The sequence below is a fragment of the Taurulus bubalis genome (assembly GCF_910589615.1).
Source record: "Taurulus bubalis genome assembly, chromosome: 8".
In the NCBI taxonomy this organism is placed as follows: domain Eukaryota; kingdom Metazoa; phylum Chordata; class Actinopteri; order Perciformes; family Cottidae; genus Taurulus; species Taurulus bubalis.
Window position 1 is genome coordinate 4867115 of NC_136596.1, and position 102432 is coordinate 4969546.

Sequence of the window (102432 nt, forward strand, 5' to 3'; positions counted from 1 at the left end):
CCACAAATGGAAATGCAAATCGCTCGCTTTGCCGCGGACGCCTCAAATTTATTAAACTAAAAGGTTTAATTTCCATTTTTCTCTGCATCAGCTTTATTTATAAATGTCGTGCCCTATGAAGACCCTGTTATTGTCTCCCTCTCCTGCAGGCTCTTAACAAATCTGCTCATTAATATGGAAATGGAGAATCAATCGCTTTTCCGGCGACAGAGCGCCGCTTCCCTCCGCGGTGTGTAATGTGCTCTGACTGGTCAACAGCGCAAACAAATTCACATGCATACACAAACACCATATATATGGCGTTTATATAGCTATATATCCCCACATATCTAGATACAGCATCTGTATGTTTGTGTATAAATATATATATATATATATATATATATATATATATATATATATATATATATACATATATATATATATATATACATATATATATATATACATATATATATATATATATATATATATATATATATATATATATATATATATATATATATATATATATATATATATATCACCATATATATATAGATACAGCATATGTATCTCCACCCATGAAGGTCTATGAGAAAAAGTATTTCTGGTCGAACTGAATTTCCCAGCCCATTCAGACTCAGTCAAACTATATTGCCAGAATGGCACCAGATGTTGCAGCATTAATAACCCATAATATCAAGTCCTGCTTATCCAACCTGTTCAGGGCCCTAAAATAACAGTCATAGACCTTAATGAGATCATTATGCACAAGGTTCTTATTCGGGGAATTGTGATGATAATTGCATCTGCGGCTTTTAACACTTGGTCGTCATGTTGGCCAGTAAATTGCTCCTCTCTCCGTCTCTCCGTGTGTCCGTCTGTCTGCCTGTCTCTCCCTCTCCTTTTCTGTCTCTCTACAGTCAACAGTGGGGAGTGAACTATTGCACCTATCCACTCTGGTCTGCGACCTAATGAACATTTCTAAATGGCCATGACCAGCTGGTTAAGAGACTAATGTAGCAGCTATTAGCCAAAGCGGTTGTTTCCTCACAGAGTCATCTATGGAAAACAGAGAGCGAAAAGGCAGGAGAGAGTGGGCAAGGACAGGCAGGTCCCTGCTTTCACACTCTTCTTGTCCCTCCATACACACACACACACACACACACACACACACACACACACACACATATGTACATACGTGTATACACACACACACACTGCATGTTTATCTTTCACATTCTGCAGCAAACAAACCATGTGACGTATTCTCAACCCACAGTGCATTAGTGCTTATTAGGGCCTCAAGGTGTGTGTGTGCGCATATGTGTGTGTGTGTGTGTGTGTGTGTCTTATTAGGAAAATTCAGTTTCACTCAAGGTCTCAGCACTGCGGTTGCAGACCACTGGCCATTGATTATTCATAGAGTCTGTGATTGGGTCCATTAATACAAGATTAGGGAAGGAACCGATGCTCATTTTGTGTGTGTGTGTGTGTGTGTGTGTGTGTGTGTGTGTGTGTGTGTGTGTGTGTGTGTGTGTGTGTGCGGACAGGAGTTGAATTGTAATGAATCTACAGTTTATGTTTATCTAGAGTCTATGAGCGCAAAACATTATATAGGTACAGTAGTGCTGCATAAGCCGCACATTAGCAGGGTATGAAGGTGTTTAGTTACTTATTAACAAAAGCACATTAGCATAAGTTAAAAGGTATTAAGTTAGAATACTGTAAAACCAAAGTAACACGGCGCCTTTGTTTAAAAATGAGCAATAGGATTCCAACAGGAAAGAGGAATATTTTCACCTCCATCATTTACCACATACTGTTAGATTTCCACCTAATAGCATTTGTTCTTCAATTGAAACTTAATCTGGGTAAATGGTGCTTAAATGTTTAAATCACATTTACAGGCTGTCAACTGATGTGATGTTCTTCACATGGTCACCCTTTGTTTGAATGAAAATAAATTGACGGCAAATGAGGAAGGATTCTGCAGAGAGGGTTGAGGAGACATATTGGATCCTAGCTCCCCCAAGTGGCCATTTTGGGCAACTAAGGAGACCTCAAAGCCAATGTGGAAATTTACACTCACACACACACCCACTCTCTACAGGAGCTCTCAGGGGGTCTGATACTTCTTATAGGGACGATTGAAATGAAATGATTTCAAATTGTCTGGGATTGCTGCTGAGAAAGAGGTCAGTGTTACAAATCATGAAATAAGCAGCATGTGTCTCTCCAGCTCGTTCTCACGGGCTGGAGACCAAATGAACAGCTGACACTTCCAAACATCATCATTCTCATCAATAGCATTATCATAATCATCACGTGGTGAAGATTATTGTGGTTTTTGACCTACAGCAGCTGAAATACTGTGCAGTGTGCAAATAACATGTACAGTATAAATATATGTCCGAAGGTTTAAAAAAATAAAGTAATAATAAAATGTTCTTTGTTTTATTTTAGTCAACCTCACAGACCGCGTGGATGACGTTTGACTTTGAGTCCTAATTGTGTTTTGGGAGGTGGTAACATTTAATTTGTAGAATATTGTAGAAATATATATATATATATTATATTCCTTTCAGTCCACAGTGAAACAAAGATTCTGATCCTTGAGGTCTGAGGGGGGAAACGATAATAATGGTAAAAGAAAGCAGCTATACCTTTAAATTCGAGTTGACATCTATGGGATATGAAAAATAAAAGTATAAAACAATTTAATTCACAGCACTATATTAAGTCTCGACATGCATGGCTTCAGAAGTGCCGAGAGCTTAATTGCAATTACTCAATGTTCAAATACTCCATAAAAAACTAAAGTCGGCTACTTTAAATATCAACGGCCTCGATAAGTGTATTTGAATTATTATTAGTGTTGGACATTGTTATTTAAAGAAATGCATCATAATTTGTACGATTTGTAAGTATCTTTCACAGCTGTCAAATAAATCTCATGAGTAATAGAAGTACAATGTTAACTCTGAAATGTAGAAAAATCGTCTACAGTAGCATATCTATGGAAATACCTAAATAAAGTACAAACACTTTAAAATTGTATTTAATGCTGGAAGTAACCCAGTGTCCCAGACCCCCAGAGTCCCTTTGAGTTTCAGTTGTTTTATTGGCAATTTGCAGAACTGCATATTTGGGAGAGAATTTGCACCACTAAAGTACAAGATAAGTACAATAAGTAAAGTGGATTCTGTGATATTAAACAATCGCATAGCCCTGTGCTGTGAGTATATCCATTTTATTATATTACTATTAAAAAGGGACGATTAAAACGTGGTGTCAGGCTGGACAAGTGCATTCCTGCACTTTTTTGTATGTCTCTGGGTAAAGAAAGATACTGCCATGTAGTGCTGTGTGAAGCCATTCACAGGTGAGATGGAGGGTAGAGGTCAATAGGGGCCCAACATCTTTATGTTTTGTCAAATGATAACCTGGCCATGTCTCAAATGAAAATGATGAGCCTATTTCTGTCATTTGAATGTAAGAAAAAAAAACCTTATTTAGGTATTTCCATACTAAATGGAAATACCTAAATAAGGTATTTTTTTCTTACATTCAAATGACAGAAAAAAACTTTACATTTTACATATGTAATACATATGTAAAATGTAAAAAAACATAAGTTGTATTTCTAAAATAAGATAATCCATTATTAGTCCTGCAGTGGGGAAATTGCAGGATTACAGCACATAAGAGACAAATAGTCAAATAAAATAAAAGAACAAGTAATAAGTTGTTCCTCATCCCAGAGCTTTCAGGTGTACTGGCTGGGTCTCAGCTACCTGACAGCATGCTGTCCGCGGTGCTGAAGCTGTGACGTAGCACGGTGCCGCTCATCACGCATCCTCCTCTCCTGCCATCTTTTTTTGTGTGCTACTGGCTAGCTTGCTAAAGCAGGGGGGTCTCCATCAGCAGGAGGCGGAGAAGACTGCGGGCAAAGCAGAGAGAGAGAGGCAGTCAGATCCGGAGACTGAACCTTCCTGGGTAGTCGGGGAGCTCTTCCACACAGGAACAACGCTATTAGAAAGGCTGGACCATGTCCGACTTTGACAGCAACCCGTTTGCAGACCCGGACTTCAGCAACCCCTTCCAGGTAGCTTACTCAGCTAACGGACGCTCCAGAGCCCGATGAGGCCAGTCTTACTTTAGCAGCTCTGCTAACCGTCTTAGCTAGTAGCTTAACTTGACAGCTAGCGTTAGCTTTAGCTTTGTAGCCGGGAGAGCTAACTGTCGTTCCCACCATTCACTGCTTCAGAGAGACATTATATGGTGGTTCACTTTGTTAAGGAAGAAGCGGAGAACGGGCACGTTGTTATGTTGAGGAGGTTTTTTGTTTTTCAACATTTGCGCCAACTATTAACAAAGACACATGATGTTAGCTGGCTAGCAGTCAGTCAACACCTGCTAGCTTGGTGAGTAAGTTAGCTAAACAGCTGCTGCGTGCGCAGCCGGGTCCGTGGTGTGGTTTAGTCATCTCCACACCTCCATGGGACCAGTTCAGGGGATTTAAACGCGCCGCTGGAGTCGCACATTGTTCCGGCAGTGGTCCATCACAAAGTTGACTTCACGTTAGGTCGATACGGTCCACGGTACGGTAGACTGGTTTTGAAGAAACAATGGAAGTCTCCCAGAAAACGTTTTAAAATGCTCTCGGTAAAGAGTTTGTTCGTTCATTGTTGGCTGGACGCAGGCAGCACGCTGTTGTTTATATGATCCGCTGCAGCTGTGTGCCACTATCTTACCTTCAACAGGACACCTGAGCGGTGCTTAAAAGTTAAGTCCCGCCTCCTCTACTGACAGGTGTGTTATTCAGTGGGCGGAGTCTTGGATGGAACGGAAACCTGCAACCTGCTGGCTCCTTTTGGCACTTTGTGGGCCACCATAGACTAACATAGACTGTCCTGTAAGCATGCATTTAGTGGCACTTCCAGTTACCCTTCATAGTGTTTCAAATGGCCCAAAAAAAAAACAAGAAAGGCCATGCCTCGTATAGTAATATTAGCACTTATATTGTGTTGCACATACACCATGTTGTCAACACAACAATAATAAATGGTCAGAAAATAGGAATAAATAGACCCAGCCAATGGTCTGCTGTGGTTTTTAATACAAACGGTAGGTTAGCTAACAACAACTAATATGTTTTTGTCGTCTTAAACCGCTTTATGGTCAATCTCTGTCCCGTAGGATCCCTCGGTGACGCAGGTGACGCGGTCTGCCCCTCCTGGTGGTCTGGAGGAGTATAACCCCTTCACAGACGCCAGAACGGTCAGCTTAACTAAGGCATCGCCATGCATGTGTGTGTGTGTGTGTGTGTGTGTGTGTGTGTGTGTGTGTGCATGCATGTGTTTGCGTGCCTCTGAGTCACTGACCTAATTTTATCCACCAACCATTTCTCTCTCAGCCACAAAGGATTTCACAGAAAAAATGTGACCGTGACCTAATTACATTTTGGATTCAGGGTCCGTGTTTTTGATTGCGCAAATTTTAATACGGTGGGTCTCTCTCTCTCTCTCTCTCTCTCTGGTTTACAGGCGGCCCCCGGGGATGAACCCAAAGCTGCTCCTTCCCCGTCGGAGCAGAACACACAACCTGCCATCATGAAGCCCACAGAAGAGCCGCCGGCTTACTCGCAGCAACAGACTCAGGTACTACACACAGAGCACGTTTATTTAAAAAAATAGATTGAATCAGATGTATTGTACAAATACTCTCTGTCTTTGTTTCTGGTTCACGTTTCCTCTTGTCCTTCATATACTTCATCTGTTTTCTGATGGCCCAACAGCGGCGTAATGAGGTACTGTTGTCCATCTGGTGGTTTCCGTACCCCGTTGGTGTCCCCGCCTTGAATAGTGTTAAAACCTTCACTTTCCCCACTTGTAGGTTCCCTCTTGCGGTGCAGTATTAGAGCTAGTTTAATGCTAACCAAAGAAGACAAGTGTGTTGACAACAGTAGCTGATTGCTCTCCCAGTCGTAACCCCTTTCTTTTCCCTTCTCAAACTAGCTAAAAGAAATAAAATACCTTCAACACTCCCCTGATTGGATATCATAACTTGCTGGGTAGTGAATTTTAAGAGCATTTCTGTGTGTGTGTTAGGACCAAGCGCGTGTTCAGGCTGAGTTGTTGAGAAGGCAGGAGGAGCTGGAGAAGAAAGCGGCAGAGCTCGATCGTCGGGAGAGAGAGTTACAGTCCCACGGGGCGGGAGGTCAGTCCGTCAAACACTTCCTTCACTTCCTCACCTTCCTCTTGAGTGGTCGTTCCTAATCAAAGCTACATTCACGGCACTGAAGCTCAGAGAGTTTGTGTGTGACCTTGGCAACAACACTTGGTTCTCTGAGTCACACATAATACAGTAAGCATCTGTCTGCCCAATTATATTCTGTATGGAATTATAACAGCGTGTATTTTAGGATGTTAGGTTCAATTTCAAACAAGGTTATTTTTGATTAGCAATCTAAATAAGTGAATCGAAAAAAAAGGTTGTGTCAACAGTGTGAATTCACCCGAACTTAAACCTTGATGGGAAAGCATTGTTGGGGCTTCTTCTTCTCTGCTGTGGAACGATTCCATTTAAAACGACATATTTTTCTGCAGAAATACCTCGTGGCTCATGTCATAAATGTCACGGTTGCCCGCCTCTTTGACGTACAGCGGGTTTTACGTGTCGTGAAACACATGCGCTCCCAGCTGAGAAAAAGCAACTCTGCACTATGTGAAATGAACATTTGGGAAAAGCACATTTTGAGCTTTATGCGCTACATTATCAAAAGGCATCGCAAAAATGGGAGGGTACGCAACCGTTTTAAAAGATCAATAAAGCGAAACACAATTGTATTGCTATGTTTCTTCATCGGCGGTGTTCTGATTCATGCACACACTTTGATATAAGTGTACTTCAAAAGTAGACACTGTACTTCATCTGAACGCTGTTGGCTTTGTCCACACAGGGCGTAAGAACAACTGGCCTCCCCTGCCAGAGAAGTTCCCCGTTGGCCAGTGCTTCTACCATGACATCGCGGTGGATATTCCTGTAGAGTTCCAAAAGACCGTCAAGATCATGTACAACCTTTGGATGTGTAAGTGAATCATCCTACACTCCTTTTATACCCGTGAATCTTACGCAATTCGCTTTGATTGTCACACATTCCCGTCACGCTCGTCATCAGACGCACTGAAATGACACCTCAAGTTCTTTATTTTGCGGGTGTTTTTTTTTCTCCCAGTTCATGCAGGCACGCTCTTTGTGAACATGTTTGGCTGCCTGGCCTGGTTCTGCGTGGACGCGTCCCGCGGTGTCGATTTCGGCCTGGCGCTGCTGTGGTTTCTGCTGTTCACGCCCTGCTCGTTCGTCTGCTGGTACAGACCGCTTTACGGGGCCTTCAGGTAAGCCGACAACACCAAAGACATCCCTCCGCGTTTCAGAGAGTTAGTTGCCAGGTAAAGACACGGATAAAGGCAGACTTTCACAGGGGATTTGACCTTCTGCTGCCCTCACATTGCCCTCTCACTACCTTGTTCTCTGTCTCCACAACAGGAGTGACAGTTCATTCCGCTTCTTTGTCTTCTTCTTCGTCTATATCTGTCAGTTTGGGGTTCACGTTCTGCAAACTATCGGCATCGCTGGCTGGGGAACGTGGTGAGTATTTTTTTTTTCAGCTATTGCACCGCTCCCGTGCCTTCGACCACTGACGCTCAACTCTCGCCGGCCCTTGCTTTTGTTTTGCCAGCGGTTGGATCGCAGCCTTGACCGGCCTGAACGCCAGCATCCCGGTGGGCATCATCATGTTACTGATTTCGGCGCTCTTCACCGCGCTGTCCGTGGGCTCGCTCATTATGTTTAAAAAGGTGAGGTGGGACCGCGTACCCGAAGGCTCTCGTGGTAGATTTCAAATCCCACGACTTCAACTGGCTCACTGTTTTTCCTCTCCAGGTGCACGCACTGTACCGCACCACCGGTGCCAGCTTCGAGAAGGCCCAGCAGGAGTTCGCAACGGGGGTCATGTCCAACAAGACCGTTCAGACTGCGGCGGCCAACGCGGCGGCCAACGCTGCCACCAACGCTGCCCGCGGGGCCTTCAAACCTCAGCCATAAACTGACCAACACATGCACACACACATACACACACACACATAAAACACTAAAAAGTTGGGGATGCACAACTCTGGCAAATTGATTCTATTTGTGAACGCTGTCCCGCCAAGTTCACGCTGCACACGTTGCTCAGGATGTGCAAAGAGTCAGAGGAAACAACGCGAGTCAGATAAAGTAACCAGAGTTGTCCACCTTCACTTGCAATCAAGTTTCGCCGCCCACATTCTTCCCCGTCTGCTTCTCAGTCAGATGTCTGCTCACATCCCATGAAGCGTCCGCCGAGTGACTGGAGGCGTGCCCTGTAGTGTGTACTCATCTCCCTCGACCTTGAAGGCGGTACCTTGTTTTTGTCCAAAACAGCTTCCTGCCTGGTTCGTACAGTACAGAGTTATGAAAAGTGATAATCCGATCATGGTGTTTTTGCACATATTTCTGTTGTTTTTGGTCACATGCCAAAAGTACAGCGCAAGTTTGCCCTCCGTGTGAATGTGTACTGGTTTTTCGGGGAGTTTGGTCATTTCAATCTGAAACGTAAATTGTTCCTTGTCCTACATCGGTGCTTCTATTCTGAGACAAGACACCATCCCGGTAGAAATATGTCGGTATGTTCTTATTTTAGGGACCCGCCTGCTGCCGCAGTGGCACCTGTCGGTTGAGCAACTGTTCCCACTTGTGTGCGCTCCTCTGATTGACAGCGTGGGCTGAGTCAGCATCTCTGCTTTACTACGGTATGACAGCATGATGACGACAACATGCATGTTCAGCACAGTCGAGGTAGCCTTTTCTCCGGCTACAGGTGGTAGCTGGGTTGTTGTGTTCCTTGGTGGGTTCTGTGAGAAGTGAGCTGTCAGTGGGGTCACCGGTTCTCACCACAAACCTAAAAGAGGTGCAGTCAGATGATATGACCTGGACCGTGGTAAAGCAATGCTTGTTCTAGAGATTAACCTGCAGATGTGAAATAGAAAGGAAAAACACATAGATCCTGTGTAAATGACAGACTAACCAGTCCCTTTTTACAGTCAAGCCCGTATGTTTTTTTCCTCTCGTCAGTGTTGGATTACTGCAGTGGTTCTCAAACTGTGGGGCGCAACCCTCTAGTGGGGCGCGGAGGTATTACAGGTGTAGATTTATTTTTACTTTTATAATCCTTTATTAATCCAACAGTGGGGAAATTATTCTCATACAAAGTACACGGACATAAAACGTCATTAATAAATACATGGCGAAATGCCTGTACTTTCATTGAAATGTTTACGTGAGGCCGGTAACAGGTTACGCTTGCCAAAACAAAAAACAGCCGAAAAGCCTCACGGAGATCGGCTTTCTGTCGGGACGGTGGGGCGTGAACGTTTTATTTCCTCCAAAGTGGGGCGTGACAAAAAAAAGGTTTGAGAACCACTGCTTCACTGGAACCAGACGTTCCATAGCCAAAATGAGCATCGAGGTAACAGAGGGAGGAACGTGATGCACATTAATTAATTTCTATACAATAATAACCAAGTTGTCCAGACTACTGTCGCTGAAGTGAAATATGGACCGCGGGTCACATTTGTGTGTGAAGACGTGATGATTAGCGCTGCTGTTATTACAAATGTATGGACTGAACTCTGCAGTGCTTTGAAGACTCCTGCCAGTGTGACGCTCAGTAATTGGTCCATGAAGTAAGCCTCCATGTTTGGCAGTATTGTTTTTGTCTGGAAGTATTTTTCGTTTTTTAATCTCCACTGCACATTTCTTGTTTTACGTCGACCTTTTTATTTATGGTGTAATTTAAAAGTCGTTTGCGTTTCATATTAGTTTGGCTTAATTTGACATGTGTGTATTATGTTCTGTGCGGTTTTATAATGACGTGATCATAGCTTCAGCTAGATTGTAAAGTGACTTTGCAACTTGACCTGCAAGAGGTGCGCTTGTATGGATGAGGATGTGTCGGGTGGGTATGAAAGTAAAAAAAAAAAAAAAAAACATAAATCGCCCTCAAGTGTTATTCTATATCCTGAAAAGCTGTGAGAAATCTACCAAATGTCCATTTAGATCTGTTTTTTAAATCTTGGTTTGTGATGTGCTCCCTTGCCACGTTTACTTTTAAGATTATTACACGTTTCTTTACGACAAACACCCTCATGATTGCCATGTATCCATAGTTGTTAAATGAAGCCATGCCGCCGTGGGTAATTACTGGATGTATTAACGAGCTGGTCCGCAGTACGGGACGATGGATTGGAAGTTAGTCCGACACAAAACTGTTTTTGACCTGCGACCGCGGGATTTCACTGGAAATACAGTCAACTCCTTCCACAAAAAGGGACACTTGTATATTTTGTAAAGTTGAAAATTTGATCCCCATTATCAAATCACATGTAAAAAGAAAAAAACGTAACGCACTCTTGTCTGGCCTTCGTTGCATGTGAAATAGTTTGAGTTTTGTATATTTATGGTATTAACATGAAATAAAATTTGAAAGAAATTCAGAAGGTTACGTAACTTTTATTGGTGTAAATTGTACTGTCAAAGTTAAAAACGTTTTAAACAGATTTACGAGGATTGAAGAAGTAAAACCTAGCAGTATTTATTAAAAGCCTTCAAATGTATCTTGCAACCCTGGATGTGAAGCACTTTTGCAGTTTCTTCTTTCCACCACTAGGTGTCAGTGTTTGGCTTTTAACAGAAAAGACGCATGAAAGAAGGCGTCAGAGGAAAAGAAAGGTTTTACACACATAACACAGACACAATTACTAAAGAAGGTTTATTGAGTACAAAGTACGGGCTGTATCTTTCCTCTCATACATCATTCACTGTGCCGCGGGGGCCGTTAACTCTTTTGTTAATGTAACAAAAACAGCGGACAGTCAACATATTAATTCAGGCACAGACGGACCGGGGGACGTCTCATCCTCTGGGTCCGCTCGCTCAAAACACACTATAGTTGAATTATTGCACATCTCATCTACAATGAGTAAAGCGGTCACGTGATACTACATTTTTACAGCGACTTCAGGAAGCACGGTCGGGGAAAATAGGAAGCAGAGTGGAACGAATGAAGGGCCGAGTGCAAAAAAAAACAACACAATATCAGGGGTGATCACCAAAAGTTTTGCATTCATCCAGCAAAAAGCTCAACGGAGGCTTCTTGGATTTTTCTTTTTGCGTCTTAAGATAACCAACCACAAGATCCAGCAGCCCACTTTCATCTCCCCGTGAGCTCCGTGAAAGTTGAGCCTCTGTTTCTTTTTGCTCCGTTTCTCTCACACACACACACACACACACACACACACACAGTTAACAAGCTGCAAAGGACCCGCAAACAATCCATTTAACAGGGATTGCAGCGTGTGTTAAGCTAGCTCGTCTTACCGTCCTGCTGTGCCGTACATGTGGACGTTTAAAAACCTCAAAAGTTCACGTCTGACACACACACACACACACACACACACACACACACACACACACACACACACACACACACACACACACACACACACACACACACACACACACACACACACACACACACACACACACACACAAGCTGTTGCTGGGAGTTTTAGTGCCGGCATCTGGTAGTGTTCAGTGGTTTGCAGGTGAACCGTGGGAATGAACATAACGGCGTTACACACCTACACACTGTTAGCCTGGCAGTGTTTAACCTGTCCACAGGAACGCTAACGACGCCTCCACTACCAACACCTTTAAACTGATCTGCTGTTACAGCACAGTGGTTTGTTTAAGGTGAGGATTAGCACAAATATATATATAAAAAAAACAGTATCACGGTCAACAAACATTGGTCAGGCAAAGATCATTGGCTTGCTGCTGTACCGGAGCCCTTTTGCCCGTTTAACCTGAAGCTGTGGCTTCCATCTTTTCAACAATGGCTGATTTTACTCAGGCTATCGAGAAGATAATCACTCAGAGAAGTGTCCGATCTACAAGTGTCCACACAAGAAGAAATGACAGGAGGATTTCCTGGCTTTCCCCCCCCCAAAAGGTTCGTAAAAAGGCTCATAGCAGGCAGATCAGACTCTTCCCCTCTTCGATCTCCTCCTGCACCTTATCGCTGGAGGTGGCGATCTCCGCCTGTGCGGACAAAACGGCGCACAAGAAGGATCCCAGCGTTCCCCCGATGGCCGCGTAGAACGCCCAGCCGAGGGAGCAGAGAGACGGCCGGAAGGGCGAGGCCTCGGGCCCGCAGTAGCCCATCACCTTGTCTGAACCCCAACCCGCGGGGTACAGCATGAGGCCCACCATCAGCAACAGGCCTGGAGGGAGGGAGGGAGGGAGTCACGTAAACATCGGGGCAGAGAAAGCACAAACAACTGGGAGCAATGTGACTCAACTATAAAATACGTGTGTGTGTTTTTTCTCCAGCTGACAAGCGTTTGATTTGCGATGCGAGGAAAGGCCAAACGCACCTGCGGGAGCCCGTTGTTGTGGGAACAGCAGGACGTGGCGAGGTCTGGTCGGTTATCCAACCGCCAACAGTTTAGAAGAGCGATGGCACGCCACTAAACGTTGCCAACTCATAAAATCGGATGTTTCAACTTGTAAACTCCACGGCAGCGGAGGCATTCCCCAGAGGCTAAAACATACAGTAATAGGCTTGCATGGGCGTGTAACCACTCTGAACTCTGACGGTTAGCGTTAGCTGAAATGGAGTCGTTCAGCTGCTGGTGCTTGTCTGAGACTCTTCCCTGGTTCCCCTAGGGTGCTAATTTTGTGGGCGCTTCCGATTCCCCTTCCTTTTTAACTGGCAGTGAAAGAATCAGTGTAAACGTTTGGGGGTTTATTAGGGTGAAATCATTAGCATTTTAGTGGCAACATTATGGCACGGTTATAAAAGTACAATATATCAGTTAGACGGGGGATAACAATAAAGTCATGGTCTTGTGTTTTCATGGGCCCACCAGCCTTCATTTAGACGGAGAACGGCATTCAACGACTCATACTAGTATTTGGTGTTTTTACTAAAACTTATTTCCATGCTTTAACGCTGAAAAAACACTTTATTTTCCTCATACTGTCCGCCTGAATATACCTGTATTCACCTTCTGTCTGAAACAAGCCGTTTCAGCACCCGCCTCTTTAAACCCTCGTCCCAAAAAAAATCCCAGTCCTCTGATTGGCCGTATTCTAATGAGCCTACATGTGACACAGGAAGGGAAAACGAGTCTAAGTGACTTGTTGAATCCTATGTTTTCTGATCCAGACAGCCCACAAAATCCAGATACCCAGAGGGTCATTTTTTTATGATATTTTTGAAAGATATATTAGAAAAAACGTAATTTTTGTGTACAGTATTTATCATGAATATATACTACCGTGCTTTGGGGATCTTTGTTACGCATCATCTCTCACTCTCTTCTAGTTTTTCCGATCTGTCTATCTCTAATGTACACTATAAAAATGTGCTGTGAGATGTGCTAAACAAACGGATGACTCACCTGCGATGGCCTGGAGCAGCCCACAGATGTTGAATATGCTCTTCTTCATGATGCTCTGGAAGCACATGCTAAACACGGAGATACAGGCCACTCCTCCCAGCACTAACATCCCGGCGGCCAGAAACAACATGGCCGCCTGCCAGAAGCCGCTGGCCACTTCTCCGAACGTGCCGGCGTAGGGCCCGCAGCTCACCGCCGCTCCCCGGGACCCGACGCGGAGGCAGCGGCTGTAGAGGCCGAGGGACGGCCGGTACTCCCCGGATCCCGCGCTCGCTCCGGGGTCCGACCGAGGGAAGCCCAGCAGCCAATCGGGGCTCATGAAGGCGATGAGCTCGGCGAAGGCCACCATGATGCTGAGCAGCGTCCACAGCATGGAGCGGCACGTGACAATGACATGGCACATGGCGTCGACTCTTTCCGAGATGGCAACAGCCGATGATTTAAACAAAAACAAAAAAAGGGATCTTGAAGCCCTCTTAGAAAGACGTCCAGCAGATTCCTCGTTTGGCTCCTATCCTTTTGGAGCAGATGTTTTCTTTCCTCTAAAAGGTCCAGCTCAGGTCACGGCAAACAGCTACAGCGCACCGAAGCAGCTTCCCTCGGCCATGGCACCGTCTGGAAAGACACACCCACAGACACAGAGACACACGGGATCTGTATTCATGTGAAGTGGGAGTAACTGACGCGTGCAAGGGGAAAGAGAGGAGGGGGTGGGTGAAAAGAGGGGTAAGAAGGATGCACGGCAACTGGTTTCCCATCCGCTATGAATCACCGACTCCCTTGTGTTCGCCCCACGGGACGTTTCATTTGCACCATTGTCCTCGAACAGACCCCAGATCTTCCCACAGAGCGCTACTTCACATTCACTACCAGCCGGCTGCGAGTGAAACGGTGAGCAACTCTTCCAGATGTCCGTCGGAATCGTCAAGATGACTCACACAGAGTTTTGTGACGGAGCAGCCGTCCCATTCAAACTGCAGTCGGAATAAGAATCTTTCAACTGCAATCGAAACTTGATTACACATAACTTGTAACCTTTAACAGATGACATTTTCATAGCTCTCAGTCGTGTGTGTGTGTGTCTGAGTCAGCGTTTGTGTGTGTATAGGTCTCTATAATCAAAGCGATTGCGATTGCCGTTTCTCTGTTATGTTCTCGTTGCCGTGGTCTCCTGGAAACACGGAGGGTTTCTCAGAAGCCCTCTGATGTCAAGAGTGTCGTGATCCAGCGTTATTATGACACACGCAGGAAAATATGTGGCAGCCGGGTTCAAAAACTCGGCTGTGCTGATGGATCTCTCTGGAGGAGGCGGTGATGTCCCAGGTTCTGAGATATCTGTCAAATGTGGGCCTCCGCTCCAAGACAACGGAGGTGAACGACAATGAATTCATGGTGATCTCAGCATTAAAACATTATGAGCCCGATAAGCAAGAGCGAAATGTTTCGTTTCCTTCAGCTTGACATTGTGTGTGGAGGAGGGTTAGAAGAGGGGTTTTTTTTTCATGGATTTAGCCACCTCTAGAGCTCTGTTTTGTTAACTGTTTCTCCAACAGCCGTCCATGAGCACAACACCAGACATAGGGACATTTGAACTGCCGAGCAAATCAAAGATGTGTGCATCGATTCAGGGTTCTATTAAAAGATATACTTCAAGAAAAATCAATGAAGAAATAGTCCCAACCAACTCTCCAATTCTTCTACAAAGACAAGTTGCTGTTCAATTTTCTCAAATGGTCTTCTTCACTTCTGTGAGCATCAATAAAGTCTCAATCATTCATTTCTTTTTGTAATTTGGGCTCTTTAAAAGTGTATCAGCCCAATAGATTTATGACTTTTACATACAAGAGAAGAGAGGCTCGACTGATAAGAGTTTATATTCGTTCCGTTGGTGTTGAAAAGTTCAGCACAAACACAATCATTAAGAGAAAACATTCAGGGGAATTACTGTGGTGTTAGGTTGCACGTAACCTCCCCGCCAGCCTCCATTCAGGATGGCAAATCACTCCGCCACATCTGTGAGGAATGAACACTGATGCCGTCTTCTGTCTGATACAATCTGAGTCGGTTCAAAAGGGGGAAACACTTCAGACGTTCAGGCCACAAAATACAAAGTATTATCTCATGCGGCTAAAAAGGCCGACTGATTCATCCGAGGTCAAGTAGAAACCAGCAGAACTGGGTCACGATAACAAAGTCACAGGCATGACAGCATGTGAGGAGCCGAGGTATGGGATTGGAAACGCTGAGGATGCGGGTGTCGCTCAGCCCGGCGGGGGCTCAGTCGCGTCTGCAGTTCTTCATGTGTGTGTTCAAGAGGTTCCAATGCTTTAAAATCCTCAACGTCGACGTTCTCACTCCACAATTTCGCATTCCTAATTAGAGATTTCATGAACCCTTAGTCAAAATAAACGGGTCTGTAATCAAGCGGCCTGAAGATAAACTGAGGGGGGGAAAAGGAAACGGCAGAAGCGAACAGGAAGCATTTCTTTAAATCTAAACCTCTGAAGAGACGTTTGCCATCCTACTTCCACGGGAATCACGGCGACAAAGGAATTTGCGAGCACGTTTGTGTGTTTTTGAGGATGGTTTGGGGCGTGCCCCGTTTCGTTACAGTCCTTGAGTTTATTCCGGGCCTCCTCACAAAACCATGGCCCTCCTTGTTGCTATCACAGTTTCCATTCTGCAGTATAGTTACAATGGGTCTCCGCCACTCAGGCTACAGTTTGGGGTTTCTCCGTGGAGTTCGAGTCCTCTGTTTACGAGCTGATTATACGCTCCATCCAGGCCGGGCATGGCGCTGTCTGTTGAGACTGCCATGTCCCTCAAATTAGCCGCTCTGCCTCTTTAAACTACAGACACGGAGCCTGAACGCGCCTCGTCGAGGCCGTCGGCGGGCACCTTGTGTCACACACACCCCCCCCCCACGGAAATCCCTTCACTCATACCTCCTCACGGCTCGCCGTCGTTTTCTTTTTTACGTGGAACATTATTGATATGACGGCCACCCTCAAAAGATCTTTATTTCATACTCAAACAATTATCTTAACTGTCTTTAACACCGGATCATAAATGGATCATTCCACTGGCTGGTCGTTGAACAGACTTCTGGGAAAGCGCTTGTGCAGCATTTCCTCTGGCAAGGTCGGGGGCGTTTTCTGTGCGTTTATGAGAGCGCCGAGCTTTGACACGTCGGTGCACATCAGACCCTCAGAGTTATGTCTTTATTCATGGCCCGAGGCGCCACGGGGGTGAAAGGTCTCCGCCGCCCCCGGTTGCTTTTGATAGATATGCATCTTCAAACCGTCAGATCTCCGTTACCGCAAAACCGACCGTCGCAGATGTGCATCAACACCAGCGGCGACAGATCTGGGTCCATCCCGGCATCACGGCCGCAAGATGGAAGCGACGGTGGCGTTTCCGCATCCGATCTGGACCTGCTCGCCGGTCCCGAAGCAGAAACCCAGCCCATCCCACAGAACTACGTGCACCCAAGTGAAGGCCTGAGGCCAACGCACACACAGTTTTCCAATCCTTCATTCAGGCGAGCCAAACACAAAACGGTCTCCTTGCCGCCGCGAGACAGACTTTCTCTCACGGTACCACGGGCCAACAGTTTGGCTGTGGAAACCGGTCGGGCCAAGCAGCCCGAAGGCTCAATAAAACGTCTGCTAATGAAGCGTAGCGTCAGGTTGAGCAGAGCCCCGTCAAAAGCGCCCGGACGAAGCCGTGGAGACGAGGCGTATGTGGGTCAGTCCGTTGGCCGTTAGTTGAAGGAGCCCGCCGAGTAGTAAATCTGGAGTAATTGGTCCGAGATATCAGCGAAGGCTCTGGTTGCGTGCCAAGGTGCTGAGGTAATGAGTGCTGGCCACTGTGGGCTGCTCTGGAGAGGGAAAGTGAACGAGGACCGAAAGGTGGATGGTTGAGGGATTTAAAGCACAGTTGACTCAGATTGTTCTATGAAAAAGAGTTTGACACAACATTTGTTGATAAAAAAAGAAAAGTGCAGGAGATGAAAAATGCTTGTTTCTTTATAATGGCATGAGCTTATCATGCCATTATAGAGATATATCAATATTATATCAATATTGTGATTGTGAGAACAGATATCAACATTTATGGATATCGTAATATGGCGTAAGTGTTGTCTTTTCCTGGTTTTAAAGGCTATGTTCCAGTAAGGCATCGTGATCTAAATTTTTGGTAAAAAAAATATTGGGATATTAGATTTTCTCTATATCACGCGGCCATGAAACGATACCATTAAGAGTAAGGCCACGTCAACATATAAATGCAGTGAATTTTCATTTAATAAAATAGTGGTATCCGATCCCAGATTGACCCACTATAACCTATACAGCCATTTGAGTCCGTACGAGAATGATATCAGACATCAATGTGGGTTTTGGTGCATCTCTGGTTTAGGAAAGCATATCTGAGCCGTTAGATCACCCACCAAAGGCCCCCACCCGCCAAGTGGATCTGGGCTGGGAGGACTCCCCAGATCCTGAACCAGCAACCTCAAACCAAGGCAATCTTGTACCCTAAGCTGCAGAGCCTGGCCTGGGTGCCTGGTCTGGTCATGCATCTGGACCAGCCAGGAGAAAGGCCCGAAAACCGAAAACCACATAAGAGGCTGCTTCGTCATCTTCTGGGCTGCACACAGCTACTCAAACAAGATGTGGACACAGTGAGGAAATCCCTCAAGAGAGTCAGGAGAACACCACAAAAAACGATATGAAACTAGTACGATACCAGTCGGAGTTGGGCAGGACCAAACGTATCCCTCTTTCATAAAAGAATGCAGTCGAGCTCCAGGCGAAGTGAGGAAGAATGAAGCAACGGCAGTAGCTTGAATACTGAACAGACACTGGGAAAACATCACACCCTCAACGCTCAATTCCTCAATCAATCGCCTATTCATCTTCAAGAACAGTCTTCATCGAGTCTCTATTCTGTCGAAGGGTGATGCAAGAACAGCGGGCAAGCCGGAACACCTGCCGCTACAGAGACACTCATGCCCTGCAGCGAACGCCTCGTACATTTTAATTTACATCCACGGAACTGCAAAAGATCAACACTGAGCTCCTGTTTGACCTCGCCCACCCGCCTCCAGCTGACATCCACCTGCTTTCCCAGCATGCTCCCAACAGGAGAGGAGAGGTGGCCAAAAAAGAGACAAAGTCGAGTTTGGCTTCTTTCTTTTCCTTGAGTCTTGACAACCCAAGAACCTTCGAGAGCCCCTTCATCGCCTAACCACAACCACGTGAGCCACCGCTTTGGTAGCCATGCTTAAACACAACAGGGCATGAAAGAGCTGCAAGTGGAGAAGATGTTTCGCCACAACTCGAAAAATCCTTAAATGACATGCCAGCAGCAGATTTAAAAAAGGACAATAATAGGCCCCAGAAATTTAAACAACAAGTCAACAGTTCCCATCAACGTTCAGAAAAACAATACCAGTTACTGAGGCACAAACACCAAAAACAAATACACACCCGTACACTGTGAGAAGGATCCAGTCTGCGCTCGCTCGTCCGGGGTCTAATTGCATCAAAGCGCATGACTTAGCCGGCGGAGAGCGAGGAGAGAGAGAGAGAGAGAGAGAGAGAGAGAGAGAGAGAGAGAGAGAGAGAGAGAGAGCGCCCACTTCATCTGGTGCCACTCAGCTCAAACAAAAGGCAGCACAAAGACGTGCCGCCCCGCCCTCTCGCCCACCGGTCGCCCAGAATGCACCTCTCCGGGTTCTCAAAGAGCGGCCGCCGTGGCCCCCTAACCTATTCAATCTGTGCAACACCCCCGGCCCCCCGGCTCCCCGCTCCATCTCCGTAGGGGCCCCAACGTTCGTGACGCACAAAAAGCCCCTCAGTGACCCTCACATTTCACTCGCACAAAGACAGGAATGACACGGCTTTCGCTCGGCTCCCTCCTCTACTCGGCTCTGCTTCTACAAGGGTGATGGATGCACACACCAACTTTATGCTTTTTTCCTCAAGAGCTCCAGATCGTCCATTTTACAGTGAGGCGTGAGCGTCCGCATGCGGGGGTTTTGGATGTTATTTATGCTTCATATTGCAACAGTTCTTGAGACTCTACCAATACATACATTTACTTGTGATAAAGGTAACTAGAGCACGGCATTAACAATCTAACTTAGCACATAGGAGAGGAAAAAGCATGAAAGACGGGAACTTTCCTGCTTTAAAAAAGGGCCACTTCACTGATTTTACATCACAAAGTCAGTGGATTTGTCATGGAAAGTCACTACGTGCGCTGTGAAAACTAAAAATGGTAGGAAGGTTTTCGCACTCTGGGGAAAGTGAATGGAGAACAGTGGAGAATCCATCAAATAACACAAAATAAGAATATGATGAGCAACAATGTACCGACCTGGAAGTGGCTATTTGAATGGGTTGTTAGTCTTCTCCTCTTCTAGTTATTCTCTTACTTTCTGCTGATGTTCACAGATTGAAATTCAATCACAGAAGACTCTGTGACACACTGTTTTTTTGTGTGTGTGTTTACTAGGAAACAACTGGAAAAAAGGAAGCACCATCAAATTGCTCCATCCAGCTCTAGTGACACAAACAAGCTCAGGGAAATCCCACCAAAAGGTCCATTGCAGCGCAATAGCCGGCATAAAATAACTCCTGGAATTTGTTAAGACGTAGAAGAAAAATCGGATTTGCAAGAAGCGTAAACGTTTTTTTGACTCCCTCCACTCATCATGTCACTAGAGTTTGTCCCTGAACTCGGCTAGAATAAACACGCAACGGTTGTTCCTGGTTTTGTTTAGTTTATGATGTGGAGCCACTTCCCTTCCCTCAGTGCGCGTCGGCCAGAGAGCTCCATGGGTGGCTCTCACATGGGTGGACCTCCTCCAAGGCGGTGGAGAGACATGTGTGGACATGTGTTAAAGACAGATTAGGAAATAAAAAATAAGTTTGATATACACATACATATGTGATGTATCTCATAAATCACCGTGCTGTCATTTCCAGCTGCTGCCAGATGTTGTGTGACCGCATAGCTGCACATTTTAGATGCCTCACTTTCTCCCAGTCCACATCCCTCCAAAGAAATGCTTTAAAAAAACAAAACGGGAATTAATGCAGCATGCACACTTCCTTTAAAAACACACACACACACACACACACATGCACACACACACACACAGCGTCGGGTTTCCTGACAGCCAGAGACTCTCTGGCGACAACCACCGTTTCATTAACGACACTTTTCGGCGACATGAAGAAGAGACTCTCAAACAGCGGTACGTTTCCCTGTCGCATTGCCTCGTACTTACGGGAAGTCAGCGTGGAGGGGTTTCTGCAGGCGCAGAAGAAGAAGAAGAAGTGGGTGTCCTTTGTTTTGAAACGCTGGTTTTGTCTTCCACGCGCGGCGCAGCCCTCCACGCGCTCATTAACTCGAGTCGCCTTTCTTCGGGACGTTATTATTCCTCTTTCCCCCCCACAACCCCAACGTAAAGCCGCCCCACGCCGTCTGACGTCGGCTTTTCTCCTCTCCTCTCTCCCTCTCCTCCCTTCCCCCTCTCCGCTCGTCTCAGAGAGAAGAAGAAGAAGAAGAAGAAAAGTGGCAGCGATGATGACGAGTTCCTGGATTCCGCGACTTCCCACAAACTCGCAACAATAAACGCGTCGAGACAACTGATTTATTACAACTTCTCCCTCTTTTCTTTCCAATGTACTTAACGTTGTTTTTCTTCTTTCTCTCACATGTATTATTAGAATGATAATTCAATATCTGGAATTATAACAATGTTGATTGGGTGATGACACATTGATCAATCAAAATGTAAACAATTTAATTAAAAAAAATTTATGTCCATCATATTGATCCTGCTCCAAAATGAATCAATAGTTCCCTGAATTGGTTTAGAACCAGTGCCGATCATTGACAGGGTCTCTAAACTATTTCCACTTGTGGGGGCCAAGATGGGCCACATCTATTTAAAGCAAAGAGGTAGAGGGGTCGTCCTCTGATCCCTGCCACAGTCTACTTGTCAAAGTGCCCTCTTTACCTGTGGACAGGTGTTGGAAATTAGCATTTGTTATATACACTTAAAACAGTGCATCTGGTTTTTCCTTTGCGCATAGATGTGTGCTAGGCGTTCTAATGCCATTGTGATGCCCACATAAAATAAATAAAGTCATGGTTCTGAAACCTCAATTTGCTGTGATTTAGAATGTTTATCGCTCCTGAAGAACAGGTCGCTCATGTGATGGAGCCGATGTGTGAGTGAGTGGATGAACGCTGACTTCAAGTGGTCGCGATTTTTTGGTTTAGGTACAGAAACAAACAATAACACGTTTATTATCTTCGGAGGCGGATTGTGTTACCTTTGGGCAGAGCCAGGCTAGCTGTTTCCCTCTGTTTCCAGTCTTTACGCTAAGCTACGCTAACCGACTGCTGGTTGTAGCTTCATATTAACACAAAAGAGTGGTGGCCTATGGATCACCTCGTCACATTTTTTTTCTTCCAAGAATATATTAACCACAACGTGGAACTTTATATAACGAAGTAATAGGGACTCAACTTTGACTTGATAGTTGTTTTTTGGATGCGGCATCGTATATAGACAGCGGTGCCTCTGCCTCTGTGTTGTTTTACCAGGCAGCACGAAGTAATAAGAGAACCTCTGTCACGAGGTTCCAGGAAAGATGTCAGATCAGATTCCCTCTGCATGCTGTGTCTCCTCCTGTAGAGAAGAAACTGTGCTCTCTCCTCTCTTCTCACTCAGGGAGCTGGGCCGGAGACATAAACCACACAAATTACATTGTGGTCTGTGGAACGGTGACAACTCAGGGACTGACTGTCACACTGGGACCATATGAAGATACACTGCAGCGGTGGAAACAGTGAACGACGCCGAGGGCCTCAACTGCATGTTTTGAAGGATTGTTGTGGCTTGTAAGCAATGTCAAATGGTGGCGGTGAAGTCCTTGTAGATTGATGAAGACCCTGCGCAGTTCTGTCAAGAGTCACTTGAGTAACAGAGGTATCATTTACAGACAGGTTTGGAAAAACATGCTCGTTCTGGTGTGTTTTGGGAGGCCTCGTTTGTCCAAATCGAGCCTTGTCTTCATGAACACTTGTTTAGCTTCATGCCTTCCATCTCTTTGTTTAGATATAACATCAAATACGTATCGGAATCTAATAAACATCCTTCCAGTCAGCTTGTCATGTTATTATTCAACCTTCTTATTCATTTAAACACATGCATGCTGGGTATGAAGCTCTTTTTTTTTAGACTATCATAAATGATGCTAAGCAAAGATCCCATCCAAGTGTCAACATAGATGAGGGTCTACTTGTGACCACTTTTGATATGCATCATCATGACTTTTGTAGAGCCTCCCCTCCATAGTTTGCAGCGTTTGTGACTGTGTCAAATTATGAGTTTCACCATATTGGTATTTACTGGATACTTTCTGCACGCTGTTTTTGTTTGTGGATGAGCCGACAGAACCCTAAAAAACAAAACACCAAAAGCCCAGAAACTCCTCTTCCCAGCCTATTAGTGCCGGCTCTGTTTCCTCTGTGGGATGCTGCAGTGGGAGTTTGTTGAGTGCAGCTCTTCACGCCGCCTTCCCGACATTCTTCACGGCCTCAGGCTTCGTGCCCTTGCCGTTTTGTCTCCTCGCTCACACGGCGGCTCGGCCGTGGTGGAGGATCAAGGCCCCGTGTGTCATTTGGTCGGCCCTGCCTTCTGGTCTTCCTCCTTCCACACCAGGATCTGTCTCTGTGTGTATGTGTGTCGTCCTGGGAACACCGTGGGAGGCAGAGAAGTCTGTAAATAGTATAAGTGTAGTCACCACAGCACTCGGGTCTGCAGAGCGAGGGCCACACCATGGGAACATGTGTGCAGAGAAGACTTAGGAGACACTGAGAGATAATTGGGTTTGATGGTTAGTGGCTGTGGGGTGGAAGTTAACGCTCACTTCGCAGAAAGAATGCCATTCCTTATGCACGCCGGATATGTCTGTGTGTGAAAATAAGGGCTGGGATAATTTTACTAACTGTAGAGTGGCTTTAAATATATAGCTGCACTGATTCTAAAACGACCAATAGATACATCCCAGTGGTTTTTCCAAAAGAAGCAGCTATATATATATATATATATATATATATATATATATATATATATATATATATATATATATATATATATATACATACAATATATCATTCTTGTATATGGAAGTTATCAGGTAATTTCATTTTAAACATATATTCACAACTCAAAAACATTTTGTTCTGTGTCCCACATACAAACTTAAGCAAATGCCTCAAGTCGTCGACATAATCAAACGTTAAGCATAAAGCAGTAGTCTACTTCCCAACCTGGGGTGAGGGACCCCTCCAGTGGATCACAAGATAAATCTGAGAGGTCAGACAGACGCTCTAGAGAGGACAGCTAGCTGGCTAGTTAGCAAGCTAGCTCGTCCATCTCCAGAGCTAGCTTGCTCCGGAGATGTTGGTTAGCTGGTCTCCGGAGCTCCCGCCTGCGCCTCCTCCCAGCGAGGTTGGTCAGGTGAGGAGTGAGGAGTGAGGAGAGGAGCAGTAGACCCAGCTCTGCTGTTGGGCTCGTCTTCTGTGTGCCGCTTTAACGAGAGCACGGAAGCATGGTGGAGTTGACAAGCTAGCTGGCTAACTAGCCGGCCGCTATATGAGTAAAAAAGTAGAATTAAAGGCCTTTACACTCCGTGAAAGCTCGCCTTGATAGCATAAATGAGATCTTCAATATTAACAAAGTAACACCATATTACCATAGTGAAAAAACAGATTAATTTCATCCTTCATACTTAAATATAACTTTACGTTGTTTTTCAAATACTTTGAGCTCATGTTGTTGTCACACCCGTGTACTGCCAGCTGCTGAAGAAAGAATCTGCTTAATTATGGGTTAAAATGTCTCCGTCCAGTGAGGTAAGCATAAACATACGGTAGGCAGCAGTGCGGTCAGCGACCTGGCATTTAGAAAAAAATAGGAGAATCCATCATTTCCATTTTTGTTTTTAGTATACGGTTTGATGTCGGAAATGAGGTCACAACATGACCCACAATGGGACGCAAATAAAGTGTGACCTAAAGGTGACACGAGACTTTGTGCCGCAAAAACAGAGGATCACAGCAGAGTTAGGTCACTCAAACAGTAAACAGCATGATGTGAGTCTTTAAAATAAACAATTTATAAGACATAAAATGCCCCGATGTCGCTGCTGTGACGCATTTTCTCCATGACGGACAACTAAATTGTATTTAACTTCATCCGATAAACAAAAACAGCTATTCAATCTGTTCTGAGTCATAAATACCTAAACTAGAGATCATCTTATATGGTGATTTTGTTGAGTACTTTTGTGTACTTTGGCTTGCCACGTGTTGTCCAAATATTTTTGACTCTTTGCTTATCCAAATTGTATTTATCTGAAAAACCCCCTCCTACTAATCTCAACATGTGAATCAAGCTGCAGACACAGTTGGATGTAAAACCCAGCGGCATCTCCCGTAAATTCACACCGAGCGTTCAAACCCAACTAGCATCAGCAGCGCTACACTTCGGTTTTTTTGCCAAAATAAACACAACCCGCTGGATTCAGGTGACTTCATGAATTGTGTTTGGACAACACGTCTGTGGTTGCTAGCAAACAAAAGAGCAACAGTGCACATCAGCAGCTAACTCAGTCTGATAGTTGAAGAGGCTCATTCTTCAAGAATGCTTTTCATAACCCTAAGGCCGTGATACAAAAAAAATAAATAGAACAAATCAATGATCTGCATGCATAACCCTGGATTTTATTTCCACTCATCTGGCTGAGATTTGATGAATTCTTCTTCTTTTTGTGTATATTCAAGGAGCAGCTGTTGAGTTTTCTGCACAGCCAGGAGATTAGAAGGAGCAGTTGAAAGACGAGTCACTGTAAACCTTCCATAGCTTCCTCTCACCAAGAGGCAATGAAAGGAAGAAGGCTATGAAAAGCTGCGTGGCCGCTTTATTACAGTGAGCAACAGGATGGTTGGATCATCAAACCATCCCTCTCTTCACTTTATGTGTGTCACAAAACTATGTGAAGCAACTGGTAGCTGTGAAAAAAGAATCAGTCTGAAATTGTGTCATTGAGAGCATTGTTACTATAATTTAAAATACAGAATGTGCAGGTGTGACAAATACAAGTACATGTAGAGTCAAAAATTAGGCGAGCCATGAACACCTCATATCAAATTTTTGTGCACAAAAAAGCCACTGCACCAACTGAAGGAAGTGCACTAGTGGGCCCTCTTGTGTCCCAAAGTAGTATGACACTATCATGTTTAATGGCTTCTTTTTGTTTAGTACTTTTAAAACATTTAAACACCTAATAAGACCGACCTGTCTGGCTGTCTTGACTTTGCCGGTCGACCATTCATCTACCTGCATGTCTTTTATTGTTGTTTAGTGTTTGCACGTATTGTAAAAGCGTCAACATTTTATACACTTATTTCTGTATTTAGGTTTGTTTTAGTGTTTTAACATCTGCCTCTCGGGACTACAGATGGAAAATAGCCTCTTGGCTAACTCTGGCACGGAAATGTTTTTATTAATGTGCACTGTCCCCTTATAAAATAAACCATTTGAAAAAAAAGAAGAAGTCATGATCAGTGCAGTGCAACCAGATGCCACTTCTGTTTGAAACAAGAAGACAAAGACTGCAGCCACAGAGCGCTCTCCCTCTCTCTCTCCCATGTCTCCCGCTCAGCGTCTCTCTCTCCCTGTCTGTCTTTCTGTGGCCCACAAATCTGCAAAGAATGGACGGTTTCAGCAGAATGTCTTCCTCAGCTTGAGCCGTGATTGGCCGAGAGGAAGGGGTGGAGGTAAACAGGGGGCTGCAGTGGCCCAGGGAGTCCCTCTAGAACGAGAGAGTGAAGCAACGCGGACAACGGACCATGTGTGGTGGTTATGTAGGGAGAGAAGAGGTGGGTCAGCGCTGGCTTTTGCGTGCTGCAATGCACATGAGGCTCGCTGCATTAATTGGCCAAACTCTCACAAACGCTGCACATTTAGTTGCAGACTGAAGACATTAGGCACACAGTTCAAATGCATGAACTCACTGACTTATCTCCGTCCCACTTGTGTTGCCACCTGACCAAAAGAGCGACACTTTATCAGTTCATTTAGGAGTTAATAGTTAACCTGAACTGCATCAGTGTCAGCCGAGGTCATCAGGACAAATGTGTGTCCCCACAGATGAAGAGCCGCTTGTGCGCTTTTGCAAAGTTTGCAGGCCACATTCTCTCATGCCTCAAATGTGGCCTGTTCCACCGCCCGCCTCACTCCCAAACCCTCATCCCTTTCCTCCATTCCAGCTCCATCCCAACTGTGAAGAGGCCCCGCCCCCGTCCCAGCGGGTTGTCGGCCCTTTCTCCTTTCACCCTCAGCCTTTGGTCCCGTTGCAACTGCTCAGGTCCAGCCTCAGCCTGTGAGAACTAGTTGTGGCAGCAAAAAGATAAAAGTCACTCAGTACAGCTGCTGGTCAACGCCTGATACTCGATTCACAATAACTTGAATAGTTGGAATAACTCAGAAGAAATGGGATATGGTAGATATATATATATATATATATATTTCTGGTGCAACCTCACAAGCAGAGGAGACGGGGGGAGAGACAAAGGTCTAAATCCAAAAAGAAGGTGATCACAGGAAGAAAGAAGTCCCTTAATATAATCAATTTAATCATTCCATGCTTCTTTGATCCCTTCATTGTGTGTTTTGCATAAGCCATTCAGTTCTCTTCAGAACGGGCTCGTTGAGGTTTGGGGGTCTCCTCCACCGTGGAGATCTGCTGCCTCACTCAGCACTTCAGTGACACTTGAGCTATTTCTGCTCTTACACACAAACACACACTCGCAAACATGTGGACAAACGCTCCAAAAAAGAACATTTTGTACATGTACTCTTCAACTCCTAAAGGTCCTGCTGCGCTGCCTCTGCGAGTGAAACCTTTGCACGTATAGTCAGAAGACCACTCCTCTCTTAATACAGCCAGTTACCTGTGAGGAGGAACTTTTTTTTTTAGTGTGTTTGATGAAAGACTTCGTAGTAAGCAGAGAATCGTCGTCATCCCACCAGTTTGAGGTGCCCTGTGATGTAACAGTCTAAAGGTCCCGGTCCTTCTTATCCTCACATTTCTCTTGTGTGTGTAGGAGCCTATGTGGAACATAACTATAAACATTTGAAGTTGCCTTAGTTTTGCAGATTATTGCAGGAACTCATTTTTAGGATGTAACACTTTTATGAGCAGAGGGTAACAGGATCTATGCAGCTCCAATACATGCTGATGAAACCCTAATGTGAACTATAGATTAGGGGCGTTTTTCTGAACTTTGACTCTGTTGATTAACACCTTCGGGAGGCCTATCTCCAATACTCCCGCTGAAACTGGCTCGACCCAGAGCTGACAAAGCTGCAAAATAAATAAGGTCACCGAGGAGGACAGTATAGGGGGCAGAAGGGGGTGTTACTGGTTAACCTGGAGAAAAAACTCTACATGCAACATGTGTTGTTTGATACATGCTTCTGTCATCAAGAGAATATGGCTCAGGAAAGGCTACACTGAATTATTTAAAACATATCTGTCAAGAGCAGCAACCAGCTGAATGATTTCCATGTCTAGAAGAGATGATTTAAAACATGAAAAAGTCCATCAAAATGTCCTTTGCACAAAAGTGACGTCCACAAAAGTCTTGTTTTTCAACCAAAAGCTACAAAGTCCAAGAACATTGAATTTACACATTGAACATTGAATGCAGGACAATTCAAAACCAAAGATTCTCACCAAAATGACTTTTTGTTACAGTTATGCGAAAGCTTCTTTGCACAAGATGAAGATACACAAACCACCTGTTGTGTTATGAGATCTTCCTATAAATGTACAACATATAGAAGCTGCAGTCAGGCACCTCACATGGAGTGGAATGGATCATTGCCAGCCTTATCAGGCGAGCAGGCATTGAACAGAGGTGCATACTGGGAGCTTATCTCTTCAGGCCTTTGCAGACGGTTCATACTGCGAGGACGCCATAAGTCAGATTGCATCAGATGTTTTCAGGGTCACACGAAGGAGACGAACACCTGGAGGTTCGATGTGACCAGGCTGCTTAACGAATAACAACATATGAAAGTTGTCACCAAATAATTCTTTGCAGGAAAATGATTTGCATTCTCAAAGTAAACCCTCACATTTTAAACTAACCCCTTTTGACCCCTTTATGTACAGTATTACGCTGCACGGTGGCCCACTCTTCAACAAACTGTACTTTACAACACAGCACGAATGGTTAATGTTCAACTGGAGATATTAATGTAATCATTAAACAGGCACATAACTCTTTCTGTAACAGAAGCATGTCCCTGCCTCACCTGAACCGCCTGCTGCCCGTACCTCCTTTATTGATCTGTGACCGTGTTGCCCAATATCCAAACAGAGATGTTCCTATTTTACATGAATTTGGCACGGAAATGAAATCCTCCCATATTCACCCAGCAGTATAAAGCTGGTGAGGGACAATCTCTCTGCACTCTTTGGGCCAAAAAAGGGGTTCGCTGTTACCAAGTGCTCAGAGCTTCAACTGAAACCGGGAAGAAGAGATGGCTCCTGTCAAGAAGGTATATCAACCTTTATGCAGACGATACTGCATTTATATTACACCCATCTTATTCTAGATTCTAGCTTGTGTTGATGCAAAGCTGTGCCATGTAATTACTGTGGGTTTTAGTTGTGGATGGGCTGTGCCGTCTTGATGACAATGCTGTCAGTGCAGGTTTTATGTGCATGTGGTTTGTGAAAAAACCAGACTGAAGCTCAGGATGATAACCGCTTTTATCTTTGCACCTTTGTACGGGAATTAGAACATTTTCATTGCACACATTTGTTTATTCATCAGCTGCAAATTGCAACACATCTCTCGTTGTCAAATGCTCGTGCATTTTCTTTAAATCACATGCATATTGTCTGTTATTTGTCCCTGTTCCCTGTTGTATTTATAGAGATATTAAAGGGACAGTTCAAGTAAAACATACACATTTTCACTCCATCTATATAGTTTAAGTGTGAGTGGCCTAGTTTTGGAAGTTCTCCACAATATAATGGGACTATATGGTACTTGGCTTGTGGTTCTCAAAGCGTCAAATATATAAATGTGAAAAAACAGAAATTTGAAAAAACAGAAATTTGAAAAAAACGAAATTTCTCTTTCCAGAAACTATGCTTAAATTAATCCACATGGTTTGTAGAAACTATTTTATTTCAACCGTTGTTCCTTCGTGAAACTAATCCCAACTGTGGGTCTGTGGATTATCTTGAGTAACCGGGTTCGGATTTTTTTATTGTCCCTTTAAGTACAAAAAAGGTACACTGATATACTAAAGTGTATATGCCAGTCAACATGGAGCTCAAGTGTTGTGTTCGCTTGGATCTTTTCCCACAGAATATTCTCGAGCGCCTGAATGCTGGGGAGGTGGTGATCGGAGATGGAGGCTTCGTGTTCGCGCTGGAGAAGAGAGGCTACGTGAAGGCCGGGCCATGGACCCCCGAGGCCGCCGTCACACACCCTGAAGCAGGTAAGACTCACACTCACATGCAGTGTCTAAAAACCACACAGAGGGAAGGTACACAAACCTAAAAGCTTCAAATGTGTGTTTCCATTAGTACGGCAGCTGCACAGGGAGTTCCTGAGGGCCGGAGCTAATGTCATGCAGACCTTCACCTTCTACGCCAGCGACGACAAACTGGAGAACAGGGGTCAGAACTTGAAACTCACTGTGAGTGGCCAACTATATCAGCCGGCATTTACAGCAAATATCACTTTACCCCGTACTGATTGTGGCCTTTTCCCCATCAACTGCGATGTTCTCTTTAGGGCGCAAAAATCAACGAGGCAGCCTGTGACCTGGCAAGGGAAGTCGCCAATGAAGGAGACGCGATGGTGGCCGGTGGCGTGTGTCAGACTCCATCCTACCTGAGCTGCAAGAGCGAGACAGAAGTGAAGGCCATCTTCAAGAAACAGCTGGACGTGTTCATGAAGAAGAACGTGGACTTCTTGATTGCTGAGGTGGATATATCTTGTCGTTATCAGAGCGACTTCAATCTGTAATTGGATTAGTGGAGCGGGTGAGCGCTCAGTGGTGACGGTGTTGTTTCTCTCACTGCAGTACTTCGAGCATGTCGAGGAGGCCGTGTGGGCCGTGCAGGTGCTGAAGACCAGCGGGAAGCCCGTGGCGGCCTCCATGTGCATCGGACCGGAGGGAGACATGCACGGCGTCTCACCCGGAGAGTGCGCCGTCAGGCTGGTGAATGCCGGTACGATACCACCCGTGTGTTTCTTCACTTGAGAGTCAGCTGTGCTATCAGGTACCACGATAACCACGTCCTTCTGTTCTCCAGGTGCGGAGATTGTGGGAGTCAACTGCCACTTTGACCCCATGACCTGTGTGAAAGCTGTGAAGATGATGAAGGAGGGAGTGGAGAAGGCCCGGCTGAAGGCCCACTACATGGTGCAGCCCCTGGCATTCCACACCCCCGACTGCAGCTGTCAGGGATTCATCGATCTGCCAGAATTCCCCTTTGGTAACATAGTTTAGCTCGGACATTAAAAGAAAAAAACAAACAGTGGTGTAGTCGCCAGCTTCTCACAATTGTCTCCTTTTCCCTTCCTCAGCCCTGGAGCCCAGGATCCTGACCCGCTGGGACATGCACGAGTACGCCAGAGAGGCCTACAAGGTTGGCATCCGCTTCATCGGCGGCTGCTGTGGCTATGAGGCCTACCACATCAGAGCCATAGCAGAGGAGCTGGCCCCTGAGAGGGGGATCGTGGCCCCCGGCTCAGAGAAACATGGAATGTGGGGTGCTGGTCTGGAGATGCACACCAAACCCTGGGTCAGAGCCAGGTAAACAAAACAAAAATATAAAAACTACTGAAATGCACACGCGCTAATGAGTCGTGTATTACTCGGTGCATCTTTTCCCCTGAGTTTAACCCGTGTCTCTGCCGACTCTAGGGCCCGTCGGGACTACTGGGAGAATCTCGCTCCTGCATCCGGGCGTCCCAAGTGCCCGTCCTTGTCCACGCCAGAGGGCTGGGGCGTGACCAAGGGCCACGCTGACCTGCTGCAGCACAAAGAGGCCACCAGCAGCCAGGAAATGAAGCACGTGCTGGAGATGCAGAAGAAGGCCAAGTCCTCCGCATGAGGACGGAGGGAGGAAGTCTTTCCGAGTTCAGTCTGAAGATGAAGAACCACTTGTAACAGCGATGCTCCACTTGTGGAGTATTACTCTGTAAACCCCAAACAATAAACCTGAGTATGTCACTTAAGTTGTCGTGTTGTCAGTGTGAAATGAGTGAAGAGATCCATGAATATGTCACACATGTCACATGTGCATGATTTAGAAGGCACAAGAGAGTTGGACTTGTCTAATCAGGGTCCAAAAAAACAGAAACCCGCAAACTACAGAGGACAGACAAACACACCAACAGCCACAATTAACTCACAATACTCTCATTCAGTGAAAGAGGGGAGGGGAACGCGTGAACATTGCAGTTGTGTAATTTGCCCGCTGCCAATCAGAGAAGCTCCTTGTTGGACCCCTCCCCTGCTTCAGATATATTTATAGTGGCCTCCAGCTCCTCTCTAATGTTGCTTCAGCCTCTCAAAGTCTGATCAGTCAGGGGTCCACACGGCTGCAGGATTATGGCACCAGTAAAGAAGGTATGTGTCAACTTGAGTCTAAAGGTGGTGTATGCATTCAGGATGTGGAAGTTATAGAAAGTGACTTGGAAACACGTCCTGATTGAAACTCTTCTGGATGCGTTTTCTCTCTTGAGTTGGATTTTTTTTTCCTTTCAGCTCATGATAAAGATGCCGATCATAATAATCTCTCATTACGAGTGACTCTGAACTATTTATTTATTCTATTTGAATTAGTTAAGGAGTTTCTCCTAATTGTTTGTTCTATTATTGCAGAAATTCCACAACTTGTCATGTTTCATGATAGGATCATAGGATCACAGACAAATCTGACGCCCGGTGTGATTTGATAAGTTAATCAATACAAAATACAAATAAAAGCATCTATCAACTAATGCCAGGTCAGTGGATTAAAATTCAAATTTAAACTCATCACCTCAAGACTGAGTGTGGATGCAAATGCATTTTTCAGACACGGTCTCAATTGTAATAAACACAAAGAAAGTAAAAGGATGTCGTTCAGACTTTCACTACTAGAGCCGAGCGTGTTGGAGTCAAAAGGTTCAGGTCTATCAGCGAATGGGAGCCGTGCAGCTGCTCTCTGACATGACACGCTGCTTTCTTGATGCCTCAGGGTCACTGAGAGAAAGTGTGTGTGTGGGGCGGGGGCACTGGACTTTGGACTCCACTATGCATGAGGCATGCAGCATATTACTCTGACAGAGCCAGGTTAGACAGAGGTGGGCCTGCAGGATGCTGCACAGGGCCCGTACTACCAAGTGTCAGCTGCTGTCAAGTTGAACCCAAACCGACAGACTCTTCGGCCTCACTAATAGTCCCATTCAATCCCCATCATTCTGAGCTCACACTGATCCGTTACCACAGGGAATCTTGGAGCGTCTCAACGCCGGGGAGGTGGTGATCGGAGATGGAGGCTTCGTGTTCGCCCTGGAGAAGAGGGGCTACGTGAAGGCCGGTCCCTGGACCCCAGAAGCCGCCGCAGAGCACCCCGAAGCAGGTGAGGACGAGCTGTTGTGCCAGCTTTAATACTCGGTTTCCTCCGCAGGTGTTTCCCCGCAAATGTACATGCATGTGCCTCACCGTGCGTTGGTTTGTTTGATTGCAGTGCGACAGCTGCACAGGGAGTTCCTGAGGGCCGGGGCCAATGTCATGCAGACCTTCACCTTCTACGCCAGCGACGACAAACTGGAGAACAGGGGCAACAAGCAAACCTTCACCGTAAGTCCAGCTGCACTGCGCACCGCATTCACGAGAATGTGCAGAACATCCCGCGCACTGAAAACTGAGTTTAAGCGATTCTGGGCTTCGTTTCGCTCATCTTTTTTTTTCCTTTTTTGTCCCGCAGGGAGCTCAGATCAACGAGGCCGCCTGCGATTTGGCCCGTGAGGTCGCCAACGAGGGCGACGCCCTGGTGGCCGGAGGAGTGTGTCAGACTCCGTCCTACCTGAGCTGCAAGAGTGAGACGGAGGTGAAGGGCATCTTGAAGAAACAGCTGGACGTGTTCATGAAGAAGAACGTGGACTTCCTGATTGCTGAGGTAAGAAATTATAATAATCATTAACCATAACTAAATTCATCCCTCGTTTTTTTTGCTTTTTCTCGTGGGTGTCCATAAATCTGAGATGTCTCTGTCCTGCAGTACTTTGAGCATGTCGAGGAGGCCGTGTGGGCCGTGGAGGTGCTGAAGGAGACAGGGAAGCCTGTGGCGGCCTCCATGTGCATCGGACCGGAGGGAGACATGCACGGCGTCTCCGCTGCAGAGTGCGCTGTCAGGCTGGTGAAAGCCGGTGGGTGCAGAGTTTGTTTATTCACCCATGAGCACAACTTGTTGCTGGATCCCAAAAGAAAAATTTAACTTTTAAATGGTTCACCTTATCCTCACGTGGCCTCTCCGTGGGCACTATGCTCTGAGTCGGCGAGGGCAAGATTTTTAACCGGCAGACTACTTGTGTTATGAATGAATAACTGGACAGGCCTACGCGCCAAAGCTGTTAATAATTTGCTGATCCAGTCGCCACCACCGAAATGTTGAGCATCAAAATGGAATCACCCAGATTTGAACCACACAACCACAGTCGGCGCTGCCTCTTCCACCTGTTTGTCTCCTCTGCTTATCAGTCACAGCTCACGCCGACGCATGTTCCCACTCTAGGTGCCCAGATTGTGGGAGTCAACTGCCACTTTGACCCCCTGACCTGTGTGGAAGCTGTCAAGTTGATGAAGGAGGGAGTGGAGAAGGCCGGGCTGAAGGCTCACTACATGGTGCAGCCCCTGGCATTCCACACCCCCGACTGCAACTGTCAGGGATTCATCGACCTGCCAGAATTCCCCTTCGGTAATCAAATGCATATAACATTACACCTTAAAAAATGAGTGCTTTCTCAGTGTGCATGCGCGGGTGTGCTGCATCCCACCGGTCACCAAAAGCACCCACGGTGTGGGATCTAATGTGTATAAATCTCCTTGTCAGGTCTGGAGCCCAGGATCCTGTCGCGCTGGGACATGCACAAGTACGCCAGAGAGGCCTACAACGCCGGCATCCGCTTCATCGGCGGCTGCTGTGGATTTGAGCCCTACCACATCAGGGCCGTCGCAGAGGAGCTGGCCGCCGATAGGGGCTTCCTCCCCGCCGCGTCAGAGAAACACGGCAACTGGGGTGCCGGTCTGGAGATGCACACCAAGCCCTGGGTCAGAGCCAGGTCAGAGGAGGCTTTTGTTACTGAGTGCCATAAAGATGCACCATAAAAGCTCTTCAACACCAGTGAGTGCTAACTGGTGTGACTCTTTGTCTCTTTCCAGAGCCCGCCGTGACTACTGGGAGAACCTGAAGCCGGCCTCTGGTCGCCCCCTGTGTGCCTCCATGTCTTCCCCAGACAGCTGGGGCGTCACCAAGGGCCACAATGATCTGATGCAGCAGAAAGAGGCCACCTCTCAGGACCAACTCAAGCAGCTGTTCGACAGGTCAAAGACCAACTGAGTCTCCGTCACACGGCTGGCAGCAGACCCGGGTCAAACACTATATCTGTAAACTGTGATGTACCCAACAAACGTAACGTCAGGGGCCGATTGTTCACTTGAGGCTGCCCCTGTACCGCAATGTGAAAAATAAAGGAGCGTGCGCAGCCACGGGCCGGCGTCAAGAGAGGAGTCGGCCCATGTTAAGATCGGGACCGGGCAGTTTGGATCAGTTTGTTTAATAAAAGAACTAATAAAATGTGAATTGGCCACTGGACTGATGAGATGTAGTTTCTTGCTGTGAATGGGAGGATGTTTATCTGTAAATATGTGATGAGCGAGACACCTTGCAAACACACATGTTATAACTCTGGTGCAGGGACAAATAGATTTAACCGTGTCGAAAATGAGCAAAGCTTCAATGCATTGATGAGTAATAATAATATCATAATAATTTTATAATCAGACCAGTGTTAGTGAGGCAACATTACGTCATATAATGAAAATGGCATCGAGGTTTGCAAAGCCCCTAATCTCACTTAAGGGTTGGAGATGAGCTTCATTGTTTATGAATGTGGATTTTCACCAAACATTTAAAGGCTTTCGAGAATCCTGCAATGAGTATTGGAATCCAGTAGATGGCGGTGTTGGGATATCATGGCCCACGTGACACTGACCGCACTTACAGAGAGCCTCGTAGGAAAGATGTCCCCCTAGCTGGCACAACAGCTATCCTTTATTATTTCAAAGGTCATGTGAATTTGGGATTCACAAGTCCACCTTACGAGACAAAGCTTTATCTTTTTTTATTATATACATATAGAAGCTGCAGTCAGGCACCTCACATGGAGTGGAATGGATCATTGCCAGCCTTATCAGGCCGGTGTCTCGGGACTAGCAGGCATTGGACAGAGGTGCATACTGCGAGCTTATCTCTTCAGGCCTTTGCAGACGGTTCCAACGGACCTCCTTTGACCCCTTTATGTACAGTATTACGCTGCACAGTGGCCCACAATTAACCGAACTGTACTTTACAACACAGCACGAATGGTTAATTTTCAACTGGAGATATTAATATAATCATTAAACAGGCACATAACTCTTTCTGTAACAGAAGCATGTCCCTGCCTCACCTGAACCGCCTGCTGCCCGTACCTCCTTTATTGATCTGTGACCGTGTTGCCCAATATCCAAACAGAGATGTTCCAATCTTACATTAATATGGCACGGAAATGAAATCCTCCCATATTCACCCAGCAGTATAAAGCTGGTGAGGGACAATCTCTCTGCACTCTTTGGGCCAAAAAAGGGGTTCGCTGTTACCAAGTGCTCAGAGCTTCAACTGAAACCGGGAAGAAGAGATGGCTCCTGTCAAGAAGGTATATCAACCTTTATGCAGACGATACTGCCAGTGCAGGTTTTATGTGCAAGCGTGCATGTGGTTTGTGAAATAACCAGACTGAAGCTCAGGATGATAACCACTTTTATCTTTGCACCTTTGTACGGGAATTAGAACATTTTCATTGCACACATTTGTTTATTCATCAGCTGCAAATTGCAACACATCTCTCGTTGTCAAATGCTCGTGCATTTTCTTTAAATCACATGCATGTTGTCTGTCTGTTGTTTGTCCCTGTTCCCTGTTGTATTTGTCGAGATATTAAAGGGACAGTTCATGCCAAAGAAAAACATACACATTTTCACTCTATCTAGATAGTTTAAGTGTGAGTGGCCTAGTTTTGGAAGATATCAGCTATAGTGATGTCTATCTGCTCCCACAGAATATTCTCGAGCGCCTGAATGCTGGAGAGGTGGTGATCGGAGATGGAGGCTTCGTGTTCGCGCTGGAGAAGAGAGGCTACGTGAAGCTCGGGCCGTCGACCCCCGAGGCCGCCGTCACACACCCTGAAGCAGGTAAGACTCACACTCACATGCAGCGTCTAAAACCCAGTGGCGGGCCGTGCGTTGTCGACCTAGGCCTTCAGTGCCGTATAGTCTACATCAGGAGCCCACTCCACGCCATTTCGAAGGCGCTGCACGTCAAAGAATACACCCAACTTGTCAAACTAAAGATCTGATTTGTTGAAGTCCATGACAATCATCCACAACGTTCACTCCTTGTGTACTTTAATCTGCAAAGTCTTAAACTGCTTTGCCTCCATAGAGACACCGGAGGATAAAATGTGAATGGATGAAACTCTCCTTCAAACCAGCTGCATTGAAGCAGTGCTGCAGGCTGAAGGCAGAGCAACAGAGGAAGACAGGAGCTGTGCAATGAGAAAATAAGCTAATAGGGAAAAATAATTATAATACATGTAGTGTATTTGTGAAAAACAATTAAATTATAAAACAGCTATATCTTTGTGATTCTGTTTAGGCCAGCAGAGAAGGCTTAGCAGGCCCACCACTGCTAAAACCACAGGGAGGGAAGGTACACAAACCTAAAAGCTTCAAACGTGTGTTTCCATTAGTGCGGCAGTTGCACAGGGAGTTCCTGAGGGCCGGAGCTAATGTCATGCAGACCTTCACCTTCTACGCCAGCGACGACAAACTGGAGAACAGGGGTCAGAACTTGAAACTCACTGTGAGTGGCCAACTACATCAGCCGGCATTTACAGCAAATATCACTTTACCCCGTACTGATTGTGGCCTTTTCCCCATCAACTGCGATGTTCTCTTTAGGGCGCAAAAATCAACGAGGCAGCCTGTGACCTGGCAAGGGAAGTCGCCAATGAAGGAGACGCGATGGTGGCCGGTGGCGTGTGTCAGACTCCATCCTACCTGAGCTGCAAGAGCGAGACAGAAGTGAAGGCCATCTTCAAGAAACAGCTGGACGTGTTCATGAAGAAGAACGTGGACTTCTTGATTGCTGAGGTGGATATATCTTGTCGTTGTCAGAGCGACTTCAATCTGTAATAGGATTAGTGGAGCGGGTGAGCGCTCAGTGGTGACGGTGTTGTTTCTCTCACTGCAGTACTTCGAGCATGTCGAGGAGGCCGTGTGGGCCGTGGAGGTGCTGAAGACCAGCGGGAAGCCCGTGGCGGCCTCCATGTGCATCGGACCGGAGGGAGACATGCACGGCGTCTCACCCGGAGAGTGCGCCGTCAGGCTGGTGAATGCCGGTACGATACCACCCGTGTGTTTCTTCACTTGAGAGTCAGCTGTGCTATCAGGGCCCCGTTCCTCGTACGTGGTTCAACTAAGTCGATCAAATGTCCTATTATCCAGCTTAAATTACCCCGATGATTGACGTCAGGCTAACTGGGTTTCTCAAAGGCTGATCCACGCTCAAACAGTCTCGTTAATTCGAACCAGACGTCAGTCATCTGGATAATTGCGCGCGCCCGTCTGCTTCAAAAGGGGAAAAAGGCGAGCACTGAATCCATGATCTTCCAACGCTACAACATGACAAATAAACTCAAAGGACAAGCCACTTTTTTCTCCGCTGACGAGCAGGAGATGATCATGAACGCATATGAGGAAGTCAAGAGCATAATCATGGCAAAGTCAAAAGCTGCGTTCACACCAAAAGTGTTGCAAATATTCGCAACGCTTTTAAATGCGTAAGTGTTGGGAAAATGTATTGGCTAATTTTAAGTGCGTAATCATCCTAATTAATCAGATTTATATTCATTTAAATGTACCTGCTGCCAGTAGGCTTTCAGAATAAGTAGATAAAACAAGCCCAAAGAGCATCTAATTGATACAAATTAATATATACTTATGAGGATATATGTACTGTATGCGCGTATCTATCATGTACTATATATGTGTATATATATGTATGTGTAGATTACCATTTAACTTGGAGTTTGAATATGTGTATGGGCGGATCAGTATGTATGTATTATTCATAATCAGAAATTCAATCAATTGAAACATTGAAAAGAAATTGTGTTTGACTCTCTATATTCTCATCATGAGTCCACCTTAATCATGTTCTACAATAATGATATGTATGGTGTACTAATAACACTCTCATATAATTATGAGTGCTTTCAACACATCCATAAGTTTCTTAAGCGCTAAATAAACGTTACGAACAGCACGACATGCAACGGCTTTCCCGATGTTCTCTGCATCGCCGACACTGTAGAAACATGTAGCACTCGCAAAAAATCCAGGCTATGCATACAGTATGTGAGACAGTGTGTGAGACAGTCTGTGAGACAGTATGCATACATTATGTGAGACAGTATGTGAGACAGTCTGTGCATACAGTATGTGAGACAGTATGTGAGACAGTATGTGAGACAGTATGCATACATTATGTGAGACAGTATGTGAGACAGTCTGTGCATACAGTATGTGAGACAGTATGTGAGACAGTCTGTGCATACAGTATGTGAGACAGTATGCATACAGTATGTGAGACAGTCTGTGCATACAGTATGTGAGACAGTATGCATACAGTATGTGAGACAGTCTGTGCATACAGTATGTGAGACAGTATGTGAGACAGTCTGTGCATACAGTATGTGAGACAGTATGCATACAGTATGTGAAACATTATGTGAGACAGTCTATGCATACAGTATGTGAGACAGTATGCATACAGTATGTGAGACAGTATGCATACAGTATGTGAAACATTATGTGAGACAGTCTATGCATACAGTATGTGAGACAGTATGCATACAGTATGTGAGACAGTCTATGCATACAGTATGTGAGACAGTATGCATACAGTATGTGAGACAGTATGTGAGACAGTATGTGAGACAGTCTGTGCATACAGTATGTGAGACAGTATGCATACAGTATGTGAGACAGTCTGTGCATACAGTATGTGAGACAGTATGCATACAGTATGTGAGACAGTATGTGAGACAGTCTGTGCATACAGTATGTGAAACATTATGTGAGACAGTCTATGCATACAGTATGTGAGACAGTATGCATACATTATGTGAGACAGTCTATGCATACAGTATGTGAGACAGTATGCATACAGTATGTGAGACAGTATGTGAGACAGTATGTGAGACAGTCTGTGCATACAGTATGTGAGACAGTATGCATACAGTATGTGAGACAGTCTGTGCATACAGTATGTGAGACAGTATGCATACAGTATGTGAGACAGTATGTGAGACAGTATGCGAGACAGTCTATGCTCGGCCGTGTGGTTTTTTTGTACAAATTATCCGGCTAACTCAGTAAGCCAGGTACGAGGAACGGGGCCCAGGTACCACGATAACCACGTCCTTCTGTTCTCCAGGTGCGGAGATTGTGGGAGTCAACTGCCACTTTGACCCCGTGACCTGTGTGAAAGCTGTGAAGATGATGAAGGAGGGAGTGGAGAAGGCCCGGCTGAAGGCCCACTACATGGTGCAGCCCCTGGCATTCCACACCCCCGACTGCAGCTGTCAGGGATTCATCGATCTGCCAGAATTCCCCTTTGGTAACATAGTTTAGCTCGGACATGAAAAGAAAAAACAAACAGTGGTGTAGTCGCCAGCTTCTCACAATTGTCTCCTTTTCCCTTCCTCAGCCCTGGAGCCCAGGATCCTGACCCGCTGGGACATGCACGAGTACGCCAGAGAGGCCTACAAGGTTGGCATCCGCTTCATCGGCGGCTGCTGTGGCTATGAGGCCTACCACATCAGAGCCATAGCAGAAGAGCTGGCCCCTGAGAGGGGGATCGTGGCCCCCGGCTCAGAGAAACATGGAATGTGGGGTGCTGGTCTGGAGATGCACACCAAACCCTGGGTCAGAGCCAGGTAAACAAAACAAAAATATAAAAACTACTTAAATGCACACGCGTTAATGAGTCGTATATTGCTCGGTGCATCTTTTGCTCTGAGTTTAACCCGTGTCTCTGCCGACTCTAGGGCCCGTCGGGACTACTGGGAGAATCTCGCTCCTGCATCCGGGCGTCCCAAGTGCCCGTCCTTGTCCACGCCAGAGGGCTGGGGCGTGACCAAGGGCCACGCTGACCTGCTGCAGCACAAAGAGGCCACCAGCAGCCAGGAAATGAAGCACGTGCTGGAGATGCAGAAGAAGGCCAAGTCCTCGGCCTGACGGGGCGGCGTCAAGAGAGGAGTCGGCCCATGTTAAGATCGGGACCGGGCAGTTTGGATCAGTTTGTTTAATAAAAGAACTAATAAAATGTGAATTGGCCACTGGACTGATGAGATGTAGTTTCTTGCTGTGAATGGGAGGATGTTTAGCTGACACCATGCAAACACACATGTTATAACTCTGGTGCAGGGACAAATAGATTTAACCGTGTCGAAAATGAGCAAAGCTTTAATGCATTGATAAGTAATAATAATATCATAATAATTTGATAATCAGGCCAGTGCTAGTGAGGCAACATTACGTCATATAATGAAAATGGCATCGAGGTTTGCAAAGCCCCTAATCTCACTTAAAGGTTGGAAATGAGCTTCATTGTTTATGAATGTGGATTTTCACCAAACATTTAAAGGCTTTCGGGGGATTCCTGCAATGAGTATTGGAATCCAGTAGATGGCGGTGTTGGGATATCATGGCCCACGTGACACTGACCGCACTTACAGAGAGCCTCGTAGGAAAGATGTCCCCCTAACAGGTAAACAGCTATCCTTTATTATTTCAAAGGTTATGTGAATTTGCGATTCAATACAAGTCCACCTTACGAGACAAAGCTGTATATTTAGTATTACACTAGATAAATAAAAAAATAAAAAATGATCATTGTATTCCTCGTGAAAATATTCAGAAACAAATGTAAAGTTTACGTCATTTCATGTTGAGTCTACGTCACATAAAGGGACATGGAGTTTAAAATACTTTCACACTAACCATACAGGGAGGGCTCCGATTAAAAATAATATTCAGTTAAATATGGAAATGTAGGAAGCAGCATTTTGACCCATAACAATGCGGTCTCTTGCAGCTCTTAAACATTATAGAGGGCAAAGATGATGAACTATATTTGGTTATACTATGTATTATTTCTGCTGTAATCATGAGAGTGTGATGATTGTACGTCTATCTCCATTCGGTTACATGTACTTAATGTGTGTTCACGATGCAGCTTCAGAGAGGCTTGACTGTGGGTTTTCTGCTGGTGACACATCTCTCTTTATAAACGATTTCTGTTACTTGACCATTTTTTTTTTTTTTTTTTTTACAACGGCAGTGGAATCAGAGATAGGGTACGATATGTGTCTTTGCCATAGCACAGTGGGCTTGTATCGGCATGTTAGTCCTCACACAGACAATATTGTTAGCTTTTAGCAGCTTAATGGGGAATAACATCCACCGGAGCCTCGCTTGACCTCGACTGGTTGTGTTTTACAGCGGATTAAGGTCTTTTATTTGTCTATTTTTGTGTGTCCCTTTTTTTTGTTGACAGGAGGCTAACTCACAACCCGGAATGACAAGGCATGGCCTGAGGATTTGACCTCGCAGGACAACCACTGGGTCAACATATCAGACGGCCGCTTCTCCAGAGAGGTAACAACATATAGACGTAGAATAAAGCATGCACGCACCATATTATATAGAATAAAGACTCAAAACTCAGCCATGTTATTGACCTTGTAGACTTAGAAGATTCACGTCATTGCTGTATCGCCTAAATGTTATTTAATCTCTTCCTGGAGAGGCATCTTGTCCCCTCCATCCCTCCGCATCGTTACCCCGACCCTCATCCTCTGGACCGCTCTACATGTTATGGTATAGCTCTTGTTCAGGTCTCCGTAACCGCAGCGCCATCTGGTGGTGTCTCTCCGCAGCTACAGGCAGGCGCTGTAACCCGGAAGTGAACCCGCGGGGGACGTCATGGGAAGCAAAGTCAGCTCCAAAATGGCAGCACCCGCCGCCCGAGTGATCCAGGTAACAGCGCTCCCGAGATTTGAATTACAGGCAGACCTGAGTGTGTTGAAGTCAGACAAGTACAGACAACACGTCGCCTTCCCGTCGGGCTGTACGGTTTATACGCTTTTTTAATGAGCCCATTTTCTGGGAGACTCATTCCGCCGTACCCTTGTTGATGTCCTTGTTGAAGCTGTTGTGGTGTTGAGACAACAGAAGAAGAAGCAGAAGATTTTAATGTGCACATCTGACGCCATGTGAGCGGTTGTGGACATGTTGTCTGATTCGCTGTTAGTTCAGTGTGTCGTGGCTGTTCGTTGGAGTCCTGTCTGTCCAGGAGGTAGCTAGCTTCTTTAGCTTAGCGGTAGATAACTGTGTACACAGACGAAGAGATCAGACAATAGCTGAAAGTTGGGACAGAAACTTCACTTTTTACGTCGCTCAGTGACAAAGATACTGTATCCAACAGGCCTACTTTGTTCTTTTGGTTTTCCTTTTTTGGTTAGTTGATGTATTGTCAAGTCTGAAAATAGTTCTTCTTCGTTTTGTTCAGTGTTTAAACTCAGATATATTAGTGGGAGCAAAATCTTGCACGTGAGAAGCTACCTGGAGCCTTTTTCTTGCCTTGTAACTTGAGCTGTTCATCTGTGTATTTATTGTTTTGTTGTTGTCACTGATCGGTAGTTGCAGCAATAGTTGCAGCAATAGTGTGAATCTCTCCTGTCACAGTCTGAGGTCATCACTTTTCTATTCAGTCTGTATATTAATATTCTACTGTCTTACTGCTTATTTATATTACTTGTTTCTATTTTATTATTCTTTATTCACGTGTGAGCAATGCTGCTGTAATCCTGTAGTTTCCCCACTGAGGGACTAATGAAGGATTATCTTAAAAAAACTAACTTGTGGTCGTTTTTAGCTGCCCCTGTTTTGATGGATCTGCCACTGAAATACTCACATGCACCAAGCTTAAAAAAAAAGAGGAAACTATTTTTTGTTTTAGGGCTAACACAGCTGTTTGATCTAATGTGTGTGTGTGTGTTTGCAGGCTATCCGGCCTCGTGCTCCTCTGATCAAGTTCCCCCAAAGACAGGACGTCCCACGGCCCAATGGTGAGCATGGAGACAGTGAACGGCGGTTCGATAGCTCCTTGATGATCTAAATGAAGGAACCCACCCTCAAAACAGCTCTTGGGTGATGTCACTGACACGTAACCCTCTTGTGTGTTTCATGGTATAATCAACATTCGGCGAGGATTGAATGAATTTCGTTCCAGAAAATGAGCGTTTCCTCATCAATGTTTTCTGCTCGGTGCTCTGTGAGTTGCCTTTTTTTTTTATATCATCAGTGACCTTTTTTCTCCTCCTCCTCCCTTTTCTAGCCCAAGAGGCTTTGAAAATGTTAGCGGTTAGCTCCTCGCCACACAGCGCCCCGACGCCGGCTCCGTCATCAAGACCCCATGTACCTTTGACCCTGATTTCTGGCACGCCAGATTCGCTGGCCTCTATTCAGCTGCTCCCTGCAAGGTACCGCAGGAGACCGCTGGCAGCGGAGGAAATGGAATACATCCAGGTGAGGGGGTCCGGCATCTCAGACCGAATGCCGAACACTTCGCTGTTAAAGTTGGCCTTTAAAAAAGTGCAGGTATTGGTTAGATTAGAACATAACCGTTGCCCTCTGTAAGATAAACCTGCGTTGTCACCTTTGGACTTTACACTCTTATACATTTTAAGGGTTGTGTACCTAAACCGTGATGAAATAACCTGGAAGGAACATTTTACAACTGGTTACAAAAGGCTGGATATGCAAATGCAGTGTCAATATTGAGGAGCTTTTCTGTCACGTGATCAGTATTCCATTCTCTTTCTCCACAGCGCGGAGGACCAGAATGACTCGATCACAACCAAAGTCCTCCTCCGTGTGAGATCTGTGTCTCAACTCTGTCAGCTCAACCTATTGCCACATGGGACATGATGTAGAATAAAGTATTGCATAAAGCCGGTTAGATTGTACACATATTGATTTTTCTTTTCTTTGAGCTTAAATCCTAATTTTATTTTAAATTCATACCAAAAAGGGACATCTTCATTGTTGTACACACAGCAAAGCTATAAGAGTAACGTGTGGGTTTTTCTTTATTTACTGCTACTATTCCCAACAGCTTTTCTGATTTTGACATTATACTCAACATTTTCAGATTTATATATCTTGTCATATACATTTTTTTTTGTGCTTCACAATGCCACCACACTTAAAATCCAATCACAAAGCTCTGCTACAGAGAAAACAATGAGAAGATGCATTTCACTGCAACACATGTTTGTTTGAACTGAACAGACGCTGGATATCAAGTTGCAATCATACAGAGTTCATGTGAACGTCTCTGCTGGATTTAAATGATTAAAATAATATATTGTGTTTTGTTTGTGGCGTTCTTATCGTGCTTGATGTGAACACCGTAGGCACACGACGACGACGACGACATGTTTAGGGTTCACGTTCAGGGATTTTATTGTCTTTACCGTCGCTGGCATGCGCTAATATGGCAAAAACATTAACAACATCGACATTTCACAACAGTGCAGTATGACCCGTGTTCTTCCTAACTGAGATCCGGGAAGCTGTTCAGCACTCGGATGAATACTGGCACAAGTAGCACAGACGGAGAGGTGGACGAACGCTCCAGCTGCCCGACCGGCAGGTCGTCGTCTCAAGTCTGCCGGGGCCGAGTAGAGCGCTCGCAGTTTTATTGTTCGTCTCCTCCAGCCAAGAATTAAACACGCATGAGAAAACTATTCTGCCTTAGTATGAGTACATGTCTGCCCTTTTGGCACGAAAAAGAAGAAGAAGAAGAATTTAAACACATGAATGCCGTTATAGAACAATTCATGGCTTTACAAAAATACCTCTGTATGCTCAAAACCCATCATCACACACAGCCTGTGAACTCTATGGAGAGGAAAGTGCAGTATATTCAGAGATTAATATTAACACCGACAGCAACTGCCAAGTCACAAATGAGCACAACACGAGAACAAACACTGAGGTATGCACTGGATTACTCTGATTACTTTGGGGGGAGGGGGAGAATATTCTGTCCTGTCTTGGTCATAAACGGCACCGGTGCTACTGAGGAACATTTCTGGGTTTTGATAACTGGATAGGTATGGTGTTTTTTTGGGGGTGAGAGTTGTTTGCAAACGCCAGACTAAACATCGCACTTGGAAATGCAGGAGAAAGCGATCGATGCTGGGCCAAAGGGACTCCCGTCAATTGCTCTGTTCGTCGTCCAGCTCCTCAAAAGCCGGCAGGAAGTCGGCGATGGAGTCCACCACGTAGTCGGGCACAAAGCTGTGGTTGGCGGCCAGCTCGCTGTCCCTGTACTCCTCGGCCTCCCCGAGCTGAGACACGCCGGTGAGGGTGAGCATGGTGTCGAGGCCGCAGTTGGAGCCGAACAGCATGTCCGTCTCCAGGCGGTCCCCGATCATCAGGCACTGGGCGGGTTCCACCCCACTGAACTGGCTGGAGATGCACTCAAACATGAAGCGGCTGGGCTTGCCGATCACGGTGGCCTTGCGGCCTGAGGACACCTCCAGGGCCGCAGTGAGGGACCCAGAACCTTCCGGAGGGGAAGAGGATACAAAAAGGTTAGATCAGAGCGAATCATGTCCTCTCCTCCAAGTACGTTTGGGTAAAAGAGATATTTATGCACCGCTTAGCGGCTAGCCTATGATCAAGTCTCATTCGGTGTAATGATTGGGTTCTATACTGTTATAAAGCAGTCGTGTGCTCTGGGAATGGTGGCGCCGAGAAGAAAAGCTCAATTCAGCCACGGCTAATCCACCCGTTTGTATTCCAGACAAAATAAAGGTTCACCGCAGCGAGAATTTAGCAGGTTAACGTTACTACTCTTAGGCTCTGTTTCGGTGCCTGCTGGAGAGGAACAGAGACCGTCTATTATAGGAAACCATCAATGTGTACGCTGCAATATAAATCTGTTCAACCCACTCTGCAATATTAACCAGTCAATTGGGCTTTATCAATTTTGTTTTGTTTTTGTGATTACGTATTTATTCTACTTGTTTCTTCGTTTGCACCGTCCACTTTCCCCACTGTGGAACTAATAAAAGGAGTATTCTATTTGAGTGCTTTAACTAATAACTTTGATTTTAGTCGGCAGTATGAGTTTAGCCTCGTGCGAGAACTCTGCTATTTTAGCAAAGTATCACCTTGAATGAACAAGACCTCAGTTGCGATGTTTTGGGAAATGAAAACAGAATAATCTTTTCCCCACTTATTATTCAAACACATCTCTTCCTATATCTCCACTTTGGTGTAGCCAGCGCAGGAAGGAAGAATCATCACATGGCCGTCACTGATTAACAATTAATCAGACTCCTCCACCTGCACTACTTTGTCTCTGTTGTCTTTAATGGGTTTTTTTCTTATATTGCTCTTGCTTATTGTATATTGTGTATGTAAGAGCAACGTGTAACCACTCAAATTCCATGTATGTGTAAACACATATGGCCAATAAAGCTGATTCTGATTTTGGATTTGGATGTAAACAAATTAAATTTGATATACATTTATATTTCGTATACAAAAGTAAATATGGGCAATTAACCTAGGGACACGGGATTAAACTGAGGAGTTATTATTATTATTGAGGGAACTATTTTAGTCTGTGCACATCATATAATTAGTAACAGGGAAATATAATACCAAAGCATTAATATCCTTAACTCTCATATTGACATGGTTGTCAGTGCACCACAGCGCCTCCAGCTGCAGCTGACCTCTCGGGCCCAGTCAGTAATCTATACATGGTTGGCTTCAACTACACAACACCACTGGAGGGGCCCGAGCTTCAACACACACACACATGCGCGCGCACACAGCAGCTCCATCACCACCATTACCTGGCAGTATCCTTCCACCCGACAGAGGGTGCCAGGGGTCGTTGTCGGTGGCCAGGAACAGACAGTCCGGGTCCCGCAGGTAGCACGAGGCTTTGGCCAGTTTGAGAAAAGTCAGTTTGTCGTCGTGTCCCACCAGCACCGCCTTCACGTCCGCGGCCAGGGCGCAGTCGTAGATGGTGGCGTCGTCCGGCTCGTCCGCGTCCTCCTCCACGCAGGGGACGCCCGCGCCCTGCAGCTCCCTGCGCATGCCGTCGCAGCCCATGACGAACACCTGTCCGCGGACCTTGACGACGTCGCGCAGGTAGAGAGCCGAGCAGTACGACGAGCTGAAGATCTGCTCCAGCATCACGTCGGTGAAGCCCAGCCGGTAGAACTTGTGCACGTAGTTCTCCCGCGGCCTGGTGCAGTTGTTGGTGACGAACACGACGTTTTTGCCGCGCCGTTTGAGCGAACTCACCACCTTCGCCGCGCCCGTTATGGCCGTCTCCCCGTGCCATATGACCCCGTCGCAGTCGAAGAGAATGAAGTCCTTCGCCTCGAGCAGATTTCTTATCTGCGGACCGCGAATTTTCTGGCAGCCTTTGAAGCCAAAGGCGCCTGCCATTCCGGCTTTTTCCTCCGTTCCCTCCGTGGTTCACCTGCTAGTGGCGCCACATGTCGACGGCTGGTGCATAACGTGCTTGACAGACCGCGGGGTGAAACAAAATGGGACGAAAACAAATCAATGGTCAATCAAATCACATTGCAGGGTCCTTGGTGCGGTTACAGAGACGCGGGCTACATAAACATTGACGCTAAGCCACGCCCACGGCGGCCACGCGGACCAATCGAACGGCAGCGCTTGAACCAATCAGACGCGAGTGTGTCTTAAGCCTTTTATAAGCAACGTCCACTTAACAAAATACATTGCGCCTCTTGGCAGCTGAGGGACGCTCACGTGACATTTTATTTGATGTTTTTTAATGTACATAAACTCTAAATAACTAGGCCGAATAAACATATAGTTGTAGAAGCTGTACTTTAGATCTTTTACTTGAATAAAAATAGAAGGGAGCCACCTATACTACAACTACTCTATTAAGTAAGTCAAAGTTCTGCATTCAAAATAAAAAAGTTCATTATAAAAGTATGCAATATGCACAATGGCTCGTCTAAGAGTGTTACATATTACTGGATTATTACTGTTTAGGCAATAATGTGTGAACAGCATTATAAACTTATAGCTGATTCAGGTGGAGCTAATTTCAATTAATTTGTGTGCATCATATTTTATAGGATTTCCAAATTTCAGCATTTTTGCATATAACATCCTATATCCTATCTGTGTTATAGCAATTACTGAACTGGGAAATAAATGACATGGTGGGAATAAGTACAGTATTTCCCTCTGAAATGTGGTGAAGTGGAGCGAAATAATAAATTAGCATAAAACAATACTTTTTACTTCACCATACATGTAGTTGCCTGTTTATTATTACCATTAAACCTATCTTAAAAACAACAGTCCAATACAACATTGCTTCACTAAATACTACCTTCATGAATATTGTACTGTTTAATGTTTCCAAGATGTGTTTCTAATATTTTGGCCACCCAATGTATATAAATGGGAATATTTAAATAAATATATTTTTCTACTGCGGAGTATTTCAGGTTTAATTCTGGTCCACTCTCTATTAAGTCTTTTTCTCAAGTCACTAGATGGGGCTCTAACCCACGAACAACACACCCTCTAAAATGAGAAACAACCAGCTCCTCCCTTCCTTCTTTATTACCAAGACACACATCATCAAAACAAGTGACAAGTGTGCAACCGAGTATCCACTTCTATTGCCAGCTACAAGTTTGTTCCAACATCCTTTTCCCAAAATTCCCATCAGAGCCACTACATCTCTCTCTCTCTGGCTTCAAAGGAGCGCATTAAACTAATCAAGAGCACAACCTTAAGATAAACAGGGTTCAAAAGACTTGAACAGGTGCTGGATCAACAAGTCAAATTAAGGCAAGAATCAAAGAAAAGATCAGCACACTGTGTTCAAATCCCCCAGCACTGAACTACTGTGCACCGCTGCCATCAAGTCACCATCACGAGGCAGAACCAGCAACATATGGACACAAGCAGACTTAATACTCAGGTGATTGAGACGACCTGCTCTGGAGTTGGATCCAATCAGAGCAGAGCTGAACGTCACCTTCATATCAAACATGTAGTCAAATATACAGCGTAAATCACATTTATCGTCCAGCAAAAAAAACAATCCTCATAGAAAAAGTAGAAAATCTAAATATATAATTTGCTCTTCCGGACAAATAATATATTGTTAGATTATTTTTCTATTGCCCTTGATGTTTCTAGTTCCTGCCCCTCCTGTGAGCGTGCCAGACGGGGTCGTTCAGCTCTGCTCTGATTGGACCAACTCGAGAGCAGATTGGTTCTCAATGATGAGTGATGCGTTTGTGGCAAAATCAAATCAGGGAGCAAAATTTCTCCATCTTATGTGGCATTGTGACGCAATTATAACGATGTTATTATCATTTTTAATCTTGCTTGTCACTGCAGGATACCGGAAGTATAAATAAAATAAATGATTGCAATTCCAACTTAAGCCAAAAAATGAATAGCAAAATTCTAAATTAAATGCAGTTATGGTATTAAAAATACCCAAAGTGACAGTCTATCACTTTTAATTCAGTGGGATTCGGACCATACTTTCTTCTCGCTCTTGTTTCTCTCTGCTTTGTTTCCGTTTCTTCTCTCTATGACTTTCCTGTGTTCCATTTTGCATCTTCATCTTCTGCTTCATTAAAGTTTCCTTTTATCCGCGGACTCTGTCTTTTTTTTTTTCTTCTCCCCTTCTTTCTCCCACTGGTCCTGTCCCGTCATGCTTTGGCCGCTCTGCCCCCGTTTGTTTTGGATTGCGTGCGAGACAGAGGAAGACTCACTGGCACCTGCAACTGCCAGCCAAACAGACAAATGAAATGCAGGGAAAGGAATGAACGAATGGACAGCTGAATGGACAGAGAACAAGCCGTCCTAATTGGTCATTATTTCCTTGCTAATCTATATTTTTCTCCCTGCTAACCCCCAACACAGATGTGAGGAGTGGGAGGGAGGGCAGAATGGGTGGCCGTGGTGGTGAGGGTGAGGGGTCCTCCCAGGCCTGTGGCTTGAGCGCTGACCGTGAAACATCGCTGTTCGCTTTTGTGTCTTGTTTAGGAAAGGGGAAGCAGACTCAGTGGAAACCAGCCGCGCAGGGTGTGGGGGTCAGAGTTGAGACTCGCAGGTGGTTCATAATTGAAGAGCCAGCAGAGCATAACGCCGCCCCCAAACACACACACACACATATTTATGAGAATTACGATATATTTTATGACTGTGACACCCAAACTCGACAAGCAAAGCAGCGCACAATAACGTTCGCGCCCCAAAAGCACAGAAGCGGTGCTTATTTGGGGCGTTTGTGCCGCCGCTGCCTGCGGCACGGCCAGGTCAAAGCAGCACAGAGGTGTTAGGACAGTGCGGCGCTGCTGTACAAAGCGAGACGTCTGGCAGACACGGCGGCGCTGGGAGGGCAGAGGTCAGGCCTCTTGGCGTTAGGGCTGTTCCACTGACATGAAACTGGGAAATACAGTCAGGGGAAATCTTTGCAGTGTACAAAAAAGGCTGATAATGTTGAGGAACAGAAATAATGGCGTACCTTTTGCACACTTGTGTTGAAACTATATTTAAACTTGTGGTAATTGTCTGCTTTGCAGGTTCCCCTTTGATAATTAAAGGGAATATTCTGGAAAACCAAAAGCTAAGTTATGTGTTTGTCCTGGAGCGATTTCTTTTCTGGAAAGTTTGACTTCATCGCTTGTGTCAAAGCAAAGCCAGTGTCTCACCTGTCATCCAAATGAGAGCCTGTTGTCAGGTATGTATTCAATTTATTTAAAGGTCAGTTGGATTAACAGTTACAACAAGCATGGCTTATTTATTGAACATTGGCACTATTGTAAGTTCTCCTATCGTTACAGAATTTGAGTCGAAGATAAACGACTAACACAGAACTAAGGCGTCCATCTGAAGAGTACAGAACTGCTATTGTATCTTTTTGTGTTTGTCCCGGCACTTCTTGTTCTTACAGCAAGTCAAGCAGAGAACCAAGGGTCCCAGCAGCCCCAGGGAGAGAAGAAGCACCAAGTCCAACAGGTATCTCTGGTACCACGGTTGCGTCAGTGAAGCCGGCCTTAAATGAGCTCCGCCTCCGCTGTGCAGGATGTGCTCCACCCACTGGGTGAGTCGGAGGGCCGGGGGGACCGGATGAGACTTGTGGATCCTGCTCAGGGACAAAGCTGAAGACTTGAACCTGGAAACGGAGAAACAATTGGGAAGAAGAGAAGGACAAGGTCACGGACATCTCTGAGCTCTCCTGGCGCCACAGATGTCCGTCCACGTACCTGACGTCCCGCATGAGCGTTTGAATGCTGGAGCCGAGCAGTTCCCTGGTGATGTCTGTGGGGTTGATGGTGAGGCCGAGTCCCTTTGCTTCGGCCCTCACCACATTATCAAACTGGTCCCCAAACAGAGGGATTCCCAGCACAGGGACGGCATGGTACACTGCCTGGAACAGGCTGTTTTGCCCACCGTGGGTGATGAAGACACGCGCTTTTTTGTGGCCTGCGTTATGAATGGGAAATGGAGAAAATTGAGGTAGTACAGACGGATAAATATACTTGAGTCTTGTGGTATTTCTTTATATATATATGAAGAGGATGAGAGGGGAGAATGGCGCTGCAGTGCAGCAGTGACCCAGTCTCCGTCTGCTACAGTCCAGGAATCTATCTTGAAATTCATTATTTTAGACTTCCTTCACAGCGCACAACTCTTGTAACATCCGTAATGGCCTTTTACTGGAACCCGTCTTTATGTTTGTGCAGGACAAGAGAGGCAGACTGTTCCTACCCAGCAGGTCATTGAGAGGCAGCCAGTCCATGAGCCTAAGATTGGGAGGTCTGTCCAGGTGAGACGGCCATCGCTCTTGGTCATACCTGCAGGCAGAACACTGCGGGTTAGAGGAACATCCTGACATTCGTTGAAAATAACAAGTTTGTTTTGGGACTTTTCGTGACTGAAAAAAATCGATCTATTTTTTTTTCAAAAATCGAGATCTGTGAGTAGAGCACGTTTACAGTGCCTGTATGAGTCGTGTCATGCGTTTACCTCCAGAGCACCCCCTGAGGGATGCTAGAGAAGCCCGCCACCAGCTCCACAAGCAGAGGGTCCACAGAGACCGAAGAGACCATCGATCCCAGCGTCACGACCACGAAACCCGCCTCTCCGAAATTGGAGATCCACGACTCAAGATCCTGGGCGACAGAAGAAACACGTGAGGTCGAGTACGGCAGCGCGAGTGAGACACGGTCGAAAACCTCACGGATGCGATAGGATAGGCGCAACGAGAAGAAGAGACCTGCTCCGGAGGCTTGGCTGGTTTGTTCAGCAGACCTCCCACCAGCACCGTGTAGGGCATGAGAGGCTGGGGGAACTCCAGGGAGAAGTCGGTGTTGAAGGCCCACAGTTCAGCTCCTTGATGCAGCTCCTCCAGACCGCCGGGGGGGGAGCCCGACTCCAGGTGGCGCTCGGCTACGTCCCTAAAAGTCGACCAAACAAGTTCCTGGCCTTCGACACAAGACACGTTAAAAATGTTATGGTAATACTCGTAATTAATAACTAATAACTAATGTATTGTCAGCGAGTATTAGCTAAACCACTTACTGGCTTGTCAGTGAGTGGAGAGTTTTACAGTGTAGACCGTAGACGTGTGTTGTTAAGTCAGATATTACCACTTGACAATATGTGGTCTCCTATGTACCTATGTATTCTTACCTATAGGAGCCAAGAGAAAATAAATGAGGTTTTTTGCTCGAGCCAAAAGGTTCATTTGGTCAGACAGCTGGGAGCTGAAGACTGGGATGTAGGAGACTGGGCTGGGGAGAGCGATGGACAGAGGACCGTTCAGAGAGCCAGGATAGAAAGCTATGTAGTGGATACCTGGAGAAAAGCAAGAGCAGAGTGCATGGAACTGCTGTAGATTTATTTATGGCTGTTGATTGATTTCAATGAATAAAACACAAAAAAATGGCTCACGATTAGTTTGAATTAGCACATAAAAAAACAACTAGAAATACTAAAGTGGGAAGGTATTGATGGATAGTAAACAAATATAGACATTTGTCACGGACCGAGTTTGCGTGCCAGGATGAAGGAGCAGGGGTTGAACGCATCGAGGATGGCGATGTCGTAGCGCTCCCTCTGGAGGAAAGTTATCATCTCCGTGTCGCCTAGCAGCCGGTCACACTGATAGGACAGGTGCCCCATGAAGGTCAGGAAGTCATTAAAGTTGTCCCTGGGAGAAAGAGAGAGGATGGGGAAATGAGGAGAAAGAAAGGGGATTCTAATAAAGATTCATTGAGAAAGTCTAAAACGGAGACAAATTGGGCATCATGCCAGGATAAATTCAAAATGCTGTTGGTCAACAAAACAAAATCAAAAGAGCGTGTTTCGAACATGATTCACTCGATGTAACTTGAGTCTGCCCAATACCTTCCCAGCAAAAACTGTGTCTGTTGCTCCAGGAACCAGCCGTTGTATTCTGCGATGTATTTCTCTCCTAAGGACCAGGTGCTCGTCTGGTAGCTGTCTGCACGGCCGGCATAGGAAAATCCTGGGAGAATTCAACCGGAATTTGAAGTCATTTACATGAAGATTAAAGTGACTGCATCAGGAGAAATGATGAGAGGGAAAGTTTTGGAAGCGTGTCTTTTCTGTATGTATGTTTGTGTGTACGGTTGACCTGTAATAACTGGGTTTCCCAGTTGCAGCAGCATGCGGACCTCATGGCCGTGCTGGTGTAGGTTGTGAGAAATTTCATCTAATAACAAGTAGTGGCTTCCTCCTGGAGGGGAGAAGAAGCATCACAATAAACACAACAGAGATGAATCATATCACAGTGCAGGAAGAGGCAGAAAGCCCCCACCTATATAATATTACAATCTCACAATATGGCTCGCTGTTTGCAACATAACACGTGAATTTGCAAGGTGTTATTCCTTATTCTTCGTATATTTCTGAACAAATACTCACAATGAATGGTTCTATTACTACTAGCAAATGGCACTTTTCCACTACTCACCAATTAGACAGACAGTCATGATTTTGGCAGACTGAAGCACTGGAAGAGCCAGAAGAGAAAACATCCAAAATACAATCCCCATGTTGTTATGAGAGTACCACACACTGACCTGCGGCCAAAGTCCTCCGAAAATAGTCCTCCAATTCCAAAATAAACTGCAATAAAAACCTTGCTATGGGGTTTTTGAAAGAAAGAAAGTATCCAGACAAATTAGGAATTTCCCACAAGATATTAACTGGAAGGAAGATTACCAACGAGAAACTGATAAAAATCCTCTTTTCAGTGCAGCGCGTTTAATCTTTAAAGTCTTCTTTTTGAGCTTGTGTCCGTTGAAGATTCCTTCATACTGTTTGCAGTGTCGAGTCGACACAGGGGGGAAAAACAAAAACAAATCCTTGTTCAAGCTACCTACAATATATCCCGCATGCTTTGTCACGCAACAAATGTAAAAGCACGGATTTATTCCTTTTCATTCAGGAGGCTTTTCGACAGGAGTCCGCGAGTATGAATCTGTCTATGTGACACATGTGAGCGGCTCCGTCTTCTCTATGAGTCAGACACTGAGAGGTCCGAGAGCCTCGGCCCTGCACTGGCCATGGAAGGGAGGGACGGAGAGAGAAGGGAGGTGGGTCAGAGGGGTGGCTCCCCAAGCCCTCGTTTGTATCAAATTAGACAAATGGAAATGTTACCGGAGTTCCACTCTCTCAAGGCTGCATGCACATTAACGTGACTGGTGGACAGAGTAGCTACCGGGACATACCGCTGCTGAATGGACTGTCATGGGGTTGCGGGCGCCCTGGCAGGCCGTCAGGCTTGACATGTAGGTTATCCTGGACAATGTGCTCATTGTGGCCGCAACCGATGCTTCTCTGTGTCAGAGAGGTCATTAGAAGAACAAGTCAGTCAGAAAAACTGCTGGAGTGTGTCAGAAAAAAAAAAAAAAGGGTCAATCCTGCCATCACTGATTTTATTGTTGTCATTTGAATGATGGTGTCATTCCAACCGTCATCGGTAATAGACATGACACAAGTGGATGTATTCAACACTGAAGTGAGCCGTACATTTCCACAATCACATTAAGTAATGAGAACACTTGTATAAATATATATTATCCTTCAGAGATCTCATAATGATTGGCCAGTAGCACTCCATGGATGTTCTGAGAGAGAGAGAGAGAGAGAGGAAAGATAAAGGTGAATCGTCATCATCGGGGACAAGTGTCTAACGGACAGTGTTGTAGGGGAGCAAGAAGAAGAAAAACCAACATGGAGCCAACATGGAGACTTACTACGAGCTGGTACTGTGTGGAGGTCTCCATCAGGCTCTGGATGAAAGGATGCTGAGACAGAACGGAGAAGGGGGCGCCGTCCCCAGGCTCGTAGCCCAGCTCTCTGAACACATGCAGCAGTTGCTAGAGGCCAGCAGAGATTAAGAGTATTACCACAAGTATTGTTTTAATAATGTGGTTAATAATTATGTTTGGATTGTATCGTATACCAGGGGGTTCAAGGGGACTTTGTCTGATTTATAACTTTTTATTTTTTATTTTTTTCGTTATGCAAATTAAGATGTGGATTGTCCACTCTTGGATTGTCCGCCAGCACTGTCCCTGTAAAACACCCACTGCTGTAATACAAGTCTGGGAAGTAACCTTTTAATCATGAATCCCGCACAAGCCCATAACGATTTTCCAGTCAGCCATATTAGTTGCATTTTTTAAGCTTAAAGAAAAGAAAGGCCATGCCTTTATATGCACATTGATGTAAAGAATGAAGGTATAGTGGAAAACAATTCTATTCATTCGATTCATTATGCTGAACTGAAAAAGTAATCGTACATGTTTACTACATTCAGTTAACGGTTTATTTGCTTCGTGAATTCAACGCTTTTCAGTTATGTACTTCCTTAAATTCTGAACCTTCACAGGGCTTTACCTCAGTGAGATCCTCCTGACTCAGGCAGCCTGGAGGAAGAGGGCTGCCGTCTCTCAGCTGGGTGACTTTGTGGCAGGTGACAGCAAGGAGAGCGGGGATGGACACCTCCTTCTCCCCCAGCGAGCCGCTCCATGCACACGGAGCGTCTTCTTCCTTGTAGTCTGCATCGAGTTCTGAGGAGCTGAGCTCGGCAGCCTCTTCTATACTCGGCATAGACTGTACACACAACGCATTATGAGATTGCTGATAACTGCTCCCCTGCTGATGATGTGCAATATATTGTGTTACAACATAAACCAGGGTTCATACACATTGTGACCAATGGATTTCCATGACTTTTCCATGACTTTCAACCAAATTTCCATGACCAAACATTTTGTGAAAAAGTGATAAAATGTAGTATTTAAACTAACAATGAGAATACAAAGCATACAGTAAACCTTAAATGACACAAATGAATGAGAGAGAATAGTTTAATTAAAAGAATAAACATTTATATAGATGCCTGTATGTATGCCTGCTTATATGTTGAGCGTCTTTCTTTTAAAAGCATATTCATTATTTCAAACTCAGCATAAATGAACGACATGAACACATGAATATAACACATTTACATGACTTTTACAAAACGTTTGGGATTTTTTTTTTTTTCAAGGACTATTTTAAAATTCCATGACTTTTCCAGGTTTTCCATGACGTAAGAACCCTGATCAACACTTGCAATGTTTCATTCCAAAAACAAATGACCAACTACTGGGAAATGTTTTTGGCATTATAAATACTACCACATGTTTTCTTTTATAACTCAGAAGAACCATCTGAATACATTAATGACAGAAGACGATGAAGTGGATGTTTCATTGACCTTTCATTGTAGATTACTTGACTCACCTTGACCAGATGGCCCGGGAAGGAGTGCTTGAGATGCCGTCCCAGCACTACACTGAGCGCTCTGATGAAGCCCTGTCTGGGGTTGGGGTCGGCTGCAAAGTACTGCAGCATGTACACATAGTCCAGTCGAGGGGGAGAGAAAGAGCGGTCCGCAAACAACTGGAAAAAGAACTGAGAAGGGAGAGCAGCAGCAAATGTTACTGGTAATATATTTAATTTACTACTTGTTCATGTGGATGAACAGTAAACATAAGATGTTTGACCCCTTCGAGGTTTAGAACAAAGTGCATGGCATTGTGATGTCAGTGTCCTGTATAAGTCAGTGTTTTTAATTCATTTCTGTTCTACAAAAAGATATAATTGAAAATATCTGAAAAGTCCTCTTACAGTAATAGTTCAAAGAGTTGGGTCGAGCATTTTCATGTTCTTTCATGTCTCTTATGTCTTTGTTCAATTGTTTTAATGCCTTTTAAATCGTTCATGTACCGTGACCACTTGGATTTCCATTTCAGGAGTAATGAAAGTTTACATCGGAATTGAGTTACCTTGCGTAGGTTAGCCAGGCGGTCATAAGGCAGAGGCTCAGAGGGGTCCTCTGGGACGGGCTGGACACTGTCATTGGAAAACCACAACTCTGTCTGGTGAGAAAGGAGTCAGGAGGAGCAACTTAAACATGTGTTTTTACGTTTTTACGTTCTCAGTGCATGATAACGCCACAAGAATAAAGAGGGGCGAAGGGGGTGTGAAAGTGGATTGATCATTTGAGGATACAGGTTTATTCAAAGTTGGATTTTTTTTTTTCGAGTGTCTGACGAGAGAATCAGAATATATGGTGTTTCTGTGTGTTGGTCTGAGTGTTGTGTGCATAGAGACCTGTAGGTACTGGTCTTCGTTAACATAGCCTGTGTTGCCAGTATCTGCTGCCTTGAAACGCTGGAGCACGACCAGCAGCTGTGTTAAGGAGGGAAACGGCCAAGGGAGGGCAGCACTGAGCAGAAACTGACGCCAGTCAATTAACTCATAGGTGACCAGGAGGGACAAAATCTCCAACAGCTGGGGACAGAAGAGACCAGGACAATGATCCTGACAGCCATGCAATATGTCTTGGATGGAAACTGGACAGTATGGTGCAAGAATATGTGTGTGCTCCTTTGCTTTCTCTGCACTGTTTATAGTCAGCTGAGAGCTATTTGATTATGTTTTTTTTCTTTTCTTCCGAGCAGAATTTGGTGCTTTGAGGCAAAGACAAAATACATCACTACTCTACTTTGTTTTGAGTTGCTGGAATGCAGTGCTTAAAGAGTACCTGTGTTTCATTCGTGTTCATCCAGGGCTCGGGCAAGATGTTTCTGCCCATGTTCACGGAGATGATTTCCATGAGCAAATCATGGAAATTAAAACTGGACATGAGGCCTGAAAGTCAGAAAGGAAGGAAAAAGATCATTGGATGGATGGATAGCTGGTGAGCAGGATTAATAAACCCAATGGCCCAATCCCAATGTCATCCCTTAACCCTCAAACCCTGAACCCTCAGGGCTTTACTGACGTCAGCTGGTAAATGTTGAGTGTGAGAGGCTGTGAGGGCTTGATGGTGGAAATATGAATGGGACAGCACTTTGCTGCAACATATCACGTGACCATGACTACATAAAACATTTTTGTCTAATTGTGGGTATTTATCTTATACTTTTAACTCCTTCATTTGAACGTCTTCCTGCCTTCTTTAAGTCATTTTAAATAATCTATTTACTCGTTTTTGTCAAAACAGCTTCAATAACAAAACGTTTGATGAATAAAACTATGTAAAAAATATATTAGACAAAATGTCTGCTTGCATTCCTCTGAATTCATGTATGTTTATGTCCCATCTTTAATTTGAATGTTTTTGTATATGTAATTTATCGGGCTGAAACCACGTGTCTCTTTGTTTACCTTTTTTTTGTATGTCTTCATTCTTCCATTGGTAACTACGTGTTTAACGTCACATTGCTATGAATTCTAGGTGAAGTTGGCATCTAATGCTGATTTACGGAAAGGGTTTATAATGGGCTCAAAATGTCTGCCAGAGAGCCCTTAAACACTCGACGATGTGACAATGGGACAACCCTAAGACCACACGCCTCAAAGTCAGTGAGTCCGTAAGGGTGGAGGCTGGGATTGGGCCAATGACATTGCGACTTGTCTCCCCTGTATTCACCTGATGGAGCTACGATGCACAGCTGTCGGTGCAGTGACTCGAGCTGAGTGACGGTCGGCGTGGACCTTGTGGGTTTCTCCAGAGGAGGCGGACGGAGAGGGGGAGCCGGGCTGGCAAACATGTGGCAGTCTCCATTCAAGTAGAAGTCAGTACCTTCCTGGAGAAGAGGATTTAGGTCAACTTAAAATGGGAGTGAGGTAAAGGAGACTGTGGTCACATGCTGGAAGAACATTCAACATGTCATCCTGTAGTAGCCACCTTGTAACCAGTGAGCACTAAATAATACAGTACTTACCGGGGGAAGATAAAAAATAAAAATAAAAAATACAATTATAAAGTCGTTACGTACCATCACCAGCTGGTACTGCAACTTAGCACCTGCCTCTATGTGGTGGCCGACCACTTCTGACAGTTGGTCAATACTAGAGAGAAGGAGAGGCGCAGATCAAATGTTTTTTCACAAGCGTTGAATGTTTTAATATTCTCAAGTAATAGTTTCTGCAAGAGCACTGAAAGGGCTATCACTAATTTAGAAATCTTTCCAGTTCTGTGACTTTATTTTGTGCCAAATAAATAGAATATACATTTTATTTTTATCGTAACACTGCTTAATCTGTTTGATTAACAATTTTAATATGGGGGCTCAAATATACGCACACACCTGTAGCATTGTGACATGACATGGAGATCAAATACAGAACGCATTCATCACACACTAATAAAACAAGGGTTGCCACAGTGTAGCACTGCACCGCTGCATTCACATTAAAGTGAGCCACACCAGACCGTACCCCTCACTGTACCATACCTCTTCCTTTCTGCCAGATAGTGTGCTTCTATCCACTTCTCCATGCTGCTTGATGTCTGTGCTGCTCTGCTCTGCAGGGACTGCACCATCACCAGACCATGACCTTTCACCAGCTCAATGCGCGCCTTTGCTGCATTCCCTTGAAAACACACACACACACACACACACAAGCATAGGAACACAAATATATAAGCATATTAATGTTTTACATATAAAAATACAAACATGGATAAACGTGATATGTATCTCATGTGGCACAGTCCTTAGAAAAAAGAGCCACTTGGAATATTGACAATGCATCCATATGTTGGTTGAGTATATTGTGATATAAAGAAACTACTGAATCTCTGTGTGTGCATACCCTCATGATCCAGTGCGGCTGCATATTCTTTATGTATTTTGTCTTTAACTTCTTGATAATCAGCCCTTTGCTTCTCCTTCTGCTCTTTCGTCCCCCCCTGGTGGGCTTCTGCTGACACCTACACACATATTTAACCCATACACATCAGAAATAAAAAAAATACATATATGTATATATATACCTCAATAATATGCTTATGCAAACTCTCACACACAGAGCTTACCAATATTCCGATTGCTGTGATTGCCTCCTCATATTCGGAGATCAGTTTCTCATGGGGTAGCTAGAGTTTACAATGAAAAGAGTCAATATCTCTGACTAGCTCATCAGCATATCATCAATAAAATGTTTTGTTTGTTCTTTTGTCTTGAGGTACAATATAAAAATTGAACTACATTGAAAGTCATTAAGACCGTGACAGATTCAGCCTGGTTTTTCGTCTTGGAGTCAGGACGTCTGCGGAGGAGAAGATTGTTTATGTGTGAGTATATGTTTGTGCTTGGGAGCATTTGGACTGTGAAGAAATGACAACATCCATTTAATCTTCAAACAGACTGCGGAAAACTGCTAGTAGTGCCTCTCCCTTACCGTTTAGTTTTCTTCTTGTCCTCTCCGTCGTCCGTCTGACGAGACGGACTTCTGCCCGCTGGCTCCGTGCTGGACATGAATATAACGTCAATCTTTCACTTTCCGCACTCATTATCCGCAAACTATTTTTACAATTTTGTTTTATTATCTCGTCGCTACGTAGTTAGGTTGCTATTAATAGCGAGTTCCTTGCCTCTCGTCCTGGTGCTTAACGTCTGTGTGGTGCAGCAGGGCGATGGAATCCAACTTGGATGGAAGCTCAGGCAGAACCTCTCTGTACATTCCCAAATAGTAGACCTTGAGAATACGGAACGTGTCGTGGAATCGGTCCAACTCTACCTGGACAACACAAACAATCCAACATTCTGGGTTTTGCGAGTCAAACTGAAGAAGAACGTAAACGACACACACGCCGTTACGCCATAGGCACAGCGACTCAACAAAAAGAAACACAATGGAAAAGGTACGAGGTCGATAGCATGAGCTTATGAACGACAAAATTGAAAAGGCTAAAAAAAAGTTGATTCCGTTAAATGGTGACACAGAAACAGAACAGTTACCTGCATGAGTACAGAGTGGTAGTTGATGAGGACGACAGTGTGTTTCTCCAACCAGCCGTCCCCCATGAGCTTCGCCTTCTCTTTCTTGTCCTCCTCCTTATGCTTGTCACTAATGTCCCACAGACGTTCGCGCAGTTCCTGTACACATATCAAAACATCCCCATATATTTTGTACCGTACTTTCATTTTTTGAAGCGGATCAGCGTGATCAGTGGAAGAATATTTGCATTGTAATATATTATAAATGGTTCTCACGTCCAGCCTCAGATGTAGCTCTGCTTTGGTATCCTCGTCTTCTCTGATGTCATCAGGGATGCTGTTGAAGTCCTTCTGCCAATGAGACACTAACTCCTGCTTCAAGTCTGGACGCCCCATGAAATGCTTGAACTCCTCTCTAGAGAGACGGGGGACCAGGTAATACTTACATAGTAATACATGTCAGATTTTTATCATTACCATAAATGTCCTCTTAACCTTTTGGCATGAGCATTTGGTGTCACATTCAATTGTATCCAATTGATAACTGTATTCAGAGACTAATTCTGCAGCTGTAAACATACATGACAAAATCGAGTATTAAAAGGATAATTGATTGTAAAAAATAAATAGTCGTGGCTCTGCAAAAGGTGTATGGCAAAGTGGCGAAGGGATTCATGCATCTTCATGTCAGAGTCAGCTGCAGTAAAATTATGCTCGGAAAAACTACCACTTTTTTTCCACAGGCAAAACTCCACACAAAATGAAAGTTCCTCATAGGAGGTTTAAATAAACCATGTATACACTACTTCAAAAGGTTTGGCAGAATACCTGATGTTGAATAGGTGAAGTTGAATCACAGATCGTTGTGAACGCAGCTGATGCATCGTCTTCTTTGAGTTGATCACGTAAGAATCGCACACCGTGTCCCAATGGGAGCACAGGGGCTCTGCCAGCTCCTGGAGATAGAGATGGGAAGAGGGAGAGATGAACCAAGCATTGGATAGAGGACAATAAAAGCAAACAAGACAAAGTGGAATAGAAAAACAGGTCACAGGTCGGGAACCACAGCGCCACCAGCTGAATCGTGTTAGAGGGCCACCCAGATTCTTCCGGATAGAAAGAGATAAAGAGTGCTCTTCCAACTCTGGTGAGCAAAACCAACATAAAAAAAGAGTTGTATCCTACTGGAGGAAGGGGTTCATCCACGTAGACCCAGCTGGAGGAACCTGGGCAGGGAGCGGCAGACTTCGGTGGGACTCCCTGAGAGTCCTCATTGGTCACTGAGGAAGTTGACCCCATCCTAGATAGCCCTATTGATTAGCCAGAAGACAAGCTAATGAGTAAAAACACGTCTTAAACACATCATGTTCATCATCAGTAGGTATAGTTTGAAATGTGCAATCCACAGACTGCTGATGGGACCACCTTGTGGGGAGTGTGTGTTGGATTTGGACGGTGACGTCACACTTTGGGCTTTTTCTTCGTCAAGGCTGATAGAGGACTCTGCGTGAGCTTCGTTTGTGAGGCCCTGAGCTTGGTCTACAGGCGTAGGTGTAGCTGGACAGGAGGAGTCCGGAGCTTTCCCACTGTCCGACACCACATCGTCACCAGGAGGAGCGGTGAGAGCTGATGAGGCGATATATCATGATATTGTGAGTAATTATTGCATTTCTTTCAGGGAGGACAAATTGATCCTGTACATCATTTAACGTAGAAACACAGAGAACCTCATGATCAGCGTGTGATTAGAAAAATATATTTTTTAACCTAATCTTAGAAATAAATTAAAAAAAAACTCCCTTCCTCCCTCCCTCCTTCCTTCCTTCCTTCCCTCCATCCCTCCATGCCTCCCTCCATCGTTTCCTCCCACCATCCATCCCACCTTCCTTCCCTCCCTCCCACCTTCCTTCCCTCCCTCACTCCCTCCCTCCTTCCTTCCTTCCTTCCTTCCCTCCCTCCATGCCTCCCACCATCCATCCATCCCTCCTTCCTTCCTTCCTTCCTCCCTCCCCCCCTCCCTCCTTCCTTCCCTCCCTCCCTCCTTCCTTCCTTCTCTCCATGCCTCCCACCATCCATCCCTCCTTCCTTCCCTCCTTCCTTCCTTCCTTCCTTCCCTCCCTCCCTCCCACCTTCCTTCCCTCCCTCATTCCCTCCCTCCTTCCTTCCTTCCTTCCCTCCCTCCATGCCTCCCATCATCCATCCCTCCTTCCTTCCTTCCTTCCTCCCCTCCCTCCCTCCCTCCCTCCCTCCCTCTGTCCTTCCTTCCTTCCCTCCCTCCCTCCATGCCTTCCACCATCCATCCCTCCTTCCTTCCTTCCTTCCTTCCTCCCCTCCCTCCCTCCGTCCTTCCTTACTTCCTTCCCTCCCTCCCTCCCTCCCTCACTCCTTCATTCCTTCCCTCCCTTACTTCCTCCCTCCCTCCATCCTTCCCTCCCACCATCCATCCCTCCTTCCTTCCTCCCCTCCCTCCCTCCGTCCGTCCTTCCTTCCTTCCTTCCTTCCTTCCTTCCTTCCTTCCCTCCCTCCCTCCCTCCCTCCCTCCTTCCTTCCTTCCCTCCCTCACTCCCTCCTTCCTTCCTTCCTTCCCTCCCTCCCTCACTCCCTCCTTCCTTCCCTCCCTCCCTCCATGCCTTCCACCATCCATCCCTCCTTCCTTCCCTCGCTCCCTAATTCCTTCCTTCCTTCTTTCCTTCCTTCCCCCCCTCCATAACAATTTCTTCAATAAAGTTAAACTACAAAGTGCAACTTAAGTGCTACTAAAGTTGCTTAACGCTAAAATAACAACCAGTTACCTTCCTGTCTTTGCATCATAACTCGCTGCAGGACGGACTCCAACTTTTTGTGAAGCTCCTCCTCGTCCACATCTGCGTCAACACGGACCAAAATGTTTTGCCTTCCTCCAAACCATTTCTCTAGTTTTGGCCAGGTGTCCTGAAAAGCTGTGATCCTTAAGGGGGGAAAACAATGTTAGATATTCGACACACACTACAATTATTTGATTCTTCTTCTTTTTCTTTTTACCTGTGTGGAATCTGCGCCAGATACAAGCTCTTGTCTGTGGGATGGGAGGTTGCAGCAGCAGCATTATCTGTCTCCGCACCAAGAGCGCCACATAAACACATAAACATATCATTTACATTTGATTGGTTACTCGTTTATGCATACGTAATAATGTGCAGAATGCTTGGGTGAACACAGACACATACCGCTAAACTCGCACTAGTATAACGTACCGGTATGACTGAACGAATGTCCGATCGCACACTCATCGGGGACGTCCAGCAGCAGAGCCAGGTCCAGCGCAGGAGGCGGGGGTGGTGTCGGTTCAGGTGGATTAGGATCAGCAGCGAGTTCTGTCCTGCTGCTTATGACGCCACCCCCCTCATCTACAGACCCACCCAGGGCTTTCTCTAGCAGGTGGACCTCGGTGATGTCCACTGGAAAGCCATCCAGGATCCAACCTGAATGAGCTGGAACCTGCCTAGTCAGGACACAAACTATATTTCACTGTCTAGAGAGTGATTGTGGGTTTGCTGTTTGTAGCGTTGGGATCCCTCTGAAATACTGACTATGTGAAATGAATTGCTGATGGTAACATTGAGATCAAACAAACTCATATCAAGTATTTCATATCAATACAGGTTGTGTGCTTACCTGATAGCCTCTACCATGATGTCCACCAACAGCTCATTAGGGATGGCGTTGCCTTCCCTCAGCACTTTCTCTGCAGCTGCTCCCTGCATGGCCCGGGTAGACAGCTGAATAAGCACATGTAAGCAGGTAAAAAGAGTTAAGTATTCAAATCTGGGGGGGGAAATAACACGTTTATAACTCAACATTTCAAATGATTACACTAACCCAAATGTCACAGTTTTATTAGCAAGGTTGATTAGTGATATAGTGAGTACAGGTTACGTTATTTATAAGTAAATGCAAAATAGAGTCAGAAGATCGTGAACACTTACTCTTACGTTGCTGTCTCTGCTTTCCTCTTGTGTGTCAAGATCTGTGTCATGATCTGAAAAACAATGAGACTATTAGTGACAGGTATCGCATCCAACAAGCAACTGTATGCATTGCATTTTCATCAAAAGCACAATAAAAACAGCACACTGTAACGCATAGTATAAAAAAGTATAAAATGGAATCATGCTCGCTCCAGTAACCCACCAGGCTCCAGTGAAGGGGAGGATGTGAGCAGTAGTTTGCTGTCTTTCTCTTCCTGCTGCTCTGTGACCTGCACATTTTGTCCAAAAAGTTATGTTTAAAATGTTCAAGATCGATAAGGACCTCTTACGACCAAACGTTTACAGGTTTATACACTTCTGATGCTGGCAGGGGAGACTAGTGAGATTTTTATATCCCTAACAAAAATTGTTTTTTAAAGCTAACTATTCTGAGATTATATAAAAAGGCATGCTAGTGAAATTACAATACAGTTATACTGTATCTGTCTCACCTCCTCTCCATTGTGGTAAGCATTCAGTGCCTCCTCAATCAGTGAGTCAGCTGATAAGAGTGAGATGCCAAGGGCTGAAGCAGGAAACACACACACACAAACGCACATACTCAGCAACAATTAAGCCATCCAATCTTATTCCACATTTCAGAAATTGTGTTTGTGCGTGTACTTGCATCTGTGTTTGGATTGCATGCCGTGTACCTCCAGCAAGCTTGGCCAGGCAGCTGGTCTTCCCCGAGCAGAACTTGCCCAGGACGCAGGCCTTGATGGTGAAGTAAGGAAATGAGGGCGGAGAGGCTTCCATGATGGGTTGACGAACAATGTTCCTCAGTCGCTGGACAACGTGTCCAAGAATGTTGTTGTTGGTCAGGGGCAATTTGGTCTCCCCGGCTTCCTCTGGCCACGCCCACTCACCTACCATGTTCTGACAAACACGACATACGGCTCAGGCAAAGAGGACTTTCGGCACTCGAGACAGTTCAGGGCTTCAGTTCAGGGTGTGTGGGCAAACGTACACACGCACAAGCATGATTTAAACTCACAGTGTATTCCTCATAGTCCTGTTTTTGGAGTATCTCCTGCTTCTTAAGCTCTACGGGGTCTAGTGGGGCTTTGAACTCAGACCCTGGCTGCTGGCACTTTACGGGCTCATAGAGAGGAAGGCCACTGAACAGCAATTCCTTCCACTCTCTCATCGGCTTCTCTGGAATCAGACTGGACATGACAGCACAAGAAATGACACAAGGCAAAGCTAGATTTAATGAGCGCAAGTGTATTCACAGTAAATCAAAGTGTTTTCTGAACTGAGCCTAAAAATTATTAAAATATTTAAAAAAATAGGTTTCATCCAAACACGGGTAGAGGAGCTGATTTTTAATGATGTAAGAGCTCGGTAGCAGCTAACACACAAAGTGAGTGTAGAGCAGGGTTGTATGGGCGGTGTGTGTCTGTGGAGATCATTCATTTGATCGCGAGTAGAAGCAGACAGGATGCTGACAGCTCCTGATGTTATTGGACCACAGGTCAGTTGTGCAAGAATGTTTCCAATAGTGCTATTTGGTGTTTTTGACAAGATTTTCAGTCAGATTTCAGTTTTTCCATACTTTCCTTTTCAATGTTTTCCCAAAGTACGAAAGAGAAATGATGGGACAAGGTGGAAGATAGCGACATACCAAAACTGAAAGGGCTTATTTGATCTGTTCTGCTTTCATGCCATATCACAAACTCTTGCTTCATTTCAGACCCTGTAACGCCCTCCTGCCTCGCAATCCTCTCATTCCCTCATGAGTCTCTCAGTCTAGTTTCATTTTCACTCTGCCAGATTCTCTAGTGTGCGTTGCTTAGTGTTCCAACATGTTCTATTTCTGCCTGAACCTTTTCCCACGTGTGTCCTTTGTCAGATGTTTCTTCTCCCCCTAGGTTTGACCTTTGCTTTGCTTTTAAACTTTGTTATTTCAGCTTTACGTAGAGCTAAGTAAAGCTGAACTATCCAGGTACATTGATTGCTTCTATTTCTAGTGCAATTTTTAGAACACATTTTTGACCAAGAGTCACTTTCGAGGTTGGCTGTGTGCATGTTTCTACTTCTGTATCATGAAAAGCAATTGTGTCACGTACTTCCCAGTGTGCAGTCGATATTCTCCAACTTTGGTGGCCAAGTCCACTATCTGCTCCAAAATGTCCTTGCAGGTCTGAGAGTGCTTCTTCAATCTGCCCTGAGCTCGCTCAGCAGCAATCCTGTTACAGGATTCAAGCTCCTTTCTGATCTCCTCGGCACGGTCCAACTCAGCCTGCTGAGCCAGAGCCTAGACCAGGCCCCGGTCAGAAAGATGGAATGAGTGGGGAAGGCCTGGCACACCACAGTTTGCAAGTAATAAAGGAAGATGAAAGATGTTACAGAGGTCATTTATTGTGCAAAACACATGACTAGGTGTTTTTGTGGGAAATTACGGAGACACAAACTAACAGACATCATTTTGGGGAATTAGTACATTACTGATACTGGAGGTTGAAGAAAGAAGAAAGACTTTTTTTATCTGCTATAAAACTGAAAAACTAATAACAGGTAACAATTAACACAGCTTCCTAGTTTTCTAAAATACACAGTATTAATAATACCCCATTATTGCTTTCATATGCATGTATATTTAATCGTATGATTTTCTCCCTAAATAATCTCAGAAGAAAGAATATTTCACTCTTCAGAGTAAATGGCAAATAACCACAGAAACCGAGACTTAACAGTGCGACAATCTGCACAAATAAGGACAATAACACTATGACCATACTTCACAACATGTTGAATATTTAACACTGAAGCCATACTGAACCATGGTTGTATCCTTTGCGAGGTATTGATGTATCCAAGTATCTACCTTCTACTACATCTACTGTACAGGTGTGATCACTTGAAGGACATAACAGATCTGTCTCTAAATACCCAATATCACTATTTCTCTTCATGAAACTAAATACCCTGTTACAAACTACCAACATCCACCCTGCCCTCTCTCTCCCTATGACACTACTCATGCTATCACAGATACATTCTAATGCAAAGCGACAATAGAGAGAATTCTTCTTCTTCCTTATTCATCCTATCTCACCGCCTCTCTCTCCAGAGCTTCCTGGAGGTCCCTCTCTCTCCGCTGCTGGTACTGCTGCTCTCTGAACAGGCGGTTCTTCCGGATCACGTCCTTCTCCACGCGAATCTGGAGGAGCTGTGTCGCAAAACGCTGCTCCTGCTGAGTCGGACGTGTCAGACGCTTCACTAGCTGCTCCTCCCGCTGTGTCTCCTGCAGGGTTTAGGCAGAGGCGGCTGATCAGTTGGCTGGTTTTGGGTTAGAAATTATGAATGCCAAATAACAGACTGGGAAGTCAAAGAGCGCAGGATGTGTACGATTTATTTAAAACCTTGCACCTGTCCAGCTTCTTGGGCCTTGAGCTGCTCCACCAGGAATCTGTCTTGTCTTTTCTCCTTCTTCTCGCTAGCTACTGCTTTCTCCTCCAGCCTCTGTCGGATATCCTGTATATACTTGCTATTAGATTGTAACGTCAGCTTCGCTCCACTTCCAGGGACCTCAAAGCCCTGACTGATGCCGCCAACGGGAAAATCTCCAGAGGGCGGCTGACCACTACAATTGAAAAGATTCAAATCACATTTTCTTTCTTCTTTTTTTTATACATTTATATAACATGATACTAAATGCCAACAAAGTAAATGTTTGATTTTCTCTCACCTTGATAAGGAAGCTAAACCATAAGGAAGCAGTTTCTTCCTCGTCTCAAACTGGGCTATTTCAGTCTGGACTTTCTGTATACAAAATGAACAGAAATTGCAACAATACCACACAAAAAAACATGTTATTCAATTGTTGTTTGTGTGTGTTGTGACAAATTAAATACATTTTTGTCCAACTTGAGGCACTTGCGATTGCCTTAAAGGGAGTATTGTATACAGAGGGTCATCAGTTGGAATTCCTAGTAAATCTGGAAAATCCCTGGGAAAACCTCTGCAGAAAAAATTATTTTGAATGAATACCTCCTTCTGTAAACATTAACAGACGTTAAGCAATAACAAGTTATTGGTCTGGAGAAGACCTGGGAACATCAAACGACCAAGAACAAACTCAAAGTTCTTGCACCTGGATATCTAAAATTGGGATATTTGATCTAAACTTACTGTGAGGCCCATTGCCAGCAAGCATCCGCCTCTACAAACCACTCTACAGCTGACCCTGTGTAAGAAACGGAAATTCCCTCTGTGTGTTGGTGAATTATCATTATTAATTAGTCTGGATCACACCTGCACTTCTTGTTCTCTGCGTTGCTGCTGCTGTTGCCTCCTCTTTAGGTGGAGCTGTGAAGTGTAGGGAGGTGGCTTGGGCACCTGGACAATGGTGGCCTGGTTAAAAGTCCTGATGTCATTGTGCTTCTGACGAGACACCAGCAGCTGCAACATAACCAGTTCCTCAGTCATTGGCAGGAACTTTTTCACAGTATATTAATGTCCAACACCCAAAATACTGCTGCGTGACAGTCGAGACTGAGAAACAATACGTCAAAAGTTGATACAAATCTGGAGACTGGCTTAAAGCTTGGTCATACATTTTACCTCATCTTAAATGACTACAAGGAAATATATTGCAATACAGCATTTTCTTATCCGACATCTCCAGTACCTCCTCAATATTCTTCAGTCTCTTATCACCCTGGACTCTGAGTTGTCTCTTTGGCTGAATGGGAAGGGTCATCACAAGCCTGTCGTTCAGTTGCTGGCATTTCTCCTCATGGTGCAAAAGAAAGACAGTAAGATGCTTTTGTAGACATTGGCGTTGTCTTGAATTAAAAATGTGAACTTTAAACATGCAAATATTGACATGTTGTTCTATTACTTACATCTGAGTAGATCTCATGCTCTTTTTTGTGCAGGCCGCTAATTTCTGCCTTCTTCTTTTCAAGCGAGCAGTATAGTTGGTAAAGGAGGCGAATGGCAACACCCTGCTTCTCCTGCATCAGTTCCTGGGCTGCGTTTATGTCAAAGGAGATCCCCAACAACTGGAGAGTAGGCTCAACACGGGTAAAATTATTCAGTCTGGAGATGGAGGTGCTGAGGAAAAAGGTGCGATTAACTTTAATATTTATGAAGACTCTAAATTAGAATAGAATAGTTAGCTATTTTTCTAGGCAAAAAAGCAAAGGATCATGGATAGATAGAGTGCAACTTACTCTTTCTTCGTAAACATACTGAAATCATTCTGCAACTGATATTTATGCAGAACCTCCCCAATGAGGTAACCACTGGAGAAATCCCTGGCAAAGGTCTTTGGATCTGTGAAGAGGAACATGACATTATGTCATTCTAGTTGAATGTCCTTTGGGTGGTGCGTTGTCTCGATGCTTTTGATGTTTTATGTAAAGCTCTTTGAATTGCCTTGTTGCTGAAATGTGCTTCATAAATAAACTCACAAGCCTGCAATTGAAACATATTGGACAAACGTTAAAGTAGGTTATCAAACGATATTTAGCGTTTCAGTTTGAACACCTGTCTGGACAAACCTAGCTCACAGTTTTTCTTTTTTTTCTTCTCCAAAACTAAATTCCCTTTACCTTTCAGTGTGACTACGTGACGCTGGACACGGCTAAGCGTTAGTTAGCATAATGAAGCTAGCAGGTAACTAGCTAACTAGTAGTAGCTACGCTGACGTCAGACAGGCGGTAACTTACCAACAGCTTTTGACAACCGGAGCTCCTCGTTCAGCCACCTGCACAGTATATCCGACATTTTCTCCCTTCAAAGTTCAGCTCAGACTATGTGACTTTATGTGATAATTATCGCCAAGTTAGTAGGTGATACTGTGCCTCTTTCGCGCGCTCATAACTGCTGAAAAACCAGAGGTGAGCTTGTTGCCGTGGTGACCCATCAACAGTGTTGCCCAGGGTCGCGCGCGCTTCAAGGGGAGGCGAGAAGAGCACTCGTGGGAGGGGGCGGGGCCCAGCTGTTCGTGGACCAGTTTTCTTTTCTGCACCCATTAAAACCAGAGGGATGAAATGACTGCGAGCTGATCCAGAATCAGTGCAGTTCGGCACTTCTGAAGGTCAGCAGGGACGAATGTATTTTTATTTTTTTTAGCAACACTTCACTGCAGCGACACCTCACTGATTAGGGAAGGCAAAACTGAAACATTTACTTGGCAACAACAGTTGGTTATTTAAAAAGGCAGCATTCATACATATTTGACCAATACATTTGGAAGACTTTTCTATTGTTTTGTGGGGAAATGTTCATTGCCATTAATGCCATATATTCACTGAAATGTCTGTGAAAACCTTCTTATATACAGTACAGTTTATATGGTAAAAAACAAAAGGTTGGGCCGTTAATTGACTTAATCAAGGTGCCCGGTCATTAAAGTATTGTTTAATATTGAGACATCTCAGTCAATCTTAATTGAAATTCGTGAAGCAATATCCCAATACTTTTCAAAACCCTTCAGTGTTTATTTCATGTTTCCAACACATATCCAGGCCTGGAAACGGCCATCTTTTATTCCATTACTTTTTTTCGACACACCAACCCCTGCAGAAAGGAAAACACTGACAAGTGGCTGGACAGATAACTTTATTGCCTTAAAACAAGTAGCATTTCAATTTGTGTTATTAGTGTTAACATTCACGTATGAACTCAGAAGCACTTCACCGTCATTAAATCAATAGTAAAATATTCTGCAAAAATATCATGGAATTTAAAGCCATTTTTTTTCCAGATGCGCAATGCATTAGTCGTGTTACCATGCACAACATTAGTCTGTGTTAGTGTTTTTAAAGCTATAGGCTAACGTAAACATGGTGTTAAGAAGGATTTACGAGCCACTGTTCTCTTAGTGGTATTTTTATTATACAACATGCATCGTTTTGTAAAAAACATCTAAGTCCAGAGATGAAGATGTGTAAGGAAGCAAAGGTGCACTGCTGTAAGACGCACAGAACTGTTATGTTCTACAGAGTAAACATGAACTCCGGATGCACAATGGAGAAAAAAAAAAAAAAAAAAAAAAAAAGGTAAGGAAAATGACTTGTCAGCAGTTGCCACGTATGAGCCTGACAACTCTAGTTCTGCTTACAATGCGTCTGGTAAAAGCAACACTGCAGGCTCAACTACTATGAGAAGACGGGATCACAGTTAAAATTTCAGTTTGCACGTTTTTCAGACGCGCTTCGAAAGCGTTTCCGTGTTTAAAGCACACGGCAAATATACAGTGAAAGGTGTGACGCCTCCACATTTCGGAGGACTCTTCACGTGTCTCCGACTCAAAACATTCGCCTTTATTCTCTGGAGAAAGCTGGTCGGGCCACATTGACCGCCTGTTGTAGCGTGGGGAATATGATTTTGTACTGCGAGAAGGTAAAGCGAAGAAAAGAAAAAAAGATTTCGAGGAAAAGAAAAGAAAAGGGTTTCGTTGATCCAAATCAACATAGAAGCATGTAACACATAGCGTTCATAGGTTACTCTCCGAAGCCGTGCTCGTTTGAGGAAGCAGGGCCCAAAGGAAAACAATCTGCAGGCATATTTAAACACCTCTGTAGTCAAGGAGGACTGCCTGCCCATCATCAGTGAAGCTATCCATGAAAGTATAAGTCTTCATTCCTGTCACAGTAGTTTTTACTTAAAGCTTGTTGTCTGGAGGCACTGAGAAACGATCAAAACCACCGGCTGCCACACAGGCCAGTGGCTTACAATGTCAAAAAGGATGATCTCTGCATAATAATGCTTTTGGGAAGCCGAGCCAACGGTGCGTCTTATGCAGAGTATGCAGAGTCTATTTAGGCAAGTAGTGGCCTGTGTTTCACACCGTAGTGGAGATGCCAAAGTGTTGTCAAGCGACCAATATTCACAAGGTCATTTCTACATATTTCTGTCAAAAAAACTAAGACGAAGTGATAGCATTGCTAGAAATTAATTAATTCTCTATTAATATCCCTGTATAAGATTTCCCCACTGTCCCTTTTTTTCCAGTCACAAAACATACAAGGAAGCTTCAGGAGAAAATTTGCAATGAAATGAGAGAAAAATAAAAAACTCCAAAAACAAACATTCAAGCACAGCAAATCAACATCCCATGCATTATCGGCCACCTCTCTGAGCTTGAAGATAAAGAGAGCAAAGGAAAATCATTTTTCACAAGCACACAAATATAATGTAACCGATGTTTCGAAATCTCAGCGCTCGCTAAAATCGATTAAAACGGACATCTTTTGTACGTAACGTTCAGTGCCAGTGTAAACTGTATGTCCACTAAAATACATTTCTGATCTGTATTATTGTAATATATATATATTTTTTTTTCATGACGCATAAACATTTAGGAGCAAGGCCGTGTGTGAAAAGGTGACATGGTGCAAATGTCTGGAAGCGTTACGTTGGTCAAGGCAATCTAACACTGTAATTACCCAGCCAAGTGAATTCTCATACTTTGTTAAATACAAACTTGAGGATAACGCGCAACATATAGCAACATTAAAAAAAAGGAGGACACTGGCCTGACTGTGAAATGTATTCCTAAACAATAATACAAAATTAAAAAATACTGCACAAAACCTAAAAAGGTAAAGACAAAACAACAACAAAAAAACACCCAAAAGTAACATAATAGTGTGTTTGCTAATGTAATTACATCAGTTTTCATTCATGTTCTAGCTTATATAAGTGTATATATATATGTGTGTATATATGTATATATATATATGTATATATATATATATACACACACACACATATATATATACATGGGGGGGCTTATTACCCACACAATTCCAGATAGCTGTGTAAAATAAGCACTGCTCTTATTCACAAATATATCTTTCAATTGACATCTCACTATGTTTTGTGAAAAATAGACCACGTCTGTAATGATGGGAGCTCGATCCAGGAGAGCGCCACCTATACAGACCTTTAAAATCATCTTTTCCTTTCAGTAGCTCATCAGCTGTCATAACACAGGCGAGGTTATCCCCGGTGGCGGACCAGCAGAAGACATGGATACTGTGAACGGAGGTTATCTGTCTGCTTTGCTACATAATAACCAAAACTGTTTGTTTGTAGTGTTCTTCTTTTAAAAAAAAAAAAAACGTCCCTTGCTTTTACAGTTCTGTCATTCGGTTTGAAAACGTCCTGCTTTCAGATTTCATCTGTAGCGTGGTGAACTTCACGTGGACAAAAAATTAAAAAGCATCTGATAAAAAACAGTCAGCCGACACACTAGATATGCCGTTGCTAAATGCCCATCGCATGGGAGTCAGGGGATGTATCAGCCGACGGGTCACCAGGGGGGTGCGATACATACGGGTTGAAAAGAGGTATGACGTCAGAGATTTGTCGCCAGATTAGAAATGTTTTGATATATAAATATACTGGTTTTGATGTATGATATTTGCGTGATTGAGAAAATCAGCTAGATTTCTGTATGTTTGGAATAAGCACCTTAAATATTATTAAGCTGCTTTCAAAGTGCAACTGTAAGAATGTAGTGCTACAGTGGGGGGGCGGGGTCATCCTGGTCTGACTGCTAGTAGTGAGCAAGAGATGACATCATGGTTTAGTGGATGATAGCAGGTTGCTGAACCAAGTCGCCGTCGACGATGAGGGCTGTCGCCTCTCATCTGCGTGCTCATCCCCGTCAGGGAGGAGGAACTGAGTGGAAGCAACTGAGGTGGGGGACCCGAGAGAGGGGGCCAGGCCGGCGCCCTCCCCGGCCTCCACGGGGGAGTCCAAATGCCAGGACCTCTGGGGTTTGTAGCCCCCGGCACTGCCAGCTTGGGGCTCGAAGAAAGGCTCGGGTGAAGCTAGTCCTGTGTCGTCACTTGTGGCTCTAGATTGCATCTGGGGCCGGTAATCACCTCCTCCTCCTCCTCCTCCGCCTCCTGCTCCTCCACAGAAGGTCACATCAGCCTGGGGTTGGTGGCCCTCGGACTCCAGCTGGAAGACCAAGGAAGACCCTGAGGTTTGGATGCCCGTGTACGTCACATCGGTGCGCGCCGAATCCAGAGAGGACGCGGAAGAACCCGAGGAGTCTGGGAAACGTGGTCGTATGGGCCGCTCGTCCACCACGTGGTTGTAGTAACGCAACGACGCCGGCTCATCGGTGTCCGCTGGCTCGTCTCCGAACCCCTGCCCGTCATCATCCTCGTCTTCTTCGGGAATGACGACGAGCGCCTCTTTGCTAGAATCCCACTCGGGCCTCTCCACCATGTGGACCAGACTGTGGGGCGATGGCTTCACATCCAGCGGCCCCTGAAGACACACAGGTTGTTTCAACACTCCCGTGAGTACGTTTTAGGCCATATAGGCTTCTCACAAGCGCTCAATTGCAAGTCCTTAAAATAGAATTAGCACTTGAGTATAATCGTGAGGGTCATATTGAATTGGACGCGTACTGTACCTGTGAACTGGACCAGCCACCAGGCAGCTTGGGCTCAGGTATGTCTGGATAGAACGCCTTCTTCACCCTGGTGACAAAGCAAAATGCCGCTTTAAAATATCCTCAACAAGAACTACCACCTCTATCTGACTGGTTGCCAGAGGCATTCAACCTGACAACCTAAAAAACACAAAGCCACGGCATAAAAAGATTCAACAAATGAAAAAGTACATAACCAAATAGCTCGTCTTGAAGAGAGACTTGAGACCGGAGCAAAACACACTCACCATTTCCTTTTCTTGTAGCAAACGAAGGTGACGATGACTAGGAATACGGCTATGATTCCCAGGGAAGCCAAGATTTCCAGTATCAGCCAATCAGCTGCCGGGACAAGACAGTAGGAATATTATATAAAGCAATAGATCTGTTGACAGTGCATGTTTTGTAGCCAAAAATTAAAGCAATGGTTGTAGGATGAACCAAAAATGTTGAGCGAAACACACATACTGTATGGCTCCAGCGTTATGGAGGCAGTGGCGCCCGTGTCCTCGCCTGCTGACGTGTAGGCCTTGACAGTAAACTTATAGGAGCCTTCAGAGAGGCTTTTTACTGTGTAGCTCCTGCTTCCTGGGTCCGACAGATTGGCTGCTCAAAGGACAGGGAGGGAGGGAAAGAAAAGGAGAGACGAGAAATGAGCACGTACGAGATCAAACAGGATGCAAGATGCTTTTTTGATGAGCGCCGCGTGAATCATGTGTGCATTTCGTGTACGTTTACCTAGAAGCGTGAGCTGGGAGCCCCGACTGACGTAAACGTTGTAGCCCAGGAGGAAGCCTCTTCGGTTGACCAGCGGGATCTCTCCCCAGGTCAGGAGAATGTCAGAGTCCCGCTGGGTGGTAGACAGGGTGACAGAACCAGAGGGGACTGTGGGAGACGGGAGGGAGGGAGGTAGAGAGAGACACACAATCATTAAATTCTGTGAAGAAACAACTGTTTTCTTTTCTTTTAATTTATTTACTGTAATGTTGTTATCTTAATGCTTTGGTAATATTGTCTTTTAGAGAGAGAGAGAGAAAGAGAAAGAGATGGGTCAGAGGCACAACAGAGAGTCAGCGCCGCGCTATCCTTACCCAGCTCCTGCATGTATCCCTGCCAGCGCTGCAGCAGCTCTGGTGCCTCCGAGCTGCTGCTGTACAGGGAAATGTTGTACATCACACCCGGCAGGAAGTCGGCTGAAGGCAAAGAAATGGGTTTGTTTTGATTAAAAACACTATCCATGGCCAAGAAAAGCACAGGGACAAATATGGCGCGGGTTATATCCCATTCCCACTGTAGTAACACGGATTTCTTGTAAAAGAAATGAGTCACCGATGCCGGCATACCTGACTCAACGGAGACGTTGTTGTTTCCGGCGGCCACCTGGATCCACCCCACAGTGCAGTTCCACCTGCAGGAGGATGCGTACCATTCTACCACATATGCACAGGTGGCGTTGTCGTCGCGCTGCCAGAACAGAGGGAAGCCTCGGCCCGTATAAACGGCCCTGGACACGGGACGGGGATCCACATCTGGAAAGGAGCAAAATATGTATACAGCATTGTAGAAACCGCGAGACTCCATGTTCTTTAGATAAGGTGTAGTAACTGCTGCTTTCAAGTGAAAAGTGTTTTTGACTGTGGAACCAAAGAGATGGTTGCTTTCAGTGCTACAAAACTGTCAATATATAAATAAATATATATACATACACAAACTCCATCTCCACATACCTGTCAGACGCAGTGGTACATGTGCACTTGCAGGTTGAGACACCCCAGCTTTGTTCTTCACGATGACGGTTACTGTGACCTTGTCGCCGCCGCCGACTGTTGTCTGTGTGAGGTCGATTGGTACGGAAAAAGTACCCGGCGGATAGATTTTGGGCTGTCGATTTCCCTCGGTAACTTCATAACCTGTGATCTGACCATGGCTCTGTCTTGGTGTCAGAGGCTAAAAGGGAAGGAAGTCAGGAAAACGGGTCAAGAGAGTAAAAGGAGAAAGAAAGCCAGAAAGCAGAAAGCTTAAAACAGTAGAGCTCTGGGAGGAGCTTGCATTATCTGATAGTTGTCTATGTGAACATGCTGTAAATATGTGCAGTAAAAAAACAACAACAAATTGTTAATTGTAAATCTACAATCAAAAACACAATTTACTTCAAAAGACAACAAAATATTAAAATACCTTCCAAATGACCTGCCCAGTGAAGTCTTTGTTAATCCACATCCACACATCAAGGGAATCTGGAACTGAGAGGAGAGAAGAAACCAAATGAAAATGAACAATGGCACTACAACTGCTGCTTTGTAATTGCAATACTAAAATTGGAGAGCAATAAAGGATGAACACTAAAACCCAAAATAAAATATTTTGAGCTTGAGAGCTAATTATTGATCTTGGAAACAGCACTTTGACAAAATAATTCTCAGCAAGGGTCCACTTACTTCCCCATACGACCATCTGCTGGTTTTACAGTAATAAAATGTCCACCTTCTTTTGTGACCGACAAAACTCAAAATACTACATCTTAGTTAAATTATTAATACATATTTAAGATCATATCAGCATGCAGCAAGATGAATTACTAGCTATAGTCAATAAACATGAAGCTGCCGTCACTTGACTGATGCCCATTCACGGTAGGGCAGAAACAATTAGTCGATCGTTGATTGATGGTCAATTTATCATTGAAGTTTTTTTCATACATGAATTAGTTCCAGAATTTGCTGCTTTTCTTTGTCTTGTTTTCATCCGCTTGGGGTTTTGGACTGTTGCCTCAGAAAAAACAAGCAATCTGAAGACATCACTTGTGATGAGCACCTTTTTCAATATTTGCAAAACTTTTATAGACTAAACCATTATTCAAAGACTGAAATCGGACCTAAAATTAAAAAAGAGTTACCACATGTAAATCCTTTACCATAACTGTTGGTTTTGAAGGAAATCGGCTCGCTCCAGCTTCCCCACCTCCAGAAATTCTGCTGGGCACCGCAGCGGACTTTGACCCTGTAATCCTCATCGGGGTGCAGGTCTGACAGGAACACCGACCGCAGGCCCAGACCGGAGAAGGTACGCTGGACACACAAAGATGACATTTGCGTTACTGACCGGTTCATCGGCGAGGAGAGAACAACGCCGATGCAACCTTGCGTTCTCGTAAAGAGAGATGCGGTTGGTCGTTAGCGTGTTGTAACGGAAATGGGAGTGATCTGTCTGACTGGCGTACTGCATATGCACTAAAAACAACAACCATAACTGTACATCTTCACACATACACAGACAGACACTCACTCACACACACACACACACACACACACACACACACACACACACACCTTTGTTGTGTTCTCTTGGGAGGTGAGCTCAACCTGGCAGACAAGAGCCAGAGAGGAATAGTTGCTGTACTTCCACCGCCACTGCAGAGTGGCGTTCCAGGCCCGGACAACAGAGTTCAGGTTCTCTGGTGCTACTGGAAGCACTGAGGAGAAAGGGTGAAACAACAATCAGTGTACTGACTTGTGTACCAAGTGTATACTTATGTCCATGTTTACCTCTAATTTGACGCAGAAGAAAAAACGCTATACATTTTTCCATAGATTTTGCTCTGGTTGAGGGTGAAACACTTACCTCTGTGGCTGAGCTCAGCGGAGTCAGTGAGGATGTACCGGCCGAGATGATTCTCGGCCACCAGCGTCCAGTTACCCTCCCAGTGGGCCACACTGCACTCCCTCTGCTTCTCCGGCTTTTTTCTCACAGTACAGTCCCTGCAAAGGTAAAAACAAATAAGTCAAAAAGAACAGATGACAATAAAATAAAGAGCAGATTCGCTGAGAATGTGGAAATCAAAACAACTTCATTTAATGGAAGATACAATGGAACCACTTCACGTACTCGGTCTAACCTCGCAGGTGCAAACGCATTCATAATGCAACTGGTCTTCAAGCCGTTCCTGTAAACGCTCTGGCACACAGCCAAATACACCATCAATGTCAAACGGACACACGTGGTTACTTAGACTAAGTGCATTGTCTCTCTCTCCTAGTTGATTTTTTTTTTCTGGGCAGAAAGCAATATTTTTTTATTTTACAGAGAAAGGCAAACATAAATAATGCAGGGGTTAATTGGACGAAGTAAATGGACATTATACCACATCCTGTCTTGTCCATGTATTGCTGTGAATCTGGCCCAAAAATAATAATGATAATATCAGTCCATCTTTGGCACGTCTGTCATGGAACATTTCCTTTCCAATATACTGCGTTTTAACCTTTTCTTGCTTCATAGTGTTTTGGACCCGAGTCAAGTGGAGAGACAATAGAACAATTACAAAGGATTGTTGTGATAATATCTTCTGATGTTTTCACACGTAACCTGTTTTGTTGCCGCTTGTTGGTTCGTGTATTTGCAGATTATTATTATATTATTATTAATTTGTGCGAACGCAATTGAACATTGGTCTGGCTGGTTGTAGCAAAGCAGGACGACCACGGGATTTTAGTTTAGCGTGACCATTAAAAAGCCACTCCCATGCTTAAATCCGTTTAGCAGATTGTGAGCTGTTCTGAAAGATCTCCAAATCAACCTTGCGTCCTTCTCCGTGGATTTTAGCATCGGCAGCCTGCTTTTTCTGAACGAGTGTGTCGCAGTACTGCTACTCGACCCCGAGCCCCACGGTTTCAGGTTGCGGCCGTTTCGTTGAGTTCTATTCAGCGATCTGTTGCGTTGGACTGTGGTACCTGTTGTTCAGCGAGTAGTTTGTTCTCCGTTTGCCGACCAGTTTTGTGTCTCGTCCTTCGCTCCACTGGCACACGGCTGAGGTTAAGTCGCGAGTCTCGCACACAAAGTCCCTGGGCAGTGGAGGGTCTGGGGAAAGGGGACAACGTGTAGAAACTCAATGACATAATCATGTACATACATGAATAAAGTTCACATAGACAGAAATAACTACCAAGATTTATACAAAATGTCTCTCTTTGTCACTCCAGGTACATTCACCCATCTTCCACATGACAACCATTCACACACCAGTTGTTATCCGAACAGGAAATCATCTTACATCCGACAAACACCACCGCTCCGGTCAGTAACATCTTGGAGTTGTCGTAACAGATGACGTTGGTTCCCGACGTGCCGGACACCCCCCGGTTCGCAGCCGTAACGGCGTAACTGCGCCGGCTTAGTCTCGTCACCTTTATGGCCGTGTCGTTGTATTTGATGGCGCCGAACTGCTTCCCCTCCGCCACAATGCAACAGAAGGTGGTGTTGGACCCCACAGATTTGATTCTGTCCTGGGGGTACATCTGGGATTTCTCATTGCTGGGGAGATCGCTTCCTGAAAAGACACGAGGGAGGAGGATGAAGAGAGACAGAAAAGGGAGAGGGAGCTATAAATACAGATCTATACTTGGGTACAAAAGAAAGTCATTTGTTTGGCTTAAGGAAGAGATTTCAGTCATTTGAATGGATGAATAACCCAAATTGACCGGTCAGGCTATGCAGTATCCATGGGTCTTATGATGTGTATATGGGTGTCAATATTGCCCCACTGACCTTGAAGTATCTGAGTGTTGCTCCAGTCACTTGTCGCCTGTCCGTCCCTTGAGCGGATCCTGACGGACAGCGATGTGCACTCCAGAGGTTCGACTGAGGTCCAGTTCCACTGGTGCCGCCCGCTCTCCTGATTCACCGTCACGGACACCGTCTCCTGCAGGTACATACACCGTGAGGGAGGGACGAAACAGGAAGCGGGTGGATGATCGTTGGAGAGCACAGTCAATTATTATTATTGTACTGAAATATTACACCAGTTGAGCTACCGTAGAAAAAATGTACGCCAGAGGCAAATCAACTAAATATGGCTTTGAAAGCTTCCATTAGTGCCCAACCGCCAATAATGGACATGTCTGGTACCGACTATATGTCAGCCAGTTAATGAGGACAAAGTAGAGGAATGACAGACAGGTTTTGAATGAATTTTTTTAACTCAAATAAGGAAACATTAACAAAACATACAGCATTTGTCCATTACGTTGTTGTGGGTGGCATAACATCATGATCATATTTGTAAAAACATCAACAGGTCGGGCGAAAGCTTCTCTCACACGAGAATGAAACCGACTTGTAGCACAGAAAGAGAAATGCTCTTACGTAGAAGACCGTTTCATTGAGTTCAGTTCTCAGAATCATGAGGTCAAAGGCTCCCGCTGCTCCTCCCAGCCAGGATATGGACAGTTGCTGTGTCCACAAGTCAGCTGACAGGCTCAGCTCCTGGGGAACAGTAAGGACTACAAGGGGAAAAAGAAGAAGATCGGGACAATAATAAGTGATTGAAATGGTTTTAGTGTCAGACCCGAAGAAAGAAAAAGAGCCAACCTTTCCACACGGACCGGCTATGTTACCATCAGTATTCAACATCACGTTGCATTGACTTTTCCCTTACCATCATTGGCGTGAGTGTGCACAGCCGTGAGGCCCACGAGGACCCAGGTGAGCCAGATCGGGCTCCAGCGAGGCTTCGAGCGAGGCATGGTGGTCAACTGGCCGAGTTAGTGTCTGCAGATCCCGAGGTGGTGCAGCAACACCATGCGAGGCATTTAAGAGGCAGCACGCAGACGCAGGGTGCCCTGTGGGGAAAGACAGCAGACGGGAGGAGGGGGGGTTAAATAAAGCTCTTGTCATAAAGACTGTCAACGAGTTTGTTTCCTCTTCATATTACAAAAGTGGTGTTGAGGTGAGGGCGGGTGTTGTGTGGTCGTGCAAACACAACGTCCTTATTCATGGGATATTCTGTCAGCGTGACCGCGATAATTTCATTAAATGTCTCAAGGTTTGGCTAGTTTGCTCTTGTCGCTGATCGGTTTTCTGTAGAAAGCGCTGCATTCTGTTGCAGCCTTTTGAATTCCTGCAATGATTCCCTGCCAACTCCAATTGTTGTACGAATGCATGTCAAAGTCAGAGGCACCGCTGCCAGGAAAAGCAAACGTCGACGGATGAAAACACATCTCTCAGGCAGCTGCTTTCGGGCAAGACGTGGAAACACGCAGGTCAGAGAATGACGTTTATGGAACGCGTGCCCATGTTCCTTAACCAACTAAATGTAGACTGCATATGTAAGAAGTGGACGTAGTGACCGTGACCGTGACCTCATCTATTGGTTTGTGGAGTGAGATTTTGAGGCTTTGAATTTGGCATTTTGGACGTCGCCATCTTATTTCATTGTTTCATTGCTGAAAGGCATTTTTAGGTTACAATTTACTTTTAAGTGCTGAAACCGCTCTGTGAATAGGGGAAAGTTGGAAGACGAAAACACGGACAACTTTCCGACCAAACAACGACGTGGCAATGACCTGTCAATCACAAGGTAGCCACGCCCTATAGCATACCCTGCTTTATGGTCTATTGTACTCTCAATGGACCATCATTTACTAAATAAACATCATGCTGTATTGAAGAAGACTTTAAACTAGAGATTGCGACCATAAACTCATGTTCACAAAGTTTACTGAGGGAATAAATCAAGTGAGAAGTAGAGTCATTTTCTCACAGACGTCTATACAATCTGACTTCTTTTTGCAACCACCCTGCTGGCCATTTGAAAGAATGAAAGTTTAAGGCATTTCTGCATAACAAAGTCTTTCAGATTGCCATACTGGAAAAAAATGAATTAAGTTGGCCGCAAAAACATCCAGGGTGGGGAATGCAAGGTCAGGTCAATGTCCGGCCTGCAGTTGATGCGATCGCTGCTCTCTCTACGAATAGAAAGACAAGACGCCGGATTACAGCACAAAATGAGATGTTGCAACAAACGTGGCTCGGCCTTGACGTGTCAATGTTCAGCGTCTGCTAATTCTCAGATATCGTGTCATTAACTGTGACCAAGAAGCTGCAGTGCAGTTTGTCTGGTTTCCCCTTGAGACATGCTGGGACAGGCCTCAAACAGCGCGGTGGCTCGATAAAACAATGCTCTCAAGTGCCAGCCAAGCCCATTACTTCCACAACTCGACCTCAACGCAAAATACACACACGCACACACCCATGCAAAGCCCTTAACTGAACAAAAGAACCTCACCATCCCAAACCCAAAGGCTCTTTGGCAAAGAAACACAGTCAGGTTAGATAAGTTAAAGAAGAAGAAAAAAGACAGTTTCCAGTTAATCAAAACAAGCTGCTGCAGGTGCCGAATGCTCCCAGTGTAAGGTGCAAAACAAAAACACTGGTTTCAGGCTTACATTATGGGAAAGGAAGACAGATAACCCGATTTTTGTTTAGTTTTTTAAAGCCTGCTCATCTAACTGAACCGCTCAATGTTTCTTTCCAAACCACCAGTTGTTTTTCTATCATTGTTATCAAGACTTTGGGGACTGACAGAATGCAGATACAGAGATAAACTGCCAGGGCAAAAACAAGTGGATACTGGAAATACTGACATCTGTGTGGGTCAGATAAGAAAAAAGTATTTAAAAGTAAAAACAAACAACAAAAAAGAAAAAAAGAGAAAAAATATTAGCAACTTGAGTAACAACAACTAAATGACAGAACACAGCCTGTTTATGAAGTCGAAAGGAACATCTCGAGAATCATTTATGTGGTACACTATGGACTATGGACCTTTCTTTTCCATTTTGCAGCAGCGGGAGTGAGGGAGGAGTTTCAACATGGAATGTGACTCTACTGCTGGCTCCTAAAGTGGTTTCACATATGGTGTTAACAGAGCAAATGAAACCTAAATGCATGAACTTGAAGGCCGCATCCATCTAGTTGCCCGATTTGAATGCCCAATAATACATTTTTATTTTGTATGCCAGAGTAGCAGCTGGCTATCCTGCTGCTGCTATTAATACAGTGTAAATACTGCAGAGCCTCTATCTAGCAACTTGGCTATTTCTGCAGCCAAAGAACCCACAAAACAAGCCCTACTCTGAGTGCGACTTCTTTACTTTGACGTGAGTAACAAGGAAATTTGGCTGTTTTTTTTTCTTCTTTTCTTCTGATGTGTTGCTGGTTTCAAAAACCTCACCTCCTGCTGAAATTCAGAGGCATGGCGTAACATAAATACAGCTGTGTGGAGTCAGTGTTTCACACACTGGAGTGTCTGAACCAAAACGCAGCAGGTCTGGCAGGTCCCCACATGAACAGAGCCGTTCTGGATCCTAACAATTTCCCCCAACTTCAGCACCATAAAGGAAAAATTGTACAATCTCCAATGTACCCAAAAGCCATTTGAGCTCTGCAAAAAAAAAAAAACATAGTGCACTGATAGGAAATGGGGGGGAGGGGGGGGGAACGGCCACAGATTCTGGGAAATCCCACTAAGAAACTGATAGCTACAAATGCACACCAACACACAAATCAATATGTCTCTGCCGGGCTCCGATCCTTGTCCTTGTAGCGGTAATAAATGTGACCACACACTACAAAAAAACAAAAAAAAGAACCCACAAGGAGGGTGCGCTGTTACTTAAAAACCAAGCCCAAACCTCATCCGTATGCCTGCAGTCGTTCTATTTTAAGAAAAGAAAGGGCTCAGCTAACAAGCACCGCCTGGCTCCACGCTGCACTTTGCCACGGCTCCGTTTGACCATCCAGCAAAGGGCAGCCTTTCGGAGTAAGCCGTGGAAAGAATACTGTGCACGGCTGACCGCCCTGTGATGCAATCATTTCTCGCAATCATTTCTCGGAACCCAAAATTTGCTCAGTGCGAAAGGCCTCATTTGTCCCCGCTGTCTGTTTCCACAGTAGCTAAACTGGTCGTCAAATACTGAACAATCTCAGTCGGGACGTGCAACACACAGTCCAGTAGGGGTTGGTGCAAGTCAGAAAATATTCAGTTACCGGTGTGATCAAATATGGTGCATGTTTCCTTTGCCCTGGAACTAATGGTTAATTAATCTATTGGTAGTTTGGAGAAAATAAAGGTCACTTATTAACATTTAGTCAAACACTAGTTTCAGTCTAAAGGACATCCTGAAGTTAAGTATAAAGTGGAATGTTATCCCTGCTGGAGCCAAAACCAGGACAAAAACTTTTAAAAATAAGAATTGGGAGCCGCAGCCAAATTTACTCCAAACTACATCAGCTTCTTGTATGAACTTTGGTGGTAGAAATGTTTTATCTTTACACAACAAACCCAGCCACCAACCTTTCAACACCTTACTATCACAACCACATTTTCTTTTATAAACTAAGAACAAAACCTCTGTTTATATACTGTTTTCTTTACAAAAACGGAGGAAAAAAACCTGCGTTTGTGCGTTCTCGGCCTCTGCTGAGCGACGCTGTCATTACGCTGTCATACAATGTCCACCTTGACCAAAGAAATAAGCGCACAGAGCCTCTAGTGTGCTGCAGAACTGTGGTGACATTTTGAAACATGAGCTAAAGTGGCTGCTAATTATGTTTGACCCTCGAATGGAACGAGAGAGAAGACCGGATGCTGGTTAGATTAAGTGAAAAGCAGAGGGAGTTAACAGACGAGTGTGTGCTCTGACCTCAGTGGAGAGGGGACATTGTGTGTGTAGGTTTTGGACCTCAACCAGACGCCGTTTCCTTCCTTCCTTTCTTGCCTTTCCCTCTAATCCTTGATGAATGTAAATCTAGTAAGCAACAGGAAGTGAGTAAAATAAACACAAAAATGAAAAGTCACGTTTAGAAATAAATCATTTGATGTTCTTCCAAATAACTGTCCTTTTTAGCACAGACACAACCAAGTGACTGGCTACAAAGAAAAACACACAACCAAGGCGGACATAGTCCTGCCAGGTACAAGTAGGCGCCTTCTAATCATAGTTTGTTATGACTAATCTTCAGGGCATTGAGTAATACTGTGACCAGCTCATTTAGCATGAAAACGTACTCCCTGTTTTTTCAATTGTTATTGGACTGAAGCAAATGTATTCCACTTAAAAACAACAACCTGGGAACAGGTTATAAAACAAACAACTTGTGTCCCTTCTTGCTGAAGAACCTGTTTAGGAATGATTGCTTTTGATTATTACTTTTCTGTATTTCGATTTTCAAAATAAAATGTATTACAGTTCTAAAAAGGCCTCACGAACAAATATTATAACAATTAGTATGCACTGTTACCTGTAAAGGTAGGCAACTATTGAGTAAGGTATGTAAGGTATATTAAATTATGTAAACTTTAAAAAAAGAATTTTTTAATCATATCTCCACCCAGTTTTCTGTGTCAGAACACACTTTAAAAACAGACCGAAAAACAGACCGCATCACATAGTGTGACATGGTCCTCTTCTTTATATGAGAGAGAACTTATGATCCATTCTATAGCATTCAAATTATTGTAAAATGATCATTGAAGATTAGTCGTATCACAACTTTGGGGTCCCAACTAGCGTTACACATGAATAATAATAACATTAGACGTGCCTGCTCACTCAACACGTATTAGCTGTTTATATGCAATAGTTATAATTGTATTCTTTTTATTTTATCTGATTCTGCGCCTCCAGAAAGAAAGAATAAAGCAGCTAATACAGCAGGTATCCCGACCTGCACCATCACAAGACGGTTCGCATCATTAGCATTAGCGGCTGGGCAACGTGACGGGCAACGTGATGGGCAACGGTCCCGTTAACGTCTCTTCGTAAACAACCAACAAACAACCAACGGTTAGCCGTAATCTCAACAACATGTATCTTTACAAGGGAGACAGCGTACATCCATTGAACACACTGGGTTAAATGTAATTAAAAAATATTAATTAAATTCTCTTGGCAACCAGCACCCCACCACACGCAGAAAAGGCCACTGATGTTTGGGAAAAACACGGCTAACGTTAGCTCCAGTCCTGTTAGCCACCGTCTACGGACTGCCGTTAAAAGTTCATAAATAACACCAACATTACCTCTGGCGCAGCAAGAACTGCTTTTCAGTGCTGTTGAATATGTCGGCTGAATATATCCAATATTCAAGTTCTTAAAAAGCCTGCCCCCGTGCTGGTCCCCCGTGCTGTGTAGTAAAACCTATGAGTAAAACCATTCCCAGTGAATCCAGAGAAGGAGGAGGTTCAGGTTGGGATTACTGGAATAGAGCGAACCAGGTTTTGATTGACACTTGTGCCGACCAATGGGCTTCCACTATGCTACACGGTTTTTTTTCACAGGGGAGAGGGCGTTGTAGTCCTGCATTAAAAGTCATACCAGAAAAACGGTTTCTTAAATAAGTGTCACGACCATGGTCATGACAACAATCCATTATTACCATGCAATATATTTAAGATTTGTCTTTTTATGTTTGTCTTTTTTTTCCTTCCTCTCTGCGGTTGCCCCCCTGACTTGTTGGATTAACTGTAATTTAATGTATTTTTGCCGTTTGCTATTGTTAATTTATGAAATTGTACTTTATTATTATTGCAAATTATTGAATAAATAAATAAAAATATATATATGTTTCTAACCTGTGATGTCAACTTTCCAATGGCGTAACACTTACATCTAAATGCACCTCTTGACCAATCGATTGTGATGCTTAATAATAAATTACACAACGTTGACGAACATGACCCAATAATTCAGCACTATAATTACAGAATTTTTAATCAGGGCTTGTTGACATGGTTCAAATCCTTATTATGATATTAATATGGATGTTAAAAGTGACGTATTATGTTCTACTTTCATCATTTGGCCTATGAAACCAAACTCCCTTTTTCTTTTGTTTGCTGTTGTACAGGGATTTCCACCCAATGTATAATAATAATGATGATAATAATACCTTTATTTATATAGCACCTTTAAAAACAAAGTTTACAAAGTGCTCGACAGAGAAGCAAAGAATAGACATAACTTTAAATACCGGTAAACAAAAAGGACCATATCGTAAAGGCAATGAATACAACAAAACCAAACAAATAACCAAAAAGAGCAAATGGAGTAGGAAACAAAGAAACAAATTAATAAAGTATACAAACAAAACCAGACGAACAAAATAATTGCATAATAGATCATAAAATGACATAAAAAGACGACAAGCAATTATTTAAAAATGGGTTTCTAAGAAGTGATTTAAAAGAAGTTATTGATTCTGCCAGCCTTATCTCCTCCGGTAGGTCATTCCAAAGTCGAGGGGCCCTGATGGCAAAAGCACGGTCACCCACCGGCTGCGAATTGGCTCATATGGTGTAACAATTAATCTAGATTAATCTCGATGACACAATCTAGATGACACACAATTCACATGTCACAACAGCACAAGAACAGACTGAGACTAAGAACTGTTTATAATAAAATAACATACATTGTAAATACTATATATATATCTCCATCAAATTCATTCAAAAATAATGCCTGTATAGTGTTTGAATTAATTATGGATTAATTTAGCATATGCAACCTATTGTACCCTTTCTTTTTCATCCACAAATTCATTGATATGAGTATTCCTTCTGCCTTCACTTTTCTGACATTGTCACACAAAACTAAAACCATCATTTGTCAAGACTTTCCACTCAAAGATGTCTATGATATTGTGGAAGTCGCTCCCGCCTGCGCTCCGGTAGGGGGCAGCAGTGCTCCGGGTGAACTCACACCAGACACGGCGAAGAAGACTTGTGGGCGTGGCTTCAGTGACGCAGCAGCGCCACTTTTGAGCGCTTGTCCTCTATTCACATCGTCAACAACAACACAAGTTGTCAAACAAACTGTGTCAAGGACCGCCGAGAGAAACTCGCCGCGGCGACACAGCCTCCAGCCGTACGTGGAAGGTAAAATGACAGATTTAAGTTGTTGTTTAATAACATAAGGAAGCACAGTGGATACACACGACCGTGATAGCAGCTCCAGAGACGCTTCCTCGCTGCCAACGGTTGCCAGGAGCCTAGCTTGCTAACGCCACTCGTTAAGCTCCCGCAGACTACTAACGCTACACGGTGCTCTTTATACTTCGTTTCTAATGAATGCGAGCCGACCACATTAATCTAGCTAAATTACTGGAAAGGTTTAACGTCGACTGCAATCTGTGACCCGTTATCTTTTAACGGGAGGTGAAAAGGCTCGTTGACCAAATAGTGACAGGAGAGGTTAGATAGAGCTGTTCACTACTTGCTCTCTGTTTCTAATGACAGGGCCAGCAAACATATGTGCTCCTATTTGTCTCTGGCGTTGTTGGCAACACCTATTAAATTGTGTTGCCCTAACAGACATCAACATATTTGATATGGTATTGAATTATTCTGACATATGAAAAGTTTTCTTAATGGCTTTTTAAAAAAAACATTTCTGTCCCCTAGGTCAAAGATGGTTCAAGATGGTGCTCATATTCGGCGGCGGAGTGCCCAGGACTTCATGGCATGCTATGACTTTGCCTGTGCCAGACAGGAGTCGGTCCCTCTCCCGGCTGTTAAGATGAACCTCGACAAAGGGATGCTGGACTTCAATGGAGACAGGGTCAAGCTCCCGGACTGGCCACCCATCCTCAGCTCCATCTGTATCAACAAACACCTGCATCACATTGCAATAAGTAGCACATGCCAAGCTAGTCTGGCTTCTGGAGACACAGGTAAGGCCTGGGGAGAAAAACCCTGACACGAAACGAAAAAATACATATATACTGTATATATCGCTCATTGTTATTGAAACAACTACAGGATGAGTTCAATTAGAAAGTTCAACCTTGAAACTGGAATAATTGATCAATTGTGCATAATATACAACATTAATTATATCATTACCAATTTCAGATAGAAGGTACTATAAGTCTGGCTTCAGGAAGAGGATCCCAGCCATTCGCTCTAAGGACATGACATTTAAATTGTGCAAGGCCCTGAGAGAGTGTCTGACTGTCTCTTCCAACCTCAAGACTCTGCAGCTCAATGGACTTCCACTCAGAGAGAGGGACCTCATTACCTTGACGAAGGTATACAGATATGAGTGTAAAATTGCAGTGTAAACAATGACGTTTAAACTGTTTTATTGTTATTTATTTAATTATTTAGAGAGACGGGCTCGTAATCATAAGCTCATTTCTCTTCACTCTAATACTGGGGTGGATATTTCTGTAAAATCTGATGAAAACCCCAAACATATGCGTTTTTTTGTTTCAGGGTTTTTCAAAAAGTGTTTCCTTGGAAAACCTATCTCTGGCTAACTGTCCAATCTCTGATGAGGGCTTAGAGGGTATGTATATTCACAGCGTTGAAAGCCTTAAAAGGATTGTACTGCATGTAACTTCCATTTTCCATTCCTTTCAGTCATCTGCCAAAGTGTGAAGTATTCTACGAGCATCAGGACGGTAGATTTCACAGGATGCAATCTCACGTGGAGAGGGGCAGAGCATTTGGCCAACATCATCAAGGTGTGAAATACCATTTATAAGATTTTACCAACCATTCTATTTCAATGTGTTTTGGAACGTCTACTGTGGTAAATTAATATATATATTTTTTTTATTAATAAATTGACCTGTATTTATACCCCCACATTTAAATATATATATATATGAATGTTTTTTTTTAAATTCTCAGCATCAGGGAATGCAGCGGCATGGTACTGCATGGGCCGAGTCTCTGAGGTATCGAAAGCCACAGTTTGAGGGAATGGGAGGTCTCCGCCGTGTCACCCTGAACTGTAACACTTTGATTGGGGACCGAGGTGCTGCTGCTCTAGCGCATGAGGTGGCAGAGGACCTATGGGTGAAAGGTTAGTTGTTTTTTGGGGATTGAAAGAAATGCAACGAGACAAAGAAGAAGTATGTTGTTTTTTTTCCTCCTCATTTGTAGGAATTATTCTCATCTTTTCTCTCTCTGTTTTGTGATTGGTTGAGCAGCTTTGGACCTACAGAGGTGCGGTCTGTCCAACGAAGGAGCTCGTCGTCTGCTGGAAGCCTTGAAAGCAAATACTGCTCTTTGCGTACTGGATATTCGCAGTAACCCTTTAATTGGTAAGAAGCTGCCTCAAGGTTGAAACATTTCTTAAATTTTTTCCACACTGCTTCGAACTTCTGCCAATATGAGGAGTTATTGGTGCGTTGTTTGCTCCACACAGCACTTTTCTAACTGTGGGTGTAATAAACATTGTAGCCTCTAGGCGCAGCTAGCACACTGTTTGATTTTTACTTCGCTTGGTGGCCCAATTCCATACTACTTCTAACCCAGTTTCAAAAGTACTGTTTTCATGCAGGAAAAATGCTAGAATTGGTTGATAACACTGTAATTACCTTAATACTGTAATTGTACAGACATGTATCTAAAAACACAAAAAATGCGAATCTCTGAAAATATATATGTTTTTTCCTTTACAGACAACATCCTAATTAAAACCATCCTAGAGAGAGTACTGATGAATACTAATGGACAGTCACCAGAGGTGAGTGTCTTGAGCTAATGCCATCATTCAGAGTCTAAATGAATGAGTGATGTCCTTTCATGATTGCTTTGTATTCGTCTTCCTCATGTTGTACTGCAGTACTGCTGGATCAAGCCTGCAGCCTCGGAGCCACAGAAAGCTTCCGGTCCAAAGAGGCGAGCGCTACCCGGCACAGTCAGAGGAAAGACTACATTTAGGAAAGGTTTACATCTGATCTTGTTTCTCACAATGCTACATTATGAATGAATGAATATATACTTTATTAATCCCCAAGGGGAAATTTGGTGTCGAAGTAGCAGCAATTTACAGACAAAATGTAAAATGAACAGGGATGAAAGATATATACAATAATAATAATAAAAATAGCTGGGATGAAAGATATGTACAGCAAATGGGCACCTGACTGTGATTTTCAATCAAACCGACGAAACATATTGTATTTGTGATGGTGGCCACACAATCATCCCATAGAAATATATCTTTTCTTTTTTGTTAACATTGGGAATGGTTTTACTCCAGCTCTTCACCAAGCTGTTCAAATATCTAATATTGTGGCTGTAAGGGTTTATAATTGTTCATTTTCCCACACTGAACTAAACTGTCGAAGTGGCAATTTCAGATTTTCAGACTCCCTAACTGGCACTTTGGCAATTAGACAAAGTTGAAATGCACATCCACTAGTCTCCAGCCTGTGCACAAGTGAACACAACCTTCAGTGTTAGATCTGTTTTGAGATAGTGTCTATTATCTCAAACTCAAATTGTCTCTTTCTGACTTCTCACCTTTTGTCTTTTTAGTCAATCTGGAGACGTGGTAAGAACTTCATCCTCTCTCTCTTTCTCCCTCCCTCTGGTGCAGCCGCTCGTAAAGGAACATCTCCTGCAGGACGGAGTTCAGGCGATGCTCAGACCCAGAAGCCCTTTCCCAGCTCCGGTTATGTGCCATGGCGTGCTGCTGCACGAGCTGGACGCCAGAGGTGAGGAGCTGCTGGCGAACCCACACTGTATGCCGTTCATAAATGTAGCCCGCCGTATTTACTATTTCCAAAACTGTTTTTTTTGCAGAGGTCTGCCTCCTGGAGATTGTGTGATGGATCAAAGCTTTCAGGTGGGTTTCCTTGTCTCTACGGACAGTGTATTGCTGTAGAAATGAATGAAAGCGTTGTGAAATGGATCAGAACCCTGTTAAGTGTAGTCAAACTGTATTTCCGCCATCTGTTGAAATGCATAATTTTCATCAGGGCGCAGCTACCGTGAAGGTCACCGTGGAGTCGGACTCGGAGGGAGAGGAGGACGAGGAAGGCGTCGAAGAAGAAGAAGTGGTGGTGGTGGTGGAAGTGGAGAAGGGACCACCTTGTCTTGGTCTCCAGGACAGGATCACCGAGCGGAGGTTTGACCATATGCAGGTAAGTCGCATCATCCCGATTTGCAAGGTTTGTGTCCAGAGCAAAGAAGAAGCTTTAGGACTTTGAAGAACTTGGGGCGTGCGGTGTATTTGTGTCTGTGTGTAATCGCCCTGCAGATGGAGCTAAAAGAGTGTCGCCTGAGGCTGGCCGAGGAGCGCAGGGCCAGACTGAGAGCTGAGTCGAGGCTCATGGAGGTGATGATCATTTCAAAGATTCTAGCGCATAATTTCTGTCCGTTATTTCCTTTTGTCACCACCAGTTTATTGTTATCACCTTAGTTTGAGTATGTTGTGACACTGCAGGATCTCAATTCCACACAAACACTCAATAGCTAGAGGGTCAGTCAGCCACACTGAAGTGTTTTTTTTGGGTAATCGTGTTTGTTTTAACTCCCAGTGCTGCGTTACGTTCATTGTAAATGAAGAAACGAGAGACTGGCTTCAAGACGCCCTTTTTTTATTCTGTCTTTTTGTGTCGTTTCTGTTCAGTTTGAGTTGGAGACTGCCCGTCTTCGTGACAACAACCTGTCCCTGTCGGAGGCGCTTGCAGCCACCGGCTCTGCATCAGCACCGCCCGCTCTCGATGCTCTTGAAGATGAAGCGGTCCTCGAGAGCATTGAGAGTTCATTTACCAAGTTCCATGCTTTCCTGGATCTCCTCAAGGACGCTGGGTGGGTTTTCTTAGAACTGCCCAGAACAACATTTCTGCTTTTTGGCCTTTTGACTGTGCCATTTTGGTTCTGGGGCGAGGTGAATCAAAGAGTGTCTTTGTTTAATATACAACGTTCAGTTTCACTATGCATCTCTGGTCGTTCCCTTTTTCCATCCTCTCTTTGTTATGTCGGGTTTTCCCAGCAAGTGATCTCTTACTCACCCTGGGCCAATAGAAAGTGGTTTGGATTTAACTTAACTACTCATGTTTCCCTTGTCATATTGTCCTTTTATCTATTTTAGTGTTCAGTGTTTTTTGGGCGGGTCAACAATAACAATTGTAACTATCTATCTATTGTCAAAAGTACTGAGGATTACTTCACTTACAATCATATCATTATTTTTCTGCATTAAAGAAGTAGAATATGTTCTTTTTTTACAAACATTGTATGGGTCATGAAAAGGACAGCCTGTGACGTGGGAGTGGCTACTTTTGGTAAATTGTCTCCTTACCGTAGGTGGTGGATTTCACTTTCATTCTGAGATGCCCTTTTTTAACACTGGGCTGTTTGTTCTGGTCCCGTTGGCTTCCCCGTTGGAGTTCAGTTCAGAAGAGAGTTTCATTCTGACAGAAACACTGGTTTTCTTTGATTTTGATTTCTTTAACCCTTTTTTGTCACAATACCATATCTACTTTTGATTTTAACTCATTTATTTGTTGGTTTATCTTGTTTAATGGGCCTTTAAATAATGCTGGGTTGTTTGGCAACCAAGACCATACGGTGCAGTAAATAGGTGGAGAGCAGTCGCTGCTTCTTCTGCAAAAAAAATAAAGAATTTCAGATTAATTTGTCCCTCGTATTCCACTATTTTATGTTTTTCATCAGTGAACAGAATCAAACCAGTATCCTTGCAGTCCTGCCCATTACTCAGCAGCACTTTATTCTCATGTTCCAGTTTGTTGTGGCTACTTTTTTATATATATTTAAGGAGAAAATCCTTGTATTAGTAAAATATTGCTTTTATAATACTGGAATATTACAGTATCAGCTGGCTGCCATTACTTTTACCTATTCAACATCTCAAGATTAGTTTGGCTTGAATGACATTTATGTGCTCTTTGCTTGAACTTGTATTGATTTCACCTCTTCTTCTTCTTCTTTTTTGTAGCCTTGGTCAGCTGGCTTCAATGGCTGGAATCGACAAGTCAGATTTCCACCCTCCAGGAAGGCCTCAGCTCTCGTCTACAGTCGGCCATTATTCGGGCGGCGCAGCGTCACCGACTGGAGGCGAGCATCGGGATGTTCGAGCAGCGGCCGATACGTCGTCTTCAATAAGGGTTTGTGTTATACCTTCAGTTTCATGTTTGCATTAATTTAGTTAACATCCCCCAAAATTCCATATTTCGCTCCCAGTGCATTTTGGTTGAAGGATAAATTGTCTAACAGCACCTCGAACTTACCGTCTTGCCTGCAACCCTGCTGACCGGCACCAAGTTGAGTGTCTTTCAGTTTCATTATGCATCTCTGGTCATGCAGTTCTTCCATCATGTCTGTGCGTCATGTTGACTTCACTCACCGGGTGTTCTGTTCCTCACCCGAGTCAAAATAAGAGTTTCGTTCTCACAAACGCTGTTTGGATTTAATTTCCCGTTAATGGTTTTCACCTCTCACATGTTCCCTTTATCTAATCTTTTTACACAGCCACAGGCAGAGAAACATCGCTTCATGCACCTCGTTGATCAATCAACGTATCAATTTATTCATTTATTTGACGGTGCAAAAATGTGCTTTGTCATTTCCATTCAGAATAGAAAACTGATGTTGATTCATTATGAAATACATTTGATTTATTGTATACAACAGGTCAAATGTATTCAGTTTATCTCAGATTTGAAGATCTATATTTTTGATACCTCATTCAGAGGGCTCTGTTAGGGCGCGTATCCCATAATGTCACTCATGCTTCTCCGAGAACCGAATACCGGATAACCAGTAGTTTTTGAGTATATTATATGTGTATATTTGCCTATATTATTGTGTCTTCTGGTGATTCTATAATTGTTCTTTAAAAGAAAAGAAAGAAAGAAATTATCCTTTTATTAATCCCCTTAGGGAAATTCTTCTCTACATTTGACCCATCCCTGGTTAGGGAGCAGTGGGTAGCCCTTTGAGGTTAATTTATTCATTTGTCCGTTGCTCCATTTTACTCATGAAACTTCTAATCTCTCTCTAGATAGGCGGCGTCCTGCCCGCTCCACGAGGGAGACCGGCTGACCCCACCGCTCCCAGACCTCCGTCCTCTGTCGGGGAGTTTTTGCGTGAAGACCGGCTCCTAGATTTGACCTTCACTCAGGCCTCTGCACCCGCAGGAGACCCTGGTGTCGACGGAGAAGAGGAACCCGACACGTATTCCAAGCTGGAGAGCCAGCGTGACTCGGGTTCAGATCGCAGCTTCCGTAGCCAAAAGTCCTTTGACATCATGGTTCCCCTCAGTAAAACCTTTCGGACTCGGTCCAGCCATTCCAGGAGCGAGGGCTCCCACGGACACAGCTACAGCAGCAGCTACGCTCACAGTCATTCCTCCCACGGCAGCGGGACTCATGGGGGTTTGTCCGTGAGATCGAGCGTCAGCGACGCGATGAGTGACGGGGCAGAGTCTGCGGGGTCGGTAGGGTCAAGGAACAGGGGACAGGGAAGGCTAGCGACAGTCGGTCAGGCAGCGTCGGAGGGGACTTCCTGTCCTGGGAGGGAGACGCTGCAGCAGATTAGGTCTCTGGGAGGTCGGTCAGAGGATGAGTCCTTCTGACCCGCCGACCTGGAGGAGTAGCTCCGCCTCTCCGTGACCTCTGTGCCTGTTCTGTTACGTCTTCTTTTTCAAGTATAGATTTGTTTTTGAAATCTTCGGAAAAGACGCACAAACAGACGTCGTGAGAGGTCCATTAAACACCTGGTTGCATCGAAGCCAAAGCACAGATGGAGGTGATATCCTAGACACGGATTGAGACAAATGTGTCAACAAAAAACTAAATGCGATGCCATGGATATTTTTGTAGTTGTTGTGTATTTTTTTTTAATAGTTTTGCAGGTGCATTGTACAGAAAAAGTCTGGTAGTAGACATTAGGGTTTTCAAGCTAACCCCACCACCAATCAAGTCTCAGTTTCAATCTGCAAATCATGTGGTAGCTTCTAGAAAAGCTTGTTTCATATGTAATATTACTGTTTTTATGACTGTTTTTTGACTGTAAATTGGCGTACATTCCAGTAGGTTACCCTCTCATTGCTTAAAGTTTTAAATAAACATGTCTGGGTGAAATAGTGGACCTGTGTCTGCTCGCTTTCTAGATGCAGAAAATGTTTGTTTGTGTGGGCCAAAATCTTGTTTACTACATTTTGTTGCTCACGGTCTCTTTTTGGTGCCGAGTCCTGAGAGATGGAAGAAACGGCGCCGTGGCTTGATTTCTGTGTGTTTAGAGCAGAACACACTGTTCTTTCGGAGCATAAGTGTTTTCCATTACAAGGGAGCGCCAGGCCAAAAAAAAAAAAAAGAAAAGCCCAAAAGTACCACCTTCTCGGCAAAGGTGGCGAGGAGCGTTTCATTTTCGATGTTTGCTCAGTGTTACATCATCGTTTAGACTCGTGTTTTGCTGCACTTTTTCTTTCTCACACGCCAGTTTTGCAACTAATGCTCTGATATCTCAGAGACCGATAGAGATGTGCAGTACAAAGACAGTTCAAGATGGACAAGCTGTCACTTATCACATCTCACAAGCTCTTTGTTTGTGTGTGTACTTACAGCTGTAACATTGAGGGAAAGAGCGTGAACGTTTTCTCCGCCTTGAGTGTGCATAGACAAAGTGTGGCAGCCGGCACGATAAGTTTAAACTGCTGAGTCACTGATTTGGCTTTGCAGAGTCGACACTGTAGCAGATGTCAAGTCGGGCAACACCGCTCTTGGTATATTTAGGTGAGGCACTTGTGCAACATGTCTTAATGCTTCTTCTTTTTTATATATATAAATCCGTGCAACTTTTTGCGAGGAAAAAAGAAGAAGCCTTTTGTCAACTTATAAACGAAGGGTTGAATTCATACAGTTTTGCTTCTACAGTCCAGCTGGTGGCTAATGTTAGCCGTCTTTACACATATTTCGCTCTGTAGCCGATATCGTTGTTTCCATTTGTATGTCTTGAGGACGTATCTCTCCTTGTGTAGCTGTAACACATGGTTCCAACACTTGCCAGTAAAAAAAGAACAAGAAAACATTCATAATAATAAAAGGAACAAGTAAAAGTGACTTTAACTTTGTCAAAGTAAGAGTTTTGTAACTCCAGATCCGGGGCTGGTTTATGGAAAACACTGAAGAAGCGCTTGAGTTCTGGTTTTTAATCCCGGGGTGTGGTGCTCTTTATGTTGCACACTGCAATTGTGCATAGCACGGTGTGAAGTGGCGGTTCCTTTGTTTGCATCACTCACCATGTTGATAGCGCAGTAGATGTGCAATCCTCTGTCTCTGAGGCCGCCTCGATAAGTGAGGTATCAAAGCTCATCCGCTTCCCTCGGTGTCCTGGATGAGACTACTGAGGGAGCGCTAACGAGCCCAATAGCACACATTTACCCTCAGGGAGCCTTTTACGACACCCTCTGTCCTTTTAGACCCTCTCTTTGGATAAGGAAAGATCCCCAGAGAGACTGTGTGTGTTTGTGTGTGTGTAGGCGAGGAAAAGAGGGGCGAAATGTTTCAGGAGGACAAACAGTGGCTACTTCCTGCCGGGCCTCCTCCCTATCTGGGCCAACAGGAGATATCTGGGCCAACAGGAGATATCGTCCCAAGGTCGAAGTCTACGCCGAGAGAAGTAGACGCATTCTGGTTTATCAGGGTTCATACGGTCATGGAAGACCTGGAAAAGTCATGGAATTTTAAAATAGTTATTTCCAGGCCTTGAAAAAAAATAATAAAGTCATGTAAATGTGTTGTATTCATGTATTCATGACTTTCATTTACGCTGAGTTTGAAATAATTAATATGCTTTTCAAAGAAAGCTATATAAATGTTTATTCTTTTAATGAAACTATTGTCTCATTCATTTGTGTCATGTAAGGTTTACTGTATGCTTTGGAATTCTCATTTTTAGTTTACTTCAAAAACTAAATGTTCTCACTTTTTTATGTATACACCGAGATTTCACAAAATGTTTGGTCATGGAAATCCATTGTTCAAAATGTGTATGAACCCTGGGTTTGTTCAAAGGGACCTTCAACCTCTGTGAGATCAACAGGTGGATGGCAGGAAAAGTCACACTGCAGTGCAGATGGATTTTTTGCCTTGTGCGAGTTCCTTGTGTCCCCGATGGCGCCGAGCGATCAGGGCATTGAACTGCATGGGCATTGGTCAGACAGCAGCGAATAATTGAAAGGGATTGAGCGCTCGCACGTGAAGAATTGTGTTTACCCCGAGAGCAGGGACAAATGAAGAGGGAAGTAAAGCACGGCAGCCCCAATCCTCATCATCATCCTCATCACTAAAACGGCGACATACAATCATTCACTTCAGTTTTTCTATAAATTCCTTGGAAGGCCGCTCCCCGCTGGAACCTGCAGCGCAAGTTTGTCCCACTTGTGAAGATAAATAAGATGGCATTGTCTTGATAAGAGGATCAATGATGCAGCTCTGGGACATGAAATCCCTTTTTGATAAAAAAAAAAAAAAGGGCACACCCTTTTATCAAAATGTAAGTGCTGCTTATCGAGATGTGTCAGATAAGCACAACTATCGCTGCGTGGACGGGACAAATGTCCGCGCTCGTCGTCACAACAAGGTGAAGGTCTGAGCCCGTCCCGCTTGGCACGCACACCTGGCACACGGTCATAAAGCAGGTGCATCTCTGGGGCAATCGAGGCGCTTGCGTAACAGCGGCCTGCAGGACATCCCGCGGGTCGACCTGAGATTTATTTAACAAGCCCCCTCTCTCGACACACCGTGTGTTCTGAGCGAAGGCAAATAGTGACGAAATGTATGACGTGTGTTTGTTGTGTGACCGAGATGGCCTTTTTTTTCGGGGATGGTTGAGGGAAAGAGAGGCTGGGTGTTATCAGGAAGAGGGGGCACGGATAAAGGGCAGTCAAATCAAGGTCACTGTTGTTGTTGACTTTCAGTAACTGTTCAGTCCACTTGCAGCTACTTTTGCTCACTTATTTATTTTTTAAATCAGACTGCACCATGCATTTATTCCCCCTTCCTTTTTACACATACACTACCGTTCATAAGTTTGGGGCAATTTCTCGCATGGAAATAGCCTTCATTTCTAAGAACAGACTGGTGAGTTTCACATGAAAGTTCTCTTTTTCCGGCCATTTTGAGAGAATACCGTAAAATTCAGGTTATAAGCCGCTACTTTTTTCCTCAATTTTCACCCGTGCAGCTAATTTGTGTATTTTTCCAATTCTAAATTTAGCAGCAGTTGCAGAGACGTTAGCTAGCGAGCGTTAGTTAGCACTAGCGAGCTAGCTAGCACTAGCTAGGGACTCAGTAGCAGCGGCGGCTTATAAACCGCCGCGGCTTGTTTCTGATTAAATATAACTTCTTTTGGGTTTTTGGTAGATGCGGCTAATAAAAGGGTGCGCCTTATAACCCGCAATTTACGGTAATTGAACCCACAAACGTGATGCTCCAGATACTCAACTAACTCAAAGGAAGGCCAGTTTTATAGCTTCTCTAATCAGCATAACTGTTTTCAGCTGTGCTAACATAATTGCACAAGGGTTTTCTAATCATCCATCAGTTTTCTATGCGATGAGCAAACACAATGTACCATTAGAACACTGGAGTGAATAGTCATTTTACCACATTAACAATGTATAGTGTATTTCTGATTAATTTAATGTTATCTTCATTGTAAAAAACTGTGCTTTTCTTTGAAAAATAAGGAAATTTCTAAGTGACCCCAAACTTTTGAACGGTGGTGTATACAACTGGCATGAAACAGTGCTAAAAAAAGGAAAATGCATTGGTTTATACAGTGGAAACCCTGAAATGCAACACATAGCAATTGGATCATGTGCCTTTCGCACACACTTAATATACACATACATACATACTTGCACTTTTGCACTTCTACTGTTTATGTTTAATATAATTCCTAAATTAATACTGTGCTTTTCTTTCATCCCAGATA

At 44.5% G+C, this 102432-nt stretch overlaps 11 protein-coding genes across 16 annotated transcripts; 6 read left to right on the forward strand and 5 right to left on the reverse strand.

Moving 5' to 3' along the window:
• Positions 1–4033: 4033 nt before the first annotated feature.
• On the forward strand, positions 4034–8091 carry LOC306739957 (secretory carrier-associated membrane protein 1-like; the record flags this gene model as incomplete). Of its 6 annotated transcripts, XM_079222051.1 has the most annotated exons (10): positions 4034–4090; positions 5185–5265; positions 5532–5645; positions 5783–5794; positions 6096–6204; positions 6947–7075; positions 7223–7382; positions 7534–7635; positions 7727–7844; positions 7930–8091. In XM_079222051.1, 10 exons carry the CDS (start codon positions 4034–4036, stop codon positions 8089–8091), a joined length of 1044 nt encoding a protein of 347 aa, XP_079078177.1. The 6 variants fall into 6 exon arrangements, with proteins under 6 accessions (XP_079078177.1, XP_079078179.1, XP_079078180.1 ...); XM_079222053.1 differs by lacking the exon at positions 5783–5794 and having other exon boundaries at positions 5185–5304; positions 5580–5645; XM_079222054.1 differs by lacking the exon at positions 5783–5794 and having other exon boundaries at positions 5185–5298; positions 5580–5645.
• A 2738-nt stretch (positions 8092–10829) lies between these two features.
• LOC306739899 (LHFPL tetraspan subfamily member 2a protein-like) lies at positions 10830–13935 on the reverse strand (the record flags this gene model as incomplete). The annotated part of the gene is made up of 2 exons (XM_079221971.1): positions 10830–12350; positions 13533–13935. 2 exons carry the CDS (start codon positions 13933–13935, stop codon positions 12094–12096), a joined length of 660 nt encoding a protein of 219 aa, XP_079078097.1. The 3' UTR covers positions 10830–12093.
• A 15184-nt stretch (positions 13936–29119) lies between these two features.
• On the forward strand, positions 29120–31832 carry LOC306740322 (betaine--homocysteine S-methyltransferase 1-like). The gene is made up of 8 exons (XM_079222457.1): positions 29120–29196; positions 30018–30150; positions 30239–30351; positions 30450–30641; positions 30742–30889; positions 30974–31156; positions 31248–31476; positions 31588–31832. Exons 1-8 carry the CDS (start codon positions 29179–29181, stop codon positions 31775–31777), a joined length of 1206 nt encoding a protein of 401 aa, XP_079078583.1. The 5' UTR covers positions 29120–29178; the 3' UTR covers positions 31778–31832.
• A 445-nt stretch (positions 31833–32277) lies between these two features.
• On the forward strand, positions 32278–35514 carry LOC306740181 (betaine--homocysteine S-methyltransferase 1-like; the record flags this gene model as incomplete). The annotated part of the gene is made up of 8 exons (XM_079222286.1): positions 32278–32295; positions 33160–33292; positions 33401–33513; positions 33641–33832; positions 33935–34082; positions 34448–34630; positions 34766–34994; positions 35095–35514. The coding sequence occupies 8 exons, from the start codon at positions 32278–32280 to the stop codon at positions 35270–35272; spliced, it is 1194 nt and encodes a 397-aa protein (XP_079078412.1). The 3' UTR covers positions 35273–35514.
• Positions 35515–36611: 1097 nt separating this feature from the next.
• LOC306740046 (betaine--homocysteine S-methyltransferase 1-like) lies at positions 36612–41274 on the forward strand (the record flags this gene model as incomplete). Its single annotated transcript, XM_079222151.1, has 8 exons — positions 36612–36629; positions 37032–37164; positions 37722–37834; positions 37933–38124; positions 38225–38372; positions 40472–40654; positions 40745–40973; positions 41085–41274. The coding sequence occupies 8 exons, from the start codon at positions 36612–36614 to the stop codon at positions 41272–41274; spliced, it is 1206 nt and encodes a 401-aa protein (XP_079078277.1).
• Positions 41275–42380: 1106 nt separating this feature from the next.
• Positions 42381–45479, forward strand: kgd4 (alpha-ketoglutarate dehydrogenase subunit 4). Its single transcript, XM_079222062.1, has 6 exons — positions 42381–42395; positions 42596–42696; positions 42978–43077; positions 44105–44168; positions 44438–44628; positions 44931–45479. The coding sequence occupies exons 3-6, from the start codon at positions 43024–43026 to the stop codon at positions 44946–44948; spliced, it is 327 nt and encodes a 108-aa protein (XP_079078188.1). The 5' UTR covers positions 42381–42395; positions 42596–42696; positions 42978–43023; the 3' UTR covers positions 44949–45479.
• A 642-nt stretch (positions 45480–46121) lies between these two features.
• Positions 46122–48582, reverse strand: pdxp (pyridoxal (pyridoxine, vitamin B6) phosphatase; the record flags this gene model as incomplete). The annotated part of the gene is made up of 2 exons (XM_079222061.1): positions 46122–46675; positions 47979–48582. The coding sequence occupies 2 exons, from the start codon at positions 48580–48582 to the stop codon at positions 46326–46328; spliced, it is 954 nt and encodes a 317-aa protein (XP_079078187.1). The 3' UTR covers positions 46122–46325.
• A 3477-nt stretch (positions 48583–52059) lies between these two features.
• LOC306740306 (UDP-glucuronosyltransferase 3A1-like) lies at positions 52060–55250 on the reverse strand (the record flags this gene model as incomplete). Its single annotated transcript, XM_079222431.1, has 10 exons — positions 55154–55250; positions 54815–54916; positions 54565–54685; positions 54204–54367; positions 53848–54012; positions 53432–53640; positions 53182–53327; positions 52924–53009; positions 52419–52638; positions 52060–52327 (listed from the first exon to the last, which is right to left on the reverse strand). The coding sequence occupies exons 1-10, from the start codon at positions 55233–55235 to the stop codon at positions 52060–52062; spliced, it is 1563 nt and encodes a 520-aa protein (XP_079078557.1). The 5' UTR covers positions 55236–55250.
• A 1011-nt stretch (positions 55251–56261) lies between these two features.
• On the reverse strand, positions 56262–72217 carry LOC306740184 (sperm flagellar protein 2-like; the record flags this gene model as incomplete). The annotated part of the gene is made up of 38 exons (XM_079222289.1): positions 56262–56312; positions 56442–56564; positions 57088–57303; positions 57979–58149; positions 58524–58616; positions 58852–59031; positions 59285–59391; positions 60176–60332; positions 60525–60597; positions 60984–61122; positions 61345–61462; positions 61568–61627; positions 61740–61800; positions 61933–62001; positions 62126–62271; positions 62493–62630; positions 62748–62886; positions 63300–63427; positions 63657–63781; positions 63897–64097; positions 65264–65418; positions 65493–65559; positions 65705–65952; positions 66126–66229; positions 66443–66477; positions 66642–66708; positions 66931–67004; positions 67135–67357; positions 67476–67647; positions 68551–68738; positions 69540–69728; positions 69854–70067; positions 70173–70246; positions 70739–70885; positions 71115–71219; positions 71332–71542; positions 71662–71764; positions 72160–72217. The coding sequence occupies 38 exons, from the start codon at positions 72215–72217 to the stop codon at positions 56262–56264; spliced, it is 4929 nt and encodes a 1642-aa protein (XP_079078415.1).
• A 3804-nt stretch (positions 72218–76021) lies between these two features.
• lifra (LIF receptor subunit alpha a) lies at positions 76022–87424 on the reverse strand (the record flags this gene model as incomplete). The annotated part of the gene is made up of 18 exons (XM_079222290.1): positions 87371–87424; positions 83323–83506; positions 83031–83167; positions 82434–82587; positions 81940–82215; positions 81620–81746; positions 80511–80647; positions 80219–80361; positions 79804–79957; positions 79068–79132; positions 78617–78836; positions 78233–78418; positions 77981–78082; positions 77628–77774; positions 77358–77495; positions 77138–77231; positions 76872–76938; positions 76022–76723 (listed from the first exon to the last, which is right to left on the reverse strand). Exons 2-18 carry the CDS (start codon positions 83408–83410, stop codon positions 76022–76024), a joined length of 2937 nt encoding a protein of 978 aa, XP_079078416.1. The 5' UTR covers positions 83411–83506; positions 87371–87424.
• A 3714-nt stretch (positions 87425–91138) lies between these two features.
• Positions 91139–98068, forward strand: cep78 (centrosomal protein 78; the record flags this gene model as incomplete). Its single annotated transcript, XM_079222291.1, has 15 exons — positions 91139–91400; positions 91582–91757; positions 91945–92017; positions 92092–92195; positions 92365–92539; positions 92667–92780; positions 93141–93205; positions 93305–93407; positions 94064–94181; positions 94270–94312; positions 94446–94610; positions 94727–94804; positions 95099–95280; positions 96431–96603; positions 97500–98068. The coding sequence occupies 15 exons, from the start codon at positions 91139–91141 to the stop codon at positions 98066–98068; spliced, it is 2400 nt and encodes a 799-aa protein (XP_079078417.1).
• Positions 98069–102432: the final 4364 nt, after the last annotated feature.

Excerpts from the sequence above, each read along its gene's own strand:
- kgd4 (XM_079222062.1), top strand. The coding sequence starts at position 43,024 with ATGGGAAGCAAAGTCAGCTCCAAAATGGCAGCACCCGCCGCCCGAGTG. Across the intron at positions 43,078-44,104 it reads CCGCCGCCCGAGTGATCCAG|GCTATCCGGCCTCGTGCTCC; the intron begins GTAACAGCGCTC and ends GTGTGTTTGCAG. Across the intron at positions 44,169-44,437 it reads GGACGTCCCACGGCCCAATG|CCCAAGAGGCTTTGAAAATG; the intron begins GTGAGCATGGAG and ends TCCCTTTTCTAG.
- LOC306740322 (XM_079222457.1), top strand. Across the intron at positions 30,352-30,449 it reads GTCAGAACTTGAAACTCACT|GGCGCAAAAATCAACGAGGC; the intron begins GTGAGTGGCCAA and ends TGTTCTCTTTAG. Across the intron at positions 30,642-30,741 it reads TGGACTTCTTGATTGCTGAG|TACTTCGAGCATGTCGAGGA; the intron begins GTGGATATATCT and ends CTCTCACTGCAG.